A 144,179-nucleotide genomic window follows, 5' to 3' on the forward strand; every position below is an offset into this window, starting at 1 on the left:
ATTTATGCCAATGATTAAGGTTTATGCTGATATTGCAGAATTGCACAATTCTATACCTGAGAAGGAGAGCTGAAACATGCGAGCATCCCCATGACAAGAGTATAGTGGAATTCCAGACCACTTGACAGCTCTCACCCTCTTGATTGTTTGCTCCGGCCGTGGTAATCTAATAAATGTTTAAGACTATAATCAATTTGCAATGCTTGACGGGCATCTCCGTGATTCAACTTGTAAAAAAAAAAAAGAGAGAGAGAGAGAGAGAGAGAGAGAGAGAGAATACTCTTACAAAAAGAGTGAGTCCAAGAAAAATAGTCTGGCGAATAATGACTCCTGGAGTATAAATCTTATTCATGGCACACAAAGTGGCCATTGGGCGAATAGAGGCGAGAGCCGTAGTGCTCTCATTATCTGCTTGGCTTTCTTCTGAAGAGTTCTGGGATTGGCTCCCTTTGTGTGAAACAGCAGGTAGCAGAAGAGTGTCAGGTCAACTTGAGGGCCCCCACTTGCCACCTCTCTTCGTGCACTCATTCTTAGAGAAACTGACCTGTACTCCACTGTTGTAAGAGAGCAAAACGGTGTGAGGTCATTCAGAGCTGAGCATTTTGTTGAGCAATTAGGAATGTAGCTTTATTCATACCTGCCAGTATAAATATCACATTTATGTTCTTAATTTCTCTCAATTTTATATTTTTACACTTCAATTAAATCATTTATGTGAATTCTTATTGATTATGTGTTTTTAACATTTTATGCACATTTGCTTCAGAGTTACAATTGAGGGTCTAGTCTTGAATGCCAGGCTTGATCTTGCTGGATGTTACTGTATTGCTGTCATTGATAAAAGCCGCATCATAGCTGTCTTCTGTGTCAAGAACCTGCTCATTACAGAATCACAGACAGCCTATTTATTCAGATTATAGTCGCACACTCCCTTTGATTCGCCTTGTCTCTGCTTTCGCCCCTTCATAGTTGAGAGAAGCGTCAGCCCTGTGGGAGGCTCGCTGCTCTCTCAGAATGTAGAATGGAGCTCCCCACTTAGCGCTGCAGCTAATCGAATAACAGCCTCAGCATGGTGCCCAGCGTGAGTGCTCTCCCAGCGGGATGGTGAGGGCAGCTCGACTGGGGTCTGCAGGTACTTTTCATCCTGCCTGGCAGGCGAGCTCTAGCATCCTGCTGCTGGAAATTAGTTGTCGACTGGCCTCTCTTTCTGCTGGTGTCAGGCGTGGGCCCCTGATGAGAGATTTGTTGATATGATAACTCGATTAGGCCTCGGGCTTGATGGCATGGTGGCAGAGAACCAGTACGGGGAGACGTCTACTCCTCTCGAGACTAGCATCTCCACTTAGCAAAAGCTGCAACCTCAAAACTAGTGCCCTCTGGATGACAGCGTTGGTTTCAGGCAGGTAATCCTTGGTTAAGGAGGATAATGGAGGTAAAATAGGCGTCATCACACATTAGCGATATCAAGCTAAAAAAAACCTGGAGCAATTCCAAGAGAGTCCTCGCACCATTGGTGCTCGGGCCCTAATAAAATAAAATCAAGGTTACAGTGAATAGGATCAATTCATAAGCATCAAAATACTCAAGGTTATAATAGTACAGCCACAAAAAGTAAACAATATGTAGTCTATTATCATGAATTTAGCGCACATGTAGAATAAACCTTTTCTTTGTAAAGTTATATCTAATTTTACATCTTTGTTGATTTTCGTTCATTTTACAATGCAACATCTTAAGGAATAAACAGCTAATACATACTTTTAACAGAAACAATTAGAAATTAATGCAAGTGGTTTTATAACATTATAATCTTTCTATGCTTTAAAAACTTAAAAAATTGGCCCCATTCACTTCTATTGAAAGTGCCTCAACATAATCCCGATTCAAGAACGAGTCAAGATTATTATGCATGATGCTAGAAATGGGTTTAAATTGTATTGAACATGGCATATTCCTTTAATTTTAATTATCATGTACTTGTATTCAATATAGTAATTTTGGCAGGCAAAGAAAGTCAACATTTTCCTTTTTCAACTCAACAAAGTCCTTTTTCTTAACTGCCATGGTATTATTTTCCCCTGAACTGTATACTTGCTCAACACTCTCAACAGCCTTTAATGTTTCTTGACCCTTAGGGAGAATTTCTCCCATGTGAGAGAAGTGGGAACTTATTGGTACACAATAAGTTTTTTTCTGCCCTCTCGAATTATTTGTGGCATGGCGTTTAGGGGCCATTCAGTCAATTAACTTCACATCTCCGCTTTACCAAACAACAGTGTCCAGCAATATGGGCAGGCTAAAGACCAAACAGAAGCCTCCCCTTCCCAGTTCAGCTATTGAAGACCTTCAGAAAAGACACCAAACAAAGGCCAGCCCCTCTCTGTCTCGATGACTCCTCTCTTTGTTGCTTCTTTGGCCTTCATAAAGGAAGAGGGACGCTCTTGTTTGCCCAGGAGGTGGTTTAATGGCCCTGGGTGTAACAATGGGGCCACATTCAACCTTGCTAGAGAGACTCATTGTATGGGGCTGCTACCAAAGAGCAGGGTCCAGGGACATTCCCACTGGGCCTAGTGAATGGCAGGGAGGCATAGAGGGTAGGCTCAGGGGTAGAAAGGCGCCATTGAGGTGATAGGCAGGTTCCATCTGCCCCCAGTGCCTCCTTACCTAGTCTTTCGAGAGGCAGGGGCCTCTCCCACCACAATGGGCAAATTTAGTGTGTCGGGGTGGCTTAAAATGCTCACTTTAGAAGGAGCCATTGAGGGAAATATCAACACTGTGGACGGGGGTATTGGTTTATTCATCCATTCCAGCCCCTTTCCATTGACTGAGTTCCTTTTCCTTTCAGCTCCTTTCTCCTTTTCCCCATTCAGAGCGCTTCTCTCATCGCAAAAACTTCAGACCACGCTATTTTTCCCATACCTTGCAAAGGGGCGGACGACAAGAATTAAGTTAGTTCTGCCACAGCCCCTCGTTTTTGTGCCTTATTGGTTGTGGCAGGTATCAGAGACAGTGATGAAATGGACCATTAATCAAAACAAAAATGAAAAGAGCACAAAAGGTGTGCATAAGGTGAAACATGGATTTTCATCTTCGTTAGGCCTTATTTGAGCATACTAAGTCTTATGCTTTGACTATGGTTGCACTCATATAAATGCATGAGTGCAACCAAATATTAACCTCCAAATATTAACCCTCCAAACAGAAGAAACACAACTAGCATTATCCCGCAAAATGAAAATTCTTACATAATTTACTCACACTCATGTCATTCTAAACCTGTCCAATGGGGTCCAGGGTTATTTTGCACCCTATTGACTTTCATTTTATGTACAAAAAAAACCCAAAAAACTGATTTTGTATTCCAAAGAAGGAAGTAAACAGGTTAAGAAATTGGAATTTTCTTTGTTGGGTGAACTGTACAGTCATAATGTAGCCATTCTAGCCATAGTAATGGATATTAAAGAGTCCTGGCCAATACTTCTAAACCCTCTTCTATATAAAACAGCATTTATGAATCGTATAGCTATAAAAATGACAGTAACGGGCATCTCTGTTTATTTTCAAGCAAAAAGTGGCCAGCTGTATAGCTAACTGTGTCTACAAACTCAATCTTCAGAAGTTCTCTCAACACATACTTTTGGAGATGGGCACACAGCTTAGCAGTGTCACCAATATAAAATGCCAGCTCCAGGACTAGACCAGGGGGTAAAGAGACCCCCAGCAGATGGTCAGCTCTCAGAACCCCTAGTGGGGTGCCTTCAAGCCCCTGCTGTATAGACACTAAATGATCAAGTTGTCTGTAGAAAAAAAAAACTATAGATGAGAACATTTATCATAGATGAGACAATGCAAAGCTGTGAATACTGACACTTAGTTTTATAGACTCTATAGTCTCTATAGACTCTATAGAGATTGTTTGATTGTGTTCTACAATGATCTATTCCCACTCTGGGACAATTAAGAACGGAAAAAGATGCCACTCTTATAAACATTTTCTGCTAAATTGTAACATATTTAGAGATAAGTTTAGCAATATGATACACACTAAAATAAATTGAAACATTTGCAAATTTAGTTTTCAATGCACAAAACTGAAAATCATAAAAAGAGGCCATCTTACCTCCGATGGGATAACATGAGCCCCTACCCGGGGCAAGAAGACCCCCTATAGGGAAAACTGATCTCAACCGATTTTTGCAGAATATGTAAAATATATTTGTTTCTCTTTTTTAATGTTTTTTAAATGGTGTTATTAATGAAATATTCTAATATAAATATAACTATACATAATCAAATATTCTATGTATGTATTCTAACAAGTGAAATAATTGAATAATGACAGACAAACCAAATAACAGGATCTCATTCAAAAAGATGTACCTGAATTACATAATATACTTCTATGAATTACATTCAAGTGTGTGTGTATATACAATGAACAAAATTATAAACGCAACACTTTTGTTTTTGATTTTTCATGAGCTGAACTCAAAGATCTAAGACTTTTTCTATGTACACAAAAGGTCTATTTCTCTCAAATATTGTTCACAAATCGGTCTAAATCTGTGTTAGTGAGCACTTCTCCTTTGCCGAGATAATCCATCCACCTCACAGGTGTGGCATATCAAGATGCTGATTAGACAGCATGATTATTGCACAGGTGTGCCTTAGGCTGGCCACAATAAAATGTGCAGTTTTATCACACAGTACAATGCCACAGATGTCGCAAGTTTTGAGGGAGCGTGCAATTGGCATGCTGACTGCAGGAATGTCCACCAGAGCTGTTGCCCGTGAATTTAATGTTCATTTCTTTACCATAAGCCGTCTCCAAAGGCGTTTCAGAGAATTTGGCAGTACATCCAACCGGCCTCACAACCGCAGACCACGTGTAACCACACCAGCCCAGGACCTCCACATCCAGCATCTTCACCTCCAAGATCGTCTGAGACCAGCCACCCGGACAGCTGCTGCAACAATCGGTTTGCATAGCCAAAGAATTTCTGCACAAACTGTCATAAACCGTCTCAGGGAAGCTCACCTGCATGCTCGTCGTCCTCATCGAGGTCTCGACCTGACTGCAGTTCGTTGTTGTAACCGACTTGAGTGGGCAAATGCTCACATTCGATGGCGTCTCGAACTTTGGAGAGGTGTTCTCTTCACAGATGAATCCCGGTTTTCACTGTACAAGGCAGATGGCAGACAGCGTGTATGGCGTCGTGTGGGTGAGCAGTTTGCTGATGTCAACGTTGTGAATCGAGTGGCCCATGGTGGCGGCGGGGTTATGGTATGGGCAGGCGAATGTTATGGACAACGAACATGGGTGCATTTTATCGATGGCATTTTGAATGCACAGAGATACCGTGACGAGATCCCATTGTTGTGCCATTCATCCACGACTATCACCTCATGTTGCAGCATGGTAATACAGGCCCCATGCTGCAAGGATCTGTACACAATTCCTGGAAGCTGAAAACATCCCAGTTCTTGCATGGCCAGCATACTCACCGGACATGTCACCCCAGAGCATCCCAAACCCATTTGGGATGCTCTGGATCGGCGTATACGACAGCGTGTTCCAGGTCCTGCCAATATCCAACAACTTCGCACAGCCATTGAAGAGGAGTGGACCAACATTCCACAGGCCACAATCAACAACCTGATCAACTCTATGCGAAGGAGATGTGTTGCACTGCGTGAGGCAAATGGTGGTCACACCAGATACTGACTGGTTTGCTCACTAACACAGATTTAGACAGATTTGTGAATAATATATGATGTTTTATAAACAAAGTTCAGGAGGAGCACGTTCAAATAATCAATCAATCAACTCGTCATCAAACAATTACCATGTCTACCCTATCAGCATGAGAGGAAGCATATATATATTCACTCGGCCAACTCACCTAACATTCCTTGACAGGTTTCAGCATCCCTCCACCACCCCGACTCCTCACTCTTGGCTTGTTCTTTCACAGCCAGGAATACGGGGGGAGTACTCTGGGTTCGGGCCGAATACCGAGCCCGGAGCCCTCTCCTCGGACAGCACGCCAAATACGCATTTATTCTATCTGACTTATTTGTAAGTGTGAACTCGTGAATTGAGAGATATGGGCCTTTTGTGTACATAGAAAAAGTCTAAGATCTTTGAGTTCAGCTCATGAAAAATGGGGGCAAAAACAAAAGTGTTGCATTTATAATTTTGTTCAGTGTATATATATATATGTAATGTAACATTTGAAAGCTCTGCATACCCAAACCAGTCATTGACTTGCTAATTAACATTAACACTATAAATTACTAATTCCCTTGTTTGTGGTGAACCATAAAGCTTACACGATAAAATGTTGGCAATTGTACGTATGTAACTCTCCGTCATTTATTTATGTGCCAAACAACGGTAATTTTTTTCAAATCTGCCACTCACTGATAGTTCCGGGTAAGCGGATCCACATCAGCTTTGATCCACACAACTTGATGCAAGTATAAACTTGTTCTTTACTCAGTGAAATACTTCACACTGCATGCTAAAGAGAATAAACACCAATCCAATTTAAAAACTTTGCCAGGTTAGTGAACATTGTGTTGGTTCCTTACGGTAAAAGGAAGTTGTACGTTATATTGACTGACTTTTTTTTTTTTCACAAACTACTCTGACAATTCCTGATTAGAATATTTTCTATAATTTTTTATTCTTGACTGATCTTTTTTTTCCTCATAATTTTGGCAAAATAAATGAACTGTTAAATGAGTGAAATTGAGATGAGTCCCTGTAGTTATGGATGTAAGATTCAGGAAATTGACTTTTATAAAAAGTAGTTTGATCTTCTCAGTTGTTTAAAAGATTAAGGAAATTATCAAAGTTTAAAAATGTTTTTGTTTAATTTTCCAATAAAGATGAAACATATGTAGAGTATATAATATATAAAACACCAGTAGCAACATGCTACTAGGGGCATCTTACCCCTAAGGTCTTACTTTAACATATTGCTTTAAAATAAAAACAATACTTGTAATACCATGTAAATGTAAAATAATTGTGTCGACAAACCCCCTATTAATATCTAAACTTTTAATATCTGATATAACATCACAGATCACTATTATCACATTTTTATACATAATCACACATAAAAAAAAAAGAAAAAAAAAGAAGATATTTTAACCTCAAAACTTGAATAAGTTTCACACATGTTGTCTTTAAAATGGAAAGTGAACCTCAACACAAGCAGAACAACAGATGTGTGGAGAAGAGATTTAGTGGTCAAGGGCAAGAAACCTGTTAACAATACCAGTTAACATGCCACTTCTATACTTGCACAAAATACAATATTCAGTTTTGGAAAAGTGCAACAGCAATGATAGAAGGAGTACACTCTAAAGGTCACAATGATGCCCTCTTTCAAACTTTATGGAGATCACTAGAGATTATGTAATCACAAATATTATTTTTAAGCTCCAAAACTGCAGCATGAGTGAAAGACCAGCAACACCAATAAAACAACTTAAAACCTGGACATGGATTTCTCAAGAGGGTTTTTTTTTGTACGATAGCTGCCTTCAGTAAAATAAAAAGGAGCAGTGTTTCAACTGCTTGTAGCCAGAAGGTATGAAACAAGTGCCAGACTTCTAAATCATGAAAGCTCTTGGCACTGGGGAGGCTTAAGCTGAGAGCTCTGAGCAAAAAGCTGCCCACTTTTTTTTTCCCAGGCACTTTCTCAGAGCGGAATGAGTTTAGGGGAGCAGCACCTCGTAGTGGTGGTTCCCGGTGGGCCTGTGGAGGAAATCTGCATCAGGATGAGTTTGGTTTTGATGTGCCTGAGCTGGAGCAGCTTATATGTGATCTGAGGTTCCACTGGGTTCTGCCGTAACCTCAACGCGGTGTGACCCATGCTTCTGAAAGGGCCACGCGGGGGAGAAAACACTCAAGTCGTTGTTTTGATCTTTTTATATCGACAACTTGCAGCTCTGTGTTATCTCTGTACATCTTTTATAGGGTTTGCTTGAGTTTCATGTTCGGAGGGTCTCACGAGTAAAGAAGATATGCATACTGGAAAAGAAGATCAGTGGATCATGTTCTTTGCAATAACCTTAATCAATTCAGCATATTTTTTATAGAAAGTAAACTTCATCTTTTAGTTTTATCTTTATTTACATGTTATTTGTAATGATAATATCTCAGACAAAATACAAAAACATGAGCTAAATGTATTCCATACAGTAAATAAAGGGATTTCACCCCAAAATGAAGATTCTTTGATCTTTTACTCACCCTCATGTCATTCCAAACCAGTTTGCATTTCTTTATTCTGTTGAACAAAAAGTAAGGTATTTTGAAAAATCTCTTCTTTTTTTTTGTGAATGTAATGGAAGTCATTGGGGTCCAAAACAACACTGACCTTCGACATTGCATACAGTTTTGGATGGGCATAAAGGTGAGTAAATAATGATAGAACTTCCATTTTGGGTGAACTGTACCTTTATGAGCCATTTTATAAGCTTTTACAGTCTTCCTATTGTTGTATAAAGGTAAGAGGGGAGGATGCCGTAACAATTATCACTGAATGTTTTCAATGTTTGAGTTGGAATCATTGCAAGGTCTGTGTGAGTACAATAGAGCTGCATAGGATAAAATGGAACTCCCTTTAACTGTCACACTCTACTGTTGCAAGGTTATGAATGACAAAACAAAAACATGATGCAATGTCATAGCAACATCAAAAAAGGTTCCCATTATAAAGTTCCTGCTCAAAGCCTCAATCTCAAAGTAATCCTCTTCAGTATTCATACCATTTTCATCAGCACAAACAAGAGGGTGAAGAAACACAAATCAATCTAGCCAGAACCACACAATGTAATTAGGGGTTCATGGGATGGTGTTAAAAAAAAAAAAAAAAAAAAAAAAAAAAAAAACTGCAATTTTTAAAACCCACATGTCAATACAAACCTATATGCATTTATTTTCTCTGTGGATCTGAAAAGGAGGTATTTTGAGGAATAATTCAACTGTTTTTGTCTTTACAATGGAAGTCAAAGGAGTGCAAAATAATATTAGAAAACAGAGTTTCGATGTATGGATGGATGAATGGATGAATAAATAAAGATATATTTTTAAGAAAAGAAGAAAAAATAATCATAAAAGGTAAATACAACATGTACGGAAGAGGATTAGGGCCAAGCAATAATAAAAAAATAAAACCATCTCGAGATTAAAGTCATTATAATGCGAGATTAAACTCAAAATTAAAAAAATTTCGAGAAAAAAAGTTGAAATACAATCTTGAGAATAAACTCATTAAATATCTAGAATAAAGTCGTTGTGTTTCGAGAAAAAACTTGTTAAATTTTGAGAAAAAAAAACTCGAAATACAATCTTGAGAATAAACTCATTAAATTTCGAGAATAAAGTCGTTGTGTTTCGAGAAAAAAACTCGTCAAATTTCGAGAAAAAAAGTCGAAATAATCATGAGAATAAACTCATTAAATTTCGAGAATAAAGTCTGTGTTTCGAGAAAAAAGTCAAAATGAAATGTAGAGAATAACGCATTCAATCAGTGTTCATTGCATAGCCTACTGATAGAGGACATGGCAGAGTTGGATCACTTAGTCAAGCTATATTTTAGACTTTCTTTCAGTAACAAAGAATAGAACATTCTTAGGTCTAGGTCAGCTAGGTCTTTTTAGAAGAAAAAATCAGTCCAATTTGCACAATGCACTCGCTTTTGTCCAACATGAAATTCATCGAGGTTTCGTGGTTTCCCAGGATACCATAAGACGCATTATTAAACTTGTTGATCCTCAAGGTGTGGAATTTCGACGAAGGAGACGCTTGAGAAGACGCCAGTACACTTGCGCTGGCCCAAATGCACTCTGGCATATGGAGAGCTATGATAAATTAAAACCGTACGGCATTGCCCTTAATGGCTGTATAGATGGTTACAGTCGTTACATTCTGTGGATGGAGGCGTACACAACCAACAACGATTAATAAAGTGTCTTATGGTATCCTGGGAAACCACGAAACCTCAATGAGGTTGACATCAGTAGGCTATGCAATGAACACTGATCGAATGTGTTATTCTCTACATTTCATTTCGACTTTTTTTCTCGAAACACAACGACTTTATTCTCGAAATTTAATGAGTTTATTCTCACGATTATTTCAACTTTTTTTCTCGAAATTTAACGAGTTTTTTCTCGAAACACGACTTTATTCTCGAAATGTAATGAGTTTATTCTCAAGATTGTATTTCGACTTTTTTCTCGAAATTTAACGAGTTTTTTCTCGAAACACAACGACTTTATTCTCGATATTTAATGAGTTTATCCTCAAGATTGTATTTCGACTTTTTTTCTCGAAATTTAACGAGTTTAATATCGCATTATAGTGACTTTAATCTCGACATGGTTTTATTTTTTTATTATTGCTTGGCCCTAATCCTCTTCCGTAAACATGAGGATAATGATGACAGAATTTTATTTTTGTGTAAACCCCTTTTTAAGAAAAAAAAAAAAAAAACACCTTATAGAGAAGTCAAGAAAGGTGAAGGGTAGAATAAATGTAAAAAAAAAAAAATCACTCAGGCTGTGCTACCTAATGGTTAGTAAAAAAAACCAGAAAAAAAAATAAAAATAGTGGAGTGCAGCCAGCTTCAAAATTGAATGAATCTCAGATGGTGTGTGCTGGCTGAGGGCCCGGGCCGAGGCACAGGACGCAAGGAGAGGCAGTGCTGCAGCATGTAACCTCAGTTCTGTTTATGTTCCACATTCTGATGGTGGGGAGGCCTTAAATTGGAGCCATGCTGCAGGGGATTAGGCCTATGAACCCTGGGATGTGTGTGCAGGGAGAGGGTGACAGGGGAGGCGGGCAGACATGTGTCCACAGGGCTGGGAAAAGTGCTACCCACACACACTCACGGTATCTTTCCACCCTTCTCTCTTTTTCTCTCTCCTTCCTTCTCTTTCTCTCTGGCAGAGAGGCCACAACCAAAGCCCTCCATGTGTGGCGGATGTTTTCCACGAGCGAGGCGGCCAGCTTGGCTGCAGCTGTCCAAACCGGAGGGCCTTGGGAAGGGGAGGAGAGTAGCTGAGTTTGAAGGGGGCGGGGGACGGTGCACTTGGCAAAGGTCAGACACCCCAAGACAACTTTGAGTGTGGGAACTGTCCGGGAAGGCATGTACAAAATGCTCTGCGCTATGGTATCGTTTTTCTCCAAGGCTGCCTGAAGGGAAAAGCTGGGTAATATATGTACGACGTCTGCTTGTTTGTATGTGTGAGAATGCAAATGTAGGGCTGTTGTTGAGACAGTACATTACTGAGAGTAGGAGGAGCAACAATGTATACAGTTAAACTGAAACACAGCTGCACATTCACTCATAAGACGTGCACCAGCACAAGAAACATACATGTTTTCAGTGTTGAGGAATAAATATCTGAAACTAGCAATGTTACCAACTCAACTTCACTAAATTGCACTGTTAAATTATTACACTGTTTAAATTAATACATTTTTAGCTAACTGTGATTTGTATATGTACATTTCTGAAATACATAACTTAGTTACCTCTGATAACAGATCACTCCAAATTGTAATGTGGAATGCATTTACTGTAAAGCTGCTTTGAAACTACTGTTAATTTGATTACACTATAGCTGAGCTAATAAACATGCTCTCCTATAAAATAGCATTGGAAAATGTTATTCATTTCGGTGAATGGGTTCATTTGGAAGATTCAGGTCCATTAATAATTTCAAAATGATTCACAGATTTGAGTTTATTCCTATTTTCAATGTCACACGATCCCTCAAAAATCATTCTAATATATTGATTTAGTGCTCAAGAAATATGTTGCATTATTATCAATGCTGAAAACAGTAGTGAAGCTTAATATTTTTGTGGAAACTGATGCATATTTTTCAGTAATCAAATAATAAAAGCATTTATTTGAAACATAATTTTGTAACTATGTAAAATTCTTTACTGTCACTTTTGATCTGTTTAAGGCAAAAGTATTCTACAATTTGTTCAAATTTCCTTGAACAGTAGTGTGTATGTTTGTGTCATACATCTAGGTACAAACTATGCTTGTTCAAATTAATATATATTGTATTAATTTTACAAAGTATTCATTGACATCTCAGTTTTTTTTTCAAAGCGGTGTTGTACGTTACAGATTGTTGACTTTCTGTCAGGACAAGCAACGGAATTATAAAAGAACATTTTGCTAAATTCTCACCTAATGATAAATCCTCACAGGTATGGCTTAAGATTCAAGCAGGTGTATCTGACAACAAAGAACCGTCTGAACATTCATTTTGCACTTAAATACACATACAAATACTGGATGATAAATGCACAATCAGGTTTGTATGCGTGTATCTGCATTACCAATGCTAGGGCACTACTTCTCTATCACCCACCTTTGTGCGAGTTCTGTGCCCTACCATTCATTCAGCTGCACCTTTGAAGGCAGATAATCCCACTTATTTGCTTTCCCATGCTTGAGTCAAGTCCTTCTCTGAACTAGCTCTCGAGAATACAGTATACATCCACACTTCCCACCACACAGACTCCTTTTATTTACCCAAATAGGATGTGGCTCAACAGGCTTTAAAATGTTAGTGAATGGTTTGTAAATATGATCTTACCGCAACTCTTTTATCGTCAAGGCTACAGTGTTAGTGTTGCTTTGAGAGGCCTTTATGTCTCCAGACATGTATTCAGTGGGAGAGCATTGAAAGCCCTCAATAAGCGGTCCCCACAGGACCCTATGCTCATAATAGGGGCCAATTCATTACAGTAAATAACAGTTGCTGTCATTATATTGTTTTCCATGAAGCGGCTTATTTAGAGCTCTTAAACTGGTAATTGTTTTAAGACCAGTGGTGGCTCTTTTGCTCCCATTCAGGGGCAGGAAACCGAACACGGGCAGTGGGAATTTGGGAACGCGCCCCAGGGAGGGTCCGACTGGCGAGACAGGAGATCCAGTCCTGCTAGCAGCTGTGCAGGGTATTAAGCTCTAATGAGTTCAAGAATAACATGGATAAGCAGAGTTATGGGGAAATCCCCTGTAAGAGCCTTTGATTTACTGTCTTGACATCTGTATTAATATGTATATATTAATCACACCAGTTTATGTGGATGTCTGAACTACAGAAATAACTGGCATAAACGAAAAAAAACAACACATACTCTAGGTTTAGGCTTTTGCTCTGACAGCTGTTAAGCCCATCTTCGACCTTGTGTCACACAGCGAACATGAGAAGCTGAGGTAATACTCTCTAATGTCCGGATTGTAGTTGTCCAGGGTTGATCTGTTCCCACAGTCACTGTTAACACAAGGCCCTTTACTTAGTCCTCCCTCTCCAGGCTGGTGATTATATCCTGAGTAATTGTAGGCCTAGACCTTTCCAGACAAATTGTAGTGCATATTTTAAATCTCATTAGCCTCTGAAGACTTTCTAGAAGAAGACCGCAGCCGTATAAAAACTCCAACAAATATTTTATGCGCACACACACTATCATGTCTTCCATTAACATCTATTGTTTTTGAGCGAATGATATATATATATATTTTTAAATGTATTTATTATTATTTGTTATGCATGTTAATTAAGCCATTTGCTATGGATGATTGCTTTGGCCTCAGACTAAAATCAATAAAAAGGAATCTGTGACACTTTATCTCACAACTTTATTTCTTATAACTGAAAATGTATATCACAGTATGACTAGTCATATTTAACTTTATCAGACAATTAGATTTTTTATTTTATTTACTCTGAGAAGGTTTCCCCTGTCTGGTCTCATAATGTAGATTTTATTTTTTTATTTTTACCCATAATGTTCACTCACACACACTGCTCTTGCATATTATTATGCAAACTCACACACAAAGGAATCTTTAGCTGCATTGCTCATTGAGTAAGGCAGATTTTCCAATAATCAGGACACTTTATATTCACCTTTGCCAAATGGCTGTGAATTTAGTAAGTAGTAGAGGTCAAATGGAAATGAGAAATTGCTATTTGAGTCCTGTTAACTCTTATAGGCCATGACACACCAAGCTGGTGGCGGCAGTTTGCGTGATTCGGCATGTTGAATCGGCGTCAGAGCTGTCGGTGAGAGAAATCGTTCTGATTAACAGTTCAGTTTAGCAAACGAGTATGAGGATAAAAGCAAAAGTGATGAAAACGAGCAAAGATGTCAAGACGGCACAGACAAAGGGAGTTCCAAAATTACGTCATCTTACCTGAGCATTCCAATACGTGAATATTTTCTAAACATGAGCCGCCTGGAATGAAGACAGTGACCAGCATGTTTGATATTCCAGATGGTAAGCAAGCACTGTTTTGTTTAACGTTTTGTATATCTGCAACACAGTCGGCTTTTGTCGCTGCTAGTTCTTTGATGCTGGCTTGGTGTATGACAGACTTATGATGTTTTATATGATGTTTCAGCATTATCAACAAACCAACCTAGTATGTGAAATTGCTTCTCAGTCAACAATAAATTTAGATTCCATTCAGACTTGGGTGTTATAAAAATTCAAAGATATAAACTGATCATTGTTTAAAGGCCAGTGATGGGCCATTAAGGGGCAGGCAACAACATTACTAAACTGTGTAATACAGCAGGAAAAATGTAAAATCCACTTTTTGGTGAAGACAAGAAAACAATGTGTGATGTTGAAGAACCATGAATAGCTTGATTATGAGTTTGCATATCCTTAAAATGTTATATTCAGTCAAGTGGTCCTTTTCTAAGAGGGGCTACAGATTAACGGGGTGCATTCCTGTTCAGGGAAATCTCTTTAGATTCACTTCCAGATCAGAGCAGGCATCTGCACACACTGCATGCCCTAACCAGGGCCTCTGCCCTCTCAGGAATTTGGAACTTTTTCCCATCAATTTAACCAATTATAGAGCAGGTCCCTGTGTTTATCACAGAGGCTCTAACCTCAGGCACTGGAGGCATAAAAGTCATCTAACACACAATCAGATTTTTAATCACCACATGTTGTTAACTAAAACTAATTGAAATAATGCTGAAATAAAATAAAATATAAATATTAGATGAAAAACATAAACTTGTTTATTTCAGTTAACTGCCAAGGCTATATTTCTAATTTTCATTTAAGCTGAAGTACTAAAATTCCTATAGAGATAAAATATTAAAGCAATAAACTTTTAACTAAAATTAAAATTACAAATTTATTTTCATTTAAGCTGAAGTACTAAAATTCCTATAGAAATAAAATATTAAAGCAAATAAACTTTTAACTAAAATTAAAAAATAAAAGCTTAAAATATTAATAAATACTACAACAGTATATAAATAATACCAAAAAACAATGCAACTCTTTTTTATGTTTAAAATCATTTCAGTCATTCGCTCATTTATTCAGTCTGTTTATTTGTTCTTCTTTTATTCGTTCATTCCCTTGCTCGTTTATTTATTCTGTCTGTCTCTCTTATGTTCATTCACTTGATAAATCATTCACTCATTTAGTCAATTCATTTGTTCGCTCTCTAACTCATTCATTAATTAATTTATTTGTTACCTTTCTCAACTATTCATTCATTAGTCTGTTCATTTGTACATTAATAATTAATTCATTAAATCATTCATTTATTCTATTTATTTATTTTTTGTGGCTTGTGACTGAATTGTTTCAGTAAAAAAGTTTTTACAAAAGTTTTTCTTTTAAATAAAAGTTGGCAAAACTTGCATGACAGGAAGGGGAAGTGTAATCAGTACTCTGAGCATTGTGACTAACCTTTATATCACTGGTACCACCTCAGGCAAGCATGACGTAAATGTTAAACCAGTGCCTCGTTCTCTGCTGACTACCAGAACCTATAATAACCTTCAAAGACACGAGGTGGCATGTCTGGCTGTCAGCCCACACACACGTATTAGTGAACGCACACGCACACACACACACACACACACACACACACACACACGCACACGCACACACACACACACACACACACACACACACACACACACACACACACACACACACACACACACACACACACACACAGCTATCTTCTTGCACGAACATGGAACTAGCCTTCAGGCTTGCTCGAGTTTCTGCATATACCAGTAAAGATACTGTTTCACTGCAGGTGTCCCATCAAAGACTGCAGCATGCACTGGCCAGCAAAACTCATAAATTAGGAGACTACAGGTCTATTTACTGGGTCTACCATTTGCCTTGATGAAAAGCCCATATGTATGCTGTCTAGCAGTAGAGTGTCATCATTCGGTTTGATTAAGACTGCACTACATCCTCATCTGTATACCTCTGCATATCCTTTTCTCTAGTTTTCTCTATTCTAGAAAATGCATTTAGTTGCGTGTGAATGACTGCAATGTCAAATATATGAGTTTGTCACACTATATTCTCCACTGACACTCTATGTGAAGACATTGTGTCCCAATTAATGACGCACTATACACTTATACACGACGTACTTATACATTATGTACTCAATCGTGTAGTTTATGAACTTTATAAGGTTATTTTGTTATTCAACATCTGAGTCTGTTAACCCCTCCCCCTACACTATGTAATTAAAGCTGCAACAGATGAAGTGTCCAACATTCCACACTTCGTTTTTTCTTTTTGTAAATTTTCAGTGTGAACACACAAGTCACACTATTTATACTACAAAACAGCATAGAATAGTGCATAAGTACACGAACTGGGACGCACCTATACTGTATTTGCATACAGTTCAAAAGTTTTGGGTCAGTAATTTTTTTTATATATATATGTTTTTGAAACACGTCTCTTATGCTCACGAAGGCTGCAGATTTCTAAATTTTCATTTTAAAAAGTACTTTATTTCTGTGATGGCAAAGCTGAAATTTCAGCATCATTACTCCAGTCTTCAGTATCACTTGATCCTTTAGAAATCATTCTAATATGCTGATTTGATGCTCAAGAAACATCAATGTTGAAAACAATTGCACTGCTTAGTTTTGTGGAAACTGTGATACGTTTTTTTCTTTTCTTTTTTTCCCCAAGATTATTTGATGAACAGAAAGTTCAAAAGAAGAGCATTTATTTGAAATAGCAATTTTGTATAACAATGTAAAAAGCTTTACTGTCATTTTTGTATTAATTTAATGCATCCATGCTGAATAAAACTATTAATTTCTTTAAAAAAATATATATTGACCTTAAACATTTTTCATGCATTGTTCTTCACATTGTTCAGAAACTTCTATATCTTTTAGAGGCCTAAATAGAGGCCTGGGGGGCTTCTGCTTTCAATTAAAATCGAAAAAAAAAAAAATAGTTTCCCCTCTCTGCAGACCCTTGAAAATATGCTCGTAAATTGTCATTATTTTTTACGGGCTTCCCCTTTTCAGTTGCACATCGGAGATGTCTGGCACAAGCAGTAGCTCACTGGATTGGTTTATCTCAGGATCTGCCGTCTCCCTCTGAGCCCTGGGATGCGTGACATGACATACAGTATATGGCTGCTCCCATCACATACTGTACATGCATCTTAAGTGGTCAGGTCCAAATGGAAAACATGCTACTACTACTATCGTTATGCAAAATTTAGAACTGAAAAACTGCCTCACCTATTACTGGCTCACATTTAATTCATGAGTTTCTTTCTTTCTTTCCATCCATCCATCCATCCATCCATCCATCCATACATACATACAGTGAGGAAAATAAGTATTTGAACACCCTGCTATTTTGCAAGTTCTCCCACTTGGAAATCATGGAGGGGTCTGAAATTGTCATCGTAGGTGCATGTCCACTGTGAGAGACATAATCTAAAAAAAAAAATCCAGAAATCACAATGTATGATTTTTTAACTATTTATTTGTATGATACAGCTGCAAATAAGTATTTGAACACCTGTCTATCAGCTAGAATTCTGACCCTCAAATACCTGTTAGTCTGCCTTTAAAATGTCCACCTCCACTCCATTTATTATCCTAAATTAGATGCACCTGTTTGAGGTCGTTAAATGCATAAAGACACCTGTCCACCCCATACAATCAGTAAGAATCCAACTACTAACATGGCCAAGACCAAAGAGCTGTCCAAAGACTCTAGAGACAAAATTGTACACCTCCACAAGGCTGGAAAGGGCTACGGGGAAATTGCCAAGCAGCTTGGTGAAAAAAGGTCCACTGTTGGAGCAATCATTAGAAAATGGAAGAAGCTAAACATGACTGTCAATCTCCCTCGGACTGGGGCTCCATGCAAGATCTCACCTCGTGGGGTCTCAATGATCCTAAGAAAGGTGAGAAATCAGCCCAGAACTACACGGGAGGAGCTGGTCAATGACCTGAAAAGAGCTGGGACCACCGTTTCCAAGGTTACTGTTGGTAATATATTAAGACGTCATGGTTTGAAATCATGCATGGCACGGAAGGTTCCCCTGCTTAAACCAGCACATGTCAAGGCCCGTCTTAAGTTTGCCAATTGTTACGGTTTGTGTTTTCCTCTCCTTGTGATGACGTCATGACTCTGTTTTTTTCTGTGTCTGAGTTTGTTATTAGGTCCGCACCTGTGTATCATTATACACCTGCGTCTCGTTGGAGTCGTTTCTGATTCACTATAAGGACGCTGAAGCGGAGCATGGCAGGAGAGAGGAGAACCAGCAAACAAGCTTTCCTTTTTTTTTCTTTTTATTTAGTTGAATTACTTTGCTGTTCGTCTTATTAATAGTTGTTACCTTCTTATTATTTGAAGTTTGTTATGTTTCTTTGTTTGTGATACGTGTTCCGTGAGTTTTTACATGTTTTGTGAGTATAATAAATGTTAACGCGCACTCGTGTTTCACGTGTCCTTCTTTATGTTGTGAAACCCTTACGTAGCCACTTTTAACAAAAGGGTTCGTAACATAAATTGGGGGCTCGTCCGGGATCTTGGATTATTTTAATTTTGTTTAATGAGCAGATAAAGGTTAGTGGTGCTGGGCGATCTCCGGGTAGGTAGAGTAAACCAGGGGGGCCGTGCTTAGCGCCGGTTCTCACTACGGTTTACTATTTATTGTTTTCTTTATTATTTTAGTTTGTTGTTTTTGGAGGTATTCCGGGGGAGAGGCTCGCCTCTTAACTGGTACCCTCTGAAGACTAGAGAGGTCTTAGTAAGGTCTCGGTTAGGTAGGTAGGTCCGGAGTCGTTCGTAGCCTGCTAATTTATTATGTTTGTTTTTTGCTCATCAATGTATTATGGCGACGTTTGATTTAAATGAGTTTGTAAGTCAACCTAGCATTGCAGTGTTGGAAACATGTAGAAAGGACGATTTGTTCCTTATTGCTCGACATTTTGAAATACCTGTTTCTAAAACATTGCTTAAGAAAGACTTGAAAGCTTGTTTGTTAACTGGTTTAATTAATGATGGGGTGTTGTCTTTATTGGAGGATGTTCCTGAATCAGTGGAATCTGTTGCAGCTGTTATGGATGAGGAACAACCCCCATTGCATTCTTCTACCTCGTTGCGTTCTCTCGCTGGCAATCCAGTTACGCCGGGTGCCGGTGGTGGGGCGAAGGTAGGACCACCCCCTCTTTCTTTGCCTAAGTTTGAACCTTTATCCCTCTCTACCGAAGAATCACCTGTACATCAGGGTGGTTTGCGTTTAAAAGTACGTTTAGCTCGTTTACAGCTTGAGACGCAAGACAGAGCTCAAGCACGGAAGGATGAGTTGCAGCATCAGCTGGAATTGCACCGTATTGAAGCGGAGATGAAAATTAAAATGCGCCAGTTGGAGTTAGAGTCTGGTCGAGATGATCCAAAAAGATCTAAAAAATTTGCTTTTAAAGATAGACCTAGTTCTGAGGTTGAAGCTGCTGCATTAGTGCCAAATATTCCTGTGGTACCTATAGTTAACTCTTTACCTGTGTTAACGGATTCTCTTGATCATTCGACTTCGTTTAATGTAGCGAAAAATATTGTAATTGTTCCACCTTTTCGTGAGAAAGAGGTTGAAGCTTATTTTCAGGCATTTGAGAGAATAGCATCTGCTTTGAGGTGGCCAACAGAGGTCTGGTCATTAATGTTACAATGTAAGTTAACGGGGAAAGCGCAAGAAGTTTGTGCATCTCTTCCATTAGAGGAAAGTGTTCAATATGAGACAGTAAAAAATGCGATTCTCCGTGCCTATGAGTTGGTACCTGAACATTACCGACAACGTTTTCGCTCAACGAAAAAATCTGCTTCTCAGACATATGTCGAATTTGCCCGTGAGAAGGGTATTCTTTTTGATCGATGGATAAAGGCGTGTAAAGTCGCGGATTATCAATCTTTGTGTGAACTTTTGCTCATTGAAGAGTTCAAGAATTGTGTTCCTGAGCGTACTGCTTTATATTTAAACGAACAAAAGGTTACTACTGTGCAGCAAGCAGCTGTTTTAGCAGACGAGTATGCACTCATTCATAAACCTGTGTTTGTAAAGCGTGCGAGTGATTTAGGATACACTTCACAAAGAGAGAATGAAGTTACTACTTCTGACTTTAAAGTCAGGCCTAGTCCATCTAGCCCGAGAATGCGTAAAGAGTGTGGCTATTGTCACAAGGTTGGACACATTATTGCTGAGTGTCGAATTTTAAAACGAAAGCATGAACGTCAGGATTTTTCAGCTCAACCTCGCGGTTCAGTTTTAGTAAAAATTGTGTCTCCACAGACCATGTTTTCAGTAGCTCCTGATGAGTGTTTTCAGCCTTTCGTGTTTGACGGTTATGTATCATTGACTGGTTGTGTTGAGGATCAGAAAGCTGTGAAGATTTTACGTGATACGGGAGGATCTCAGTCTTTTATACTGTCTGACATTTTGCCTTTTTGTGCAAGCTCTGAATGTGATACTAGCACCATCGTGCAGGGTATAGAAATGGGTTTTATCACTGTCCCTCTTCATCGCGTCTGGGTGACGTCTGAGTTAGTTTCTGGATGTTTTAACGTAGCGGCTCGTTCTTCCCTACCTGTGAAAGGTATTGATTTTATCATGGGAAATGATCTGGCTGGAGGAAAAGTGATGCCAGTTGTGCATGTCACCAAAATCCCAGTTACTGACCAGCAACCAGATGCGCTCGCACAACATTTTCCAAATGTTTTTGCTTCTAGTGCAGTTACGACACGCGCTCAGGGGAAAAGTTTCGGTAAGGAGAATGAAGTGAATTTAGGTGAGTCTATCTTTGCAGATATTTTTGAGAAAAATGCTGTGACAGAGCATGTGGATGTTAATTCGATCCAAAAATCTGTTTGTCCCGATCCTGACGTATTTTTGCCTATTTCGTGCGATGTTCTTACTGCAGCACAGAGAAGTGATCATACGTTAGAGAAATGTCGTTTAAGTGCTGACACTAAAAAGTCACCTTCGTATAACCATCAGTTCTATTGGAACAACACTGTGTTAATGCGTAGTTGGAATGCTCGTTTACCGAATGATGAAAATGCGGATGATTGGAACGTGGTCCATCAGATTGTGGTACCCTCGAAATTTCGACAGCATATTTTGAGCTTGGCACATGATCATCCTTGGTCTGGGCACCTTGGAATAAATAAAACTTACCATCGGGTGCTCCAGCATTTCTTTTGGCCTGGGTTGAAGGCTGATGTGTCTCGATATTGTAAGTCTTGTCATGTATGTCAAGTAGTAGGAAAGCCCAATCAGATTGTGCCACCTGCTCCACTTCGACCTATTCCGGCTGTAGGTGAACCGTTTGAACGCGTCTTGGTAGATTGCGTCGGCCCGCTGCCGCGAACTAAATCCGGTTCTCAGTATATTTTAACAATTATGTGCGCTGTCACACGGTTTCCAGAAGCAATTCCGTTACGGAATATAACTGCCAAAAGCGTCACTAAAGCTCTAATAAAATTTTTCACCAGATTCGGATTGCCGAGAACTGTTCAAACAGACCAAGGAAGTAATTTCTTGTCAAAGATATTCCGAAATGTGTTGAAAGGCTTGAGCGTGGCGCATGTCACATCCAGTGCCTACCATCCTGAATCGCAGGGGGCACTTGAGAGGTGGCACCAGACGCTGAAGTCCAGTTTGCGAAAATATTGCCTGGAGGCAGGGAATGAGTGGGATGAGGGAGTCCCTTTGGTTTTATTTGCACTGCGTGAAGCGCGACAAGAGTCACTTGGTTTTAGTCCGTCGGAATTGGTCTTTGGACATAATGTACGGGGTCCTTTAAAAGTACTGAAAGATGAATTTTTCTCTACTGGTGTGACTGAGAAACATAATGTGCTTGATTTCGTTTCTCGTACCCGTGAACGATTGCGAAATGCTTGCGCTGTCGCGAAAGAAGCTCTTTCTCGTTCACAGAAGAAAATGAAGTGTCATTTTGACAAGATCGCGGTTGTGCGTAATTTTACGCCTGGAGAAAAAGTACTAGTGTTGCTTCCTTTGCCTGGTTCTGCTTTAGCTGCGCGATTTGCAGGTCCTTATGTAATTAAGAGCAAGCTGAGTGACACTGATTATATAGTCCATACCCCAGAACGACGACGGAAGACACGTTTGTGTCATGTAAATATGCTGAAACAATATGTAGCACGAACTGAGAAGACTGATGAGCGGACTGACGTGTCCCAGAGTGAGGTACCGCCGGTGTCAAATGTGGAACGAGTATCTTTGCTGTCCAGTACCATGGGTGCTGAAGATGTGGATGATGGGTTGAAAATGTCAACGGAGATGTTCAGTGGTGGTCCTCTAAAGAATTCAGAGATTTTAAGAGTTTTACCATCTCATTTGTCTTATTTATCTAGCGACCAGTGTCAGGATGTGATTGACTTAATAGAAGATTATCCTAACTTGTTTAGTGATGTTCCGTCTGGTACCTCTGTCATCCAACATGATATTGAGGTGGGTAACGCACTTCCCATAAAACAGCATGCGTATCGTTCTCCAGTAGGTAAACGGGAGATCATGAAATGTGAAGTGAACTATCTGGTTACAAATGGTTTCGCCAAAGAGAGTAATAGCCCGTGGAGTTCACCGTGCATTTTAGTACCTAAAGCGGACGGTTCATTCCGTTTCTGTACCGATTTTCGCAAGGTGAATTCTGTTACTGTGCCGGATGCATTTCCGTTGCCTCGAATTGAGGATTGTATTGACAACCTTGGTACTGCTCGGTACATTACGAAATTAGATCTTTTAAAAGGCTATTGGCAGGTGCCATTGACTGAACGTGCTTCTGAGATCTCCGCATTTGTGACTCCCGATTCTTTCTTTCAATATACGCGTATGGCGTTCGGTCTTCGGAACGCGCCTGCTACCTTTCAAAGGTTAATGTCTACAGTGTTGAGTGACGTTCCAAACTGTAATATTTATCTTGATGATGTTGTTATTTATTCTTCTACGTGGACTGAGCACATCTCTACTTTGCACGATGTTTTTAGCCGATTAACAGCCGCCTCTTTAACTTTAAATTTGACTAAATGCGATTTTGCGAAAGCCTCCGTTACATACTTGGGGAAACAGGTCGGAAACGGTCAAGTACGTCCGGTCGACGCAAAAGTGACCGCTATTCTTGCATACCCTGTGCCCACTACGAGGAGAGAGTTGCGACGATTTTTAGGCATGGCTGGCTATTACAGGTGTTTTTGTAAAAATTTCTCGACTGTGGTCGCTCCCTTAACGAAGATGTGCAGCTCTAAAGTTGTTTTTAATTGGACTGATGAATGTCAAAGTGCCTTTCTGTGTGCAAAGTCTCTTCTTTGCAGTGCTCCGGTGTTGTCTGCCCCTGACCTGGCTCGTCCGTTCAAGCTTGAGGTAGACGCCAGCGCGACCGGAGTTGGAGCTGTCCTACTTCAGAGTGGTGCTGATGGAATATCCCATCCAGTATCTTATTTCTCAGCTAAATTCAACCGTCACCAGTTGAATTATTCTACTATCGAAAAAGAGACTCTAGCTATGTTGCTTGCTGTGCAGTACTTCGACGTGTACGTTGGATACAGCTCTACTCCCGTCATCGTCTACACGGACCATAATCCGTTGGTTTTTTTAAATAAAATGTACAATCATAACCAACGTTTGATGCGCTGGGCGCTAATGGCTCAATGTTATAATCTTGAGATTCACCACAAGAAAGGAACTGATAACATCGTGGCAGATGCCCTTTCTCGGGGCTAGGTAAAAGTATAATTTAATTTTATATGTAGGTGTATAAGTTGTATTATTGTAACTATGTTCTTGGTTGCTTTTATTGTCCGCTTCATCCAGAACCTGTCTAAAAAAGAAGACTGGTTCTTTCTTTAAGTGGGGGAGTGTTACGGTTTGTGTTTTCCTCTCCTTGTGATGACGTCATGACTCTGTTTTTTTCTGTGTCTGAGTTTGTTATTAGGTCCGCACCTGTGTATCATTATACACCTGCGTCTCGTTGGAGTCGTTTCTGATTCACTATAAGGACGCTGAAGCGGAGCATGGCAGGAGAGAGGAGAACCAGCAAACAAGCTTTCCTTTTTTTTTTTTTTTTTTTTGCGCGTTTTTTTACCATTTGGATGATCCAGAGGAGTCATGGGAGAAAGTCATGTGGTCAGATGAGACCAAAATAGAACTTTTTGGTCATAATTCCACTAAACGTGTTTGGAGGAAGAAGAATGATGAGTACCATCCCAAGAACACCATCCCTACTGTGAAGCATGGGGGTGGTAGCATCATGCTTTGGGGGTGTTTTTCTGCACATGGGACAGGGCGACTGCACTGTATTAAGGAGAGGATGACCGGGGCCATGTATTGTGAGATTTTGGGGAACAACCTCCTTCCCTCAGTTAGAGCATTGAAGATGGGTCGAGGCTGGGTCTTCCAACATGACAATGACCCTGAAGCACACAGCCAGGATAACCAAGGAGTGGCTCTGTAAGAAGCATATCAAGGTTCTGGCGTGGCCTAGCCAGTCTCCAGACCTAAACCCAATAGAGAATCTTTGGAGGGAGCTCAAACTCCGTGTTTCTCAGCGACAGCCCAGAAACCTGACTGATTTAGAGAAGATCTGTGTGGAGGAGTGGGCCAAAATCTCTCCTGCAGTGTGTGCAAACCTGGTGAAAAACTACAGGAAAACGTTTGACCTCTGTAATTGCAAACAAAGGCTACTGTACCAAATATTAACATTGATTTTCTCAGGTGTTCAAATACTTATTTGCAGCTGTATCATACAAATAAATAGTTAAAAAATAAAATTTTAAAAAATTTTTTTTAGATTATGTCTCTCACAGTGGACATGCACCTACGATGACAATTTCAGACCCCTCCATGATTTCCAAGTGGGAGAACTTGCAAAATAGCAGGGTGTTCAAATACTTATTTTCCTCACTGTACATACGTCTGTCCATCAGGCATGTAAAGCTCCATTTGCTTTGTCTAATTAATGATTTTTTTAAATTAATTTGTTTAACTCTACAGTCAAATTCAAACGGAATTTTAGCATTCAGTTTGCTCAATTTAAATTCCTTATTAATGTTTATTTTTAGATGGAATTTGTTTTGGTCAGCCATGTGTCTTCATTTAGTTTAAGATGCACTACATGTATACAGTAATTTTAATACTGTGGTCTTTTAACAAGCTTAAGTGGAAGCCATGGGGTACTATTCCCCCTCTAGAAGGTCTCTGTTCCCTCCACATCTGTGTCTGTTTATGCCCAGTCTATTTCTGAACCATCACTAAAGAACCTCCAGGTTCTGCTACGAAGCAAGAGAATGTGATTTTCGCTCCTGTAACAAAGAGAGAGGGAAATTGCAGGGGAAGTTTGCAAATGTGCTTCCTTTGTGGTAACCTACAGGAGGATGGAGGTAGCATAGCTTCAGAAGAGAGCCAAGGCATAGCGGCGGCTTTTGGCTGGGATGATTATCGCTCGCATACATTGCCGCACTCGTTAGAAACAAAACCTTCAGCTAGAAGAATTGGACAGCTAAAAATTAAAGAGGACATGCTGGCTAACTAGAAAATCTCCCTGGTGGATACTCGTGGAGAGTTTTCCCCCATGTTTTTAAGGGCTGGCCTGGAGCGAGTTCTATGGCAGATGCTAGCATGACAAAGGCGTTTCAGCGATAAGATAGAGAGAGCCTGGGCGGTATGAAAATGATGGCCGCTAGCATTGTCTCGCCTGAGATTTTGCGACTCCTCTATGACGAATCCCAGTAACGGAGACTCTTGGCAGACTGACGAGGGGCTGCATTGCAATGGATGGGCCCTCCACTCTGGAATAAGCCAAAAAGGCCCCTACGAAAAGAGCAAGATGTAATGCCACTTTTTCATGCTCATTGCGGGCCTCTGATAGCTGCAATGGCATGGATTTGTATCCCAGTTACACTGAAAGAGCTTGCGAATTGGATCGAGCTTAAAAGTGAAGCAAGAAAGCCCTGGAAAATCAGCGCTCAAAGGCACATTTCAACTGGAAAGCATTTCTTTAAAGCCTGTACTCCTTGGTGGTTGACAATCCTATTAAAGAATCAACGCCTTGCAATTAACAGAGAAAAGATATATAAAAATAAATTAGAGAGGGAAAACACACGCATTCAGTTTAGGGGCATCTGAGCGGGACTAACCTCGCAATGGTCCTTTCTGATATAAAGATACCACAGGCATGAATCATCTTTTTGCATTGATGTTTGAGTGGCATGACCAGCATCTGCCAATTTCCTATTGTCGCCGCTCTTCACTTCACTGACGGCATAAAGGGTTGCGACGGAAAATGGGTTCTCTCTTTCCTTGGAGATTTTGGATCAGATGAAAAAAAACAAAAAAGGAAAACAGACCATCAAAGGAAAGGCACCAAGCCTAATGATTCACCATATCAACAGACTCAATGAAGGCAAAGACAGAAGCCTCTCAATGTATAAAAACAAGCTGTTCAGTAACAGTCATTCGCTCTTTAAATGAAATAAAAGCGCTTGGTTTTGGACATACAAAAGAAAACACTTAACAATGGATTAGGCCACATTTCAGTTAATTAATTTTACTGTCTTAGTTGACATATAGAAGTGCCTTTCCCTCGTGTTTTACCTGGATTATCTGCACTTTAAATATCCAAATTCTATTAAAATGTATGACAAAAATGTTAGATATAGTTCTAAATATTCTTTCTTCGTTTGTCATCAAGACTTACCTCACAAGGCAGCTTGTACAGCATCATTCGTCCATTGCAGTCAACTAAAGTAGAGAAAGAAAAGGGCATCTTAATGAATTGATGTTACAGAGGTGCTAATTTAGCTCTCATTTTGATGCTATAGAACCATACAGCCTGGGTTACATAACATGAATGCACTAAACATATCCATTTATTTTTCTCACCAACTCCAGCAGTATTGTTTCTCCTCAGTACTTAGTACTTTCTCCAGTAAAAAAAAAAAAAAAAAACACACACAGAGAGAACCACATACATCAACTTTTGCCCTTTCATTTAAATCTTTACCAGATGTAATGACTGTTTTGACTAATTGTGCAGAAATTGCTATAATTGCTCTACTAACAACACTAGCAGTACAATTTAACTTTGATGGGCTGAAAAGAATGAATAGGGTGAGCAACCCTTACCAACACTACAAAGTAAAAGAGAGATAAACATACTGTACATCTATTAACCAAGCTTTGTTTCTGAGAGAAAAAGAGTTAATAAGAATGGTTAGAATTTGTTATAAAAAGGATGTGACATCTATGTTCACATACGGTGGTAAGAGTTTTTTTTTTTTTTTTTTTTTAAATAGTAAAACAAAATCTCAGGTTTAGAGGCACACAAAGAGACAGTTAGTGGTCCCAGACTTAAATTAATGAGCAAGCCGGTGAGTGAATGATGGTATAGGCAGGAAATTGTGAGAATTTATGTGAGTCTTAGGGCAATAGAGAATTAACAAGACCACAACATTTGTTTGTTGGTTTGCCTCTGATGCTTTCTTCTCAAACCCCATATAGTCCTCATGTTTACTCACTCAATGAATATGCTCTGCAATTTGTTCCTGCTTACCACTACCCAGAATTCTTTGTGTTTTACAATAGATTTTAGTACTGCTGCGTAGAGAAAAGGATTAGTAATTTTTTTAACCCTCTGAGCAGAAATGCATTAACAACACAGTCATAAGTAACTCCTTGATGAAAAGCCATTGAAGCTCAATGAAACATTCATTATATGTGCATTAAAGGCACTTCATCAGGAGTGGCTGTGACTGAAGAGGGGGTCACTACTACAGAGAGCCTCCCCTTGTCAGAGTGGATGTGATTCTCCTCCAATAATTGTAATTCAGCAATAAGGAGCTTACAGCTGTTGTTATCCGCCTGATAGAGAAGTGAACATGAAGAGCTCCATGGGGAGAGCAATACAAGAGATTATCGTTTGAGAGGGTCTCCCTCACCCCCTCTCACCTAACCTAACATTGGCTTCAGGTCAGCCATCTCTAATTGTAGTCTCGCTTTTTGGAGTGGACAAAGGTAAGCTGGTTCACCCTCGTGGGGACAGAGTAATGAACATTATGGCCTGGTTCACTAACATGCTAAAGGACGCCACAACAGCGACCACCAAAAGGGCTTGAAGGCTCATGCTTGACTGAGCAGGATTTTCACTTTTCGAGAGGTCCGCTCTAACAACAAGAAGAGAGTTGATTGGCAAGGGTTTTGTATTTTTGCCCTACCTTGGCATTTATGGAAACATATCTCAGGATGTGATCAATAAAATTGTCATAGGAATTTCTTGTTTAAGAAACACATTTCAATCAGATCTCAAAAACAGACTAAAGTAAAGTTTGCAAGGTATATAAGCATACAGTATACACATAAACAGTACCAGTTTATGTGGGTATACACACTACCACTCAGAAGTTTGGGGTCGGTAATATTTCTTAATGTTGTTGAATTTATTTGAACAAATGTAGAAAAAAAACTAAGATTGTGAAATATTATAATGTGTACGTGCTATTTCTTTCAAAAAACTATTTATGTTCTCTGATAAATAGCAATCTGAGATTTTTTTTAAATCAATGTACAGCATAGATGTTATGAATGCAACTGGTTGAAGTTCTAGATTAACTGTATCTGACTTGAGTGGCACAAATATATGACATGGATAGTGACTGCTGACATCATGATGCTTAATGCAAACGTTTTAAAGCATTAGGCTATGTATTTTCTAAATAATGAGCATAAACATATTACAGTTATCGTTTCTTAAGATGAACACCATGATGTGTTGAAAAATACTGAAAGACAGTGTATGCAAAAGCCCTAGTGTTTGTATGAAGTATCTGTCACAGAACACGCATAACTGTATGCTTCCCTTTAAACTGTGTCTGAATCTATGTAAAAGGCTTCAATTTGCAATTTAAAGTAAATGAAATCCAGTCGTACGCCACCAGATCAACACAAGTGTCTTTCTCTGCACATATCTGCCCACATCATTGCATATCCTGCCAGTTTCTTTCAAGCACAAAAAAGCTGAAATAATGATAAGCACCTGGATCTTCACAGGCTCCCTGTTAGGGCCAATTGGTGGTAACTGATAAATTAGGGTGGGATCTAAACTGGTCATGACACTCAATGATTCCTTTCACGGTGACGTCAGCGACATGAAGTGACTCTTTATGTGCAGCACGTCCTGTGGCTGGAATGTACCGCAATAAAGAGGCAGAGAAGCGTCTGAGTGAAGGAGAAAGAAAGAAGCGGTGACAGCCTCCCTCCCAAACACCCCGTGAGAATTCACTCCTACGTGTCTGGGCTTTGCATGTGCCCTGTTTACAATCACACAAACCATGTGGTGCACTTCCAAGGCCACAGACGACTCAAAACCATCGCGAGCGTCCTGAAAGACTTCAAATCACCTTGCTTGATAAATGTGGACATAAATCTCCCCCAACCAGCCTGTGAACTTTTGCCATTCTGTGCTCTGCTTTAAAACTGCAATCTGTGCCGTACATCACAGTGTGGTTTAACTGCTCTTGAAAGGCCATGTTGGAAAGGCTTTTGAAAACTTTTTCTGAATGAAAAAATAAAATAAAAATAGGATAAAAAAAAACCTGTATCCTTTTTCACAGCGGAAGCCACGGTATCAGGCTTTCTTTGCCATAGATTATATCCATTGAGCAGAGCATAGAAGGAACCACAGATGTTGACACTGTTGTGGTAGGTTAAGATGGACTCTAAAGCCCATTGTTTCCGTTCACTTTCTTTCGTTATTGTATTTTTTTCTCCCTCTCTTGCTTTCTGCCATTCCCCCCTCCACTCTGGTACTTGGCCCTGGCCAGCCGGACCGTGCTGAAAGGCCTTTAGATGGTGACTAGAGCTCCAGGGGGTCTTTCTGCCAACCATGGCCTGGGGAAAAGGCTGTATTGTGGGGATCAGCAGGCAGCCCCGGCTGCCTCAGTGGCCTCCGTCCAACAAGAATAATGTGAGCGCTAGGGTTAAGGGTCACCCCACTTCTGCAATCCCCCACTGGGCTTTCACCATACCTGCCCTATCCCTTTCAGTGCATCTGGTCAAGAGGAGATGAGAACTAGAGAAACATCACCAAGAAAAGAGGCTCTTAACACTAAGTGGAATTTGTCCAGAAAGACTGATTCCATTCATTTGTCCAATTTGGCCTTTTCAACATGTCCAAAAATAAAACAACTCATGGGGTATCTGCATAGATTCCTTATTGAGTCTAAAGAACAAGTAAAAAGTGGATTTAATGTTGCCAAAAAGTACATTTTCCAGAGCAGTCTTTGCAGTAACACAGAAACAAATATTTTTTATTCATTAAAAAAAGTTTTAAACATAAAAAAATAATAGCAAAACTGTTTAAAATGATGTACACTCACATGCAAATAAGTGTGACAGAAAAACTGCTTAACCTGAAGTGGGTCCCCTAAAATGGGGATAACCGTGCTGAGATCACATAAACAACATTTGAGTCTTGCATGAGTTAGTAAGAGTTACTATTAACCATTTATTTCAGTCCCACTCATAACAAATGTTTTGTGCCATTTTACATGTTCTGTTTGTATTAATACAAAAAAAAGATCACTTTTTATTAAGTTGACAATGTATTTTTCTACTCACTATTCAATTAATAGATGTATAAACCTTTACAATAAAAATAAAATAAAAACTAGGGTTGCCAATGGAATAGAAGTTTGAACCGCCTTTAGAAAAGCAAAGTGAAACAGCAATATCATTTAGTACTAAATTCGGCAGTCCTAAAAAGTGATTTTCCATCTTTTCCATCCACAATAGACCCCCAAAACAGTCCACAGTTTGAAAACCCCAGGTATAAGTTATGATGTTTTCATGCTTTATTACTAGTGTAAAATGATCTTTTCCCCCTATAGTTTAAAAGTAGTTAGCAAATTATAGTAGCTTGTAAGTTAAAAGTATCTTATTAGTAGTTTGTAGTTAACAGCTAAGTACTTTATATTATGAATAGTGGATATACAGTACCAGTCAAAAGTTTGGAAACACTACTATTTTTAATGCTTTTGAAAGAAGTCTCTTATGCAACATTGATCATAAATCAGCATATTAGAATGATTTCTGAAGGATCATAAGACACCAAAGACTGGAGTACTTGCTGATGAAAATTCAGCTTTGCATCACAAAAATAAATTACATTTTAAAGTATATTAAAAAAGAGAACCATTATTTTAAATTGTAATAATATTTCATAATTGTTTTTAACTGCAGGCTTGATGAGCATAAGAGACTTCTTGCAAAAGCATTAAAAATAGTAGTGTTTCCAAACTTTTGACTGGTACTGTATATATATATATATATATATATATATATATATATTCATATTCATATTCATATTCATATTTATATATATAAATATATAGCTTGACAAGATACAGTTTTAAAGTACCTTCCTCAACACTGCTTACAATGAACAGGACATTCCACTGAGACATTACTGCTATTTTTTTTCCACTCCTGCAGTTTTTTTTTGTTGTAATATGTGAAACACTGTGTGTGCATTGCACATGTATGCCGTTTCATCATGGGACTGGATGCCTGAAGACAGAGTATGTCAAACATTCAGTCATGCTTTAAGCCAGATCTCTCCTTCACCTTCTTATCTTGACATCGCGTTTTAGCACCGGGAGATCCAAAATTCATGCCCACATGGCTCATCAGCCAGCAGAACATAAACATCTCAATGAAAGCCAGCGAATGAATCACACAGCTTAACTTTGACTGAATAATCAGTCATCGCACATGTCTATAAGAGTGTATAAATTGCCAGCTGCAATTCTGCATAATAGTCATAAAGCCACGTATTTACCCCTCATTTGATTCATGGCTAACCAATATTTTTATATTCCCTATAATATAAAAAGGAGACATATAATTACAAGTCTGCCAGTGCCATATGCCAAATGACCGTCTTCTTCTAGTCCACGAAATCATTCTGACCACACATTTTATGATCTGACCCCAGGGTTACAATACAATAGACTTCAAAACAAGCCTTCTTACCCCAGATCAGAGCTTTCAGCTTCAGTCATGGCTCTGAGGGGCTGTCATTGGTGATGTACTGCCGTGAAGCCTGCACCCTGACCCCACACAACAAGTACATTAACCTCTTCAGAGATGCACCACTCCAGCCCTAAAAACTCTGACCCTAAAGCCCCTCTCGCGGCCACGGGAGGTCCCTCAATTCCCTTCAACACTCTGCATGATCACTGCATTGTCTGCCCCTGTTCTTTGTGTACGTTTCCAAATAACGTTCCTCTATCTCTCTATGATGCTACTACCCCCCCTTCCAGTCGAGACACAGGGAGAGAGCGCTCTGTTGCGCCCCAGCTTGAGTGCTCTCCCAGCGGGATGGTGAGCGCAGCTCGACTGGGGTCTGCAGGTACTTTTCAACCCGCCTGGCAGGCGAGACCCAGCGCCCTGCTGCTGGAAATTAGGCGTCGAATGGCCTCTCTTTTTGCTGCTGTCAGACATGGGCCCCTGATGAGAGATTTGTTGATATGATAACTTGATTAGGCCTCGGGCACGGTGGCGGAGAACGAGAGAGACTCTGCTCTCACTCCTTAACCTCTCCTCAGGAGACTGCAATTAGACCTGGTAATTGGTTAATTGGGCAGTCTGTTTGAAACACGTTTCTTTTTCTGCTTTCCTTCTTCTTTTGGTCTTGGTTCATGTAAGCCAAATGTAAATGTTTACTATTTTGTCAGATTTTTTGCTGTTCAATGATATATTCAATTCATGCAACATGCTGAAATTGTGTGTTATGTTATGAATATATATATATATATATATATATATATATATATATATATATATATATATATATATATATTTTTTTTTTTTCTTTTCAGTTGGTCAAGATTCATTTAATATTCCCAAATTTAAAAAAAACACACAAACATCTGCAAACAAATAAAAAACGTCCTTAAAATCCAAGTTATCACAAGGTTCTTTCCTGAATATTCAGAAGTCCTCCTGAGAGATTCTGAGAGCTTCATTCCTTTCCTTTAAATTGAAACCTCTGAAATAATTCAATTAATCAATTTATGTTTTGCATCTGAAATGCTTCTTTGTCAGCGTGATTTGCATCATAAAAAACTAAACTGCGATGGAGCTGAGAGTCTAAAGCTTTTTTTTCTTTTCATTTAATTTCACCATGGCTAGATAAAATATATGCATTATATAGCCATCACCATGGCTGCAAAATACCACCATACATCACCATGGCAATTCTATATGGTCTCTCTGGAACTGGAACAGTGTCACTGAATGTAACGTTGTTCTTCTCAATCTATGAGGGCTCATGACACATTTAAGTGTCAAACATTTTATTTTAGTAATATCTCAGACTGGCCAGATGTTATACGCACTATTCTTAAACATAAGCCTACATATGAAACAATTATTTTGATTGTGTGCATCATGGGGAAGCCACAAAATTAATCTACCTATTTAAAGGGATAGTTTACCCAAAAATATAAATTTTGTCATCATTTACTCACCCTCATGTTGTTCCAAACCTGTATGAGGTTCTTTCTTCTGTTGAACACACAAGAAGATATTTTATAAAATGTTGCAGACAGCTGACGGTATTTTTTTAGTAGTATATTTTTCCTACTATGAAAGTCAATGGCGACCGTCAACTGTTCAATTATCAACATGTTTTTTTAATTATCTTCTTTTGTGTTCAACAGAACAAAGAAACTCATACAGGTGAGTAAATGATGACAGAATTTCCATTTTTCTGTGAACTATCCCTTTAAGGTAGGCCACTAGGCCTACTAAAAACAAGTCACTTACACTATCACCATTTAAATAGTACATTCAAGTATAGACAGAACAGTACAAAGATCAATTATGCATATTCATTATGAATATGAATGAAACATTAAAAACCCCATTGCCTTGGGCAACCACTATTCTATAAAATATATATTTGAGGTTTCAAACTACCCTCTCTGTAAAGAAAAAGCCCTTTCTTTACAGAGAGGGCTTTTTCATTTAAAAATAAATATAAATATAAGACACTATATGTAGGATTTTTTTTACTATTGGTTTGTGAATCTGGTTGAAGAGGCCACAAATGATCAAAACTAGAGCAAAGCGGAATAAATGTGGCAACACTGGTCCCTAGTGGTTGACAATGTGAAGCACTGACTTCTGTTTTGAATAAGAGCCTTTCACTTCCTGCCTGAAAACTCAGAAAACCCAGAAAATACTTTCATGCTAATTTGTGGAATTTGTTGTCTTTTGAGGTGACTTTATTCTAAATCAATAATATTGTGCTCAGTTCCATGTGCTTGCATAAATAAAAAACTGCTCTCAAAACAACACTTAAAAGTCAAATTAGTGTAATTTACTAAATGCCTAAAATGATGTGGTATACAATTCATAAATATACATCTAGACAAATATTTGTATTTTATGTAATTAAGTTTGCATTCAGCCATTGAGGCCTATGCCTCACTGTAGCCTACCTCTTCTTAGCCTCTTGTCTTTATGCCCCCTCAAAAGCATCTTGTCACAAAACTTTCTTTAGCTCTCTAATACAATGTGACCAAGTATGCCTATAAAGCTTTTCGTATAAGGATAGTTAATCAAGATTGCTTACATTTGATAAATAAACTGCAAATAATTGCTTAATAGTAGCCAACAGATGAGATGCCCCAGCCTGCAGTTCAAAGGGTGTGAACTAACTCAACTCACACGTTTGTAGTACGTTTGTGCTCTATTGTAAAATATGTACACTACAAGTTAAAAGTTTGAACACACTTCAAAAAAGTGTCATTCTTACTCATACTCGTGTTGTTCCAATCTTTGAAACACAGATTAGGATATTTTTAATAAAACCTGGGAGGTTTAGAGTTACAACCATATATTGAACACATAACATATAAACACGGAAGGCAAGGCAAGGCAAGTTTATTTATATAGCACATTTCATACACTATGGCAATTCAAAGTGCTTTACAGAAAGGAATTAAAATAATCACAAAATAAAAGCAAGGAAAATTAAAAGTTATAAAAGAAATTAAAAGAGATATGATACAGTTATAAAATTAATTAAAAGAGTAAAAAGATTGTGCATTCATCACACGTGAGCTTTTGTGTTTACCACAATTACCTCTGGTGTTTTTATTTGATTTGATTTGATTTTATAATTTTTATTGCCTCCACATTATGCATTAAAATCATGTAATGTACACCTAGCCATGGATTATCCCTAGCTATTTGATACTAATATATTCATATTTAAGGCATTGTGGGTTGTCCTTTGTCAAAGATAATCGGTTATAGGTAGGCCTAAAGAAATGCAACAATGGACACATAAGACACCATAACATACTAACATCATAACACAATTTTACTTACTATATATTACATTTAGTACACATAAAAAACTAAATTCAATATTAAAATATAAATATAAAAATTCACACATATATAAAATGTGTGTGTGTGTGTGTGTGTGTGTGTGTGTGTGTGTGTGTATAATTTACTAAATACCTAAAATGATTGAGTATACAATTCATAAGTAGGCTATACATCTAGACAAATATTTGCCATTAAGTTTACATTCAGCCAATCAGGCCTATACCTTATTGTACCTTGTTTTTAAGCTACCTCAAAAGAATCTGGTCAAAATAGCTTTCTTTTGCTCTCTAATACATACACACACGCACACACAAACTCTTTCTAAGAAAGTGCCTTCTTGTACCATGAGTCCAAACATCTGAAACCTAAAAATAATCTGCCATATTTTTAACACTGACCATGTAACTCCCTTGTCTGAAAATACTCAGGATTTACGCAAACTTGTGAAGTTCATGCAGTTTGATTACTGCTGTCAAAGGGTGGCATCCCAAATAATATAATAAAAATAATTTTGAAATGTAAACTCTTCACCTAAATTGTTATGCTCATAATATAATAATTGTATTCAGGCTTGTGGACCCTACAATGTTATGAAATAAAGGCAATAAAGAAATTATGTCTTCAGCTTCAATGAAAGATGCTGTTTGTAAACTCATTGCTACTAAGTTCAAGTGAAAGAGAAAAAAAATCACAGAGCAATAGTCTCTGTCTCATCAACTGGTCTGAGTATAATGGACTTAGTATAGGAGAAGTGAGTCAGGTTGACCTGGGTGTGCAGTCTCTCCTTTTGCTCCAGAGAACAATATAGTGAATAAGAGAATTTGGCCAGCACCACAGTACAGCAGATTTCCACCAGCAGCAATGTAGTGTAATATATCATCAGTTCTTTGCATGATGAGTACTTGTGGATGGGAGTAGGTCTTGAGAGAGTAGGCTGAGGAGAGCCAGTACAGATGAAACTGCTATGCGTGGTGAGAAAAGGTTCTGTTGTCCTTGTAGTCGTGCTGGGTGGTAAACTGGTGGCTGTTGTTTTTTGACTTGTAATAGTGGTGGGGATTAATATAGTTGTAGTTGCTGAAGTTGTCGTAATTGTTGTTTGAACTGTCGATGTGGTGGGAATCAATGCAGTCGTCAAATGGGTAGTTGTTGGTGGTACTGTGGTTATAAATGTGGTGGTGAGCTCTGGTGTAGTTGTCATGTGGGCAGTTGTTGATGGTACTGTGGTTATAAATGTGGTGGTGAGCTCTGGTGTAGTTGTCATGTGGGCAGTTGTTGATGGTACTGTGGTTATAAATGTGGTGGTGAGCTCTGGTGTAGTTGTCATGTGGGCAGTTGTTGATGGTACTGTGGTTATAAATGTGGTGGTGAGCTCTGGTGTAGTTGTCATGTGGGCAGTTGTTGATGGTACTGTGGTTATAAATGTGGTGGTGAGCTCTGGTGTAGTTGTCATGTGGGCAGTTGTTGATGGTACTGTGGTTATAAATTTGGTGGTGAGTTCTGGTGTAGTTGTCATGTGGGCAGTTGTGGGTGGTACTGTGGTTACAGATGTGGTGGTAAGAACTGATGTAGTTGTCAAGGGGGCAGTTGTTGGTTGAAGCGTAGTTATTGATACCGTGGTGGGGACTGATGTAGTCCTCAGAGCTGTAGTTGTAGCAGTGGTGGTTGGTGTGGTTGTGGTTGGAAGCAAAGTTGTGAGTTGAGTAGTTGGTGTTGTGGTCATGACTTGTGTGGTTGCCTGGGTTGTTGTAGTTGTTTGAGTTGTTACTGGAATTGTTGTTGGAGTAGGTGTGGTTGTTGTTTGTAAAGCAGTAGTTGTTGTAGGTGCTGCTGTTGTCGAGGTTAACTTTATTGTTGAGACTCCTGTGGTGTGCAGTGTGGTCATGGGAACAGTACTTGTAAGGACAGTGGTTGTAGTTGGTAAAGTTGTGAGGCATATTAATTGCTCTTCTGTTAAAGAGGATATTGATTGATTTTCCAGGTCTTTTGGGGACTCACAGACATCTGAAGGTTTTGATTTAATCTTGTCTTCATTGTTCTTTATCCATTCAAAGAATGGCAAAAGGTTACAGTCACACTGCCAGGGATTCTTGTAAAGGTATAGTTTATTGAGTTTTGGAAGAGCATCCAAAACATCTCCAGGGAGGCTTTGTAGTTTATTATTTCCCAGTTTAAGTGTTGAAAGAGACTGAAGTTTTTCAAAGTCCTTTTGTTGTAATGACTTTAAATTGTTATTTTGAAGATTCAGTTCAGTCAGTTTCTCAAGACCTTCAAAAAAGTCTCCAGATATCATTGAAAACTGGTTTGATGAAAGGTCTAACTTCTTGAGCTTCTTAAGTGGGCTGAAAACTCCATGTGGTAAGTCAGTGAGATTGTTATGGCTTAGACTCAGTTCAGTCATTTTAGGCATTTCTCCAAAAAGGACAGTGGGAAGACTTCTAAGTTGATTGTTATGCAGAGTCAGAGTCTTTAATGAAGAGAAACCAACAAAAAGATCTGGCTGCAGTTCAGTCAAAAGATTGTGGTCTAGATAGAGTTTGGATAATTTACTTTTGTGTGGAAACAAATCAGATTTTATAAATGAGATTTTGTTGCCTTGCAAGGCTATCTCTTTCAGATCAGGGAGAGGATCAAAAATCCCATCAGGCATAGAGGTCAGCTGGTTCTCATAAAGCCTGAAAAGTTGCAAGTTCTTAAGTTTGGAAAAAAGAGATGTCGATACAGAACTAAGGTTGTTTCTTGCAAGATGAAGAAGTCTGAGATTCTCTAAACTGTCAAATGTCCCCTCCTCAATAGAGCTAATCTCATTCATATTTAGACTTAGTTCTTGAAGCTTTTTTAAATAATCAAATAACCCATTTTTAAGGCTATGAATTTTGTTATTTTTTAGAACAAGTCTTTCAAGGTTGCTGAGATCCTTAAAAACACCCACAGGTAATGATGTCACATCTGTGCCAGATATCTCAATGGTTGTGACATCAGGCAAACCCTCAAAGGCTCCGACTTCTATGGACGTAGTTGAAGTACCGAGAAATTCGATTTTCTTTATTTGAGGGTTTTTAGAAAGAGCTCCTTTTGGTATGACAGGAATCTGACTGTTTACAAAAAATATTTCATTGGCTCCATCTTTAAATTTTTCGGGGATTGCTGTCACAGTTTTGTCATACACGTCTTTATTTTTGCAGTCTTCACCTGGTTGACATATATCCTCAGTGCAGCTCCAGTGCAAGTGCACAAGTATGTAAATGAATACCAGTGCACTTTTTAAATGGATATGCCTGTTGAAGAACAAAACATTAACACCAAATTTAGTTTTTAGTTCAAAGCCATACAAAGCAAACTGTATAGCCTGAAAATCTAAAATAACTAAGATAAATTATGTTCCCATGACTCAGGGACACAGGGCCGTAAGGGACATGTCCCCCTTAATAATTAGAAACAGACACATTTTCTCACTCAATATTTGATTCTTTCGATCTGATTTGGTTATTAATGCTGCTCTGCTGCACTAAATTTTTAGGCTGCTCTGCCCCAGCTGTCTATAGGAAACCAATTGAAAAAAGGCACCTCTCACTGCAAAAAAACGCATCAGGTGTGATCGGGGCCTAACAGTGCTCATCAATGTCAGAATGATTGAGATGGCAAATCAAATCAAAGAAGACAGGGCTTACTGTTCACAGAAGACAAGTACAAATTCCATTGCAACACTTTAATTCAGTTGCGTGGTAAGGTCATCCAAAAAATGAAAATCCTGTCATTATTTACTTATTATTTTAAGTTGTAACAAACCTGTTTTTATTTATTTCTTGTGTGGAACATAAATATATATTTTGTAGAATGTGGGTAAGCAAACAGTTTCTGGTCCCCTATTGACTTCCATAGTATTTTTTATTTCTATACTGTGGAAGTCAATGGGGACTATTAATTGTTTGGTTACCAAATTTCATCATAATATCTTCCTTTATGTTCAACGGAAGAAATAACTTCATGCATGTTTAGAACAACTTGAGGGTGAGTAAATAATGACAGAATTTTCTTTTTTGGGAGAACCATCCCTTTGAAATAAATGAATAAATAAAAAACAATAATTTCATAAACAAACAAACAAACAAATAAATCTCTTACTGCTTACAAGTCACTGAATTTACACCAAATCAAAATTGTTTGTAAATATTATTTTTTTATTTATAAATAATGCATACAAATAAAATTATTGTCTGAAAAAATAAAATGTTTCCTTTCCTTCACAATACTGAAAACTTGTTTCTGTTATATTCCTGACCTGTTTTTGTAAAATAATTACACTTACCTGCTCATCTCTATTGAAGCTGAATTACTTTTCAGAATGTGTTCCCAGAAGAAAATATAAATATATGTGTTGCTCTACTCTTATCTACACATCCCAAGTGTTTACTGCATGGCTATAAGGCAGCAGAAAGGGTGTGGGCAGTTCATTTTCTGTTTGAAGAGATAAGAAAGTGGAACCATCCAACTCACTTTCCAAATGTATCTCAAAACACAAATATTTAGAGACATTTCTCAGTTTATTTAATTCTCTTATGTTGTCTTTTTTATCTTATTTCTTATCTTTATCATTTTGTGGGCATTTTTAGACTGTTCATTTTCTTATTTCTTTATATATTTAAGCATGAATATGTCTCTGCAAAGTTGAAATATAGATAAAAGTCCCCTAAATAGCAGCAGAATTTCTTAGATGGGAATATAAGATTTTTTTTTTTTAAAGACTACACTAATTGTTGGTCTCATAATATCAAATTGTTAATGGCTAAATCATATAAATAGAATGGAAAATAACATTGGCAAAACATATGTGGTCATGTGTTTGGTTTCATTCAGAAATTGCTTGTAAACAATTAATTGCAAAGAAATGGCAAGTAAGACACTGAATTAAAGTCTGAAATAGTATTTAATTGTAGAAATGTGGTCCAATAATCTTTGTTTTATTTACAACTTTGAAATATTTTTCTTTTGCTATGAGAAAAACAAACAAACAGAATTGCAGAAAGTGTAACCATGGACAGTGACAAGAAAGGAAATACAGTACAGTTATTCATGTGTTACACCACTCATGAGGGTTAAGATCATTAATTCAAATCTAATCAGCAATGATTTACATTTTTTTTTTCATAAAAAAAAAACTGGTAGTTAACAACTTTGTAGTTTTTTAAATGTAATAAAAAATGTTTTATTATGTATCAAGAAAGAAAGAAAATAACACATTCCTTTGCCTATTTATAGAAAACATTTGTCCTCCATAAATCCACTGATGAATGTTAAACAATGAAATAAAACAATCAGCCTATAGTTTATGGAAGCTTTTGTGTAATGTTAGATAACCGAGTTGGTATTTCTTTGACGGTTCAAGTCTTGACTGCCTCGCTTGTTCCTCCTCCATAACATACAGGCAATGAGACTGACAATGACAGCAGTGCAGACAATGGCTACAATGATAATGATTTTGTCTTTGGATAGACCTTGACCCATAGAATCACCTCCACTTGTGTCCTCTATTTCTTCTGAGACTGTTGTGGGGTCTGATGCCGGTGCAGAGGTCATTTTGGCTGGGAAAGTGTGCAGTGAATGGTTGACCATAATGTCATCCTCCATCAGCTCTCTTACATTTCTACCTTTCAGGGATCGAGGAGTATCACAAGTAACAAACATAAGGTTTTTCACTTTCTCTGAATACTGTCCAAGCCAATCCCGAAAAGGGAGTATATCATTGTCACACCTCCAGGGATTTTGAGAAAGTTTCCAACTAATGCAAATGGAACTCAACTTCCTCAAAAAGAATAATTTGAATTGTGCCTCCTTAAAAAAAAAAAAAAAAAAAAAGCCTCTTCTGACCTTTAATTATCACTGGTAGGTAATATCTCTTCTTTATTTCTTCTAAAATCAATGATCAACCCCTTGGTCTTCTCCTTCTCCTCTTCACATTCAAGTTTAGGAATTTTTTACACCATGTACAAAATAGAAAAAGCCACCGCTCATCCGTCAAAAAAGTCTTGTAGTGAGGTGCTGCTAAACTAAATCATCATTGAAAATTGTACAAATACAGCAGCCGCACACTCAAACACTGTGCAAAATCAATTTATTAGCAAGCTTTCGGTCTTGCGACCTTCTTCAGGCATACAAACAAAGTGAATGTGGCCATACAAAAGGGCTCTTGCCAATCACCTCTCCTGATTGCATAATGCCAGACACCTGTGTTAACATGGCTAAGGCTACAGGGATAGGGAACATGGGAAATGTAGTTCAACATAGCCTATATCAAGTATAGCCTTAGGCACAGGGTCTACTGAAAACAAAAAACATAAATTACATCAAAACTTCAAATTGATAAATACATTACAAGATTACATTGCATCGACACAAAATAGAAAGAAAACACTATTCTATGCAGATATCAGGATATGACCATCATAGAGCATAGAATAGTCTATAGTGATGAAATTAAAGAAACACGCTCATATCAAAATCGTCATTGAGACCCAGTGGTTGTAGAGCTTCTAACATATAGATCCAATACAGCTCTCTCTGACATAGTCGCCTGTCAACATCACCCCCTCTCTGAGAAGTAACCTGTTCTATTCCCTGAAACCTGAGGGAGGATAGAGGATGCGAGTGGTTATTAAAGTGACGGGCAACAGGATAATTCATATCATTTCGTCTTATTGAACTTTTGTGTTCGCTGATTCTTTGCTTCAGAGGGCGAGTAGTTTTACCAATATAGATCATATCACACGTGCATTTAAGCATATATACAACATTTTTAGTGTTGCATGTGATAACCCCTCTTACTGGAAAAACGTTCCCTGTTCTAGGATGTGTGAAAGTGTTTGTTTTCCACGTATTGTGGCACTGAGCACAGTTACCACAGGGGTAATTTCCATGTTTGAGGGGAGCTAAAAGTGTCTGTCTGGGACTTGGTAATATATTGGCTCTAACCAATTTATTTCGTAGGTTTGGCCCTCTTTTGTAAACAAAAAGGGGTGGATCTTTGAAATGTTGGATGAGAGCTGGGTCTGAGGTCAAAATGTGCCAATATTTAAGGATGGTACTCTTAAACATGTGAGCCTGAGGGGTATAGGTGGTAATACAGGTTACTGAAAAATGGTTTTCTTCCTGGATACTCTTTGTCAATAAAATCTGTCTTGGTTTCGACAGGGCAGCCTGATGGGCGTCCTCAACACACTGAGCAGAATAACCCCTTTCAAGAAACCTTTGTTTCATTTCCAAAGATTTTTCTATGTAATCATCAGAATGGCATATGCACCTCAGTCTATAAAACTGACTCTTAGGTAAGCCATTTTTCAAGGCTTTAGGATGGGCACTACTTGCCAAAAGGAAGGTGTTACGGTCAGTGGGTTTCCTGTATAGTGTGGTAATGAGGCCTCCATCCTTTAACTCAATCCACATGTCAAGGAAAGATACACGTTGTAGATCATATTCAATTGAGAATTTTAAATCAGTATAGACACCATTCAAAAAAGACAAACTCTAAGAGTTCTTCCCTTTTACCTTGAAAAAGACCTTGTTAACACAGGTGTCTGGCATTATGCAATCAGGAGAGGTGATTGGCAAGAGCCCTTTTGTATGGCCACATTCACTTTGTTTGTATGCCTGAAGAAGGTCGCAAGACCGAAAGCTTGCTAATAAATTGATTTTGCACAGTGTTTGAGTGTGCGGCTGCTGTATTTTTACAATTTTCAATGATGATTTAGTTTAGCAGCACCTCACTACAAGAGTTTTTTGACGGATGAGCGGTGGCTTTTTCTATTTTGTACTATTGTGTTCCACCTGCCCTCCGGACTTGTGCATCTAATCAACATGACATCCTTCGAAGAAATTAATGCCCATGTACTTAACAGGGCTGAAACTTTTGCCTTCTCACAAACTGATGCAGAGCGGATACTCTTTAAAACCACACACTCCCTAGAAAACCATCCATTGGCAATAGAGGAGACAAAAATCAAGCTCCTCTGCCTGAAGAAAAAAGAAACACGCCTTCAACTCCATGGATATGCACTGAGTACTGGCGCAATAAACGCATTCCTCAAGGTCTACGCATACAGAAAGCACCCACCATTGGCAAGGAATCAAAAGACTTTGTGAAAAAATGGTGTGAAATCTTGAATAAGTGCTCCATGGACTTGATGCTGCTAATAATTGAGGAGGTTACAAAGCAAAAAGAGGATGTTATAAAAGACATTGAAAACCAAGAAACACTAATAAAGGAGAAAGTTGGTGATGACATCTCCCAAATCCTTGATTTGATTAAACAAACTTTGAAAACCTTTGAAGATGGTTTGATGACCACCAAAATCAGAAAATACAAAAGGGATGCTGATGACTACCAACAAGGAAAGGTCTACAACTTCCTGTGTTCTGAAGACACCCAACCTTCCTCCAGGAGACGCCAGATCACTCAGCAGAATGAAACCACCTCAGCTGAGAGTGACATCCCCACTGACTCGGACTCCTCCTGGGGTTACCAGCGTCCTAAGGGGAGATCACAACCAAAAAACGACCAAGGCAGAACAAGAGGAAGACGAGACGTGGGAAGAAGAAACGCAGACACCAGGAACAGGCCCAACACGCGTATGTGTGTGAAAACCCGGTAATCAATCTCTCTAACAAGGTACTGACCATGCATGAACTCTCTGCTTTATCTAAAGGACTAAGTTTTGTTCCTACATGCTCAGTTGATTCTTTTGAAATTAAAATAGATTTATTTCGCTTTTTTAGAAAGCTTAAACTGAAGCACATGTTTGGTGATCATGATATGCAAAGATCTGATAAATCTGTTTTTAGGAACAAGAGTAAATTCCTTCCTACCTAAAATTCTACTATTCAAACATTTTGCAGAGTGGTGGAAAAGGAAATTCTGGACAAGTACACTAGAAACTATTCCTATTCTAATATGACCTATCATGAAAGATTGGCCATAGAAGAACTCTCTAGAGATAATGACATCATTATCAAACCAGCTGATAAGGGGGGTGCGATTGTAGTGCAGAATATGGCTGATTATAAAAAAGAAGCTTATCGCCAGCTAAATGACGAACAGTTCTACAGGAAGCTTAAGGTTAATCCTACTTTAGATTTTCAAAAGAAAATTCTTAATGTCACGATCATGGCTTTATCTTTGAATTGGATATCTAAAGATGTGTATGACTTCCTTAATTGTGAACATCCTGTGATTCCTATATTCTATATGCTACCTAAGATCCACAAGAGCCTTATAGATCCAAAAGGTCGACCCATTGTGGCTTCTAATGATTCCCTTTTGGAACCCTTGTCTAACTATGTGGATCACTATATTAAGCCGTATGTTTCTAAACTTCCATCCTACATCAAGGACTCACTGATGTCATTAATAAAATCTCAGAAATTAACGATCTACCTGGTGATATTTTTCTGGTCACATTAGATGTAGAAAGCCTCTATACAAATATACCTCATGAATGAGGATTAGATGCCTTAGGTTTCTACCTCCAAGATCGCACTGATTTCCCCCCCAGTGAATTTATTTGTGAATTGGCCTCATAGTCCTTAAGCTAAATTACTTTTCCTTTGTAGGGGAGTTTTATTTACAGCTAAAAGGTACCATGAGTAAGGTAGCATCTATGCCGGTGAACCGAACAATGGTATAATGATTCAGTTCGACTCCCAAGACAAGACGATGCTCACCCGACTGGCCAATAGGAACGTGGCCCCGCCCATGACACAATTTTCACAGTGAAAGCAGAATCCTGACACGAGAGCAAGAAATTGCATCGAGAGCAAAGAAAAGCGTTTTGAGAGAAACACTTTTTTTTTTTTTTTGAGAAAATGTTTTCACACTGATAGCAAAAATATATATTTGAGAGTTTTTTTCAAAGTATTTTGAGAGAGATTTTTTTTTTCACAGAAATAATTTAAAAAAATTCAAATTTATATTTTTTTATGTTCTATGAGAAAATACTTTCTCTCAAAACTTTTTTTAGTGTCAAATATTATTATTTTTTGCTATTGGTATGAAAACTTTTTCTCTCAAACATTATTTTTTTTCTCTCATGAAATGCTTTTTTGCTATCAGTGTGATAACTTTTTCTCTCAAACTTTTTTTTCTCTCTCAGATCATTTATTTTCTCGCATGTAATAAAGACACAATTCTCTCTCCATATATCCCCTTTTAAACCAGCGCATGAACGCGCAGTTATCTCAGATAACTCAATCCAGCGATACTAATCATAAACAACAGAACCCAATTAGCCGGATCATGATTAGCACGATGATATCATCTTGGATGTGTCATTTGATCTCGGATGTAATAAGCAACGTACGAAGAACGAGCCCCAGATCACAGAATGGCAAACATCCAGTCTCATTGGAAATATGTTACTCTGACTACATTTTTGCAGAACCTGAAATAGGGATCTCCCAGTCACGTGACCCCTAGCCGCTTGTCAGCCATTTTGACGGAATACTTCAGCGCACCTACATACATGAGAATGCGGATTATCACATGTTTTATGGCTGCGAATTGATTAAAATAATGAATAATGGTCACTGTATTAATTATCTTGAGCCTGCTGAAATGTTCCTATAAATATATTTTCTTTCCAACTGTGCAATCTGAATAAAAATATTCCCATTCCCATTAGCATTTTCTATTCCGTCAAGATGGCTGCTCCAAATGGCGTGACGTCACGCGGGACGTCCGTACCTCCTGGTACGTTTCCCTGCACTTTTCGGGTGAAACGTCCACAAGAGGCGCTAAGGGGTATTAATTTTTCTCTGTTCCAGATGCGTGTTTATTAAAAGGTTATAAAAGCGAAAATATGAGTAAATTATGTTCAGTATACACTCATTTTAATGTAAATTAGGAATTATTTCCACGCTTTTAAGGTGCCACAACAACCCAGTCTCACAGCAGTTCTTGAAATGGTCACGTAATTTAGTCTATTGATTCGTGACACGGACACGTTTATTTCGTTATTTTTGTGATATCAGGATGTTTTTTAAACTAATATATTTCAGTGTGAAGCATCTTTCGTGATCGAGGCACGATTCTTTCTGCCTGTCGGGCTGCAGCAGAGAAGCTGTTTAATCAGCATTTATTCACGAGATCTTATGTTATCATGGTTTATGTATTTTTATTGATATTTTTAAAATTATATTTTATCAGTAGGAAATCGCGCTGAAGAAGTCTCGTTCCGATTCATCGCGATATTTGGCATCAGTTCACGTGTGCCAGATGTTGGTAAGTAGTAAATACACTATTCTAATAATGTTTGATACAATGCCTTTTCTGTTTGTCGATATTAATCAGATTAGCTCACCTTCAGTCACTGCATTATATCTGTCATCGCCACGGAGGCTTTGCGTTTCATTGCTTTCTAATTCAAAACAGGGTGATTAAACACTGTCTGTCACGTGACGTGCTATAATAAGCCTACTTCAATCAGTTAATCATTCATATCAGATTTATAGTACAATTAGTTCCAAAGTTGTATTTGTATTAGAAGCACAGTAAAAACAACACTTACCATCCTTTTACCACAGTAACATTAGTTTTACTGTGATAAGTGTAGTAAAAGGACAGTAATCACAAAACTTACCATGCTTTTACCACAGTATTGATAGTTTTAAAGTGATATTTGTTGTAAATGCATATTAACCACAACACTTACCATGCTTTTACCACAGTAACCCTAGTTTTACTGTGATTGGTGTAGTAAAGGACAGTAATCACAAAACTTACCATGCTTTTACCACAGTATTGATAGTTTTAAAGTGATATTTGTTGTAAATGCATATTAACCACAACACTTACCATGCTTTCAATGCTTTATAATGTAACATCCAATATTTGTAAGGTAAATCAGTACTTTTTCCTTTAAATAATCCTATATATTATACATAATGATATTTTATTTTCTCTTTTTTTCAGCTGAAAAGACCAAAAGGACCTGTCGGACTCAGTCAGCCCATTATTGTTTGAGGAGAAGTAAACGCAGGAGACGGACCGCTGCATAGGCAAATATTCACAATGGTATGTATGTGTTGGTTTTAACCCTAAATCAAACATTTTATCAAGCATTTGCTGTTTCTTAAACCTTTTCTTACAAAATCCATAGCCCAATCAGTGCGAACATACTAGAGTTGGGGAACTCGGACTCGGACTCGGACTCGAGTCCAATTTTTAATGAACTCGGACTTGTCACGCACTCGGATGAATTTGTACTCGGACTTGACACGGACTCGGACATTTTAGACTCTGAAAATTTGCCGAGTACAGTCGAGTCCGGGCACTGGAGGCAGCGCCGTTTCTAGGCATAGGCAAACTAGGCGGTCGCCTAGGGCGCAAACAGCTGGGGGGCGCCATTGAGAGCCCCCACCACACCAAGAGATTTTTGCCCAAGCAAGTTATCCACATCTTCCCATGAGGCACTGACATTCTTGTCTGTCTCCGTGTCTTCCTTGGTCTTCCCTGTCTCCTGCATCCTCCTGGTGGTGTCCTCTTCATCACTGTGTTTGGGTGTTGTTGTTTGGGCATGTGTAGGATGTGTCCAGCGAGGTGCACCTTTTGCTCTGTCAGTTTCTGAAAGTCTTCATGTGGAGTCCCACTCCTCCTCAGGATCTCTTTGATATATGCAGAACCAACATTGAAAATAGTGATCTATCTTTTTCCATATTGTTAAAGCATTTTGTTTTCTCTTTTCAGCTTCATAAACTGTACTTTATGTCTGCCTAATACCTTTATCAAAAACGTGTCAGTGCTCATCAGGTGTTTTGCTAAAGGACATATTCATTGCAAAGTTACAATAAAAGTGACCAATAATCACAAGGATATAGAATGAAAGTTGAGAATGTAAAATGTTGTGCTTACGTTTTTGCCTATTTGTTCTTTAAAGTGAAGTATTTTCACATAACAAAGTTGAATCTCATCTCTTGGTTTGTAAAAATATAACTTCATCATAGCAATTTTTTTAACATTACTGTATGTGTCACTATAATGGATTACCCCTGTATCTGGATATTTTTAATTAACTTATTTTATACTGTTGTGCAGTAGGTTTGGCGCTACATTTGTTCTTTAAACAGTTTGGCATTAAATATTGGAATATGCTTTCAAAATTGTGCATTCATTGTGCTTTTGTCTTTTTTAATATAATTGATATACCTTTGATATACTATACATACACTGTAAACGTTAGAAGCACTTTAGTACATGTAATTATCTTTAATTAAAATACTGCAACACTACCCTGCTGTAGGCCATTGCTTAGAAAAAAGTTTCTCTTTCAAATTTATGCATAAGCAAATTTGTGTCATTGATCATGTGAGCTCGTTTTTGGATGGTAACCACACAAAGGAGTCTTTTGTTTTTAAATATGAGTTTGATAATTTAATTAGAAGGAATACATGTTTAACAGCCTAAATATAAAATATTTAAGGTATATATCCCTGCAGCCGGAACCAGAAGAGATCTGTCATCATTTACCATAAATGGGCATGTAAGTGTGACGCATCTGTTCAGCTGGGTTGTTATTGGCTGTGACTTTATTGCAGAACTCGCTGTGATTGGACAATCGTTTAACCCATATAAAACGGCGCTTCATGTTCCAAAGTATATTTTGGTGGTATTATTACGTTAGTTATACATTAAGTTAACTATAAAGTGTCTCTATGTTGTGATAAATTACTCCTTTACCGAGATCCTAACCCTAACCCTAAGCATGTCTGCACATTTCAATGAACTACAGCTCAATGTTTCCTGTTCCATTGATAGAATGACAGAGATATGTGGGTAATGTAGTGTAAAACGTTTAGTAATGTAACAATAAATGTTAGAATAAATAATATCTTTAATGGAACTGGATATCTAAATGTGTTCATTGTGCAAACCTTTATGACATATATGAGGGACAGCCTGAAATTTGATATTTTACTGTGAGCACTTTAAAAATAACCTTTATGCCAGCTTTCCATATACAGTGAGGAAGATAAGTATTTGAACACCCTGCTATTTTGCAAGTTCTCCCACTTAGAAATCATGGAGGGGTCTGAAATTGTCATCGTAGGTGCATGTCCACTGTGAGAGACATAATCCAAAAAAAAAAAAAAATCCAGAAATCACAATGTATGATTTTTTTTAACTATTTATTTGTATGATACAGCTGCAAATAAGTATTTGAACACCTGAGAAAATCAATGTTAATATTTGGTACAGTAGCCTTTGTTTGCAATTACAGAGGTCAAACGTTTCCTGTAGTTTTTCACCAGGTTTGCACACACTGCAGGAGGGATTTTGGCCCACTCCTCCACAAAGATCTTCTCTAGATCAGTCAGGTTTCTGGGCTGTCGCTGAGAAACACGGAGTTTGAGCTCCCTCCAAAGATTCTCTATTGGGTTTAGGTCTGGAGACTGGCTAGGCCACGCCAGAACCTTGATATACTTCTTACAGAGCCACTCCTTGGTTATCCTGGCTGTGTGCTTCGGGTCATTGTCATGTTGGAAGACCCAGCCTCGACCCATCTTCAATGCTCTAACTGAGGGAAGGAGGTTGTTCCCCAAAATCTCGCAATACATGGCCCCGGTCATCCTCTCCTTAATACAGTGCAGAAAAACACCCCCAAAGCATGATGCTACCACCCCCATTCTTCACAGTAGGGATGGTGTTCTTGGGATGGTACTCATCATTCTTCTTCCTCCAAACACGTTTAGTGGAATTATGACCAAAAAGTTCTATTTTGGTCTCATCTGACCACATGACTTTCTCCCATGACTCCTCTGGATCATCCAAATGGTCATTGGCAAACTTAAGACGGGCCTTGACATGTGCTGGTTTAAGCAGGGGAACCTTCCGTGCCATGCATGATTTCAAACCATGACGTCTTAGTGTATTACCAACAGTAACCTTGGAAACGGTGGTCCCAGCTCTTTTCAGGTCATTGACCAGCTCCTCCCGTGTAGTTCTGGGCTGATTTCTCACCTTTCTTAGGATCATTGAGACCCCACAATGTGAGATCTTGCATGGAGCCCCAGTCCGAGGGAGATTGACAGTCATGTTTAGCTTCTTCCATTTTCTAATGATTGCTCCAACAGTGGACCTTTTTTCACCAAGCTGCTCGGAAATTTCCCCGTAGCCCTTTCCAGCCTTGTGGAGGTGTACAATTTTGTCTTTAGTGTCTTTGGACAGGTTTTGGTCTTGGCCATGTTAGTAGTTGGATTCTTACTGATTGTATGGGGTGGACAGGTGTCTTTATGCAGCTAACGACCTCAAACGGGTGCATCTAATTTAGGATAATAAATGGAGTGGAGGTGGACATTTTAAAGGCGGACTAACAGGTCTTTGAGGGTCAGAATTCTAGCTGATAGACAGGTGTTCAAATACTTATTTGCAGCTGTATCATACAAATAAATAGTTAAAAAATCATATATTGTGATTTCTGGATTTTTTTTTTTAGATTATGTCTCTCACAGTGGACATGCACCTACGATGACAATTTCAGACCCCTCCATGATTTCCAAGTGGGAGAACTTGCAAAATAGCAGGGTGTTCAAATACTTATTTTCCTCACTGTATGTCTGAAAACTGTGGCCAACATTATTTATTAAACATAGCCTAAGCAGTTGTCCTGCCGATTTTCTCTTTGATACACAAACCGGACTTTGAGTTACAGCCATTTGAAATGTGCATTTGTTTGCTCTTCTGGGGGCTGTTGCTGGACCCCTGGGGGCAGTACAATCTACACAGATCTACGCACACTATTACTATTACACAAGGATAATGCACCATTCAGTAAAACAACAAAAAACAGTGCCAACATTTCCTTTTCACCCCCTCTGATTGCTGTTTATATGCCTGACATAATGTCTATGCTTTCATTTGAAAAGCAGTAGTAGATGTACTAGAATGATCAACATGGATCATCTTCAATTATCCTTTAAGTGCAAGATAGCCCACTGCAGCCTCTTGTTATTCAAAGTTTCCCTTTATTTTACTGAAAACTGACATACATGCAAGTATGTGCAACTTATGTTGCATTGTTGTCCCAAATATCATTAACCAGATAAAATGTTTTATGTCCTAAGATAATCATGGTCATTAATTATATGCAATTGTTTTTAAATTATGAACTAAACTAAATAAATAAGAAATTAAAATTTCTCAAATAAAAATGTCTATTTACTGTACCAAACACCACTTTCAATACACAATATTCACCATACTTTATTAAACAACACTTTATTGGAGGACAAAGCATAACGTTGATAAAGTAGCATAAAGAAAAATGAGATTCAAGATAAATAAAAATGTCTTCAAAAATACATTAGCATCATATTGATCCATTCACAGCTGCTGAAGCCACACAAATGAGTGCCAGAGAATCATATTCAGTCACCTACAGAACACAGATTTGATATTGTGTTGGAAAATAATGATTCATTATTACAGCTAAACTGGTTTCTTGCTCTTCCCTGTACAGTACATGTCTCTATCGTGTTCATGTTCTTCTTCCTCGTCTAAACAGTTTGTTCAGTTGTACCCTACAGTACAACAGATGAACAGAAGATGTGATCACTGATGTGGTGTAGCTTTTTCTCAACCAGAGGAAGAAGTCTCAACATCCCATTGTCAGGTGTTCTCCAGTCCTGGGGCTCGTTCTTCGTACGTTGCTTATTACATCCGAGATCAAATGTATGGCAAGCCGTTTTAGCTTAAATTGTACCCAGCGTTACTCGTCGTAATTGCATTTTTACTAGTAAGAATTCAATTAGAGAGCTCTACAATTCAATTCTTACTAGTAGCAATTACAATTAGAGAGCTCTCTAATTCAATTATTACTAGTAAGAATTACAATTACAGAGCTCTCTAATTCAATTATTACTAGTAAAAATAACAATTAGAGAGCTCTCTAATTCAATTCTTACTAGTAACAATTCCAATTAGAGAGCTCTACAAATTAATTTTTACTAGTCATATGTCTCCATTGACTTCCATTCATTTTTAATTACAGAGCTCTACAATTGAATTGTTACTAGTAAGAATTACAATTAGAGAGCTCTACAATTAGAGAGCTCTACAATTGAATTGTTACTAGTAAGAATTACAATTAGAGAGCTCTCTAATTCAATTATTACTAGTAACAATTACAATTAGAGAGCTCTCTAATTCAATTATTACTAGTAACAATTACAATTAGAGAGCTCTACAATTAAATTCTTACTAGTAAGAATGCAATTACAGAGCTCTCTAATTGAATTTTTACTAGTAAAAATACGAATTAAAGATATGTATAATTGCAGAGCTCTGTAATTGAATTAAAGAGCTCTGCAATTGCATTCTTACTAGTAACAACTGAATTAGAGAGCTCTCCAATTGGAATTGTTACTAGTAATAATAGGATTAGAGAGCTCTCTATTTAAATTGTTACTAGTAAGAATTGAATTAAAGAGCTCTGCAATTGCATTCTTACTAGTAACAATTCAATGGTAGAGCTCTCTAATTGTAATTCTTACTAGTAACAATTCAATTGTACAGCTCCGTAATTAAAAATGAATGGAAGTCAATGGAGACATATGACTAGTAAAAATTCATTTGTAGAGCTCTCTAATTGGAATTGTTACTAGTAATAATTGAATTAGAAAGCTCTGTAATTGTAATTGTTACTAGTAATAATTGAATTAGAAAGCTCTGTAATTGTAATTCTTACTAATAATAATTGAATTAGAGAGCTCTCTAATTGTAATTGCTACTAGTAAGAATTGAATTGTAGAGCTCTCTAATTGAATTCTTACTAGTAAAAATGCCATACAAATGACACATCCAAGATGATATCATCGTGCTAATCATGATCCGGCTAATTGGGTTCTTCGAACACACCTGTTGTTTATGATTAGTATCGCTGCATTGAGTTATCTGAGATAACTGCGCGTTCATGCGCTGGTTTAAAAGGGGATATGTATCGATAGTAGAAACATTGATCAGCAACGCTGCTATTGGCTGTTCAGCGTGGCCAAAGAGCGCGCACAGTTTTTCTCCTCAGCAGAGCAAGATAGTCGAAGTTTATTCGGAATTTTAATGTTTAATCAAAACGCCAGGGAACACCTCAAAGTCTGCAAAAGCTAGGAGAGAGGGCTGGCAAAAAGTAGCAGACAATTTAAATCCATTAGAAGTGGCCATGTTATTTGTTTTTATCACTTATTAGCCTTATTTGTATTTTAATAATTGCATAATTACTTTGTTCATTGTAATGTCAGAGTCACCACACTAGAACATGGGAACAAATAAAAGTGAAGAACAAAAATATTCTACATAATGGTAATTTTTAGTTATATTATAGTCTCTTCTCTTCTATAAAAGGCACTGTTAAATAAATGGTTGTCTGTTTATAAAAGCAACCAAGAAAAAGGCTGAGAAAAAAAGAAAGAAAAGATCTTAGTAGCCTACACTGTAAAATAATTTGCTGCATTAAATTAAGGCCATATAGTCATTTCAACTGTTAAATCTTGAGTAATGATGAATTGCTTTGACTTGTGAAAGTGAAAACTGATAAACTTATGTTAATGTAAAAATATTTTGCCATGAGTTATTGATCACATGTTTCCCAAGTGTAGTTCATTGTAATGTCATTGTGTTTTCCTCTTTTGTGCAATTTTACATAATACACCAACACTTGTATCTGTTCACAAGAAAGTGGCTGAAATATGTGCAGTAAGTGGACATTTTCTAACTTTCCAAAAGAAAGAAAGCATAAGACTCTGTAATGTCCATTTGTTTCCATTGCACTGGACAGTGAATAAACCCTCTCAGATAACTGTCATATGGAGGAACTAGCCTACCTGCAAGTGCATAAATAACTTTACTTAATTTATACTTGTATGCTTTATGGCTGCAATATAAGTTGCATGATTCCACATCTACAGAAAGGCCTACAGAAGAGTCTGCACAGACAGAGGAGACATAGGCCTACAGGTGGGCAGTGTATAGCCAACTTTTCCTTTTTATTTGTTGAATGAGGCATGTGTCTAATATCTCTTGTTGCAGGCACTTGACCACTGGCTTTTCTTTACAAAGAACAATTGAAATAAAACTCAAGGAACTAAGCATATTTGTCTTTTATTAAACATTTAATGAAAAGTGTGTTGTTGTTTTTTTTGGCAGTGTTGTGTAATATGGCACATGCAACAATGTCACAGGCCCTGTCAGGTGTGCAACCCTCAGACTTTTCAGACACTGAAATCTTCCCTTTAGTTAGCCAAAGTTCATTTCATTGTGTGCCCTTGTGCAATGAGCTAGAGCTGCATTGTAACTGGTTTGGGTCAGGGAATGGGTCTGCAAAACACCTGTCTGCAGGCAGGAACATGTCATAATCACCTATGAAAAAATGCAGTTCTGTTAGGATTAGCATAAGTGTACGTAATACAGTGAGCTTGATATTTAATTGTGGAACTTTCCTTACCACTTTCAAATAATGTGCATAAATGTGAATCTCTGAAAATTCTTAAGTCATGCACAGATCCTGGCCATTTTGCTTTCACATTTGTGATATGGAAGATTTGTCAACTGCCTTTTTTTTATTTGATATATTATTAATCTGGAATATTAAGAATCACAATAGTAACTGGGCTGCACATTTACATTGTGAACCCCCTTTCTGTTCACATAATCCCCTTCATTGAGGCCTTGATGGCAGTCTATGGTCTAGCCTATAAGCCTGAGTGACATATATACTGTAATCAGCATGGTCATGATTGCATGATTTTCATAAAAAATTATGATAGCCTAAAAAAAATAAAAAAATAAAACTGCTTAAAAAAAACTGCTTTACAACATTGGGTCTTAAGTGGCTTGGAAATGCCACAAAAAACAACAACCTAAAACTGTTTTTTAAACCTAAATCGCCAGGTAAACTCCGAATGACACGACAGACAGCACTTTCCATAAAGTTCTCCACATCTCCAATAGTGTAAAGGAAAGAGCCACTCGCAAATAATCTTAGGGTACAGTTTGTGCTGTAGCCTAGTTAAAGCCCGACTCCGACAAGTCGAAAATAAATGTGCGTTTCCAACAAATTAATAATGTAAACGACAATCTCACGAGTCACGAGAAAAAAATATATCTCTCAGAAAGTGCACTACCGTGCTTCCCGTATCAGCTCCGCTTATGAAGCCGGGATCTAATCCTGTTTACATGAAATAAGCCTGCTCCCGAGCAGGTTTAAGTTTGCGCACCTGTTGCTATGACAGCAAGTCCCGGATGAGCTTCGAAGAACCAAACAATCCAAGATCATGCCAAATCACCAACAATCAAATCCAGCTAACTGAGTTAGCAACGTACGAAGAACGGACCCCAGGATGAGCTTCGAAGAACCAAACAATCCAAGATCATGCCAAATCGTCAACAATCAAATCCAGCTAACTGAGTTAGCGACGTACGAAGAATGGCCCCCTGGTCTGAAAGTAAAACAAAAAACACAAACAATTCAAATTAAGTTGTTTAATGGACAGTCAGGTCAGCTTATGTTCTGCGCTATTTAAAGCAGTGATGGTTTACTCTGGCCCTCAGCGTCCACTGTCCTGCAGATTTAGCTCCAACCTCAAACCCTCCTGCCTATTGTCTAGAAGTAAACCTGAAGACTTTGGTTAAAATTTTCAGATGTGCTCGATTAGGGTTGGAGGTTAACTCTCAACTTCAAAAAGTAGATTGCAAAGGGCCAGAGTTGCCTCTCTGTTCCTTATTTAAATTTACAAAGCAGCAGTCAGTACATATATATATATATATATATACATATATATATATATATATATATATATATATATATAATATTGCAGCACATAATATAAGCTAAGTACTGAACAAAAACAGTTTTACCCATATCAACAGCAACCTATTATAAAAGATCTTTAAGAAAGACATGGTCTCTTTTGAGCCTTTGCTAGTGATGCTCGATACTTTCCAGACAACATACACTTCTGTCACTTGTTTCAAGAGCTTCACTTGGTCAAAAACCAAAAATTGTCATCAAATTATGTACTAAATATTACAGCATTGTTTCAATAAAAGACATACCAATGGACTCGCGCACCTTTCTGTCTTCTTTGGGCACCAGATGTTCCTTCCTCACCCGAAACAAAGGACTTATTCGATTAGCTTGCGTTGATATAAGGACTGGTCTTCCTTCTCTGCTGTAAAACAAGAAAGTCTCGACTTACTCTATGTGCAATTACTATTGTTCTTTAAACATAAATTAAGACAGTTACAAATAAGTTAATTTATTGACGATTCAGGAGAGAGCATTTGATGAGTAAATACTGATTGAAATATTCTAGAAACTTTACCTGGGAAGGGCTGATCACGGCAAGATTCGCTGCGACTCACTAGTAGCTCTTGTGAGGGTTGGCTCTTAAAAGAGCTGTTGAGTTTGATATTGTAGAGCTTTAAAAAAAAGGACTAAGTAATCCTGCAAAACAGAAAGGAAGGTAATTTTAATATATTACTTGCAAATAGTCAGTTTATCCATAACTGTAGGATATGTTTTCTGTAAAGAGTGTTGCATAATTAAATGTTAAAAGCATTTTTATGTAATTAGTTCACTGATATGTGGGCATTTCTATGAATAAAAGTATGTCTTTAATAGCAAGGAATAATCATATGAACTCGTTTAAAAATAACATGATTTACATGCAAACGGGACAGTTATCAGCAGTGTAACTGATCTGATTATGACAAAATAATCGAGTATCTGATGTCATGTGACAAGTCAGATTAGCTTTTCCACACTTGCAAACAGAGGTAGGTTATGAGGTGTTGAAAGACATCATGTATCACTGGAACATAAACAGACAGGGACCAATTTGGAATAATTGTAATAAATACAATGCAATTAATATAAACTTTCTGACAGTGTGCGGGACATCCGACTACTTTCCAAGAAGGGGCGCAACTGATTTACAAATATCGCGATAAATATGTACAGGAATTGAGGCAGTAGCCAATGACAGCATTAGGAGTAGAAGCTGCAAGATTGTGTACGAGTATACAAATACGTACGAGTATCGTACAAATTTGACAACTTGTTAAATCTTGTGAATTATTAAGGCTTTCAGAGTATGTTCGCACTGATTGGGCTATGGGTTTTGTGAGAAAAGGTGTAAGAAACAACAAATGCTTGATAAACTGTTTGATTTAGGGTTAAAACCAACACATACCATTGTGAATATTTGCCTATGCAGCGGTCCGTCTCCTCCGTTTACTTCTCCTCAAACAATAATGGGCTGACTGAGTCCGACAGGTCCTTTTGGTCTTTTCAGCTGAAAAAAAGAGAAAATAAAATATCATTATGTATAATATATAGGATAATTTAAAGGAAAAAGTACTGATTTACCTTACAAATATTGGATGTTACATTATAAAGCATTGAAAGCATGGTAAGTGTTGTGGTTAATATGCATTTACAACAAATATCACTTTAAAACTATCAATACTGTGGTAAAAGCATGGTAATTTTGTGATTACTGTCCTTTACTACACCAATCACAGTAAAACTAAGGTTACTGAGGTTTAAAGCATGGTAAGTTTTGTGGTTACTGTCCTTTTACCACTATCACAGTAAAACTAGGGTTACTGTGGTAAAAGCATGGTAAGTGTTGTGGTTACTGTGCATTTACAATAAGTGTATCACATTAAAACTACAAATAGTGTGGTAAAAGCAGGGTAAGTTTTGTGATTACTGTCCTTTTACTACACTTATCACAGTAAAACTAATGTTACTGTGGTAAAAGGATGGTAAGTGTTGTTTTTACTGTGCTTCTAATACAAATACAACTTTGGAACTAATTGTACTACTTTAAATCTGATATGAATATGATTAACTGATTGAAGTAGGCTTATTATAGCACGTCACGTGACAGACAGTGTTTAATCACCCTGTTTTGAATTAGAAAGCAATGAAACGCAAAGCCTCCGTGGCGATGACAGATATAATGCAGTGACTGAAGGTGAGCTAATCTGATTAATATCGACAAACAGAAAAGGCATTGTATCAAACATTATTAGAACAGCGTATTTACTACTTACCAACATCTGGCACACGTGAACTGATGCCAAATATCGCGATGAATCGGAACGAGACTTCTTCAGCGCGATTTCCTACTGATAAAATATAATTTTAAAAATATCAATAAAAATACATAAACCATGATAACATAAGATCTCGTGAATAAATGTTGATTAAACAGCTTCTCTGCTGTGATATCACAAAAATAACGAAATAAACGTGTCCGTGTCACGAATCAATAGACTAAATTACGTGACCATTTCAAGAACTGCTGTGAGACTGGGTTGTTGTGGCACCTTAAAAGCGTGGAAATAATTCCTAATTTATATTAAAATGAGTGTATACTGAACATAATTTACTCATATTTTCACTTTTATAACCTTTTAATAAACACACATCTGGAACGGAGAAAAATTAATACCCCTTAGCGCCTCTTGTGGACGTTTCACCCGAAAAGTGCAGGGAAACGTACCAGGAGGTAGGGGAGAGTGGGGTGAGTTGTGCCAGTTTTTACTCAAAGTGACTTTAAAGTGAGGCCATGACAAGTAATGCCTTCAACTTAAGGATGTACATGTATTTCAGGATGTTGTGCATCCCTGAGAATAATAACTTTGGATCTGAAATAAATAGTTTCAGAAATATAGCTTTTGGGAAAAAAGTGGTCTCATGGCACAACTTGCCCCTGGTGCGGGGTAAGTTGTGCCTTTTGGGGAAATATGTTGGGGTAAATTGTGCCAGTGCTTTCTGAAGTAAAACAGAACATTTTACTGTTATGAACCGTATGCTATATGAAAGCAAGACAAATTCAATACAAAATGACTAATTTAAGGTTTATTTAGATATTGTCACCCTGGAATACCATAGCATGCGTTTTTCCTACTATGGTCAATTGCATAGGGATTTTGTATTGAACACAACTCTGGATCACAGTGTCACAGAGACAAGGGGGCGGGCTCATTTTACTCAGACGACCAATCAGTCTCTCAGGATCATTGTGAAGCTATCAAGCTACGCCCTAGCAACCATTTAGAGCACCATAGCAACACAATATATGATATTTGTGAATCATTTCAGGCAAAAAAGTCTTTGGCAATAGATGCCTGTTGACAGAACGCTGTCTGTCAATTATGTAACATAAGAATAAAGTTACTAGGCTAATTTCTAAACATCCTATTGTGACTTAGGCCACTTAAAAACTGAATAAAACTTCTCTTTATTAACATAGTGCAAACTCAAAACTGAAATCAGTGTTAGCTAAATTAAACAAATAGCAGGTAGGCCTAAGTCAAACACTGATGAGGCATGCCCATCTCCTCACTTCTCAAGATTATCCCCTGTGAGTATGTAGGTCTCTAGGTGGTCTGGATCTGGCACAACTTACCCCATGCCCTTTGGCACAAATCACCCCAGACCCACAAGTTTGAATAATTAGCATGATCCAGCAGTTAAGAGCTAACATCATGCTAACTGTATAGACTCATTGTGTAGCCTACTAAAGCACTAAAACATGTGTGAAATGTTTTCAAACTTGTCTATAATTGTCCAGACACTACAATCAAAAAACCTTAATCATAGAAAATTTACTTTGAAAGGGAAAAAACAGTTTTTTGCACTAAAATGTGCTTAACTCTCATGCCATGTATCTCTCTTCTTTGGAGGATGAGTAAAATTGATTGCTTTTCAAAATGATGTGGTCACATGACCAAATTATTCTATGGTTTTCCAGAACAAGGGGTGGAACTACTTCCCCCCTGGCACAAATCACCCCACTCTCCCCTACATATTATTTCAGGTTCTGCAAAAATGTAGTCAGAGTAACGTATTTCCAGTGAGACTGGGTTGAACATATCACAAACAATGAACCTTTGAGAACCAGCAAAGAATCAAAATCACCTTAAGCAGGGGCAGACAACCTTAACGCATTTAAACCTTGAAAAAGATAATACTTGCATTGATCTTTGTTGCTGAACAGGAATGCGTTTGTGTGAGTGTCCGTTCTCGGTGTGTCCGTTAGTTGGAAACGTTTCTTCCAGAGCTTGTGTCGTTCGCGGGAAGTTCAAACAGTTCCCTTTTAAGTAGAGTTGCCGAAAAATTCAGTTTAAGTCCGTTTTGCTCGTAGGTAGAAATGAATGAACACGAGACTAAACAAGGCAAGAAGCCGGAGATACGACTAATACAAAAAGCTAAGAAGCAAAAGTAAAACACAAAACAAAACTGAGAGCGGATAAACTTGAAGAAGAGGAGAGAAGACAAAGCAAAGACAAGACAAGACCAAACAAGAACTAAGAAACAACCATGGCGTGTGCATCCTTCTTTAAGGAGTTCGAAGCCTACCCCTCTTTTGGGTAGTTAAGACATTTTGAGCGGGAAAGAGTTTCTTTGTCTCCGCTTGACGCTTAATTTGCATGGTTTATGACGGTGTTAGAAAATTGATAGTGATCTTTTTGAAGTTCACAGTGGAGTTTGGAGGTGTTTCTGTTAAACTTCCACTCGGCCACAAACGTGTCAAAGGGGCAATTTGATTCAGACTCATCGGCGCTAAGCTGTGATTTACATTTATGAGGTCAATGGTTAAAAGGATTTCTGAATCTTAAAATGACAAGTCATCATGAGTTTGTTCATACGCTACAGTTGCAATGTTTTCTTTGTCAGATTCCTTTCTAGCTCCTCATGTCTTTCTGGTTATCCTCTTTCCAGTCAACTGTTGACTACACTGCTTTGTACAAAAGCTCTCATATACTCACCCACATTATTTGGAAATGAGTTGGTGGGGAAGTGGTTTGGAGCCCCCACCCTTGTGCTGCTCTTTAAAGGGGCAGGAAGTTTGTGTAAACTTTCTAGTCTACACAAGGCTGTGAATGCTCCCTTGATTGATAGTGGGATTGATAGAAAACTAGACTATTTTTAGCAACGTTTTTGAAGTTGGACACAAAATATGTAGAATACATCTCTCTCATACATATTATAGGCGCATAGGGCCAGATTCTAGACACAAGTTACACTGTGTGCACTAAAAATAAATGAGGTAAGAGGACACATGCTACCAATTACATGAGGTCTTTAATTAATTTAAAATGTGGTGGTGAGCTCTGGTGTAGTTGTCATATGGGCAGTTGTTGATGGTACTGTGTAGGGGTGTAACGGTTCACAAAATTCACGGTTCGGTTCGATACGATACACTTGTGTCACGGTTCGGTACGGTACGTTTTCCATACAGCAAAAATAAATAAATGCCAGAGAAATTTCCTTGAATTAATTTTTTTAATTATTATTTTATTTAATGAAACTAACATCATAAAGTATGATATTTTTTTTGCTTTTTTTACTGACCAATAATGGAGCTATACTTGACTCTTCTTATGAGCATATAAAACAAAACAGCTCCTTGGACAAAATTAAATGTAATACTGTAATAGTAGGCTAGTTATAAACAAAGGTTTATTTTAGTTCAGATTAACATTTGAGGGCAGCAATTGTCAGCATTTGCCAGTTGCTGTTGTGGTCGCGCCAGCCTCTATGAGCGCGCTTGCCACCCGTGACGCGCCTTCATTTGAAATAACGAAATTTTGGTCGGCAGAAAAAATGGTCCAACGAACCGTTCGGTACGTAATGCGTACCGAAAACCGAACCGAAAGCCTCGTACCGAACGGTTCGATACGAATACGCGTATCGTTACACCCCTAGTACTGTGGTTATAAATTTGGTGGTAATTGATGTAGTTGTCAAGGGGGCAGTTGTTGGTTGAAGCGTAGTTGTTGATACCGTGGTGGGGACTGATGTAGTCCTCAGAGCTGTTGTAGCAGTGGTGGTTGGAAGCAAAGCTGTGAGTTGAGTAGTTGGTGTTGTGGTCATGACTTGTGTGGTTGTCTGGGTTGTTGTAGTTGTTTGAGTTGTTACTGGAATTGTTGTTGGAGTAGGTGTGGTTGTTGTTTGTAAAGCAGTAGTTGTTGTAGGTGCTGCTGTTGTCGAGGTTAACTTTATTGTTGAGACTCCTGTGGTGTGCAGTGTGGTCATGGGAACAGTACTTGTAAGGACAGTGGTTGTAGTTGGTAAAGTTGTGAGGCATATTAATTGCTCTTCTGTTAAAGAGGATATTGATTGATTTTCCAGGTCTTTTGGGGACTCACAGACATCTGAAGGTTTTGATTTAATCTTGTCTTCATTGTTCTTTATCCATTCAAAGAATGATTATTTCCCAGTTTAAGTGTTGAAAGAGACTGAAGTTTTTCAAAGTCCTTTTGTTGTAATGACTTTAAATTGTTATTTTGAAGATTCAGTTCAGTCAGTTTCTCAAGACCTTCAAAAAAGTCTCCAGATATCATTGAAAACTGGTTTGATGAAAGGTCTAACTTCTTGAGCTTCTTAAGTGGGCTGAAAACTCCATGTGGTAAGTCAGTGAGATTGTTATGGCTTAGACTCAGTTCAGCCATTTTAGGCATTTCTCCAAAAAGGACAGTGGGAAGACTTCTAAGTTGATTGTTATGCAGAGTCAGAGTCTTTAATGAAGAGAAACCAACAAAAAGATATTGCTGCAGTTCAGTCAAAAGATTGTGGTCTAGATAGAGTTTGGATAATTTACTTTTGTGTGGAAACAAATCAGATTTTATAAATGAGATTTTGTTGCCTTGCAAGGCTATCTCTCTCAGATCAGGGAGAGGATCAAAAATCCCATCAGGCATAGAGGTCAGCTGGTTCTCATAAAGCCTGAAAAGTTGCAAGTTCTTAAGTTTGGAAAAGAGAGATGTCAAAACAGAACTAAGGTTGTTTCTTGGAAGATGAAGAAGTCTGAGATTCTCTAAACTGTCAAATGTCCTCTCCTCAATAGAGCTAATCTCATTCATATTTAGACTTAGTTCTTGAAGCTTTTTTAAATAATCAAATAACCCATTTTTAAGGCTATGAATTTTGTTATTTTTTAGAACAAGTTTTTCAAGGTTGCTGAGATCCTTAAAAACACCCACAGGTAATGATGTCACATCTGTGCCAGATATCTCAATGGTTGTGACCAGGGCCGTCGCTAGTGGGGTGAAAGGTGGTGACAATTATAGGGGCCCCCACTGCCCAGGGGGCCCCACAAAATCCAGCAGTTATACTATATAGGCCCCTGTTGAATGAAAAATTCTAATATTTATATTAGTTGTATGCCTGAGATTTAAATGAAAACCACAAAAACATGCAATTTGGTTAAATATTTTTTCCAAATATCTCTTACCTCCCTATAAATGGTTTAGTCCGATCTAAAGTATTTATTAATTATTCAGTCAGTGACAAACATCAGATGGACCCAATAAAATAGTAAGTCCCACCCCAGCTCGTGAACAGAACCAATCAGAGATGAGGCGGCAGGTCCTGAAGTTAACGATGAACTTGGTGGAAGAGCAGGAGATTGACTGACAAAATGTCGGGGAAAAGAAAACATAAATCAGGGTAGGCCTACCAGAAACTGTATGAAAAGAAGGAGAGGGAGGCCAGGAGAGTTGTTGTATCACAGTCGATCAAGACGTTCTTAAAGACAGGTTGTATTGTTATTTCGCTGGGAATAAGAAAACTACCGTCTACAGCCTGCCGGTACTGTCACTCTCCATTAGCCTATCGGTGCGCACCATAATCGACCGAATGATTACATGGTCAAAATTCCTATCTTTTTACACTATTGTAAATAGTTAAAAAATTGACACGAGTCACGACGCATTGCATTATGCACCGGACCTGCCGGCTGATGATGTTTTTATTAAATCAAGAAAACACGAATACAACACATTGCACTTGAATGAATAAATTTTAGCTTTATTTAATAATATTATCTTTATTAAAAAATAAGACAATAAATGACTTTATTTTTTAAATTTGACTGCATTCTTGTCAATTTATAAATGTTTACTTTTTGATTTATGAAGTATAAAAGACTGATGGGGGAAAAAACATTACTTTGCTGCTACTTTTAAAAAATGGGTTTTATTATTATTTAACAATTTATTTTTATTAGTTGTCATTTTTATATACATGTAACTTTTTACAACAACATCACCATCTTCTGTTATATGTGGGCCTCCATACTCATCTATTTACAGTATGTTATCGATGGAGGGTGGAGGGGGCCCACATCAATATTTTTTCAGGGGGCCCCAAATCCTCTAGCTACGGCCCTGGTTGTGACATCAGGCAAACCCTCAAAGGCTCCGACTTCTATGGACGTAGTTGAAGTACCGAGAAATTTGATTTTCTTTATTTGAGGGTTTTTAGAAAGAGCTCCTTTTGGTATGACAGGAATCTGACTGTTTACAAAAAATATTTCATTGGCTCCATCTTTAAATTTTTCGGGGATTGCTGTCACAGTTTTGTCATACACGTCTTTATTTTTGCAGTCTTCACCTGGTCGACATATATCCTCAGTGCAGCTCCAGTGCAAGTGCACAAGTATGTAAATGAATACCAGTGCACTTTTTAAATGGATATGCCTGTTGAAGAACAAAACATTAACACTAAATTTAGTTTTTAGTTCAAAGCCATACAAAGCAAACTGTATAGCCTGAAAATCTAAAATAACTAAGATAAATTATGTTCCCATGACTCAGGGACACAGGGCCGTAACCACAGACACTGAGGGGGACATTAGAAACAGACACGTTTTCTCACTCAATATTTGATTCTTTCGATCTGATTTGGTTATTAATGCTGCTCTGCTGCACTAAATTTTTAGGCTGCTCTGCCCCAGCTGTCTATAGGAAACCAATTGAAAAAAGGCACCTCTCACTGCAAAAAAACGCATCAGGTGTGATCGGGGCCTAACAGTGCTCATCAATGTCAGAATGATTGAGATGGCAAATCAAATCAAAGAAGACAGGGCTTACTGTTCACAGAAGACAAGTACAAATTCCATTGCAACACTTTAGTTCAGTTGCGTGGTAAGGTCATCCAAAAAATGAAAATCCGGTCATTATTTACTTATTATTTTAAGTTGTAACAAACCTGTTTTTATTTATTTCTTGTGTGGAACATAAATATATATTTTGTAGAATGTGGGTAAGCAAACAGTTTCCTGTCCCCTATTGACTTCCATAGTATTTTTTATTTATTTCTATACTGTGGAAGTCAATGGGGACTATTAACTGTTTGGTTACCAAATTTCATCATAATATCTTCCTTTATGTTCAACAGAAGAAATAACTTCATGCATGTTTAGAACAATTTGAGGGTGAGTAAATAATGACAGAATTTGCATTTTTGGGAGAACCATCCCTTTGAAATAAAAAAATAAAAAAACAATTTCATAAACAAACAAACAAACAAATCTCTTACTGCTTACAAGTCACTGAATTTACACCAAATCAAAATTATTTTTTATATATATTTTTATTTATAAATAATGCATACAAGTAAAACTATAGTCTGAAAAAATAAAATGTTTCCTCTCTTTCACAATACTGAAAACTAGCAAGCATTTTTTTTTTACTTACCTATTCATCTCTGTTGAAGCTGAATTACTTTTCAGAATGTGTTCCCAGAAGAAAATATAAATATATGTGTTGCTCTACTCTTATCTATGTAACCGTATGCTTCTGTAGTCTGCGTTGTGTTGGAAATCAGTGAAGAACGACAGGAGAGCGCCGGATTGGGTCTGCATAGATAATGTATTTTTATGTAGACAGGCCGTTACGCCAGCTTCAGCTCACACATCAGCAACACTGTCAACAAAAATAACATTCCCAAATATACCGATCCACAACGTATTTATATTGTATACATATGATCTTACATCTGTGAATAATAAAATAAATAAAAACAACTTAAACATCGTGTATTTCTGTGTGTGAATTATTTTCAACCAATGCTAACAACTAATATGTAGCATGGAACACAGCATACCTCTTTGTTCGGGAGAAAGATTGAACAAGATCGCTAAAAAAGCAATACGGCAGATATGGCTGCCTGGCCCAAACCACTTTGTTGTAAACGGAAGGGGGGAAGGTTGAACCATCAAATCCTTACAGACCCTTTTTAATATAATTTTAGAAACACTTGTTTAAACAATTGTCGAACAGCCTTAAATGTATATTAACAGGAAAATCATTTAAAACCATTTTAACCTCGTTACATCTACACATCCCGTTTACTGCATGGCTATAAGGCAGCAGCAAGGGTGTGGACAGTTCGTTGTCTGTTTTAAGAGATAAGAAAGTGGAACCATCCATCGATCTCACTTTCAAAAGGTAGGCCTATCTCAAAACACAATTATTTAGAGACATTTCTCAGTTTATTTAATTCTCTTCTGTTAAAATATTTATTTTCTTTATTATTTTGTGGCCATTTTTAGACTGTTCATTTCCTTTATATATTTAAGCATGAATATGTCTCTGCAAAGTTGAAATATAGATAAAAGTCCCCTAAATAGCAGTAGAATTTCTTAGATGGGAATATAAGGAAAACATTTTAAAGACTACACTAATTGTTGTTGGTCTCATAATATCAAATTGTTAATAGCTACATCATATAAATAGAATGGAAAATAATATTGGCAAAACATATGTGGAGTTTCTCTCAGAAATTGCTTGTAAACAATTAATTGCAAAGAAATGGCAAGTAACACACTGAATTAAAGACTGAAATAGTATTTAATTGTAGAAATGTGCTCCAATAATCTTCGTTTTATTTACAAATTTGAAATATATATATATATTTGCTATGAGAAAAACAAACAAACAGAATTGCAGAAAGTGTAACCATGGACAGTGACAAGAAAGGAAATACAGTACAGTTCTTCATATGTGACACCACTCATAAGGGTTAAGATCATTAATTCATATCTAATCAGCAATGATTTAGATTTTTTTTCATTAAAAAATATGGTATTAACACAACTTGTTTTATTATGTATCAAGAAAGAAAGAAAATAACACATTTATTTGCCTATTAATAGAAAACATTTGTCCTCCATAAATCCACTGAAGAATGTTAAACAATGAAACAACAATCAGCCTATAGTTTATGCTAGCTTTTGTGTAATGTTAGATAACCGAGTTGGTATTTCTTTGACGTTTCAAGTCTTGACTGCCTCGCTTGTTCCTCCTCCATAACATACAGGCAATGAGACTGACAATGACAGCAGTGCAGACAATGGCTACAATGATAATGATTTTGTCTTTGGATAGACCTTGACCCATAGAATCACCTCCACTTGTGTCCTCTATTTCTTCTGAGACTGTTGTGGGGTCTGATGCCGGTGCAGAGGTCATTTTGGTTGGGAAAGTGTGCAGTGAATGGTTGCCCATAATGTCATCCTCCATCAGCTCTCTTACATTTCTACCTTTCAGGGATCGAGGAGTATCACAAGTAACAAACGTAAGGTTTTTCACTTTCTCTGAATACTGTCCAAGCCAATCCCGAAAAGGAAGTATATCATTGTCACACCTCCAGGGATTTTGAGAAAGTATAATATTATCAACTATAGACAATGAGTTTAGAAATTCTTTTGGCAAGTTTGGTAGAGAATTGTTTTGAAGCTCCAGGAGATTTAAGCGAGACACACTCTCCAAGAGGTTTATGGGTATGTGCTGTATTTGATTATTCTCTATAGATATGTTAGCTAACTTGGGAAGGCCTTTGAATATCCCCGCCTCAATACTAATTAATTGATTAGTGTGAAGAGCGATCTCCTCTAGCTCCACCAAGCCATTGAAAGCGCCAGGAGAGATGTGCTGAATCCGGTTCCTACTGAGCACCAAAAGGCGAATCTCAGTTAAGTTGCTGAACACATTTTCCTCAAGGTGGGTTAACATGTTGTCATACAGCCAGAGCTCCTGGACGGCCATTGGACCAAAAGTTCCAGGCATTAACCTACTGAGTTGGTTATTGTACAGTGATATCTGAATAAGGTTAGGAAGGTTAAAAAAGACTGCACTGGGAAGCAATGATAACCTATTGTTGGAGAGGTAGAGTTTCTTCAGCTTATGCAAGTTTGAGAAAATATTTCCTGGTAGCTGTGTGATTTTGTTGTCTTGAAGATGCAATACCTCAAGGTTTACCAAGTCATCAAAAATGCCTGCTGGTATTTCTGTTAACTGATTTTGCTGGAGGAACAGGGCTCTGAGATTATTGAGTCCTCGAAAAGTACCGCTGGAAAGCTTTTTGATTGAGTTCCTTTGCAACATGAGCTGTTCCAGCTTTTCTAAACCCTGAAAAGCATCTTCTGGCAGAGAGGTTAGAAGGTTTCTGCTTAGGTCTATTTTGGTCACATTTACAAGAGGGCTGAGAAGAGATGGTTGCAGAACATCTATTTTGTTGTTACTGAGCGTTAAATTTGTTAATGTGTGTAGATTCTGAAACAGATCTTTTGGCAGAGAGGTTAGCATTGTCCCACTGAAACCTAAAACAATGAGATTGTGGGTTTGGTTAAATGTATGAGGTTCCACCTCAGCTATGCTTGAATCCTTGACTACAAACATAGCGAGGTTCTCAGCGAAAGTCACAAAATCAGCTTGTTTTAATGATTGTATGCTGGTGTTGGTGATTATGAGGGTACTGGTGGTTGGGGGGATGGAGGGTGGAAATTTGTTTAAGCCTTGACAACGGATTGTGTTTGGCTTACACTGGCAGTTCTCTGGACATGCAGAGGCAACAGCATTCATGGCACACATGCCAAAGATCACGTACCACACCAGGTCCATTGACTCCTACAAGGAAAGCAAAACATATAACATTAGAACTAAGATCTACAAAGCTTTGTCAAATTCTGGTCTTTTTTATTATTTTTACTTTATTACTACTTTGCCTACGAAAACTCAAAGCCATACACAAAGCCTAAATCTGTCATATGGCAAACGTTGACACAGAAAAATGTGAACGGTTGGCTATTTGTGAAAAAACCTCTTGGTAAACCTTCCTTTTGAGACATAAATCATTCCTCCACCCATATAGCTGTAATGTCACATTTATGCTTTTTATATATATATACTGTATATAAATCTGTAGTAACTACACAGGAAAAAATGAGTATCTGATATTACGATTAACTACAATTGACTAACAAGAAGTAAAAAAACTTCTTGTTTTTTTGAATGAAAACGAAAATGTAAACGAAAATAAAAACGAAAATGTACATTTGTATTTGAATTGTGTCACTATTATTGCGTGAGCATTACTAAAGAGCATTGTAAAAACTGTATTTGCAGTTTCTTTTTCACGTTTGGCTTTTCATTTTAATATTGGCAGTCTTGCCTCGAGACTGTAGTGAAAATGAAATGTGAAATCACCAATTGCATTTTATTTTTCAATTTGACAGGGATAATGCTGTGAAAATGAAATCATTTAATTTCATTCTCAATTTTGTCACATATTTTGCGTACTGTTTTCTGTAATGAAATCGTTAATCTGGTTTTAATTTTCATTTTAATCATTTAATTTATTTATTTAAATTTGGCAGAAAATGCCTTCCATAGGCATGCATGGTCTAATTTGCAAGTGGAAAGACTGAACACGTCTCCAGAGAGGAAACTGATCTGCTCTGCTCATACGGGACAAGCCGGATTCCACCATATCTTTATGTACACAATAATAATCTTTTACATTGTAATACTTTTTTATTTTTAATATTAAAAAAAAGTTTGTGTGCTACTGTGTGTCCCTGTGTGTGTAATGTAATTAAGTGTAAATGCAAAGTGTATACGCGTGTTGTGGACCCGCCTATAGGCGCATATTACTAACGCGCTCCATAAATAACAAAAAATATATATTTTGCTATTGACTTTAGACCAGGTTTCAGTTGGTCAATGGCGCAGTCTATTTAAGTTGTCTCAAAATAGCAACGCGCCAACAATGCGCCCCAAACACACATCGTTTTTTTCAACCAGCATGCCCATGGGTGCACAAATGTTTTTTTCAGTCTTCGTCAGACTGAAACTAGCAAAAAACACTTGCATCGCACCTGACGCCGCATTGTGCCGTCACCGTGTGTATGATAGGGCCCGATGTCTTCCACATTACCAGGTGGCGGGAAGTTTTCACAGGATTGTAAACGCAACACAATTTTTGGTTCATTTACATTTATTCATTTTCAACATTTAGTAATTTATTTGTAATAAACAATTTTAGTGGGCTTACATTACAGGTTTTTTGAAAAAGACAAGGTCAAATAAAAAAGTCGTATATGATGTATTAACATTTGTGTCATCACTTTCCAAAATCTTACAAAAACCCCAAAAGCTTATAATGAATTCAGTCAATATTAGGGAGGTATCATGCTTTTCACTTTGAATACTGTTCCAAATAGTAGGCCTAATTCTTTCTGAATGATTTGGTAAAACTCGAGTCATAACTAGCCGGTTATCATGATCTTTACTTTATAATTAATTATACATTGTGCATTATTCACATTAATTAGAACCTATATAGTTCTTAGTAGTCCTCTGGCTCTGGGAGGTATGAAAAAATAATTATTGCTGATTAGCTACTAGTGAACTACCTCATTCAACTGAGCGCTATTACTATACCATTCTAAAGTGTTACCGGAAATGCACCTGATCAAGACAATGACTAATGTTTCTCTCCTTTCTTTTAATAAACAGGATCCATATTTTCAGTGTTCTCAACATTTGATAATGTGTAACCTATTAGAGATTATTATTAAATAATAATAACAATAACAATTCTCTTATTAAAACATATACCATTACTTTGCTTCTGCTATTGCATTTGCACAGATATTTAACAGAAACAAGAATGTATGCATGCATGCAATTTAAAAAAAAAAAAAAAAAAAAGCACATGGAAAAAGTTTTGAGACTTCATAATCTGTTCCAGGAAAACCAAACCACAGTCTCTGAGAGCTGGAACATTTAACTGTCTTTCAAATACTTCCAGCTATTATTTGTATAATTTTTTAATTGTATAACTTTTTTTATTGCCTTTAAAGACTGTGTTATTGAGAGAATTATTATTTTTTCAATAAAAAAAATAAGGCATTCAATAACCATTTATTTCTGTTTTGAAAGTTTCTGTAAAATATGTAGTAAAGACATGACTGTCAATTACTTTTTTATTTCTGTAATTAATTATTAATATTTAAGAATGAGCAAAAATATTTAGTGCACTGTAACTGTAATCTGCATCTCAAAAATCAGTTTTAAAGTAATAAGAGCCAAAAACAAATTTGTACAAATTATCTTACCCTAGAACTTGGAAGTTTTGTCAGAGATATCGGTGCTTTGCTCTCCTCGTTTTGCAAAAGCGTTTCCCAGAACTCTTTTAAACAGCTGCAATGTTTTCTTTGTCAGATTCCTTTCTGCCTCCTCATGTCTTTCTGGTTATCCTCTTTCCAGTCAACTGTTGACTACACTGCTTTGTACAAAAGCTCTCATATACTCACCCACATTATTTGGAAATTAGTTGTGGGGAAGTGGTTTGGAGCCCCACCCTTGTGCTGCTCTTTAAAGGGGCAGGAAGTTTGTGTAAACTTTTTTGTATATACACAAGGCTGCTATTGTTAGACTATTTTTAGCAACATTTTTGAAGTTGGACACAAAATATGTATAATACATCTCTCTCATGCATATTATATGGGATCAGATTCTAGACACAAGTTACACTGTGTGCACTAAAAATAAATGAGGTAAGAGGACACATGCTACCAATTACATGAGGTCTTTAATTCAGCTTAAAGGCCCACTGAAGTGCCTTGGAACACACAGCTTTGTATGATGCGTTGACGTAACTTCCACTGAAACAGGAAGCTAACGCCCGTTTCACACATACTCCGTGTGCAGTGCGTATGCGGTGCGTGTTGCGGTGCAGGTGCGTGTTGCGGTGCAGGTGCAGCACGCGCTATAGTGCTTGATGTGTTTTCAGTGCGTAACTGATCCACGGCTGTACCACAAAAACATACTCACTATTTGTGGTGGATTTTTAATAGATAAAATAGTAAACTGTATATTAAAATAACCATGTTTCTAACATCTAACCTCATTTCTCTTTTTAGTCCTAACATGATAACACTTTGAAACACAATGTACTAAAACGTTCTGTCCTGTGTTTTTGAATGGTATATGTTGTGTTGCCATATCCCTTTGACTTTGGTTGTGTGAAAATAACAAATATGGGAAATGAAACTAGACAGATGACTAAGTTTGAACCTTGTTGTGATTAACAATGAAGTAATCATTAAAACAAAGTTTGCTTTACCAGAAGGGTTGCTTCTTCTTGGGGGAGATTCTCTGAGAACTGCTTGAGAGATCCTCCGGCCGTGATTAAAGCATTTGGGACATTTGCTGAAGTCTGTTTGTCGATTATTCCTGCGCAGGAAGTAAACTAGTTAGGGGAACAGGTATTAGCACCCAGCCGACGTCGATGTGTAGACGCGCTAGGGTATAGGTTTAGACTCGGCCGACGCCGACTTTAGACTCGCTAGAGTATAAATATTGTAGGACGTAGTTAGGTTTAGGGAAAAATCTACAAGAGCATTTGATTGGACAGAAGATGTGATGAGAAGCTGAAGTCCGCGGTGATATCATAAGAATCCATGATCCACTAAGTTTTGAATGCTTATATGTCCTAAATGCAAATTTTGGAACAAACAAGCTTATTCATAACCTTAAGGCTAACATATTCATACTAAAAGCTAAAAAACTTAAATTTTGATTTCAGGGGGCCTTTAAGTTCTGCTGTGCCAAAGTTCACACTTCAGTTATTTTGCTGACTATACAACTTATGGGAGCATGACCAAGCATGACTATCAAAACAAAAGCTGTAGAAAGTTATCATGATGATTTCAAAAGAATGTTCCTCTGTTGTTCTATAAATGTGGACCCACCCAAACTTATTTCCTTTTTTTTTTTTTTTTTCAAGTGCTACTCATTTTTCTACAATGGATTTTCCTCCATCTATGGTTCCTAATAGAAAAACATATGAATCACTGTCTGTGTGTGCGCATATTGTGCATATTTTATGCCAACGGACTGATTACATTCCTGTTCTATGGTCAGTGGGTCGGACACTCTTATAATTGCATACTAGTGTTTGGCTGGATTCACAACACTACATATATGCACATAAATTGATTATAAAGATGTGGAGGGGATATTTCCTCCAAGTTCAAATAAACAATCAATATATGAGGATTTTATATGAAGGAAAAACAAAGCATTAAACTTGGTTAAGTTATTTATCTGACAAAATTATTATACAAATTATTGTTATTTCACTGCGTTATCATGTGGGGGATATCGTTTTAAAAGCATACTGCTCCCAATAAGTGACAAAATGATGCAGAAGTAGCAGTGCTTCACCTTCTGAGAATATAGTTCCCAGTATGTATACGGTTAGAAGATGGCTGTGTCTCATGTGACCTTGTTATTTGTACAGGCTGTGACTATACAAATCAAAACATGTAAATAGGAAAATGTTGGCGTTATTTTGTCACTTATATGGAGCAAGTATGCTAGCTGGAGCCATTTACCTCCATTCTTTGTGCTAAGCTAGGCTTAGCAGTGGGTGCGTCAGACAGAGATACGCATGGAGATGAAAAGGGTATGCATGGACTTATCTAACTCTGGGGATACGGTGAATAAGCTAAAGTCCTCAAAAGTCGGCGTGTTCCTTTATGGACTGTCAGCACCTTTAAGGACTGCCCAGCGCCCACTGAATAAGATACCATGTAAAGTTCCCTTAGTCAGACTTGATGACTGCAGTTACCGACAACTCGTGTTCTCAATAAAGAATCCTGCTGAAGATACAACCAAGTCTCCTGGGGCCTCATGTACAAAGGCTTGCGTTGAATTCATTCTAAAACATTGTGTATGGACAAAGCTGTAAATGTGCGTACGCACCCAAAAAATCAGATGTATGAATCTCTGCGTACGCAGCATTCCACATACATTCTCTTTGTACATCCCAATTAACGCGAAATTGAGCGCACATGCACGAGCACAACACCACACCCTGTCTCCTCCCTCAATTAAATTAATTTAAATATGGTAATTAGTCCAATTTGGCAAAAGAAACCTGCAAGAACATGGCTAAAGCAAGCAAGAAATGAAATTTCACTGAAAATGAATTAGAGGTGCTACTATCAGAGGTAGAAACAAGAAAAAATATTTTATTTGGAACTTTGAAAGAAAAAAGAGTGGGAGAGTTTGTCTGATGCCGTCAACGCGGTGGGATCTGAGAGTCGCACCGTAAATGAACTGAAGAAGAAATGGTCTGACATAAAGGTGGAAGTTAAGCGGAGAACTGCTGCGCACAGACAAAGTGTGGGCAGAACAGGCGGTGGTACAGGGGCTGATGAACTTACACCCTTTGATCAGAGAGTTGCCTCTATTGTAGGAAACACGTTAATCTCTGGAATCGTATCCGTTGATGTGGGAGACTCGGATATACTACAGGACTGCCAGCAAGGTGACTAATTTAAAATTTATTTCCTTAACTTTGATACATAAAGCCTACCAGCCACCATTTAATTTTAAAATGCATGCAATGTAGCAAAAAGTACACCAGAGATTTTACATATCCACTGCTTTTATTGCAAATGCGTGTACCCATTAATAAGGAACAGACTCAAATTACTGTTAACATGTGCCTGTGTTTATTTGGACTAAGGAACCACAGGAACAACAGCAGGAACGTCCACTGACATGCACTCAGAGTCCGTAGCACCCGAGCAGCCAGAGGCCATTCAGTCCAGCGTCTCCGGTGTCTCTAATGCTCCCCCCAGTGCTGAAGCCCGTCCATCTGGCCGCGTCTTGACGCATGCTGTTCTGGAGTCACAACAGCAAATTGTTAGGGCCATTGGAGAAATTAACAGTCACCTGAAAAATGTCACTGACGCACTCACAGAAATAAGCCATTCATTAAAGGAATTGGTCAAAAAATGAACTTTGTGTCTGAGTACCATTTATATTGTCGCAATTACACATTGACGGGACTGAATGGCTTGATTGTGCTGCACATATACTGGTCCTGGGTCAGTGTCATCTGGCGGTGCCCCCACCTCACCAATCCTCACCATGCCTGTGCGCGACATTGTGCAGCACTCCACAGGCCAGTATGATGCGGCAAACCTTGTCAGGGCGGTATAACAGCATCCCCCCGGTCCTGTCAAGGCAGCGCCACCGACATTTCAGCTGCCCAATCGCCCGCTCCACAACTGACCGAGTGCGAGAATGGGCATCATTGTATCTGCGCTCTCGGTCAGTTTGTGGGTTGGTGAGGGGGGTTAACAGCCACGTCTTTAGTGGATAACCACTGTCTCCTGACGGGCAGTTGAATAATTACACACACAAAAATTAAACTTTTAGATAGAACCATACATTTAAATGCATAACTTGCATAACCAAGTATCCACCCATCGTGCACCCTGCCAGCTTGGAGTCTCATCCCAACCATACTGTTTGTAAGGATATATGAATCATGGGTTGACCCAGGCCACCATGCCACAATATTTGTTAGGCGCATTTGTGCATCACATATAATCTGCACATTTATTGAATGAAAATGTTTCCGATTCACATATGCAAATACTTCTTCAGATGGCGCCTTTATAGCAATATGCGTGCAGTCGATCGCTCCGATTACATTAGGAAAACCGGCTATCGCTGCAAATTGCGCTTTAATGTTTGGCTGGTCACCTGCATCGTATGGGAACGCTATATACCTGGTAGACAAGCGGATGATCCCGTCCCATACAGCTGGCATTGCACGGCTCAAACACGACTGGCTTATTCCTGAGCGGTCTGCCAGTTCTCTTTGGAAAGAACCAGTTGCCAGGAAACCAAGTGTAGTAAGCACCTGTAAAGGAACGGGTAATGCGTGGCTCCTCACTGTCTCTCTTTCCAAATTCGGACCCAACTCAGCGCAGAGCTCCAAGAGTATAGCCCTTGGAAATCTGAAACGGCTGATAAGCCAGTCATCATTGTGGGCCAGAAAATCATTGTGGACCCTAAAAACTCATTCTCTCCGGATTTGTCCATTGAAAATGTCCTCTAATAAAGCCAACGCTTCCATTGCTAGACGGGTTGTATCAATTTGCACATGCTTTATATATGTTCTTACTTAATTGCATAATTAATAGAATATTTTAATAAGACTCATGTGACAATAATATGTCAAATAATTTATCAATTACAAATTATAAGCAATATCTGACAGCTGGTGGTGCGATAGAACAATTCGTAGTGTAATGTTTGCCACTTCACTTTATTGCCTCTACGAGTCGCCAACGGACAAAAATCACGACAAATGTACGTACACCAGACATGAATTTCACGTGGAGGAACGCACATTCTTACATTAATTTCACTGTTAGTACATCTGACCGTGAACGTGAAAGCTGGCGTATGCCGTGTTTTTGTGCGTACGCAGTGTTGATACATGAGGCCCCTGGTCTTCGCTTCTGAGTTTCCTACAGTCACAAATAAATCAACTGACTCTAAGCACAACTAGTACATACTATGATTACAAATTCTTTAACAAATCTTTTATATTATTTAATTAAAGAGTGAAGATGTCAATTTGTCTAGGCCGGGCATCACTTTTGGCCACTAGAAGCCATGATTTAAAACATGATCATGTAAGTTAGTCTGGTGCCAGCAGCTTCCACTCAGGAATTTTTACATGAAGCTAAGAATGTACAGTACAGCAATAAGAACAACAACAAAAAAAAAAACTTGTTCTGGGGCAAGATGTTCATGTTCTTCTCTCCCCTTATCTCAAATTCCCTTTCTTCTCTTGCACCAGACTCAGGTCAGCGAAAGTTTATCTATGTGTTTGCACAATTTGTTTTATGTAGCCTACATTTTAAATGTCTCAGTGTGAGTTGAGCTCATTCCCATAGCAGCAGAATAGGTCATAATGAGGATGTGAGTGTTCAGGGAAATTCTGGCTTGCTTTGAGATGTGAGCCTTTCCATGGCTCTTAAATGCTTCCTGTACACAGAGATATGACCCATTAGAGTCATCCTATTCAGTAAAAATTCCAAACAATTGCCCTGTTTGGAAGATAATAGTTTTGGTCTGGGTATTTACTGTAGGATGGTGGAAGCTGGAAAAAGAAACATGGAGTTCAGAAAGTAAAAAAATACCACATTGTTTTCTGCACCAACAATTCTCACTCAATGTTGCGCATCTCTCTGCTTTCACGTTTGCATCTGTCAGATTTGTCTTTGAGATTTTTTCTTCTAATTATGTATTTTACCCTACAAAAATCTTGCATTCTGATACCATTATCTCTGGTAGATAAGATTGCATGTTTACCAGATCCGATATGAGCAAAAATCTATGACAAAGATAAAAGCAAATAAAATATATAATAATATTTTTAAAGAAACACATTTTTTAAAATGAGGGGGAAACAGATTTTAAAATGAGGGGGAAACAGATTATTTCATTTTTACAAACATTAAAATGAACATCCATCAATACATAGCCTACAGGTGTATACTCCATGCAATTCTAAGAAATATACAAAAGAGAGTGAGTGTCCAGTATTTCTAAAAGAACAGTATGAAAATAATGTGCAGGTTTTTGTTAAATCCATGTTAAATTCGTACAATTTGTCTAAACCCCAGTGATGGGCAAGTTTAAGGGCGGGGTCAGGGGGAGGTCATTCGTACGAATTGGGCAACAAATATGTACGATTTAGCAACAAACCAAAAAAAAGAAAAGAAAAAGTGAGGTCTTATGAAATCGTATGAAATAGCCACCTCATAAAATTCGTATGAATTGCCGTGAGATCGGGTTGGGCAAGACACTGAGAACAGGAACTGAATACAGGAAGTGAACATAGAAACAATGGTAATGGACATTTCAACTTAAGTCCAAAACACAAGACAGGGGAACAACACTGGGATCATGACAGAGTTGGAAGTGCTGGAGACTGGGCCAAGCTCCGTTAGTCCAGGCAAAGTAACTCATTTTGGAGCCAAAAATAGAACTAATTGTAAAAGATTTTTTTTCAGCATACAGTAGATCATTTCTATGAGATGTCCAGAACAACATACTAAAAGTCCTAAGAAATCCTAGTTGAGGAAATATGTTAAATTCTCATCAATCCAAGATGTGTGCCAATAAGGCCACCCAATGGGGCTATTTTCTTCCTTTACTCCTATCAAAATAAAACTTTATACAATGAAAGTATCCATGAAAAGTAAAAATTTTTGTATTACAAGTTTGTAAAATTAATTTGAATATGCAAATGAGCTATACACTAATCAAATATAGGCTACCCAAAATATACCCGCATAGGATTCATTTTTTCCTTTACTCCTACCACAATAAAACTTTACACAATGAAAGTCTACATGAAAAGTAAAACATTTTGTATTAGAAGTTTCTTTGAAAATGAATTTGAATATGCAAATGAGCAATACACTAATCGAATATGCCTAAAATACACCCTAATGGACTTATTTTTTCCTTTACTCCTATCATAATCAAACCTCACACAGTGAAAGTACATGGAAAGTAACATTTTTGTTTTACAAGTTTCTTTGAAAAATCTATTTTAAATATGCAAATGAGCTCAACACTAGGCCTAATTGACTTATGGCCAAGAAACCATAAAGTCACAAGTAGAAAAAACAGGGGCCACACATTCATGTCCATTCAGTAAGTTAACCTATGCATAAACACGATACATTTGAAGTCACTTGCCACACTTACCTGGGTCACTTGCCACAAAAAGACTTATATTGACCTTAAGAATTGATTGCACAATTTTGCCTCCAGTTGCTTTCTAAATTTTTTTGTTTTTGTTTTTTGCGAACAAGCCTTACGTAATGACATTCCCCCACAGATAACATCAGAAGAAAGTCAGAATAGCCATCTTAGTCATTAGTAACGTGGTGAGATTAAATTTTGGCCTGGTAGATTTACAAATGATTGGTATTGTCGGTAAGATTACGAGATTACAGGCAGAAGTCGTTCTTACCAACTAAACGATTCACTCTCACACAGAAGACAGATGAAAAACCAGATAGACACACTTTCCAGACATTCCAGCTCTTTAAAATAATTTTGCCAGACACCAAAACTGCTTCTCTTCTTGTAGTTAGCAAGTATTTCAGACCAGGCGGGCCACACATCAGACTTCCACCGTTTGTAAAGTAGCTTTGCAGTGTTATGAGAAGCTAGCAACAGAAATATCTAGGTTAGTTAAATAAATAAATAAATAAATAAATAAAATAAAACAAAAAACACCAAAAAGAAACCTCGCCTGTTGTTGCTACCTTGTCGTGGTGGGGAGGCTTGTGTGCCTCCGTGACCCTGAAGACTATACCGGGGGGGTTATACCCCTGGCAGGTTCTACCAAGCCAGGCAGTTTCTTAAAACAGCATTGCCATCACCCATTGGCAGGATGATTGGATGGAGACTGGGCCGATGTATTTGTCATACATATGAATGGTGTTTCTGCCTATGCAAATTAAGACATATCAATAAGTGTGGAGCTCATGTGCATATTCAAATTCATTTCAAAAATTACTTTTCATGTATACTTTTACTATGTAAAATTTTATTGTGGTAGGAGTAAAGGAAAAAATTAAGCATATTTGGGTGTATTTTGGGCATATTCGATTAGTGTATAGCTCATTTGCATATTAAAATTCATTTTCAAAGAAACTTGTAATACAAATATATATATATATATATATTTTTTTTTTCATGGGTACTTTCATTGTGTAATGTTTCATTTTGATAGGAGAAAAGAAAAAAAATAGCCCCATTGGGGTGTATTGTTGTCTGGCCTTATTGGCACACATCTTGGATTGATGAGAATTTAACATATTTCCTCAACTAGGATTTCTTAGGACTTTTAGTATGTTGTTCTGGACACCTCATAGAAATGATCTAAGCTGCAAAAAATTATTTTACAATTAGTCTGTCGTAAAACGCTACTTTGCCTGGACTACGTGGCCACCGGAGCTTGATGCATATAGCCCCAACAAAAAAAAAAAAGTTTAGGGGAAGCGTCCTCCTCAACCTCCCCGACAGTGAAGGAGGATCGACCCACTCAACAGCAAAGCATAGTCCAAGAACTCAGCCAACGATCCTTGAGGACCTTCACGAATAGGGTTGGCACCCGTCCCGTAAAATACGGAATCGTCCGTATTAACAGGTAAAATGCGTCCCGTATCAAATCAAAATAGGATGCGATTTGTCCAGTATTTTACATAGGCCCACACATAGTTGAATAAACACATAAGGAGTTTGCAGTGTGGAGAATACTATATATAGCCTAGCAAACATGGTTCGAATTACGTGGGAGCCAGTGGGAGCTGAGCTCCCATAGAGAGAGGATGAGCTCCCATGAAAGCAGTAAAATAATATAAAATGTGTTCTGTTGCAAGTTCACATACTTGAAGGAGACTGCTTGAGGTTTCAGACCCACTCCCCTTGCAAAGATGCAAAGAGAATGATGTAAACATTTATAGCCGAACAGTGAACATATTTTTAGAGTGCAGTAAGATATGGCACAACTTTTAACAGCCCATCTGTGGGTGTATTAACAGGGGAGGTGGCTTGTTTATTTCTAAAATGAGTGCAGTAAACTCACCTGGAACTGCTAATAATCACCAAGCACTATTATGAACAATTCCATATTTGCTATTATCTTCCAGTTACACTACCAAAAAATATGAATATATATATATTTTTTTTAAATGATACCGAGACATACAACTTGTCATGACCCCCGTGTTGTTCCCCTCTGTGGACTTTTAAGTTAAATGTCCTTTACCACTGTTTTCATGTTCACTTCCTGTATTCACTCTCCTGTTTTACTTGTGTCCCTGATGCATTAAATTTATCAAAACTGAACGAAAAGACATTTATAATGTTACAAAATATTTATATTTTGAATGAATGCTGTTCTTTTGAACTTTTCTATTCATCAAAGAATTCAGATTATTTATTTTTTTTCTGGAAAATTGTGGGAGGATCACTTAAAAAACATAAAACAGACAATACTCACAATAAGCATGTATACAACATATTTCACCATATTTTATTTCACTTTTATAAGCGATGTCTCCCCTGTTTAACTCTCTGTAACTCAAGATACGATATATGATATTTTACCAAGTGTATGTTCCATATATAAACTTCTCTATTTTTAACAGAATTAAGAAAGACAATTTCACATTTACTCTTGAATGATTTCTATGACTAAATTATCTTAATTTTTATAATTTAATACTAAAATATATTGGCTTTTCACCACACCGAGGAATGGAGCTGAAGTGTTAAATATGGTTTGAAATCAAATTACACATACAGTTGCAATTTTACAAGTGCAATATAACTGTATGTGTACAATAAATAATATATTTTTGCTTACCTGTCTATTAAAACACATGCGAGAGTGGAGTCTCTGTGGAAAGATCAAGTCCAGGTTTTTTGCGAAGCTCTCTCCATCCTGAAAACGCCATCCTTTATTTCTCTGTTTGTCCCAAAAAGCCTGCTTGCCTCAGGTGATCTACGTTTATGTTTGTTTTTGTTTTTTGTTTTTTTGATTTTCTGTACTCGCAATCAATAATCGTGAACCATGATTACAATATATATTTATATACAGTGAGGAAAATAAGTATTTGAACACCCTGCTATTTTACAAGTTCTACCACTTGGAAATCATGGAGGGGTCTGAAATTGTCATCGTAGGTGCATGTCCACTGTGAGAGACATAATCTAAAAAAAAATATCCAGAAATCACAATATATGATTTTTTAACTATTTATTTGTATGATACAGCTGCAAATAAGTATTTGAACACCTGTCTATCAGCTAGAATTCTGACCCTCAAAGACCTGTTAGTCTGCCTTTAAAATGTCCACCTCCACTCCATTTATTATCCTAAATTAGATGCACCTGTTTGAGGTCGTTAGCTGCATAAAGACACCTGTCCACCCCATACAATCAGTAAGAATCCAACTACTAACATGGCCAAGACCAAAGAGCTGTCCAAAGACACTAAAGACAAAATTGTACACCTCCACAAGGCTGGAAAGGGCTACGGGGAAATTGCCAAGCAGCTTGGTGAAAAAAGGTCCACTGTTGGAGCAATCATTAGAAAATGGAAGAAGCTAAACATGACTGTCAATCTCCCTCGGACTGGGGCACCATGCAAGATCTCACCTCGTGGGGTCTCAATGATCCTAAGAAAGGTGAGAAATCAGCCCAGAACTACATGGGAGGAGCTGGTCAATGACCTGAAAAGAGCTGGGACCACCGTTTCCAAGGTTACTGTTGGTAATACACTAAGACATCATGGTTTGAAATCATGCATGGCACGGAAGGTTCCCCTGCTTAAACCAGCAAATGTCAAGGCCCGTCTTAAGTTTGCCAATGACCATTTGGATGATCCAGAGGAGTCATGGGAGAAAGTCATGTGGTCAGATGAGACCAAAATAGAACTTTTTGGTCATAATTCCACTAAACGTGTTTGGAGGAAGAAGAATGATGAGTACCATCCCAAGAACACCATCCCTACTGTGAAGCATGGGGGTGGTAGCATCATGCTTTGGGGGTGTTTTTCTGCACATGGGACAGGGCGACTGCACTGTATTAAGGAGAGGATGACCGGGGCCATGTATTGCGAGATTTTGGGGAACAACCTTCCCTCAGTTAGAGCATTGAAGATGGGTCGAGGTCTTTCAACATGACAATGACCTGAAGCACACAGCCAGGATAACCAAGGAGTGGCTCTGTAAGAAGCATATCAAGGTTCTGGCGTGGCCTAGCCAGTCTCCAGATCTAAACCCAATAGAGAATCTTTGGAGGGAGCTCAAACTCAGTGTTTCTCAGCGACAGCCCAGAAACCTGACTGATCTAGAGAAGGTCTGTGTGGAGCAGTGGGCCAAAATCCCTCCTGCAGTGTGTGCAAACCTGGTGAAAAAACTACAGGAAACGTTTGACCTCTGTAATTGCAAACAAAGGCTACTGTACCAAATATTAACATTGATTTTCTCAGGTGTTCAAATACTTATTTGCAGCTGTATCATACAAATAAATAGTTAAAAAATCATACATTGTGATTTCTGGATTTTTTTTTTTTTAGATTATGTCTCTCACAGTGGACATGCACCTACGATGACAACTTCAGACCCCTCCATGATTTCTAAGTGGGAGAAATTGCAACATATCAGGGTGTTCAAATACTTATTTTCCTCACTGTATATATATATATATATATATATATATATATATATATATATATATATATATATATATATGGTTTCTACAAGCGGAAACCAAGGATAGCACAGATAATACGTAATTGATATGCAACAATGACAAGGGGCGAGCCATTATTTAAAACTGTAATTTCTCTGGATTTACAAATCCATGGGAACTTTTGGGATAATGTAAGTACACAACTGCATGAAATATATCACACTGTACAAAAGTTGATCTTCCAGAGGAATTAATTGAAAACACTCGTTCTTCTCTGCGCCAGTGGATGCGCACCATTAGTGAATTAGCGGCAATTCTGCGATTTAAACCCCCCACCCCCGGTGATGTCGGTATAACATCACATCCCTACCTATTCACAGAACAGAATCCCAAAACTTTTGTGGCTTATTTATATGATTTTTAGCAAATTGGAGCCAACTTTTCTTGTGCTTTTGGCTCAGTTGTGTTGTACGTCTTGGAGTTCTGGCATGCGTCAAGTACGTGCCTTACTGTGCGAGCTGAAACCTCAATGCCTGTTGCCACCAAGTCTTGCAGATTTGTGCTGTTGAGATTCTATTCAGAGGGTTGAATAATTTTGATACTGCAGTTGCATTTTCAGTTGAATTTGGGGAAACATTTGTTGTGTTGAACTATTTCAATTGCTTTTGTTTGATTTGTTCATTGCAAACAGCTGAAATATTTATAGATATATCAACCTGACAAGTCGCATCAACACAAGTCATGATATTTATGGGTTAGATCAAGTACAAATAGGTTTTTGAAATAATAATTGCATTTTACCACTTTTTTTCCAGTGGACATTTTAGTGTGCTAACCGAGGATTTTTACTGTGCCACTCTGGTGCAGTTGTTTGCTCCTTTAAAAAAAAAAAAACTATCACCACAATGAGAGGAAGCACTGATACTGAGGTACTTACAGAGCTAGAGATACTAGGCAGGGCATTCATTTGTAAAAAACTGTGTAGAGTTCTGATAAGATTGGATGTTTTTTTTCTGCATGTGTTGTCACTTTCTTATCGCAGTTCCACTCATCTTATTTTCTCTTCTTCTTGAGCTTCTAGGCGAGCAATTCTTAGCATGTATGCAAGGGCTCTTCTTCGGTAGCACCTATAAAGGATAAATCATTTAATAACAAAGTGAATTTGAAATATTCTAGGCAGAAAGCTCAAACATCAGTGAGCTATCAAAACAGCAATGCTTAAGAGACAGACTAATGACAGTTTACGAGCATATGTAGATAGACAGACAGACAGACATTTAGATTATATATATTAGGGGTGTAACGGTACTTGTATTCGTCCTGAAACGTAAAAAGTAACCCCTACCAGTAAAAAGCGCAGAAGAAGAGATGATCGCTCGATGGGGGTTTCTCAAATGGAAGGCTGCATCCTACCGAGACTGCGTCCTTCCTAGTTCAGTTCTTCTGAGGCTTGTAGGCTAGTGTCCTCCTCAGCAATTACATGCTAGAATGAGACGGTCTAGTAAGAGTGCATGGCTATGTCACACATGTTCCCGCCCCCACGGTCACGGCATGAAAATACTATTTATTAATGCAATACAGTGAATGACAGTCGTCTGTGGTCTCCCAGTGGCTTACATTATTGGCAGTTTAGTGTTAGTTGTAACGGGGCTCTACTGGTTATTAAATTAGTCACCGATATGGGGTGTCTAGTCAGGACACGGAAGGCAGAGATATTCGTTGAAGGGTTTAATATATCACTTTTGAAATACAGATGCACAGGCACTATTTCTTATGAACTTTACAGTGTAGGTGTGGTTCTAAAGGAAAGGAAATAAACATTGATGTTAACTAACATGAACACAATTGAGGTTAATAACTCTCCCTAGTTACTTAAATAAACAGAGCTAAACATGTCCTGAAACATGAACTACAATAAGAATACCATACAAGCTACACATACAACAGAGATAAAGGCTGTCACTGACTGTAAACTCAAACATGAATTGCTAATATTAACTTATCTATATGATATGATTATACACAACCTGAAGCTTAACTTATAAACTGAAACTCAACTTACAGCCGTTCTCTGCAAGCCAGGGCATGTCGCAACATGTCAGAAAGGGGGCGTAGTCTGAGCGAACACAAGTTGTACATGCTCGGTCAGGCTCACATCACTTGAGCCTTTTGCACATTATTAATTTACAGCAAAATAAAAGATAACATCTATGCTTTAATTTCCGAAAACATTATTTTTGTCTTACATTTTATAATAAACTCAGACAAGCTCAGTAACGGCTCGTTTTCCGTCAGTTTATTTTCGTGAATTGGATTGCGTGCAAAGGATTGTGGGTGATTTAAGGCCGCAAAGGATACATCCAATGCTTCCTTCAAAACAGGCCAATTGAAGGACGCAAAATGAAGGCTGCCTTCTACGAATCTTTCAAATTGAGATGACATTCAGTGACGTTTGATGACGTGGCAGCCGAGATATGCAGTCTTCGTAGGATATAGCCTTCTGTTTGAGAAACACCCAATTGTTTACATGTCTCAACCAAGTCTTTCAACTGCGGAAAGATATCAATAAAACAGCTTGAGAATAATATCTCACGTAGCATTACATTTACCTCATTACCTCATATTTAGTGTCGAAAGCAGGTTAGTTCGCTAGAGAAATGAACTCTAGAGAGAAGCACTATGCACAATATTAGCCTATTCATTATATTTACTTAACCTGTTAGTAATGTCTTGATTATTTAATGTGTTTAAAAAAATATGTCATGAAAACAACCACCTTATGACAGCCACCGTGTAAATTATTATATTTAAAAAATGAACTGGATATAATAAAGCAATAAGCCCCGTGAAGCCGTGATTTACAGTGAATTTAGAACAGCTAAGGGGCGTTGTTCCACGGAGTGCCTAAAACCCTGTTCTAAATTCAGCTGTTCTAAATTCATTGTAAAACACGGCTTCAGGTGCTTATTGCTTTTATAAAACGGTTACTTCCTAAAAATATTAATTTTAATATTTATTTTATTCATAAAATAAACACCAGCAACAAAAACTATAACATTAAAACACATGTATTCCTCCGCCAAGCAATGTAGTTCCAAAGAGGTTGCCAAGCAACACATGCAGCAACAAAGAATCACAAATGGCAGTTGCACAGTAATACTAATGTAATGCGGTCACAGGTGTATGTTTGTTGAGTAATTTACTATTTTTTACAGTCTATGGTAATTTACAGCGGCTTCGAACGCAGCTCAACCAATCAGAATCAAGGACCGGAACTATCCGTTTTATAAGTAAAAATTAACTTTATAATTAGATTTAGAAGTTAATGCAAAACCTGCCTTATGTGCAATTTACAGTACTTTTTTTAATTTATTTTTTTATCTAACAAGAAATAGCAACTCAATTTAATAATTTGGGCTCTGTTGTTGTAACCTTGAATATTATAGTAATGTGTAATTAAGGGCTCCCCATTGTCACAGGTGGTTGCAGGAAGGCAGGAGACGAGGATATAATTCCAAAACTAAGGTTTATTGGTAATTAAACACAGAAAGGTAGAACATGTAGCAACACTAAATATAACTGAGATCAGACGAAGACTGACAGAACAGACGGAACTTAAATACAAACACAGATTACACTGATTAACAGAGCACAGGTGATACAGATGACGATGATGTGATACAACTGGGGCACGTTCTAGTTCAAAACGGTGCGCAACGTTTTGCTACGGTTTCCGGGTTGAACGTCATGTTTCCTGGAAACGGCGTGCACCGGTGTGCAATGGGGTTTGAGATACGTTTTCTCTTGTTTGGTGGGTGTGTCAGAACTGCAGTCCAATCAGCAGCAACATGTATATAAAGCACGCGGTATTAAAGTGAACTCGCACAATGGGTTCAAGGAAAGTAATTTACAAATGGGTTCGATGCAGCTCGGTATACGCAACAACTGATATTAGAAGACATGTTTGTCGTAAGTTTTATTGTAAAAATATAGGATATCAACATAATGATGTAGTTGTTTATATTTTTAGCTTCATTGCAAGTGTATGACATTTGGTATAGAAATAAACAATGGTAATTAAGTGCTTTTCCTAAAAATGAGAAATAAAATACAGGGTATTAAAACAGTATGAACTACAAATAATGTCAGTATGTGAGGCTAAATAGATGTGTTTTAGTCTGAATTAGGTAAGATGTGTGCTTCCATTTCAGTTTCAGCAATCCCTTCTCTCGATTGGGATGTTCTCTTTTGTTCTGGGCAGCAAGTGCAGTAACTGTAACATCGGGCATATTTTGTAGTATTAATAAACACATAGGCCTATTTATACCGACTTCATCAGGCTCTGAAAATGATTCACAAAGAACACAAAGAATGGCCTTCTCAGCTGCCATAGTTGCAACTCTTGCGTCATCAGAACAGTGTGTTCAACGCATCACCGTTTCTGTTTAAAAAACGTTGTGCAACGTTTTGTCGGGGCTGAACGGAGCCCTGAACTGATAATGACAGTAACCATGGAAACGAAGGAGTGGTGGGAAAGGAACAAATCAAAACACAAACTGAAAGTCCAAACATACACTGACACGTGACACCCATATAGTTGACAGCATTAGCTAAGATAGATTTTTTTTATCCTTAAGAAAATAATTAAAATAGAATTTAAACACATATACACATTTGTTAAAAACCCCAGTTAAATTTAAAAAGGGAAAAGGAAGCAATTTTGTGTTTAGTTTTCTCCCCCTGCTGTACCGAACCGTCATGTTTGTGTACCTTTACACCCAATATATATGTGTGTATATATATATATATATATATATATATATATATATATATATATATATATATATATATATATATATATATATATATATATATATGTATATATATATATATGTATATGTGTGTGTGTATATGTATATACGTGTGTGTGTGTGTGTGTGTGTGTGTGTGTGTGTGTGTGTCCATCATACTCCTGATTTTACCATAGTACTCTGATCCATTTTCTTTTATATATGTTTATAGGGGTGAATTCAGGGTGATTGGGATACTTTTTGCCATTGAGATGACTTAGAAAAAAGTGTCCCAATCAACCTGAATTCACCCTTCTGTGTGCATGTATAAATGGGGGATAGGAGGGGTTTGGCAGAGTCATGGGCTCAGAGAGGCAAGGCTGTCGAACTGTTAGACTGAAACCCTGATTCCTAAGACCACGGTGGATCTGGCAGACCATGCAAGTCAAGTCAAGTCACCTTCATTTAACAATATGGATTGCTTCAAAGCAGCTTTACAGTGATAATAGGGAATTACTGTAACAGATTGTTTAGGCTTTACAACAGCTCTAGGATAAAGTTATTGTCCAGCTAAAGTTAGTTTTGATTGATTGATTCACTTCCGTTGCGAAGATCATTAGTTATTAACTTAGGGGCCGCTAACACAACACCGTTCTAACAGGAAAACCCTTAACCCTTGTCTTGAGAACACACTCCCTGAAATAGGTTCGAAGGTCCAAACGATTATCCATTATCTCTGCGCAAACCTCAAAAACGCAAACCCGCGAAAACGCAGACGTCGCACACATGCGTTCAGTCCAAAGGTACGCGCGTTGTGAGCAGGCGTGTAGTCCTTCTTTACAAATCAACCCTCAATAAACTACTTGTCCTTAAAAATGTATAATACAGAATTTTGCGTAGCCACGCAAACCGGAATTATCCCAACAACATTTTATCTGTACTGAGGTAAAGGGAAGGGAAGGAGGCCTTCACAGGGGAGGGACTGGTTGACACTTCAGGACTGCGTTGTCATCGTGTCCAGGCGCAAGTTCTTCATCAGATCTGGATACGGCCTGGATCCGACGGACTGCAGTAAACCTCGGATAAACATCCTTCAAACATCCTAAAAATCCTTCTTATGATGTAACAAGTACATCAAGATTTATGGGGAGTGTTCCCGGTTCCGGCTGACCTAATCTACATTGAATTATAGAAGTCTATAATGTGTTATGTGTATGCTAGGCCAAAGATATGTGTTTTTAGTCTAGATTTGAACTGACAGTGTGTGTTTGCTTCCCAGACAATGTTAGTAAGATTGTTCCAAAGTTTTGGTGCTAAATAGGAAAAGGATCTACCACCAGCAGTCAATTTTGATATTCTAGGTATTATCAACTGGCCGGAATTTTGAGATCGCAATAGACGTGAAGGACTATAATGCGCTAAGAGCTCGCTCAAGTACTGGGGTGCTAAACCATTTAGTGCTTTGTAAGTAATCAGCAATATTTCAAAATGTATACGATGTTTAATAGGGAGCCAATGCAGTGTTGACAGAACCGGGCTAATATGGTCATACTTCCTAGTTCTGGTAAGAACTCTAGCTGCTGCATTTTGGACCAGCTGTAGTTTGTTTATTAAGCATGCAGGGCAACCACCTATAATAGCATTATAATAATCTAGCCTTGATGTCATGACCGCATGAACTAATTGTTCTGCATTTTTCATTGAAAGCATATGACATAATTTAGATATATTTTTAAGATGAAAAGACACGGTTTTATAGATACTAGACACGTGACTTTCAAATGAAAGATTGGTATCAAAGAGCACACCCAGGTTCCCAACCGACGACGAGGACTTGACAGAGCAGCCATCAAGTGTTAGACAGTATTCTAGGTTATTACGTGAGGAAGTTTTTTGTCCAATAATTAGAATCTCTGTTTTTTCAGAATTAAGTAGTAGAAAATTGCTAGTCATCCAGTTTTTTATTTCAGCTATGCATTCCATTAATTTTTTGAATTGGTAAGTTTCGTCAGGGTGTGAAGAAATAGAGCTGCGTATCGTCAGCATAACAGTGAAAACTAATACCATGCTTCCTAATGATATCTCCCAAGGGTAGCATGTACAAAGTGAACAGCAACGGTCCTAGTACTGAGCCTTGTGGTACACCATACTGAACTCTTGATCGATAAGACATCTCTTCATTTACTGCTACAAACTGATAATGGTCAGATAAGTATGATTTAAACCATGCTAATGTAATTCCACTAATGCCAACATAATTTTCGAGTCTATTTAAAAGAATGTTGTGGTCAATAGTGTCAAATGCAGCACTAAGATCGTGTAACACTAATAGAGAGATACAACCACAATCGGATGATAAGAGCAAATCATTTGTGACTATAATGAGAGCTGTCTCAGTACTATGGTACGGTCTAAATCCTGATTGAAAATCCTCGCAGATATCATTTCTTTCTAAAAAGGAACATAGTTGTGAAGATACTGCCTTTTCTAGTATCTTTGACAGAAAAGGTAGATTCGAGATTGGCCTGTAATTGACTAATTCTGTAGGATCAAGTTGCATTTTTTTAACAAGCGGTTTAATTATAGCCAGCTTAAAAGTTTTTGGTACGTATCCTAATCACAAAGATGAATTAATGATAGTAAGAAGAGGATCTATGACCTCTGGAAGCATCTCTTTCAGTAGCTTAGTCGGTATAGGGTCTAACATACATGTTGTCGATTTAGATGATTTAATGAGTTTAGAAAATTCTTCCTCTCCTATAGTAAAGAATGAATCGAATTTTTCCTTAGGGAGACTACAATGCACTGCCTGATGCGATACTGTAGTAGACGGTTGCATAGTTATAATTTTCTCCCTGATATTATCAATCTTATAAGTGAAGAAGTTCACTAGTCATTACTGCTGTGCTGCTTGGAAACATCTGGGCTTGAAGCTTTATTTTTCGTTAGATTATCCACTGTTTCAAATGAACACCTAGGATCGCAGGTAACTGTGATCATGCTGGTGCAGCAGGAGGGTTGGAGTAAGAGGAGGAGGAGGCAGATTCAGGGAACTGGTCAGATTCAGAGAATAATGCTGGGCAGAACCAGTGGAGGAGACAGATCCAGAGAACTGTCAGATCCAGAAAGTCATTCAGATTGGACGAAAACAGAGGAGTAAAAAGGACTTTTAAGGGTGGGGTATAACAAAAAACAAACAAACAAAAAACAAAACAATAATAAAATAAATAAAATAAATGTATGCAAATTGTATGCAATTTTATGCTAATTTTATGCTAATAGAAGGTGTCATCTAGGTGATTTGAGTGAAAGAAACTTATTGGCAACACTTTGTATCTGAAACAACTTTCTTTTTGGTGAGTCATCCTCTGGTCAGCCTGGAACTGCAAATGGGTTTGAAAATTACTGATGTGTGTTCTCTTACGGTAGATAATGAGTGAAGTGCAATGACAGCATTGCCATATTGCAAGGCTCAAGCCTTAGTTAAAATTAGGGCATTTAAGTAGCTTTCAACATGCCTTATAGAAAAACATTAATGATGTGCATCTTGAGTCAAAACAATGGCACTGACATATTTTTTAGATATGACAGTTCAAGTTGCTTTCAGTTAAAACAGCTCAAACATGCATTTTAGTCTATGTGAAACCGGGGTGACAACTTGCCCTGGTCTCCCTTGCTCATTTTCAATAGTTCTCTTCTACCACAAGAGGGCCCCATTAGATAGTATTTCCTACTTGAATTCTGGCTCTATTATCTCACCTCAGTTTATGCCTGTCTAGATTATGACCATTGTCACTGTTATATGATAAGGTTACATCACTATCACCATTAGTATGAGAGAGAGCCAATAATGTCATTCTGCCTGTAACTGATAGATGAGATCTGAGAAGGGAAGATGGGAGGAGGACATTTTGAGACAGTAAGGATATTTTGGTCAGTTGAAGGGAAACAAGGAGACAAGCATCGAGATATTCAGAGCTTTTCGTATTTAGCTTTTTCAGAATGTCATGTCTTTTTTTTTTTATTGCTCTGCATCGTTGACTCACAAAATAAATAAATAAATACATATATATACATATATATATATATATATATATATATATATATATATATATATATATATATATATATATATATATATATATATAATTTTAGTTTGTTGAATCGCTCTAGCGAAGGGGTGACTTAATACAGACGTTTGGATAAAAACAAACCTTTCTTCCATTGTACGTGTCTGGGAGAAGCGTAATATGACTGCTGCTGGGTGAGAGTCTAATCTATGAGGTATGTTCACATAGCCACAGCTGGGACCACAAACCATTTCTGGTGTGCAGTGGGGGCACAGCAGTCTTATCTTTAACAGGTCCATTGGAGGAACATTTTGTTTAGACCTACAGACCTGGAATAACCTACCTCTCTACATCCCCTCCAAAAGTATTTTACTACAAACTAGATAAGCTCACCTCTGACCCCCTTCCATTCCCCTATGTGCCCTCTATGATCAATATAAAAATGCTCTGTAATTCTATCAGAATTTAGATTACAGATTTATCTTTTATCAACATAAACATACCCTCATGTCTTTTCAGTTTCATTTGACAAATGTCTTATGTAAGCTTGCTATTTTTTTTCTTGTATTATCTGTATCAGTGGGCCACACAGATGAAGAAAAACAGGGATTAATAAATGCAAAAAAAAACTAAAAACAAAGTTAATACAATGCATAACATGTTTCTGCAGAAAACATTCTTATTGAGTCTGTGTTCAGCACGGGAATCTGTGGATTTCTGTTTGAGAGAAATGTCTAATAAAGCATCTGCTGAAATTCTTATATATAAATATATTTAAAGGTCCCGTATTATGCCCTTTTTCACAAGATGTAAAATAAGTCTCTGATGTCCCCAGAGTGTGTATGTGAAGTTTTAACTCAAAATACCCAACAGATCATTTTTTACAGCATGTTTAAATTGTCATTTTTTGGGGCTCAGAAAAACGCGCTGTTTTAGTGTGTGCCAGGCGCGTAGCCAGTAATGGGCCAGGGCGGCACTGGCCCGCCCACTTTACTCACTGGCCCGCCCAGGCAAGTTTGATCAAAATACATTTTTAGTTTATTTTTATTATTCAAATGTATTTAAGAAAATATGTTAATATAAACCTGAATTATTGTTGACTGGTGTGTGTGTTTAATTTGTTTTCCGAATAAAATGGAATTGTTGAAGCAAGTTGTAGAAAGCCTATGGTTGCTAGGGCGACAGAAGACTCTCTGAGCGGCGGGCTCTGGCGGCCTTTAGCCATAGACTGTAAAAAATAGCAATTAACATCGCCACAATAATGGCTAAACAAGTTTCTTTAATGTTTTATAAAAAAATTAAAAAAAAGAGTTGAGGAAGAAGACACGCCATTATTGTGCCGATGTTCAATTGCAGTTAGATCGGCGGGTAAACCCGCGTCAGGCTGACCGGGAGAGAGCACTGGCACTGCCGCCAGGGAGAGAGCGGTGGCCGCCATCAGCGCATTGACTTTGTATGTAATCTACTCGCGCAAATAATTAAATTCGCGTTTGGTGTGAACACGCCATAAGTTAGCCTTCTTGTGGCGGCCACCGCTCTCTCCCTGGCGGCAGTGCCAGTGCTCTCTCCCGGTCAGCCTGACGCGGGTTTACCCGCCGATCTAACTGCAATTGATGAACCACCTTCACAACCCAATCTGAAGGTATTTCCCTGCACTGTCAAGAATAGAAAATAAAGGAGCTTCTCATCAAAGTGGTATGGACAGTTTTCTTGGTTGTATTTTTTGTAGGTTTTTTTGGCACAAAAGCTTAATTTCCACCAGGCTGATTGCATTGTATATGGTTGATTTAACAGAAATTAGGGAGTGTGTTGTTATTTATTTCAAACCGTGCTCTGCTGAGAGTTTTCATTATTTGAATTTCTTTTATTTTTAGCCTAATTTATTTTCGGGTGAACTGTCTTTGCACTGCTGAGTGCTGACTAACCTGAATAAAATAGACAGGTTATTGTCTATGCTGGTGGTTTGTCCAGCCTTTATTGAGCTCTGTTGGTTAAACTTGATGCCAGAACAGTGTTTTGTTATTGTCTTTGTCGAATATTGCAAAATAAAGGTGTAACTGTTTTTGCAGTTTGTCTATTCTTTTTTCTACTCTCTAAGGTTTAATTATTAAGTCATATTTTTTCTAAGAAAAACTATAGGCCCACTCACTTTTTCAATGGCCCGCCCAAAATACAATTTCTGCCTACGCCACTGGTGTGTGCCCTTTAAATGCAAATAAGCTGCTGCTGCACGACACAGGGGGCGGAGCTTCATGAGCTCGCGCTCAGTCTCTCAGGACAAATTCATCTCATGGAATGATGATAATATCAGAAACTCTCAGTAACGGTGTTCATTTCGAGTCGGACAATAATGCCTACAGAGTCAGAGTGCTGTATAGAGATGGAACAGGTATAGTTTAGTGGTTTAATTACGGTTATAACGTATTTGTCATCTGCTTGTATGTATCAATTATTAATAGCCTACAAGTCTGCTGTTTCGGACCAGGTCCGAATGATGATCAAACATATACTGATGAGTTTAATAAAGTTTATTGTACATCACACAAAAGATGAAGCGTCAGTTTTACTTAAGAAAATCACCGTAAGAGCTGAGTAAACACAGTAAGTTATAAGAAGTGCGCAAGTACATAAACGAATTTCGGTAGAGTTGAGGGAGCATTTTCTTTTAAAACAAAATAATTACACCTCGTCTTCAGCGGCTGCCTCAGATTTCGGGAGTAAATAGAGAGAGCTATGTGGATTAATAGATCCAGCCACACAACACCTACAACGCTTGGGAGACATTCTCATCTATGGCTGTGAACTCGATCAGGGCGGGTCTATGTTGAAACGGCAGTGTCTGTCAACACTCGTGGGCGGGGCCTGTGCTTAGTGACGTCACTAAAACAGCATTCTGAAAACAGGTCGTTGGGAGACACTGCTGATGATTTATGGGGATTAATAAAAAAGGAGTGAGTGGATTTTTATCACTATTGGCTGGTTGTGTACACACACTGCCAACACACATTTATGTCCAAACAGCATCCAAAAGTGAATTTTGCATAATAGGGGACCTTTAAATAACAGGGTATTATGTATACATGAATGTGACATTGGCTTTCTTTCAATTTCCTACTGTCACATTTATATTATCGTTTTAAATGCAGTATCAATATGTTTAATCTCAGACTTGGTGTGTTTTTGTACTTTTCTCCCCTTACACAAGCACGTAACAGATGGGTTGAATTGTGTACTCACCTGCTATTTGACAAGAATATAACATAGAACACATAGGCTTAACGTTATCAACAGTCTGCAAGGCCATCACAAAATCAAACTCCCAAATGCTATTTGCTTTATTATACTATTCCACATTCGCATTAAATCTGACTATTACACAGTCCATTTCATTTAGATGAGAAAAACCAGCAACAAATGCAGTGGTGATAGATGGTGCCAAATTTGGTTAGTTATTTAGTTGTAAAATGATCATAACTGCTGTACAAATGTTTCTGTTCATAAAAAGCTTCAGTTTTAATGAATCAAATGAATGACGGAACAGAAAACCACTCCCAGCTTGGCCAAAAAGTGTCAGAGCAAGTTGAGAGAAACATGAGAAAATCAGCACTTAAGCTGAAGTCCCTGAGAAGCACAGTACAGTAGGTCTCAGAGCTCTTTCTCAGTTTAGACTATAATTACCTGGTGCACAATAATGCACCTGAAACATGGCCAAAACACATTTACAACACCAACAGTCACATACTGTATTTCAGCCAAAGAAATAGCCATACCCAGACTCTATTTTACCAAAAACAATTCCGCAAAGAGCATTCTGAGGGATCCCTGAGAGGTAGAGGTCTGAATGTGGAAAATCAAAAACATTCTGCAAACAAGAAGAATCTAACTTGTGATAAGTAGTTCTCAGTAGTTAATAATTTGTAGATGTGATGTGTCCCTTCATAGCAAATGAATATAACAAAAAATACTTTTTCTCACCTGGGCTGGGCTTGCTTGTTTGCTTTTTAACCCCTTCAGACAACAAAAAAGTTATATTTTTGGCTTTTGTAAAGGCCCTTTCACACCAAAAGTGAAATGAATAAGCTGTAGGCCAAGGATGTCCAGTCCTGCTCCTTGAAGGCCACTGTCAAAGTTTATCTCCAACCGCAATTAAACACACCTCAACCAGCTAATCAAGGTCTTACTACAATAGAAACTGTCAGGCAAGTTAGAGCTAAACTCTGCAGGACAGTGCCCTCCAGGACCAAGTTTAGACACCCCAGCCGTAGGCAAATTCACACTTGTATAGTGGGTGCAACTCATACAAACCTTTCAAGCTGAGCTGCCATGCTGGATTGCATACTGTGAAGCATTGGGGGTGTTGATGGACTCGATCTTCTCCATATGTGTTTTGATCATTGTTCCAAAATACGATCTGGACGTAGTCTTTGACAAAAATGTTGATTTTTTATGAGACTTTCCCACATTCAAGTAAAAAAAAAGGATGTTAGAGTACATGTTGTTAAGGTATATTTCAAGTATATAAAAATAATACCTAAATAGGAACATATACATATACACTTTAAGTATACTTAAATTGCAAAATAATATATAAATAGTAAAAACTTCCTAATGTTATGTTCACTTACAAGTATACTTGCAGTATTAAACTAGTAGTTTGCTAAGAGTATACTTCAAAGTGTACATTCATAAACTAAAAAATGTGCTACAAGTATTGAAATGGTAAACTACTAGTATCCAGTTCACTCGAACAGATACAGTTGAAATGAGAAATGTAGTTATGAACTAGTTGTGCACTTATACTGTTACACACTTTCAACATATACTTTTATATACTAAAAAGAGGGCCAATTTAGTCCCAAGCAGTACTGAAATAGTACACTTACAAGTTTACTACTAGTATATTGATATTAGTATACTTACTAAACTTTACTAAAGTATACTTCATAAAACAAACTTGAAGTATACTTCTTTTTCGTAAGGGTATATGCCGAATTCATAAAATAGAAGCAAAAAACACACGGATGACCTACTACTTCTGGTGCAATTCTAAAGTGTGAATCCAACTGACACTTTACTATCCCATGAGACCACTGGTGAGGATTTGTGAATGGCAGTGAAGCGACGCATCTGACAAACATGACGAATGTAGTACGGATTAAATTCATACTACACAGAACATACTATTTTAATGGTCGCAAAGTAATTACTTGTTCAAAAGAATACCTACTCAGAGAGCATATGCAATTTTGGATGTAACCTCCATCATTCGTTTTGTTGCACTGACAAATATAGTAGTCATCTTGGACTTACTACCTAGTGGTGTAGGTTTAGTTACATTATTCTTTGTTAATGCTCTAAGCGTAATGTCTCTGTAGTGTCTGATCTAAAGAGCTAGAACAGAAAAGAGGTGATGAGATCCATCAGCATGACATGCGACTTTATTCACTTGGTCAGGGGAACTGACATATACTGGCCCACTGTAACCCCATGATTTTCTAACAGTGTTAGAAGGTACCACAGAGATGGTGATGAGAGCTAGAGCTAAACAAAGAGGATAGTGGGATGGTTTACAAAGACCCAGTAGGATGTGTTGCCAGGGGAACAGACTGCCTTGAGTTGCACTGAGTAAGATAAGGCAATGCAACATCGGGGCAAGACTAAGTCCTTGGCCTCCGTTGATGTTTGGCTGATTGTGTTGAGGAGGCCAGCTGAATTCTAATTGAAGAACAAAATGCAACAGGAATAAACAACAATCCGGACAGTACATTTTTTTTCTTCTGTTTTTCTTGTTCTTTTGCCTCAGCTCTGAACACTTTAGGACTCAACTATAATTTGTAATACAGTAATTTAATATTATATATTTAATTATGCATGTATTTATGTATACATTGTACACAACACGATGCAAAACTTTTTAATTTGATATTATATTATAATTATTCACATGTATTTACAAATAATAGCATTGGCAATACAATTTTTTTTTTTTTATGCAAAGAGTGATAGGAAGCACATCCAATCCAGTGTAATTGGAAAATGCTGTCATAGGTCTTTTTGTGCTCAGCTGCTTATTTCCAGAATGCTTAGCCTAGTTATAGATCTGTGCAGGTGCTTAATTTTTCACTGCTCTTTTGGGAGAACAAACAAACACAGAAGCGTGTGCTCCCACATTACTCATGCTAATTGCTTTACATAAATCACTGTGGGGAAACTGACAGTAATCAACAAAAGACAAAATATGTGCTCTGGCGACCCAGCTTTCCTTTCCCCATTTCCTACAGTTTTATGCCTCATATCTGTGCCATCTACTCAGCTAAAAGTCTTAAAGAAGTATTTTTTCCTCTTTTAAATCATGAATTTCCATGATTTCTTGCACTAGGAAATAAGAAGTAAAGGGCAAAGGCTGCCAAGACCATTTCCATGAACGTAATTACTGAGAGAGAGATCAAGAGGCCAAACCTCTGCCCTTTAACCACCTTCAAAGTGAACCACACACATACTTGTATAAAGAGAGAGAGAGAGAGAGAGAGAGAGAGAGAGAATTTTGAAATCCATCTATCTTTATTATTACAATTAATTTACATAAACACCAAAAACCAATTCACACGTTTTATATCAAAGATAATTCATTTTCATTCAGTGTGCATAATACTTAATTTATCCCCCATAATTCTATAAACTTTGGCTATAAGACTCCACCAACTAGTATGCATACTCCACACTCCCCCAAAACATAGGAGATAGAGAGAGACAGAGATAAAGAGATGCTGCACCTGAAATAAAAATCACACAGCTTCACTGACCCCATAATCTGTGGAATTTGCACATTACTTTGGTCAGGTCTCTGCCCTATAAATACAGATAATGACTCTCATGGAATTTCTTTGCACACCTGAAATAAAGGGCAAAAAAAAGCTCTATTTATTTTTATTTTTTTTCTGTACACAAAATCACCCAATTGGACTAACCATCCAAGCTATTGGAAAACCTTAATATTTTTATTAGCACATCCTATTCTATCTTTATATAAATTAATACATTAACTGCTACAGCAATGGCTTTCAACTGCTGGCACTAGCACAGTTTTAATTTAGCTAGATTATCATTCTCGTGCATAAACAGTTAATTGTGTTCGAATATGTATGCAAAGATGTCAGCATGGTGCTCTGTGGGATTGACATCATTTGCAAAAGTCAGCAGTGAACTGAGGTTCATTTGAGATCATGAACTCCGCATCAACTCACCTATAGCGTAAACAGATTTCTGGCATGGAGAAATGTATAATTGAGTTGCATGGTTAAAGTCCTGTGTCAGTGGCATGTAAAAGACTTCATAATGGCTTGCCCTTTTTGAGTTCAGATGAGAGAGCAATGCAGTGTTTATTCTGAAGCTATTCAGGTACTTTAAATGGAATTTATTTCATATTTAATTTTATGAATCTGTAGTATTACAAAATGCACATAAATCTTAAATCTATGACATCTGGCGTATACTTCACCCCCTTTTGATTTTCAGCTGATGAAAATAATTAGCGAACATCACAGGAGGTGTCACAAATCGAGATGCCAGCATGCAGACAGAGGTTATGTCAGACTTTTTGATCATATAATGCAGTATATAGATGAATGGGTTGTCAATTAAATCAAAGACTTCTTTTGAATGTTTGTGAACACAGAACTTTACCTAAAACATAAGAGAGGATTTGTATTGTATTTAGTTGCAGCAGATTTGAGAAGAACTCCAATGTCTTGAAAAAAATCAACACCATCCACATTTCTAATCCCATGCTTTAGTTATAAAGAAGAATGGCTTTACCAATTCATGAATATTTCACCTTCTCTCATTCAAATATAATTTAACACAAACAAAAAGAGAGCATGTGCAAATTTGGGTTAGATTATTAAAACAGGCTGGACATTTTTGATAGTTTTCCAAATTATGATATTTACTTCTCATCATACGTCTTATCTCCCCCATACAAGACTGCACAAACATATTGGCAGTGGATTCATTTGTTTATATACTTGTAATATGTGTGTTTTTTAAACAATGTGTTATGCTTTGAGTTACCTATAGTCAGTAAAATGTCTGTTAAGGGAGCATCAAAATAAAGTGTTAGCAGATATTAAGCAGACAGTCTTTCAAAATCTTCATAATGAACCTCTTATTTATCTATGACTAAGTCTGGGAGTAACCAAGAGGGAGGTCTAGGGGTGGGCCGTATAGGGATGAATGATGACAAGGAATGGCACAGTATTGTGCAAAAAAAGGGTAGCTGTCCACCCCACTTATGCACTTGACGTGATTTGTGAGTCAGCTGCAAAAAACCTGTGCAGCTCACACACACACAAACAAAAAAACCTGAACAGGTGTTGTAAAAGGCCGATGCAGCGGGGATTTGCTTGTGAAGCAAACAGCTCAGTTGGGTATTGGATTTCTGAACAAAAACCTTTCTGACTTGAACATTTCCAAGCATTAATCTATACAAATAATAATTGGTCCACATGCTCTCCTTTTTTGAGCGGCTCTCCAACTGTTATAAGTGTATTTGCACTGTAAAACCTTCTAACATGAACTTGGCGAAGCCATGTCTCATGAGATCTTTCAACTGTTTCAATTATTCACTTTCTAGTTAGTGATGGAAATAAATTTTTTGATGTCACTGTTACAAGAATAATCTGCGTGTATAACAAGCGATGACAAGGACAACAGATGGCACACACAATGCTTAAATATCTTGTCAGATGTTTACAGGCTTGATGTGAATTTGAAGCAGGTTTGATGTGATGCAGGGATGCCAGTGAAAATCGATTCTGAAGTAAGCAGATAGCAGCAAATGTTTATTAAGCTGGCTGATAAGAGCACAAGTCTTACATTAAAGGTACAAATATGACTTCCTTTGGGTGTGGTCACTACATGGATGCAAGTTGTATATTAGCCAAAATCTTGTATCTCATGTCTGTGGATATTCTACAAGTAAAGGATAATGTACAATTAGTCAGTCAGTAAATAAATACATATGTGGGCAATTATTTCATAATTTTACCAGCAGGGTTGGGGAGAAACAGAATAGGCCTACATGTAACGGCGTTACGAAATTAGGATACAATATATATATATATATATATATATATATATCAGAATACAGTTACATTTGGTTAAATTTAATACTTTCAGGATTACAATGGTTTAATTTAAAACTTAATAAAATAGTATTTTGACATAATAACGCTATATTAAGTGCTGCTTGATTATAGTTCCTGGTTCATGACTCATGTGAGCCATCTGCTGATGAATGCGCAAATAACACCCTGTCTACAATCATTCTCCACAGACGCATTTTTGATACGATTTTTGTTTTGTTTGTTTGTTTGTTTTTGTCGTCTGGAAATTTCAGTTATTTTGTTTTCAAAAATGAAACAACATGGTTGTACAGTGTAAATTCCGGCTATGAAGACTCTTTCTCTTTAACAAAGGACTCAACATCCAACTAAAATAGTTATGACTGCACAGAAAAAAAAATTAGTGTTTTTTGGTTTTTATTAGTTTTAATTTTAAATTCATGATTAAACAAAATTACATTGATATTGCTTTTTACTTTACTTCATTTACATATGTGACCTTGAAGGAATCCAAAAGTAATCAGATTACATTACTTTCATAATATGGTGCTTGGATTGCCTTACTGAATACTTTATGAAGTAATTTATAACTGTACATAACGGAATACATAACCCTCCCAACTCTAGCCTATATTATCTTAAAGCTTTCGCTTAGAAAAAACAAATATTCTATTACAGTGCACAAAAACAGTTGGCCTAGCAACAAGACAAACACTGAAACAAAAGTCTTTTAAGGTAGTTTTTATTACATCTGATAAATGAGACGCAAGATGGCAGAAACAAGAGAGCTAAAGCAGTACCACTTATAGTGATAGGAAGGTCAAATCATTTTACTGACCAGTTTAATTTAAATGTTAGGCCTATACAGTGGGTATAAAAAGGGTTTCTGATTACGTCCTTGTTTTTTCTATAGTTACCCATTATCCCCAGCTGTATCTCATCTAGTTCTCAGTGTATTTATATTCCCTGTTTTGTACTATTGATTCTCCTGATTATTCATTGAAGACTTTGTTTGTTTTATGTCAGCGTTTGGATCACGTCATTCATACACGTGACAGAACCCAGACCTAAATCCAAACTGAAAACTTACGGAATGACTTGGTGAGGGCTGTACATAGGAGATACTCTGCACTTTCATCAATCTGGAACTCTTTTGCAGGGAAGAGTCTTTTATTTTTCTTCTCCCCACCTTGTTGGTGTCAAATATTAAATGTGGAAAAAGATCGGACATGATTTTAGTTGGATTCATTTTGCCAATTCTTCAAACACATCCACATTCGCAATCTTTGAATATATTCTGAATTAGGAAATCATGCCAGTTTTAGTTCCCCAGTTGAGATCTGTTCTGAAATACAGCGTTATCTTAAAATATCAGAGAGCTAAATGTCGCAATTGATCAGTCAGAATAAAGTATTCCAGCCATGTAATAAGGGAAAAATAAACAACCCTGAGCGTAAATGTTCACAGGGAAGTGCCAATTTTAAGGAAGCCTTTAATAGGCATATTAATAAATGAAAATGTCCTGGGAAACTAGGCTGAAACTGTAGGTAAACACTAAGTATACATCCATATATTTGCATAGACGATTGGGGCTCCCTAAAGTAATTGAGTTAGGTTTTTCCACAGGCAACCCTGATTTGAATAACCAACACCAAACTCGCTGCATACTGAATGGGTAATGCAGTGTTCTCATTTGTAAGAAAACACAAAGTTGATTTTTTTGCTTTTCTTTGGGGAATGTGGGGGAGAGCTGAATGAGCGTGCTGAATAGAATGATTATTTTCTTAATTAACTTTTTGTTATGACAGGAGCTGGATTGGGAGCTCCATATCTAAATCATCTCATTTACATCTGCCTCTTCACTCATTAACATACAAAAAAGATTCTAGTTTCGATGAGAAAGTTTGGATTCCACCCTCACCGCAGTGCCATCATCGTCTGATTGACCTGATAGGCGGGAATCCCCTGAGTCTCTGCAAGCACAAAGGCAAGCAGCCGACGCAGCTGGCTTCTCACAAGTTTGGTATCAATAAAAAAATGAAACAAAGTTAAAAGATCTCAGTTTCAAAGATAAACAAAATGATTTGTTTCATTGCATAGTGTTAGTTTAACATGATTTTATTCTGATCTGATTTTATTTATTATGCTCATTATTTCAACAGCCTAAGGATCTCTTTTACTTTATCTCTCAGACATCATCAGTCATTCAAAATTAATTAAAAAATCCATGAGAATATTAAAAGCATCTATAGCTGTTTTGATGTATTGTGAATAGTGCTGTTTTTTGTTTTTTTTTGTTGTTTTTTTTACAGTATTTTACAAACTGTGCATTTCAATTATTTCACTGACATTATTCATAAAATTCGTATGGATATACTTAAGGCAACATACTTTTTGAATACATAAATCTTTGGCATTAGGCCTACAATTGAGTCAATACACAGGTAAAAAAAAGCAGACATATTAATAATTTCATAAAACACAATATACAGGTGTTATGCACTGGATACAATTTCAGATGCAAATAAATGAGGAATAATACAAATAAACAATAAAGATTTTACTTAGTTCAAATTTATGCTAACTGGAATGTGAAACACAATGACAAAATGTGATTATAAATTCATAATTAGCCATGATTGGTCTTTTCAACCAGAAAGTGTAATATAAAGACAACAACAACCCAGCTAACAAAAAAATTGTTCTTTTGCTAACGTTCCCATTAAGTTGTGAAAGCATTCTGATGGCCCTATTTTAACGATCTAAGCGCATGGTTCTTAGAGCGTGTCCGAATCCACTTTTGCTAGTTTAAGGATATGAAAAATGGTTGGCGCACCAGGCACATGGTCTAAAAGGGTTGTCTCCATTCTCATAATGAGTAATGGGTGTGTTTTGGGATTTACGTGTGTTAAACCAATCAGAGTCTCATCTCCCATTCCTTTTAAATGCCAGTTGCGCTCGCGCCATGGCAGATTCGCTACTTACATGACGGAATTAGATAGTGGAAAGACCGAACGCTTCTCCAGAGCGCAAACGGAACTGCTCGTGCGCGAGGTAAAAGTGTGCAAGCAGACCATCTATGGGACAAGCCGGATTCCACCATATGTACACAATAAGAATCTTTTACATTGTAATCTATTTATTTTAAATATTTGGCATGTTTTTGTGCTGCTGTGCGTCCCTGTGTGTTTAATAAGCAGAGTGTACGTGCGTTGTGGACCCGCCTATAGGCGTACATTACTAACCCGCATTTAAATAACGTGAAAATGATAACTGTCGGACTGAAACTAGCAAAAAACATTTGTGTTGTGCTTAGTGCTGCATTGCGCCGGGTGTAAGATAGGGCCCTGAATGTTCTCATGACATTCAAAACATTTTTTAAATTTTCAAGCCCCTGCCCCTTTTGTCTCAAAATGTATTGTGCCCCTCTCTGATAAATGTAAATAATAATAATTATTAAAATAAATATTATAATAAATAGCAATACACTTATACACCATTGCCACTAACAATAATAAAAAAATAAAAAATGTTATTTTTTTTATTTTTTTTGTGGAAGCATTTGGTGGAGGTGAAGTGGTAGGCGGAGTTTCCTTTGCAGCGCTATACGCAGCAGTTCGCCGCGAGTCTTCAAACTACATGGGCAGCAGGTAACATTAAGCTAATACGGAAAAGTTACATTTATCCTACCATGCTACTGTAAAAGTAGCGGCAGCATGTGAGTTATGCTTAACAATCATAAAAGTATAACTCAATTTCAGCCGCATTCTGAGTCTGACTATGTCATTCGTTTTTGTCCAAGGCCTTAGCAAGTGTTATTAGCTTTGGGAAATGCATCTAGTGAAAGGAAATTTTAAGTCCATGTCCAGCTCTAAATTGTAAGGAATTTATATCTTTGATTTCATAGTACACTTTACAATAAGGTTCATTTGTTTATTATTTATATTAACTAACATTAACTAATCAAGAGCAAAACATTTGTTAGGCTACTGTAGGCCTATTTGATAATCTTAGTTAGTTAACTTTTAATTGTTTGTTCATGTTATGTCACAGTCAGTGCATTAACTAATGTTAACAAATACAACTTTTGATTTTAATAATGTTTTAGTAAATGCTGAAATTAATCCCAGACAGCAACATAGTATCAGCCCAGATCCTGCACAAATCTGGTTCATGTGGATTTCACACGGTCCAGATGTGGGCCGGATCTGGGCCGACACTATGTTGCTCTTTGGGATATTAACTAAGATTAATAAATGGTGTAGAAGTGCAGTTCATTATTAGTTTATGTTAACAAATTTAACTATGAAACCTTATTGTAAAGTGTTACTGATTTCATGATAGCTAACACTTTAATGAATACATAGATACAATTTATAACATCAACATAACTAAACATGAATTCCTCATAATTACCTACTTGATTCTCTGTTTTGTTTGGTAAAGTAAATAATATTTAGTAATATTATCATCATTTCCCTATTTTTGTTTGATGTGTTATGCATTCTAATTGTATCAACATCTTTTCATTGGTAATGAAGAGAGGCTCTCTGACCTACTGCTGCTTTCCATCGAGCGAGACATTCCAAATAATTGTGAGGAAGTCATTAAAATATATAAAAACACAACAGACAGACGGGTACTGCTTTAAATACAGGTGATTTATTTAAAAAATAAACGTTTTTTTTTAAAAAGTGCCCTTTTTGGTCCTTCCGCCCCTGCCCCGGAGGAGGTCTGTGCACGTCACTGTTCTTCAATGACTTCAATGACAAAGAAAAAAAGTGTAAAACCTGGATTCAGCTATAAAACCATGCAACACAAATCTGTCATATCTGTGTACATTTTCCTCATTAAGTGGAAGCACATGCTTTTGGGTGTTGAGTTCTCGCCACAGCGTGGAGCTCTCTCTCTATCTAGCTGATTGTTCTCTTTTGCCAATAAGTAGGAAAGAGGCTCAGGATGTTCCTCATTTAAAAACACAGCTGGATTGCAGTCGCCCTCTGGACCACTGCTCTGAGACCAGAGTCTTTCACTCACAGCTGCTGAAAGACCTCTAAAATATTACAAGGCTAACCTTGAAATTCAGGTGCATGGAATTTTGTCTTTAACAGCATGGGAATAAAAATATTGAACTAACCCCATATAGTGTTGCAACTTTCAACCCATTTACAGAACATTCACAGCATTTCTTCCTGAAACAAAGGACTTAGGCATTAACCACTGTGTTCTTCATGGTTGCAGCTCCTTGTTTATTAAGAATATTTGCATATTTTAGCGCTCCTGTGTTAGCTCTGTGGTCTAACAGATACAATGATGTAAACAAAACCCTTTGGCTTCAGGATATCCTCCTCAACCATCCACAGAGGCTTTTGTTCATGTAATCCTCTTTACTCTCTGCAGTTACAAAACCAGGGACCTCACTCAGGTCTCATTGCGACTACCATGTTCAGGTCTAGAACAAAGGGACCTTAAAAAGGGACCATCCTCCCCTGCTCTTTATATCATCATCTCAAGTTTACATAATAATTAGAAATGATTATCCACTTTGTTTCCCTTTAAATAATCCATATATATATATATATATATATATATATATATATATATATATATATATATATGAAGAGTTTGGTTCCAAAACGCGATAAATCCATTTTGATTAATTTGAGTAAAAATGTGTTTTCTTTACCAAGAATTTGGCAAGATGAAAAACGCTATTTTCTGTTTCAAACTTTCACATAGCATATTTAGGTTATAATAACAAAACAAATTCAAATCCAGATTTTGATTTTCAAAGATTTATTATAAAAACTGATCATTTTTTCCCCAAAATGCAATAAATTCATAACACTTTTTTTCCCCAAATGCAATTAATCCATTGAATCAATATAAAAGTTATTTTTCATATTGAAACTGTTGAAAATACACAACAAAATAAGTTGATCCATCCACATATGACAGCCTGAACTCGATCAATATCTTATTAACGTTACAGGCACTGGACTAAAAATACATTCAATCAGCTATCGGCTGATACATTCAATCAGCTTAAATACCTCCTGAACTTTTTTGACGGCGATCATCTGTAAAACGGCTTAGTCCTGCTCGGTTTTCGTTGACTTTGAGTAAAACAACTGAAAGTTTTTCAAAAGATCCCCTGGGTTCAACGTGTCAGCGTGACAGAAGTTTGATGCTGTCGTGTGAGAACAAGCAACAGCCGGCATTTTTCCTCCTCCCGCGCCTCGTCTTCTTAATCTCCTAACGTAAATGATTAGATTTCGATGGCTTACGTTTCTTCCCTACCACAGGTTCATCAATGCCGTCAAAATTATAAAAGATTTTGTTTGATTGTTGATCAAAAAGTACAAAGTAGATAGGAAAAACTAGGATGCCGGGTGTATTCAAAGCGCTCCCGTTACTGTTTACAGTGCGTGGAATGGTGCGCTGTGATTGGTTGAGAGCGGATTTATCTCATTCTGCAGAGAAAGGAGACTGGCGTTTGTCGCGGTTTGGAAAGAAAGGGAGAAAACATGACAGAATAACACGGCGGATATCGCATTTTACATAAAATTTAAAATTGACTTTTCAATACTGACCCTATACAATACTGATTTTTGCAGGAACTCAATTTTTTTTTAAATGGCGTTTATCGCGTTTTGGAACCAAACTCTTCATATATATATTTATATATTTATTTATTTATTTATTTTTTTTTTCTTCTCAAGTTTATTCAATTCTCTGGTGTGAATGTAATTGTTCTTCAGGGTTTCAATTTTGCTAGTACTTATTTTTCATTATTTTAAAAAAATAAAAAATAAAAATAGGAGTCCCTCTTTAATAAAACATGCTCCATAGCCGTTAATATTGATACATGGTCTTAGTCATTTTTATTTTTTTCAGGGTGATCTGATGCACAAAACATATTGTTCTGACAAATCCAATTAGTTTTTTTTACTATAAGTCATTCTACATTATGAACTCCCTGATGATCACCTTACTCAGCTGCATGAAGACCGACATCGTTACCAGTAACTTTCCATGACTGGATATACCTGCACTACCAGAACACATCTGCCATAAACAAATAATGGCTGGTTTACTCTATTACTCATTTGTTTCCTAATACATGTCAGTCTCACGCAAAATGATGATTAACAACTAGCTATGAAACTATCTGCACAATAATACATCTGACACCATCATGGGAGAGGCTGTGAACACTGCAGTTATGCTCGTAACTGTTTGACTTGCCAGCAGGGATCATCTCTGGTATTTTAGCTAATAGTTTAACACAATGCAAAGGACCGGCATAAAAATATGAATATATTATATTTTATATCAATATAAATTCACTTCTTTTGTTGAACACAAAGAAGAATGGACTTTTAAACAGGGTATTTCACTGTTGAATATCTGAAGAGTGAAATCCCTAAAAAACAAACCTTATGCAGTTATTTAATTGCAGGTTACCAGTAACAAGTGTTATTAAGGAGTTGTTACTAAATTGCTTAATATTTCTTATAGGAAGAATACATATAATATACAATTGTAGCAATATAATCTGCTCTTTAATTTTGGTCGTATAATGAACCAAAGTGCAGTGTAAGAAATATATATTTTTTTCCTTCAAAATATCACATATAACATATCAAATCAAATCAAATCAAGTATATTTGTATAGTGCTTTTCACAATACAGATTGTATCAAAGCAGCTTCACAGTATTAAAATAAAATATAAGCAATATATATAAGCAATTACAATAAATAAAATACATGTAAGACTTGATAAGGAAGCTTTAAGCATCTTGGCACTAGTTGTCACACCACATGGACGTTTTGCACTGTTCCCGCCTTAGTTGTCATGGTTATACATTTAATGTCATCATTATGTTCAGGTATGTGTTTCTCGTTATCTCCACTACTTGTTCAGTTCTGTTTGAGTTTCATTGTCGGGTCTGTGTACATTGTATTCTGAGTTGGAATTTGCCTTGCAGCCAAAAACCTGTTATAATTCATCTTCCTCATTGTGCTTTTGTCTTGCACCACACAACCCATTACAGAAGACCCGGCGACTCGTCACTTTTTTCGTGAGTTGTTTGTGTTTTTTTGTTTCTGTTTTCATTTGTTATGGCCCTTCCTGCTGTGAAGCTACTGTGCCTTGAGCAGGGAAAATACTCCCTTGAGGCTCACCTAGAGGATTTCCTCGATCTGGCCTACCTGACGACCTTCCCAGACGACTGCCTCGGCCCGTCAGCTTTGCCGCCTTTGTGGAGTGGGTGCTGGTATCCTGTGGGGCTGATGATGTCACGATGATCCAGAATTCGGGAACAAGTTCGGGAACATTCAGGAACAAGTTCCTGAACTGATTTATTTATATAGCTATAAAATTAATAGTAAGAAAATAACATGAAGTAAAATTTATTTATTTTATTATAAATAATCCAAAAGATAGAACAAGTTCCTGAACTGATTTCTGATTGGTCAGGTGAAAGGTTAGCTCTGCCCCTTGCTGAAAAAGTTTGCAGAAGATCGCATACAAGCAGAAATGTATGAGAGACACAAAAGTGGGAGCAGATGCGATTGATTGATTTGAGTGAGAACAAACATTTTAATAATCCAGCAATAGATTTTTAATAAATTGAGAAGCAGATTTATTATATATTAATTATTTAAGAAGAGTGCATTGCGAATCTGAACGCGACTAGAAGAAAATATAAGAGATATAGGAACTAAACAGGATCTTATCCTTTGAGAAACGACTTTATATTTTGTTCTCTGATTTATATTTCTCCTTGATGAGAACCAATTTCTTTATAAGAAATGTATTTAGGTAATGTGGATACTGTTTTTGGAATCGTAATGTGAAAAAGCCATTGGAAAAAGTGACAAAAAATGTTTGAAAATGCTTTAACCCTAAAACTGAATTCTGGACAAATGTGGGCAAAATAATTTTGATTTATTTAAAAAAAATACTTCCCTTGATCTGAGCGGTACAAGACTTGGCTAATTTTCCTAAGTTTGCCTCCTGAACACACACAATTTTTTTTTACTCAATTCTACAATGTTAAGTGGGTGAAAAAAACAAACTCCTTAATCTTGTATTTGGGTCAAAAATGGGCACCCATAGAAATGAATGGGAAAAACTGTAATTTAGAGCATTCTTCTTGTTTTTTTGTAAAAATAAATCAATAGATCCAATACAATGCATATCTAACATACACACAAATGAAGGGCTGATCCTGTACAACATTCTCATCATGGCAAAAACTCACACTCAAAAAAAAAAGAAGCATAATTTACATAGAAAATATGGTACTTTTTGAAGTAAATAAATTCAAAAATACCCCCAAAATAAAAAAACACACCATAAATGGATAGACAAAATATTATCGAAGACAGTGATATAACATTTATAATAAATAAAAAATAGGATCACATCTGAGTCCTATGTGCCCACATTTGTCCACAATTATAGAATTAAGGGCTATAAAGTGAATACGGTTTGAGGGCTACGTGTTTTCTAATACAATCTGTGAGTGCATACAGTTATGTTTAAATGTTTGAAAGATGTAGTATTTGTTGAGATTATATTTTTTCTGTTGTGAAGTGTGTGCCATGCTGTGCTAGCTTTGCTAGTGCATAGACTCTAGTGTGTTAATCGAGCACATGATGACTAGCATTTATGTGTTGCCTATATCCAAATAATTGAAACAGACATTTTGGATATTTGAAACAGTTCATCAGTTAATGATGATTGGTTTGGCTTTGTTTTTTTGTTTTTTTTGTGAGTGTCTGGAAAATTGCTGCTGTGGTCCTGAATCCTGTCCTGGCTTATCCCTGGTTTGTACTGGCGAGCCACCCCATCGTTTCGTACATGGAAACAGAGTAAAAAGAGTTGAGAGAAAAAGAGTTCTCTTACGAGAGGTTCTCTCGTATTGCGTAAGTTGCTTACGCTACGGGTAAAGTTGTCTTTTCTCGAGATCTGAACCCTGTGGGCTCGACTTTCAACGAAGCTGTCACTCCGCCTGTCTCTGCTGGGCCGCGCAGAAAGAAGCGCCGCTCCCAGAGACCACCAGAGACCGATGTGGCGCCAAAAAGCTCGCCGGAACCCTTCCCTCGAGCTTCTCTCTCTCCCTCTCCGCCCCCCCTCCTGGCCACACAGCCGGCGGCACTCGCCTGCGCCGCCGCCGCCTCAGGGGATGAAGCGGATGAGGACGCCGCCGCTGACAGCTGCTCTATCCTGGCCTCTGACAGCGAGGAGTGGACCACAGCCTCCTCGTCAGTCCAGGAATCCGGCCGCACTCGGGCCGCGAGGATGCAGAACTTCTGCGCTTTCTCCGCGGCCGGACAGGCTGCATCAGCCCTGCACTCCATGGCAGTATTACAGGTTGGACAAGGGCAGGTCCCCCTCCACGCTCAAAGTGTACGTTGCGGCTATTGCAGCGTTCGCGGAGACGACACGCAGCCGTGCAATAGGAAGAAACGAGCTTATCATCCGCTTCCTTAGAGGACCCAGGAGGATGAACCCCCCCTCGGTTCCTATTTGGGATCTTTCTCTGGTCCTAGAGGCCCTGAAAGCGTTTCCCTTTGAACCGTTAGAATCCGTGGATCTGAAATACCTTTCGCTCAAAACCGTTTCTCTGACAGCTGTGTCGTCAGTAAAACGCATGGGGGATCTACACGCACTGTCTGTTAGCCCCGCATGTCTCGAGTTTGGACCAAATGACTCCAAAGTCATCCTCGAACCGAGACACGGTTATGTCCCCAAAGCGATTGGCACTCCCTTTAGGGCGCAGATCATCTCCCTGTCGGCTCTGCCAGCATCCGATAGCGAGGACAGTGATATCCTCTTATGTCCCGTCAGGGCGCTGAGAGTTTACATCACACGCTCCGCCGCCTTTAGGCGTTCTGAGCAGCTCTTTGTCTCGTTTGGTGGGCGCACCAAGGGTCTCGCCGCCTCGAAACAGAGCCTGTCTAGATGGATAGTGGACGCGATTGCAGCAGCTTATGCGTCCAAACACCTGCAGTGCCCTATGGGTATCAGAGCCCATTCCACTAGAGGCATGGCCTCATCGTGGGCTTGGTCCAGCGGGATTTCTATTCACGACATTTGTATGGCGGCAGGCTGGGCCTCCCCCTCTACATTTGCCTTGCAGGCTAAACTGTTATCAGTTTAAGTGATATGTATGTTCTGCCCAGTCGTTCATGTGCAGACTACTTTCGTGTACTACTAGCTTTTTCTGGTGAGCTGCACTAAGGGATGAGATTCTCTATATACAGACCGGCGGAGCTGCTCTGTATTTTCCCCATCACGCGCTTGTGCACGTTTACTCTCTATACATAGACCGGCGAAGCCGCTCTATATTCTCCCTATTATGTGTTTATGTATTGTGCTGGCCCGCGCTGCTGGCTGCATTCTCCACATGCTTATACATAGACCGGCAGAGCCGCTCTGTATTCCTATAGTGCTTATGACATGTGTTGGCCCGCGTTGCTGGCCGCCTGTTCCCACATGTTATGTTCCCCGGGCTCCCTGGGACTCATGCAGTGGATGCTCGGCACGCACGCCGTTGACAAGGGGTATCCCGTAGCGTAAGCAACTTACGCAATACGAGAGAACCTCTCGTAAGAGAACGTACTAGGTTACCTAACGTAACCTCGGTTCTCTCTAGAAGAGGGAACGAGTATTGCGTAACCTGCCGTGTCGCGCCACGAGCTTATTCGCTTCAGTCTATGAAAACCAGAATTTCAGCCTGTGAGCCCCTCTTTTATACACGCTAGCCACATCCATCCTGGCGGGCTGAGGCGCGTGGAGGGCGCGACGTCACGCAGGGCTCACTGGTAGGCTGCTGTAGTTGCCGCAGGACAGCCAATGAGCACGCTTATACAGCCTGCTATGGTCTGCTGGCTGCCGCACTGCGTTGACAATAAATACAAAATTAAGGATAATTTTTGGCTTCAGATCTTGAGAAAAGACAACTTTACCCGTAGCGTAAGCAACTTACGCAATACTCGTTCCCTCTTCTAGAGAGAACCGAGGTTACATTAGGTAACCGAGTACGTTTTTTGACTGGGTAGAACAGAACTGCATACATTGCATTTTTCAAGTTTTTCTGGATTTCCCTGGAGACAAGGTTGAATTTCAGAAATTGATGTTGGGAAATTTTGACTGTGTGTTTCTGTGTTTATAATTTATTTGAAATACTGCTACTGTTATCTATTTGTTTTCTTCTTTTCCTTTTAATTATTTCAATTTCAAAAGATATGATTCATGCAAAAGAACAAACAATCAGAAAAATGCACTTACCTTTTCATTAATTAGCTGCATTCCAGTGGTCTGAGTGGTTAATTTATTTTACCGTTTCGTTACTATCATCTTTGCTAACTTTTGCTTCAGTGAGTCGATCCACGTCTTCTGATTCTCGTCCATGGTTGGCATTGTTCAAAAGTTGTTGCTTTAATAGTGACCTAACTGTGAGACAAGTGCTACCCGCCGTGCGCTACATTTAGTTGCAAGAGGAGTGGAACACGTGCAAATTCATCTGAAAATTTCGAACAGACTTTTAATCACTCTTAAAACTAGATCTGATCAAGTGGTAGTCACCAGATGTTGTATTAGGTCATACAAGTTTGACTCAAGCTTTTTGGTTAAAGGTGAAGACCCAACTTTATGCATGTTTTGTAAGATTCCCCTCTCTGTTAAACATATTTTATTGGACTGTCCTGGGTATAATACAAGTAGAATGCTCTTTTATGAAGTTATTTCACTTAAGGATATTTAGTTATATTTAGATATTTACTTATTTAGTAAGATTATGCCTGAAAAGGTTTTGGAAAAGATAGATCTATCTATCTACATGTAGTTGCAAAGTTACTTATAGTCAACATAATATTCAAAAGGGACCATCAAAATGAAATGTTACCAAATGTCTTATGTCAGTTTGGAGCCTCATCTGTCAATTTTAAGGACAGACATACATATAATCTAGTCTGCACAGAGCATTGTCGGCTAGTATCAGTGTACAATTAACAATTCTATCTCAAGGTCTCCTGCTAAAATTGCTATATTACTTGTTGCCTCCTCAAATCCTAGTTACCACGTTTTAAGTGCTTCCTATTGGCAAATAGTTTAGGTTAATTAGAGCAAAATACACCAGGTGTGTAACTGATCTGGTCCATAGAGCCTTTTCTCTTTTCTCAGTTTTATGCATGTGCAATGATTTTTGTTTGTTTTTACAGCATCCCTAACTCCAATCCTAACCATAACTTTACCCACGACGACTGTCATATGTCATAAACATAATTTTTTTGGAGTGACACGTACTGTTAGAAAGGTTTGCGGCTGAGATAGAATGAAGGTAAAACAAAAGAGAATATACATGCAACAATTTTAGTGACAATAATGGCAAAGAATGATTCCAAAATATAATCTAGAGAGATCTTATGCTGTCTGATGGGAATGACCACTTATCATTTTAATAAATTGGGCTTTTGCCCAGAGAGTTTTGATGGATTAGTAGCTCTCAACATTCCAGACAGTAACACGTTTATTTTGCTCACAACAAGTTACTTCAAACAGAGGCCTAAGGCAAGTATTCAAATTCACCTGTCAAAGTCAATCACGTTATAGCATCAATGTCCTTCAGCATTCAAAAGTATAAAAAAAAAACTATGAAATCGATATATAATAAAGATAACTGACTTTATTAGACAGGTTTTATCACAATGTTAAATAACATGGGTAGTCAATCAATCTTGTTCTTTACCCCGAACAGATTATATATTATATATTTGTATTATAATAATTAACAATACAAAAAGAAAGCTCTATTAAAATCGAACCAGTATAGAAAGTCACATTACAAACAAAGATCATTCAAAGACATTGGTGTAGTAGGAATGTAAAGAATTCAAAAAGGAAATAAACCCACTGTTTGGATTTGTTTTTGTGGAAGCAGCAGTGGCAACACAGGTTATTCAGGTGCTAGAGGCAAGAAGCTTCGGTACTTTGTCATTGTACAACCAACAGCACATGACAGACTTAAAAATTTCCATGCAGTAGCTTATATAATCAGTCTGTCAGTCCTTCATGATTCTTATTCAATCATCATTCAGAGTTGAAGTTCTTCAGGAAGTGGAGTTTTTAGGCAGTTCCCCCCCTCTACACATTACTTCGTTGATATCTGTTTACATGAGAGATGTCAACAGTTTTACAAAAAAAAGTATTTACATAAAATAATTTTGAACAGCAATTTCCTAAAGTCTTAATTTTAGTTTGATAGTAATTTCACACTGGACATTTATCAATATAATTGTATCATGCTAAAAGTAGTTTTACTTGTATTTTGTCACCCTGATTATGATGAAATATGGAGGGATGTTCCCATTCTGCAAAGAAGGATCCATGAATAGATTAAGTGATTTAATGTATACTCACACATCTTCCATGCTTCTTACATGGGTCGTGTTTGGGTGTCTGGAGGCAGGAATATTCTCATCCTCATCCTCATCCTCAGGAACCTTAGAATAAATACCAACGATTATATTTGTCCCCAGGACTCTTTTTACAGAGAAAACCTCAAACAGTGTTTTACTTGATATCATGTAGTTAATCATCAAAAACACTTTTCTCACCTCCCAATAAACCTCATCATCAAAGCAGTTGCCATCTGCTGGGTCACCCCAGATTGGCAGCTTTAGTATCCCACCTGTAAAATTAAACAGCATAAAAATGTCAGCTCTAACGCATATTATTATCTAAAAACACTTAGTTTACTGTTTAACTTTATTTGCACTCACCAACCAAAGCTCCACCTGCAAGACCAAATGCTACTGCTACACAGATACCTGCTGCCTGGTGACCACCCTGAATGCTGACTGTCCTGTTAGCAACGGCATCCTTGAAGTCGAACGTGTTAATCAACCTGAACAGAAAATGCAGTATTAAGGAGTCACGCGATAGTTTTCTTTTGTTTTCTTTTCTGCAGCAGTCCAAACAGAAGCCAACTGTGACTCTGTGTATATTTATATATATATATATATATATATATAGATACAATCTGTCTGTCTGTCTGACTGACACAAACTTACCCTTCTTTTCCATAAACTGACTCACTGGCAGAAGCTGCAGTAATAGCTCCAACGATACCACCGATAACTCCAGGCATTCCATGCAGGTTATGTACACCACAAGTGTCTTGTATTTTCAGAGTTTTTTCCATAAAAGGCTGATAAGGAAAATACATAAAAGATTATGGTTGCATACGTGCTTATACTGTCAATAATTTAGACTTCAAATACATTTTAAAATGTTTGACAATTAGCATTATACAGTAAATAAATAAAAAAATACAGTACAATTTCAGTACTGTAAAACACTGCAAAACTCACAGTCAGAAACAGATATCCAAGTGTGGAAACAATGCCTGAACAGAATCCCACTATCAGAGAGCCGTAAGGTGTAATCATGAACTCTGAAGCTGTTCCCATCGCAACACCACCAGCCAAGGTAGCATTCTGAATATGTACCTGAACAAAGTCAAGAAAATGTAAGGGTTATTTTATGTATAAATGAATAAGGATCAACTCATAGATAGTCTCCAGAAAGAAATGTACCATGTCAAGCTTTCCATGTTTCTGTGAGAGACTTGAAATGGCAAAGGTAGTGAGAACTGATGAGGCCAGTGCGATGTAGGTATTTATAACAGCTCTGTGTTGACCATCTCCATGATCTGCAATAGCAGAATTAAAACTGGGCCAGAACATCCACAGAAAGAGAGTGCCTAATAAAGGGAGATGGAAGAAAATTAGGAACAGTTCCCAATGTTTTGATAGCTTATTGGATTCAATAGGCAAAGGCCCCTGGGGTAATATGTCCTTTTAAATTTTATATTCTTCCAAAACACTAAAATAGCAACAAAAAGCACAACATGTTTCCTCATTGCCAAAAGGGTGAAATTTGAATCAATCTAACATTTCATTTTTTTTTTTTTTAATGTTGCATATGTAGCTAATGGGATCAGATTTTGTTTCTTTTTTTTCTGTCATCATTTACTCACCCTGATGTTGTTCCAAACCTGTATGAATTTCTTTCTTCTGCTGAACATAAAAGATGATATTTTAAAATAATTTGGGTAACCAAACAGTTGAATATGGGTAAACATTTACTTCCAAAGTATGGAAAAAAAAAATACTATGGAAGTCAATGTTTGGACCAACTTGAGGGTAAGTAAATGATGACAGAATTTTAATGTTGGGGTGAACTATCCCTTTAAGAGACTTTGGAAAGGCAAAATATGATTAAATTGAAAATTGCACCATTTGCTGAAGTGGTTATTTTGAATAATTATGTACTTAAATGTAAAATATCTTGCAAATTCAACAGCTCATCTAGTGCCTTTTGTTATAGCTTGATTAATACAACAGGGGGAAGCTGAGAAACGCCTTCTTTCACTACTCACCAATCATTGCAAACACATCCGAGTGGTATACAGATCCTTGATAATTTTTGCTCTGAGAAAGCAAAGGTCGATATAAGATCCAAGATATGGTCAAGCCATAATATGCTCCAAAAGCGTGGATGATCATGGAACCACCAGCATCTTTCGCCTGTGCATGAATGAAGCCATCAAAAATGATAAATTCCAGCACTGATGTTATTCGTTGGGATAAAATAGGAAGATTAAAACTTACATGAAGGAGTTCTAAAATTATATATTCCTCAACTGCAAACAGGGTGACTCCAAACAGAGTAAGAACCATCAGCTGCACTGGACTGACCTTTCCAAGACAAGCGCCATATGCAATGAGACAACCAGCCACACAGAAATCTGCATTGATGAGGCTGATTGAAAAGTGACAATGAAATTATTTAGTTACAGATTAAAGATGCATATATTAAGCATGGCTTCTAAAATGGAACAGTGAATCACATCGAATCAGTCATGTGACACTATGGTTAGGAGGCTTAAACACAAGGTGAACATAGCAATAATGTCAATAAGTAGATTGCAATAATCAATTACTTCTCAATCCCAATTTTTATTTTCCAGTCATTCCTGTCAAGGTAATGAAACCAGCCTTGCATCAGCAGAGCCCATTGAATTCCAAAAGCTGCGATGAGAAAATTGAAACCAACTCCACCGAAACTATAACGCTTAAGAAAGGTCATGAGAAATCCAAAACCAACAAAGATCATCACATGCACATCCTGAAAACCTGAGGAAACAGTAAACAAAGTTAGTGTGTGAATATGTGCAGATAAATTGCAGTACATTTAACACATTGCAGTGAAACATGCTGGTGATGTTACTTACTTGCATATCTATAGTAAAAATCATTCTCTAAATGCGTGGAAATATTTTCTCTTCTTTTGTATTCGATCCAATGGGTGTCAGACTCCTCATTATAACGAACGAACACACCAAACAGGATTATCATAGCAATCTGCCAGACAAAGCAGACTACTGGAAGACTGATTCGAATATTGGTGTTTTTGGTCATTTTAAGTCTTGTTGATTTTCCCAAAGAGAGGTTCTGGAGATGACAGTGACATTCCTTTCAATAGGAACATGTGACTCACCTTTTGTCATAAAGGTTTTATAGTGAGGTCTGGAGGTGTGTCAGGACATCATCAGCTTGCCACTCCTACAAAGACATACAAAGACAAACACACATACTTATGACAAAAAGTTGAGGAAAAGGATGGTATCCATGTTCTTGTGTAATGGATTAAGGTGAATTGAATACAAAATAGGCAAACACATTGCAATTTCAAATATTATAACAAATATATAAATAAAAAAGGCTGACATTTTGTAACCTTTTATCTTGCCCCTTTTACTGTTAGTTTGCTGCAACGTGATCTCATGAGAATACGTGTGTATTTTTACGTAAATTGTAGTTCTACCACACGTACATTTATTTACGTTTTCATACAGACAGAAACGTATAATACTGACGTATTGACAGCACTGAAACGTACAATATTTACGTATTGACAGTAACAATGGTGGCAAACACGAGGCGAGGATCTACATGCAGCAAATGTTTATTAAAGTAAAAACATAAAGATAATTCAACCAAGGAGTGGGAACATAAATTATACAGATATTTTTATGATATGAAAGATTCTTAAATATTTATCGTCTTATAGCTTTAAAATGTAATAATGCTATGTTTAAATGTTGCAGATCCGACCATATTATATGTTTAAGCATCTATCTAAACGAACAAAAAAGTATGTTTGGTGTCTTTGAAAATTACGTTTTAATACCTACCTATTAAAGACCAGGCTGAGATATTACACTAATAATGAGTCAAGTAACACTTTATCCAGATTAAAAACATTTAATATTTTGTGCAGAATTTTGCAGCTCATTGTCAGTTTACTAAAACATTTTTTTGCTAAAAGCTCTGTTTACTTATAATAGTTATAATCTCATAATTTCCATGTATGATGTGTGAGTTACAGGCTTACATGACATTGTTGTTACTGCTGCTCAGATAAGAAGCTTCTGTAGTGTCAAAGATTTTCCCCTCACATTTGCGTGAAGCATTGTGCAGTATATGCAACATTTACATTGTGGTATGTGCAATATTCAGTTACTTTGACATGTTCTCACAACAACATGCTAGCGTCTCAAGCAATCACCATCACTTATACCTTGAGTGGCTAGACTTTTCTTTTTTTACCTAAAGAAAAGATTCTACTAGCCTTACTCTAACATATCATGACCTCCTACTGAACAAGGTTTTTGATTAAGCTAAACTTTTAGTGATCAACAGATAGTATTAGTATCAACATATTTTATTTTATTTCATTTTATTTTCTATCTGGTTGTAGCAATCCTGTGTCACTGCTTACATTTTTATGGAAAAAATGCCTTTGTTAATTTTTTTTTTTTTTTTTTTTAAGCTCTTATCAGATTGACTAAATGACTTATCTGATTGTAAACAATGTTTCCCCTGCAGGTTTACAAAAAGAGCACAGAACACACTTAAACATGTCAATTCCTGATATAAAGTTTTATCAGCTATGAAGGCATGTATCAATATCTGATGAGATGTGCAAGCAAAACAATCTCAGATACTAATTCAATCTGTAATGTTTTATACTCAGAGAACGTGCATAATTTGTTATACCATTTTACCAAGTTCAAAACTATTGCTAGAGGTTAATGTTTTACTAAAGGTATATTCCTCACTTACCTGCAAATTGCTATTGGCTTATATTACATTAATGCTAAATCCACAACTGTGGACCACTTTTTCAAAACACCTAAATATATTTCAGGATAGAAAACAAATAAATAAAATGATTATATTATTGTCTTGAAGTAATCAAGATATATTTTCTTTCTTTTGTTATTTAATAATTAATGCATCAGAGAGTTAACTAGGTTTAGCAAGACAAAAATATTTTGCTGTTGAGTAACAGTCAAGGTGAGGCTTTTTGAGACTTGTAAGTTGGGAACCATCCTTGAAGGTACAGTATAGACACCTAAATGAGGCACACCCATACACCTAGGGCCAGATTTACTAACAACAAAAACACTCTTTTGTTGTTAAACTACTGTCGGGGTTTACTAAAGACACACAGTGAAAAATTAGCGATGAAAAGGCATGGGCACAGTCATTTTTGCAACTGAACTTATTACATGCTGCATTTGTCATTTCAAACGCAAAATTGATGGGAGTAGAGTATCTAAGTTCATCACGCAACGCAATTTACTAAGGTTTGCACTAGTCAATTTACTGGTATATGCGCCATTATTTACACCAGGAAATTTCCTCTTTCCCTTTGCAATGCACAAATAACATACATACATGGACAATGAGGAGTTGAGCTTTGAAATTACTACAGTAAAAAAAACAAAAACAAAAAAAACTGTCAAAATAATTTTGTTTTCCTTCCTGAAGGCTCCCAAATTATCATGAAAACACTTACCTTACTCAGACAAACTTTATTTTTCCCCTTTCTCTCTTCAATCAATCAACTCCACAGAGTGACTAATATAATGAATGATGGAATATGAGTTCACAACGTGCATTATCTTTTTTAAATAATTATTTTTCATAGTGCACTGAGATTTTTAGTGGTCCCCCCAAAAAAGTGGTATCAGCTTATTTATTTGGAGAGTAAAAATGTAAATAAATCAGAACTACTTATTTAACATATCAAACAAACATTCAGAAGAACAGGTAAATAGCACTTGTTTGAGAATAATTACTTATTTTATAGCACTTTGCATTTTGCTTAAAAAACTATGTAGTTTTATGGGAACTACTATAATTACTACAAAGCTAATTTGGCATAAATAAACAGAAAAACTTCTATCCTTCAATACATTTATGCAATAACTTGTGGTGTTCAATAAAATAGTTGAAATGGTGTGGTCTAAGGGTGTCTGTTATCACTAATGGGTTGTCACTGTCATTGTTACAGACTTGCTCTTAAAGAATTACTGGAATGCAGCACCAAAGAATATATCTTGTTTGTGCAGTGGCCTGACCCTGAACGGTAAATGTTTCGACTACATAACACATAACATAATAGTCTGATGCTAGTTTCGTTGGCATAGATAAAATAAGTCTATATTTAGTATTGCACTGCTCTTTGCCGTTAAAGTATCGGCTCAGAGTTTGTGAGCAGTTTGTGTCCTTGCCTTTAATCACAATCCATTTTTGCCATTTTAGATTGGCAAGAAGATAGTAGCTTACTGACTCTGCCTTTCTCCTTCTGGCTTGTTAGGGAATTTTGTCTTAAAATGGTCATTACTGTATGTATATCAATATATTGTTTATCTTTTCCACATGGAAACATACAACAACAGTAAACAGGAACATGTGCTAACAGTGCCAGGAAGGACAAATATGTTAAAGTAGTTTATCCACTATCTTTTGTGTCTTCTAAAGCCATGTGATATCTTTGTATGAGGGATTATTAACTGAATGCATTAGTTTATACTATCTTTTCACTCTCTTCCATGTCTTCTAAAGCCATGTGATATCTTTGTATGAGGGATTAACTGAAGGCATTATTAACTGAAAATGTTGCATCATGCTACTGTTCAAACCTAGTGAGTTCACTGTATAAAATTATATGAGCAATAAGTTATGACAACATGTTTTTACATTGCTTTAACTAATCAAAATAAGTGAAGCAATTTTCAACTTGTTTTATAAGTTAAACAAGATTCAACTCATTTTATAAATTAGATTAATGTAATTTAAGATGAAATGATTTAAACATCCAAGTAGATTGTAAATTTGAAAATTTAAGGCAGCAACTTTCTTTTCAGTTTCTTTCAGTTTTATTTGTAATGCAACTAAAAAAAAGAAAAAAAAAAAGAATACATGACGGATTACAGGGAAGAAGTTAATAATTTAAGTGAATAACAACACACTCTTCCTCACACAAATATTTGAAGTTTGGAAAAATATATCGTAGAAGTCATACTACAGACTATTTTTATGGTATACTCTTTGGAGCTTGAAAGCCCCAGACTGCCAAAACCAACCCAATCTCATGAAAAAAACATAACTATTTTTTATGAGTTGTATGAATTTTTACGATTTGATTTATGAAAACATATTTAAAAAAAAAATATATGTATAGCATGATGGTCTACCCCTAAAGCTAACGCTTATTGAAGCGTAAACTGATACAAATAAAATATACAAAAATGTACAAATTAGATACGAATGTGCCACCAATTTGCCAAAACATTAAATATAGTTACAAATTGCCGTTAAAGTCTGTTGGCCAAAACTTTAGCAGAATTTGTTTTATCACATAATATGAATTCTGCATAGCTGACAAATGTTATAATTTTAAGGAACTTAGAAAATGTTGAGGTAAAACTATTTTACAGTGTCCTTGTTACATTATGTAACATACATTTTAAGAATCCATACAATGGGTCGTACAACATACAACCCTTGACTAAAGCTAAGCATGAATTCCGATGATGATTAATAAATCATGATAAAGGGGGAAAAATCATATAAAAGTCACATATATTCATAATATCCTGTTTGTAGGATATCATACAATTTTGTCAGTTTTGTCAAGTTGACATGAGAGTGTAAGGAAATGTTTGATATGTCTAAGACTCGACTCTTACTGGTAATAGAAAAAGCATGCATCTCACCCCAGGTCATGTCACTGATAATTATAAAAATTGCAACCACAAGAATCCACTCCCAAAACCAAAGGAGTGGAACTTTCTGGGGCTATTACTAAACAAATGTGCAGTATTATGGGCTGTACAATCCATTCTTAATGGAAGGCCTATCTTCACCCAAGGAGTATATACTGTAGAAAGCTTCTAGAAAGCATACACTGGAGCTTCTCTATCATTTATTTAGTAAGTTGGTCTAAAGTGGATATATGAAAGTTAAAAAGAATATATTTTAAGATATATTTAAGATGTAAGAAGCCCATATTTTGCAAAATATTTAGACTGTTTTTGTCTTTACAATGAAATTCAGTGGGGTCCAAATAAAGATGGACCTCGTTGGAACATTATGAATATATTTGTAAAGCTATTGTGCTGTTGAGAGTCTTATCCTGGATAAAGAGCTGTTGATCACAAAGTGACACAACAGTTTCCATCTGTCTTCTTAACTGCGTGTTTTGTGATGCTTTCCCAACTACATTAACTTGACAACAGAGACATTTTGTCTGTACCTAATGATATATTTTTTCATCTGCAGACTCTGCCCAAACCAGTTCCAAAATACTTGGAAACTAGCAGACGACAACAACGACAACTGAAATCAAGTGAGTAGCAGTTTATTGCAATTTGTAAAGCAATTGTAAGGATTAAGTACATTCATAAGCAGAAGCATCTAAGTGACATATAAGCCATATCAAAGGGTATCATGCACATGACTCAAAAAGAAAAACATGTTTTGGGATTAAGTACTCAAAAAAATTGCAGGCTATCATGTTAAACTGTCTAGTACTAATTCATACGCTGTCATGATTCCAAAATAATCCTGTCCTCATTAACAATGCAACTTTGACAAGTTGAATGCACAAGAGGATTGTCTGGATTTTGTATTCAGGTGGGCGCATCACCTGGCAACACAGGTTTGTCAGGTACTACACAAACATGATGTTGAGTGCGCATTGTCGGGGAGGGTAGTACTTTTTACACTGACGTTTTCCAAGGTTGGTGAGGTTGGGCTGCAAGCTTGGCAGATCATCAGTTATTAAGTTTCTGTCCACTGATTTGGACAAGGTTGTGGGCTGGTAAGTCTTGATTTTTAGATAAGTTACATGATGAATCCAGGAGTGAAATCTGTGGAGAGGTTGCGAGATGTACTGCAGGGCTCAGCGTTTGGAGAAGTTTTTAACATAGCTGGCAGCATCTGTGAAAACAGGTTGGAGACCGCAAGGCCGTTGCAAGAAAAATATGGGATGTTAAAATAGAAACACAAGTACTGTTATTGAATTCAAGCAACTGACCAGAAACTACTCTTTGAGACAGTATGATTACACTTTATTTTGATAGTCCACTGTAGACATTCTACTAACTATAAGTAACTTTTCAACTACATGTCAACTAACTCCCATTAGAGTATTAGTAGGCTGTAGTAGACTGTCAGTAGACTGTTATGGTTTGGTGTTAGGGTACGTGATAGGAGAATAAGTTGACTTGTAGTTGCCAAGTTACTTATAGTCAGTTGAATGTCTGTTGGGGGAGCATCAAAATAAAGTTTTAGCAGATATTAAGCAGACATTCTACTAATCCTCTAATGACAGTTAGTTGACATGTACTGTAGCTGCAAAGTTACTTATAGTTAGTAGAATGTCTGAAGTGGACTATCGAAATAAAGTGTTACAGTCAATACAATCTATAATACAATACATAAGTCAATGCAACAATACAGTACATAATGGCATGAATGAGATGAGAGGAGCTAACATTTTTACTATATTGCGTATTCAGACAATCCAGTTTGGGTGTGTTTCACTGCTAAACCTACTACATATTGTTATTTTAAACTCATCTTTACTCGTGACTAAGTTTCTGTGTTGCGCAAGTAAACATGCTTCTGTAGAATGTTACATAACTCTATAACCTATAGTAACATCAATTTCGACTGGCTTCTCCTTCAGCAACCACATCAGAGAATAGTTTCAGTTATTGGCTCTTTAAAGGATTACATTGTTGTTAAAGAGGTCATATAATACATTGTCCCACTAAGTTTACACGAGTAAATACTGTATATATATATATATATATATATATATATATATATATATATATATATATTTATATATATATTAAAACCAGGGATTTGAAAAAAAGCTCCTTGGTTTTTTATAAATCATTCTTTTTGGATTTGGAAAGAAGTTTTGAGTTCTGAAAGTTGCAGTAATTTTCCGTAGTACAATGAACTCTTTTATCACAAAAGATCAAGGAAAATGTGATTTTCTCAAGATATGACTTCTTTAACATTATTAAACTTATATATTTATATGTGGTATATCCAAAAATTGTGAACCCTGTATTTGAGAGGGATATTAGTATAAGTGAATGTGACAGTCTAATTTGATAAGATGAAAATGAATCAGATATGAAGATCTTGGAGCGAGTACAAAGGTTCCTTTATTAATATTCACAATGCAACTTCAGGTACTTTTTAGTCAAAACAGCACATTTAAAAAAATAAATAAGCATGTGATACAACATCTCTTTTATTATTCTGGTAATGTTTTCTAACTTTTCAAAAAAAATAATAATAATAATAAAATAAAATAAAATAAAATAAAAATAAGCTGTAGGCAAGTAACATCTTTCCTTGTAAGCAACAAAAACACATGGATTATAAATCCCAAGAATACATGAATATAGTTACATAATTAACTATTGTAGTATTTCAAATGGTACATAAGCTACTGACCTTGCAAACGAATTAGAATCGTTTAATATCTATTTAAAATGCATTTTATAAGGAGGTAAAAAGCATTTTACATAAACACTACTATCTCAGGTGGTAATTCAGTGGCCTTAGTTTCCATTAACTGGAGAGCTACTGAGATTCTATAAACAAAACACTTAACCCCAGGTTGCTTCTGAGAGACCGTCCCTGTAGTAAGTGCTGGCCAAATATTAAATAACAGGGGTACCATGGTAGCATTTCTTTAATGAGAACATTACATGTTTCCATGTAAAAAAACTTCCTGCTTCTTTTCTGCCTAAGGCCCCTGGATAAAAAGTAGGATTCTTATGGTACAAATTGACAGACTGTAATCTAAGCATTAATAAAACAAATTATTTTACATTTTTTTTGTGTTTAGAACGACAGCTCTCGACCTGTGATTATAAACATAGTTTCTTGTTTTATGACATGTGGACTTAAAGCTGCAGTCGGCAAGTCTGGCAGATAGGTCGACTTAGCAAAAATTTTTAATGTTTACAACTCTCATGCCCCTCCCCCACTACCAGCGAGCACCCTCCCATCGAGGTCGTGCTCGTCAGTGCGTGTGCACCAGATTTTCTGTGAATGCGTCCGTCTCTTCAGCATTGATCAACAACATGGACTCGGAGGTAGGCTGCCCTGGCTAATCTATCCATAACAATAACCGAGGAATTGGAAGCTTGTTAGTAGATTTTCTCTCCGCCATCACGCTCCGTACAATCTTCAGGCGAACTTCAGGCGTGTTGTGTGCATGTGTTATTGTAATGTGCGCGAGGGGGGAGTGGGATCTGTGGCGTGTGCACGACCTGTGATTGACAGTCAGATCTCACACCCCCCTGCGCTGATTGGACCCGATGATCCGGGAGCGGTGGATTTTTGCAAAACAAATAACACACTCCAGGTGGAGTTAGAAGCTCGGTTTTTTTTCTAAAACCACCTTATTTATCTTGTTCTGTCGGATTATAGTGTCGATTTCACTGAATATGATCAAAAAAAATGTTGCCGACGGCAGCTTTAAGAAAATCCTAACAAAATAAGCAAGCTGACATTGCTGACATGGGTACAATGAAGTAGGGGCTGTAGAACCCTGTCTTCATATCGGCTGGAGAGACCGGCTCGATCGCGTTCTTCGCCAGTAGGACATCAATCTCTGCCCGCAAGATGCCCCTGAACTTGGGTGGGCGCCGGGCGAACTGAATCGCATAGCCGAGTCTGATGGTATGGATGAGCCAGCGAGATGGGCTGGGAAGTGCTAGCCAGGCTCCCAGACACCATGCAAGCGGGACCAACGGGACCATAGACGTACCCAGGGTGGGGCAGCGAGGTTGAACACAGGGACAAAGTCTGAGTGTGCCATGCAACACTTACCTGGTTCCAGGGTGGGGCAGAGGGTGCGTGGGAAGGCCTGGTGGCATCTCCGAACCGCACACTGCTGCCCGCTGGCGATAGAGGGAGACGGGAGTGGCAAGGCATGGAAGCATCGCTTAAACCACGGTCAGTCACTATGCACTGCTCAACCCCGACTCAGAACTACCCTCGTGTATTGAGTGTTTTGGCCTTCCACAGACTAGTAGGGTGGCCATCACATGCAGGGAAGAGGCGGTCTGCAATTAGCAAAGCCGCCCCACTACCAAGGGTAGTGAGAGAGGAAAAACTTTTTCTGCAGATTTTGTCATGTTTGGCTTGCCATATTGGCGCCAAAATGTTTCTATACTGACAAAGTTTTTCACACACATCCGGGCAGGCACGGGGCGGGGCAAGGTGATTACGTGTCACACAGCACTCCCAGAGTAGCCCGGGAAAGTGTGGCTGTCACGTCTGAATCTGATTCAGAGCCTTTACGAGAAAGGGAAGATGAACAACATGCGAGAACATGAACCACCCACGAATGCAGTCTCAACACGCTTAAGCCCAGGCATGTGAAATAGTGATCGTGGCCGTCAAATGAGGACAGGAAACGACCGCATCCAGAAACGCACGGTTTGAATGACATCTTGAAAAAAAAAACACAGTGTCAAACCGTGTATGCTCTTTCAGGAAACTCCTGAGTGAAAACACTCTCAGATAAGACTGCAGAGCAGGAATAGCATTCACCGTCTGGCTCTGAAGCGAAAGACAAAGATGCAACGCAACTTCTGCTCATTATAAGCTCGCGCCGCGATGTATAACTAGTGCAATTATTAAATGTACATTGGCTCGTTTAGTTTGCACTCGAAGTAGATTGGTCTCTCAAGCAAGATCCCCATTTCATCAGTTATGATGTATACCATAGTGAACTGATGTACGTCATAGTGAACTGACGAAGGGGAACTGAGAAAAATGAGAATTAGTCCTCAGATGCCATGTCCGTAATTTATAGCAAAACATCTGACATTAATTCGATCTCAAACGAATTCATTAAAAGAAGTTATGACTCCACCGCGCGTGACATCAATTACCAACGTGGTTGAACGACAAATTTGCGCTAATACGGTTTCAGAAAACAGTCGTGACCAGCTAGTTGATTTCTTCAACAATGCATCGTACTAATGGTATAAGCAGCGAGTTACGTTGTTGTACAGGAAACACACCCCAGGACAGTAATAAAATTGTTGAAAATCTATGAAATGTTAATTTTTAGGGATAACTGAAAGAATACTGTTGCAAATGTTTTCCCAGCATTACTGGTCCCTTTTGTTTTATGTAAATCAGTTATTCCTCAGCACAGTAAAAATTTATCTTGTAAACAGGTTTTTGTGAACAAAGGTGTGATTGGGTACTTTGTAAATGTGCATTTAATTTTATTGGGAAATGCAGATCACAAACAGTACAATAACTCAGTTAGTTAGACGTAATTGAGTTGTTATTCTGTATTTACATGCCAAGTAACCCTGATTATCATTTGATGCAAAAAACAACAACAACTCACATACATTTAAAAAGGATTGCTGAGGTCTTCATAAAAGGCTGTAACAATGAGAGAAGAAAGCAAAGGATCTCTCCTTTCTTTATTTCTGTGTGCCCTACATACTAAATCTTTATTTCTTTGTCAGGGGATGAAAGTCTCAGACCTGTAGGTCACTTTGATTCCAGTAATGCTTCCACTGGCTTGCACAGTAGACCATCCATGAATTGAATTGTTATTAAGGCTCACATGGACCCCAAAGTGTTTAAGTCAGGTTTACTTATGTGACCTAAATCCCAATGCCTGTGTTTCTCTGCAAATATGCATAGCCTTTTTTTCTTCTTTTTTTAAACTTTATACTCTTTGCCGACCTTTGCTTACAATGACCAAATCTTTCATTATAACAAATCTTTAATGAATGCATCCCCTGTGTTCTGAACATTACCGCATATTTTAAAAGTGTGTCACACTCGGAAACAGAAACAATATGGTATCTGAATGCAAATGTTAAAAAGGACAGCAATGCACATTATAGCACGTATATAATACATCAGTGCTGAGATATAATGAGTTCTGTTTATCTTGGGGGCAAGGAAACACATGCTTTCCGATGTGATATTGCTCATTTCAGGCCGAGCATTTTCATCATCACTCATTGTCGACACACTGTGCTCAGTCTGTACGGAGTGTGTTCTCCCATGGGCTCTGACTGTACTCTACAGTTGAAGTAAAGGTGAGAATGAAAATGTCCAACACTTTAATAGCAGCTCCACAAGCTAATGAGAGACTAAGCTAATGCAGTATCTCCAGTGTTTCCACCCTTAGACCCCCATATGAAAATGGAAAAGGTTGTGTAGCAAATTAAGCTCTTCTGCTATTTCCTCTCGTGGGCAGTGAATCTTGCAAATAAGTTCAACATTTTGTTAAGAGGTTTTGCCAGCATCTTTTCCCCTCCTAGAGTTAATAATCTATCTCTTTCATGTTTGCAGTTGTTGAATATCAGAACATGTTTGACGTTTTTTTCTCCTACACAATTTTTAACAATATGCATGACTTGTCCTGTATATTCTTACTTAACTAATGGCAAATACTCATTTTACAGAATTTTTATATATACAGCCTTCGCCCACCTCCCTAAAAAAGTCAAATAAATAAATAAAATTAGATGTGAAGCAGCAAATGTTAATTTTGTTGAATAGATTATTTACTGTTTTATCGGTAACACTTTACAATGAGGTTCATTAGTTAACATTAGTTGACTACCTTAGTTAACATGAACTAAGAATGAATAATACTTATACAGCATTTATTAATCTTAGTTAATATTAATTTCAACATTTACTAATACGTTTGTTTTGAACTGCTCCGAGACACGAAGGTTGAGGATCCAAATGCAGTTTATTAAAGTAAATCAAAATCAGAATCAGAATCCAGGCAAAGGTCATACAAAGGCAGGCAATCCAAACAAACAGACAAATCCAGAGGGTGAGGCAGGAACGGGAAAACCAGGACACAGGCAGCAATCAAGAACCAGGAACAATGACAACAAAGGAAACGCTCAGAAATGCAGTGGAATAACATACAAGACTTCACAGGGAATGATGAGGTGAACCAGGCTTATATGGGGTGAACTAAACAATATAATGAGACACAGGTGAATGTGATAATCAGGGATGATGAGTCCGGGCAGTGAATTATGGGAAATGTAGTTGTGAGTGAATAATCATAGTCTGATGAGGAGTGTCCTCAGGTGGCTCTCAAGGGCACTCCAGCTGATGACCGTTACAACGTTATTGAAATCAAAGGTTGTATTTGTTAACATTAGTTAATGCAATGTGAACTAACATGAACAAACAATGAACACCTGAATTTTTATTAACATTGACAAAGATTAAAACTTTAACAAATGTATTGATCATTGTTTGTTCATGTTAGTTAATACATTAACTATTGTTAACTAATAAACCTTATTGTAAAGAGTTACTGTTTTATCTTACCATGTTACTGTCACACTCACTCAAAGATGGGCATAAATACATGGAAATGTATTTAAAATAAAAATACAAAATACTGTGTGAAAAAAATTATTTAAATACAAATACAGTATTTTGTATTTTGAAAATGCACAGAATACATGTGAAATTTGCCATCCAGTGCAGGTATAGGTCACAGTGAATGAAGAAACTACATAGGCCTACTGATTTTTCATTCCTAACCTCATCTCTGCCCTTTCTTTCTTTCTTTCTTTCTTTCTTTCTTTCTTTCTTTCTTTCTTTCTTTCTTTCTTTCTTTCTTTCTTTCTTTCTTTCTTTCTTTCTTTCTTTCTTTGTCAATTACAAATAAACTTATGCAAAATAGCAGCCATTTATATACATATTTCTGGTTACAATGTAGTCTATTACTTGTGGTGAACACTATTAAAAAATTCATACTGTATGTAAAACTGTGGGAACCTTTTCTGCTATCTAGCAAAGAATATGGATGGGTGATATGACCAAAATCTCAATTTTACTTCACAGTAACAATATCATGGTTTCACAATTCTCAATATCAGTTTTGATACCACAGCATAAACTGAATTTCAAACTCGTTCCAATAATTCCTGCCCACTAAAAGCTGCATGGATAGATTTGCTTACCCCACAAATAGGCCTATCTATGTAAACGATTTAGAAAAAGTTCCATCAATTCACACTTTATATCATCGCTATGATACAGTACGTAGTGTCATATCACCCAGCCCTAACATGCAGTAATGCTTTAAACACATTTGACAAGCTAGTTGATATGTAAAGCTTTTGAATAACTGTTTGAATTTTCCTTGCTTTTATTTTGTGATTATTTTTATTCCTCTCTATGTAAAGCACTTTGAATTGCCATATAGTGTATGAAATGTGCTATATAAATAAACTTGCCTTGCCTTGCCTTATCATGACAGTTACATAGGTTACATTACAATCTGCTCCCTATTCGTCAGCACAATGCAAAGAGAATCATCTGCCATTTCTAGTGCTGTCCTAATGTCAAATTTCCTAGTGCACTGAAATGTTCACTTTAAATAAATTCCCAGAATGCATCTTTAAAAAAAAAAGAGGAAAAAAAAAGTATGCTTTTGTTAATTGTTTTAGTAAGTTCTGCATGACCTTGCCATTTTTGCTTTCATAAAAGTCGAAATGGGATGACCGGTGCATATTTCAAAACAACAATGTACTTTTTAACAGCTCTGAAAATGCCTCCCAAAAATATATTGGTAGAGTTACATGTTATAGAGCTACATTTTAATTTTAATGAGCAACGTTGTAGTTGTGTAGCAGGTAATTGATTCATCTGTGTCCCATGTGGATTTAGTGGCCAAATTCATGTTCACGATAAACCGAATCACATCACAGGGGACGAAGGAGTGGAATGAGGTACAGCCCTAGACATCCTGTGGATTCAGTGGTTGTATTTTGTTTTATAATGTTCTGTCACACTGCTGACAGGCTGGAAATGATAAAATCAATTTGCCTTCCATGCCATAGGGGAATGCAGATGTTGCTCAACTGTGAGACAAATCCGAGTCTGACTCTGCCAGAAATGGAAGCAACTTTGTCTCATGCATGAACTTCCTAAATCAATTTACCCACACTGCTACCTCCAGCCAGTATTATTAAAACACATCCAGTTTGCACAGACTGACATTTTATTTTATTTTTTTCATATCTGCAAGAAAAAACTGAAGAGAGCTACAGTACCAGGCTAAATGTTGGTTGGCCTACTTCACATATACTACACTGGTGGGCTGTTTGTAAAAAGTATCCTTGAAGTGTTCTTCAGTGAGCAAGAAGGGAATTGCAGTGCTGTTAAAATTAAAGACTTTGAAAATGTGACAATAGCATTAAAAATACTCTATTTTTAAGTTGTTTTAATTATTTAATAATTTACATAAATTTACTTTTTGATGAATATGTTATTCATTTTTATTGATTCATATTAACATTTACACTAATAATTTATTGTTATCTTTATCATGCTATCCTCTTGATACCTCAACTTTATGCTTTAACTGTAGGCCCACTTGTAGCCAATGTATTTAATTTACTGTAACTGTATAAAATATGGTTTATACCACATAATAATAATTATAATAATTAGTTACATTTATATAGCGCTTTTATTGGCACTCAAAGTGCTTTACATATGGGAGTGGGGAATCTCCTCGACCACCACAAGTGTGCAGCATCACCTGGGTGATGCGACGGCAGTCATATGCCCTGTCCCAAATGACAAATGGGACACCCTACGGTCTCACAGACTTAACGGACACGCGCACACGGCAGCCATTGTAAGTCCACAAGACCGAAAGTGCATATGAAGTGTGCCATTTGAGACAGGGCCATAGTGCTGCAGAACACCCAACACACACCAGCTTATTGGTGGAGAGGAGACAGAGTAATGAAGCCAATCGGTTTATACCGGGATTGTCAGGGTCTTGCCCTGACAGTCTTGTCTGTTCAGTCTTTGTTTAATGTTTCTTCGTCTTGTGCTTGAGCACATGGCTCCGTCTTTGTTTGTGTTGGCCATGTGCTCTCTCGTCCCGCCTCCTTGTTTCCCATTACCACACTCCCTTTTTTTGTCATCCTGATTGTGTTCACCTGTTCCTCATGTGCTCTGCTCCCTTTATATTGTGCTCCTTTCCCTCAGATCTAATTTGTTGCGTTCATTGTGTGTGAGTATTTCTTGCTTGTCTTCAGGTCGTTGCCTTCGTCTCTGGAGCTGTCTCATCCCCGAACAGCCTGTTCTTCTGTTGTGTGCCCTGCCCTATTGTTTAAACCGTGTTCCACCCTCACCTATCTTGTGCTGTGCCTTTTGGTTGTTAATAAATATGGGTGCTCCCTCTCAGAATCGTAACAGGGATAGGAGGCCATGATGATGGACAGAGGCCTATAGGCCTTTGGACAGGATGCCGGGTTTACACCCCTACTCATTCTGACGGAGATCCTATAGGATGCCCATAAAGATTCAGGAGAAGTGAAAGTCATCTGAATTATTATTATTATTTTTTTAATTTTTTTTGGACAGTGTAGCAGGGGTGCCCAATCCTTCTCTGAGTTTGGACACCCCTGCAGTATACTGTCCCAATCACTATACTGGGGCATTAGGACCCACACAGACCACAGGGTGAGCACCCTCTGCTGGCCTCACTAGCACCTCTTTAGTAGCAACCTAAATTTACAGGAGATCTCCCATCCAGATACTGACCTGGCTCAACCCTACTTAGCTTTAGTGGGTGACCACAGGTGAGGGCTGCTGGCTAAACTAGTTCTTATTGGACCTGGTTCTCCTGACAATAGCCCCCCTTTATGACAAACAGATATGTGCCCGTGGCCCATAGATTTTGTCCTGCTGGAACAGATACCCTAACTCAAGCAAATGAAGCAAACAGACAGGCTCCAGGCTACACACTTGTCCAAATATTCTTTGTACAAATGTTCAATTCACTCATATTACCTCAGTTGTGAAGCATAACCTTGTTTCCACAATTGTGGCTTTATTATTGATATGGCTGAGCAATTGCTTATTTGGAAACATGTAAAATACTTAGAAAATACTTTATTTTTTAAAATACTTTAGAAATATTTAATGTAAAGACTCATTTGTTATACCATACATCAAGTATGATCACTGAAAGGCACGGGCGTAATTTCCTATGGGGACAGGGCAAAACATTTCCTATGTTTTCCTAACATTCTGTAGGCCTAACGTTACCATGAAAACGAGTCCACTTTAAACTGCAGCATTTTCTGTCAGCAATGTATGACAAGTAGTGCTGTCAAACGTTAACGCATGCGATTCATTTTTGTTCAGCTTTAACGTGTTAAAATATTTAACGCAATTAACGCAGCATCCGTTCTTCCTGTCGTCCTTTAGCTAGCTTTATATGATCATGCTCTTATTCATGCAAATACTTTTAAACCATTCATGCGCAAGAAGACAAAAGAGAATGGCTCAGTGAATGTCCTTCTGACACACACACGACGCACAGAAAGACGCGCGCCAGTATCAAGTTCTCTTTCGAGCTTGAATGAACAATAACACACACACATTTATGCCAAAATGTCCGTTTTGTCGAGTATCCTCACAAGAACAGTCTTAAACTAGTTCAATAAAATCTTAAATCAAAGTAAAGAGTAGTGAGAGAATGAGACGCTGAGATCCTGTCAGCGGTAGATCTTAAAGTGACAGCAGCCACTAATTCTGTCTGCCAGTAAAGTTAACCAAAGAACAAAGGGAACAGAGAAAATTACTAACTGCTCTTGACTAAGGAAAGGATTAATCAAATAAAATAATATTTTAATTAAATTAAATTATTTAAATTAATAAATTAATATTTAATTTATAATTTATGCGGTGCGGACTGTTTGATAACCTTTTTCAATTTCTGTATATTTCATACCTGTTAGACAGGAAAGGCACAGGTAAATATGGCATTTATTATGGGTTTATGAGGTTTGTTTTAAGTTCACTTAAATTAAAAGTGTGTGGGTGTGGGTGTGTGTGTGTGTGTGTGGGGGGGGGGTTACTTTCATCAAGGCATCAGCAGCTATATTAATATCAGTATAGGCCTACTGGCCTTCATTCATAAAAAGATGCCATTAAACGATTATTTAAAATAAATATACTGTCTTTATGTTGTTTCTACATTAAAAATTGAAATTGAGTTTCACATTATTTAAATTTTATTTACACACAAAATGGCTAACATTTTTGACTTTATAAAATGATTCTATAAAGTCTTGGCAGTCGGCCCCTATTAAACAATAAAGTAAGAAAGACATATTTTTCTTATACATAGTTTAGTAGCCTACTATTCTTTTTGGCAGAATTTATCATTATAATCAAATTATTTCCTGGATTTTGTATCACCATAATCCCTAAATGTATGTAAATGCAGGAAATGGGATTCAAATCGAAAACATTTTCCCCTATTGTGTTACATTCCCCCCCCCCCACACACACACACACTTCTCAACCCAAAGTTACACCCTTGCTGAAAGGTACCAGAAATATCAATGTCAAGCTCCAGCAATTTAGCACAGCATAGAGTGATTGAAATGCTTTGATTATTTAGCCACAGTGCCTTTCTCTATTAGTTTAGACTATTCCCATATCCCACAAAAAGGAAGCAAATTGTTGCCTGTATGTTTTTAATATATTCTCAAATCAAATCTGAGCGTTATAAACTTCAGGTAAGAAATCCAAGGGTTCTTTTTAATATATTGTAACACAAAATGACAGTGACTGATGATATGGCTGGTACACCTAATTCTCGAGCTTAGCGATAGAGGCATATTTTTTACAACCTTCATGTGTCCTTTACACCAATCAAAGAATTTTATTTCTTTGACCATAGCAAATTGCAACCACAGACTTCAGTCCCACAGCGAACTAGAGATAATGCTGAATGTCTGTCTCATACTCCTCGAAGACAGTTGTTTCCTCTGTATTAAAACTGTAATGCTCAAGGAAAAACTCAGTTTGACAGCAGGCAAGATGGAGATTAAATAAGCTCTATTGTGCTTTGCAAACAAAAACTTACAGTGACAAACAACAGTGGACATGTAATGGCACAAACAAATGCTGACTACTGCATAATTACACTGTTTTGTTGTCAAGAATATGGGAAGATTTGAAAAAATAGTCCTTTAAGATGCATTTTGTTCAAGAAAAATGTCACAATAGTCCCATTTAAGAACACTGTCACTGGTTAAGTCATGCGACATTACAGGCTTACACATAGTCATCCTGCAATTATTTTCATGCAAGGCAGGCCTGCGATCTGTAAGTCTACAAGGATTTATTTTCACCAGAGGCTAAATTGGTTTGTCTATAATAATCATACAGAGTTCTGTGAAAACATTTACAACTTTGTCTGTTTAAAAAGAAAAGGTCTTAAAGTCTGTATATGTAGAACAAGGTTATTATCATCAAAAGGATGAAGTGAAGTGAAATCGATCTCTGAATAAACACAGTAGTAACACTTGAGCAATTCATCCAAAAAGTAAACTAAAACAGCTTTTGCTCTAAAGGGATGAAACATCATCCCTTTAGGGTTAGTGAAACTTAGTGAAACACTAAGTTTGCCTCTGACATCTCTGTTGTGCTGGCAGGTTGTTGCTGTCAGACCCAATGCTTGTGTTTATTAGACTGGAAAAGCTCAAACTGCTAAATTGATTATTCAAATTTACTTCTGTTGCTCAATGGGACTGGGAGATGAGCCAAATAGCAATCAGAGGTGTGTCATAGATCATGTGAATGACACGGTTACACATTCCAGTTTAGTGATAAGAAAAGTACAAAGATTTGGCTACGGGCCATTACATTTCATAAGTTCGAAATTTGGTATCAACACCCAAAATTGCGGCAAATACATACAGGTATATGCACACAAACACATTTTTCATATAACCTACAACTGTTCTTATGTAATCAGATTATCTCTAGACATGTATCCTGTATATAACATTATATGCATCCTATCCTTTTTTTTTTATTTTTTTATTTAAATTATGATTTACATTATTATCATTATTGGAAACAAAGCTAAAAATAGGCAATGAAACTTCCACCACAAATTGAATACAGTAGGTAGATAAATCAGATATTATTGATGATTACTACATGGATGAAAATTATATTTTGATCTCTTTTAGTAATCTAGAATCTAGAAAATTTTGGAGGAATAATAAATTGCATGACTGGAAAATGTTACCAATGGCATGCTGAACAATGTGCTACAAGGTGTAAGAGGTGAAAGCCTCACAAGAACTCATCTGTTAAACTGCTAATATGTTGTTGACACTGAAGTCACTCCAGCTTCACTGATGTGAAAGGTAAAATGTGAGTAAGTCCTGTAGATAGACCAAGTGCCCCTAAAAGTAATAGTTTGGGATAGCAGGGTGATAAGTCAGTTAGCCTTAGGCCTGCTGATGCACGGCCCAGCAACACCATTTGTCAAGTCTGACTGCAAGCACCTGGAGGCCATTGGAGACGGGTTGGAACTCTCTAAGGGAGGCCGTGGTTGACAAGTGAAATCATTGCTAATATACATTCCGAGTCTTATTAGTCCTGAGGTTTGAAGTGACAACATTAAGGGCTGCTAAAAAGAAGCCTGGATGGTAAAAACATGTGAAATGCATTCAGGATTTACATTGCATTACATTTTGCTCCAAGTAAGCTTGGTTTTAGTGCCAAAGCTCAAAATTGCAATGGCCATGCAGTGCACAATGCAATGGCATTAGGTAAACAAAAAAATGTGCCCATTTTTTAGAGAGATTAAACATTCCTGAATTCCATACACACTTATGCTGAAACATCAAAGGGTTACTGTAGTTCACCCAAAAATTAAGCGTAGCGTCAGTTCTTGCAGGTCACGTTAGTCAAGCTCTCAGCTGATCAACGTCTACCTAATACTATCACTGTATACATATATAAGCTCCTTCAGTATTATCAGCAGCTATCGTGTTTCTCAGGAGCTAATTACCCTTCTCCATCCCCAGCTCCTCCTCTCCTCAGTCAGGATTTGGTCTTCTGAGTGCCCTTTGAATCAGAATAAATTCTCGATTGATGTTGTACTTTAAAATCTTGAATAAATGATATCTGCAATACATTCATGTTGGTTCTGTTCTGTTTACCCTAAGGGGGGTTATTGTTGCTCTCCCTGCTCTTATCCATGCTAGGCTGCATGGATGCGCAGGGAGTTCTTGCCCAGAACAGAACCATACCGCCAATCCTAACTGTATGCTATGTCAATCATATTTGACGATTGTGGTCCTGACAGAAATGAAAATTGTCATAATATACTCACCCTCATGTTGTTCCTAACCTGTAAGACTTTTGTTCATCTTCTGAACTCAAATGAAGATATTTTTAATAAAATCTGAGATTTCTCTCCCTCCATTGACAGTTCACGCAACTACCACTTTGAAGAGATGAAGCATAAAAGCCTAAATTAAATCTGTTTATCTGTTCATAAATTTTGACTAAACCACTTAATTAATATGGATTAGTTTTTACAATGTCTTGTTTAACGTTTTGAAGTGTCAAAGTGGTAGTTGCTTGGACTGTCAATGGAGGGACATAAATTCCTCAGATTTCATTAAACAGATCTTCATTTGTGTTCCGAAGATGAACGAAAGTCTTACAGGTTTGAAACGCCATGAGGGTGAGTAAATTATGACAGAATATATATATATATATATATATATATATATATATATATATATATATATATATATATATATACAGTGAGGAAAATAATATTTTGCAAATTCTCCCACTTGGAAATCATGGAGGGGTCTGAAATTGTCATCGTAGGTGCATGTCCACTGTGAGAGACATAATCTAAAAAAAAAAAAATCCAGAAATCACAATATATGATTTTTTAACTATTTATTTGTATGATACAGCTGCAAATAAGTATTTGAACACCTGTCTATCAGCTAGAATTCTGACCCTCAAAGACCTGTTAGTCTGCCTTTAAAATGTCCACCTCCACTCCATTTATTATCCTAAATTTGATGCACCTGTTTGAGGTCGTTAGCTGCATAAAGACACCTGTCCACCCCATACAATCAGTAAGAATCCAACTACTAACATGGCCAAGACCAAAGAGCTGTCCAAAGACACTAGAGACAAAATTGTACACCTCCACAAGGCTGGAAAGGGCTACGGGGAAATTGCCAAGCAGCTTGGTGAAAAAAGGTCCACTGTTGGAGCATTCATTAGAAAATGGAAGAAGCTAAACATGACTGTCAATCTCCCTCGGACTGGGGCTCCATGCAAGATCTCACCTCGTGGGGTCTCAATGATCCTAAGAAAGGTGAGAAATCAGCCCAGAACTACACGGGAGGAGCTGGTCAATGACCTGAAAAGAGCTGGGACCACCGTTTCCAAGGTTACTGTTGGTAATACACTAAGACGTCATGGTTTGAAATCACGCATGGCACGGAAGGTTCCCCTGCTTAAACCATCACATGTCAAGGCCCGTCTTAAGTTTGCCAATGACCATTTGGATGATCCAGAGGATGCATGGGAGAAAGTCATGTGGTCAGATGAGACCAAAATAGAACTTTTTGGTCATAATTCCACTAAACGTGTTTGGAGGAAGAAGAATGATGAGTACCATCCCAAGAACACCATCCCTACTGTGAAGCATGGGGGTGGTAGCATCATGCTTTGGGGGTGTTTTTCTGCACATGGGACAGGGCGACTGCACTGTATTAAGAAGATGATGATCTTCCAACATGACAATGACCCGAAGCACACAGCCAGGATAACCAAGGAGTGGCTCTGTAAGAAGCATATCAAGGTTCTGGCGTGGCCTAGCCAGTCTCCAGACCTAAACCCAATAGAGAATCTTTGGAGGGAGCTCAAACTCCGTGTTTCTCAGCGACAGCCCAGAAACCTGACTGATCTAGAGAAGATCTGTGTGGAGGAGTGGGCCAAAATCCCTCCTGCAGTGTGTGCAAACCTGGTGAAAAACTACAGGAAACGTTTGACCTCTGTAATTGCAAACAAAGGCTACTGTACCAAATATTAACATTGATTTTCTCAGGTGTTCAAATACTTATTTGCAGCTGTATCATACAAATAAATAGTTAAAAAATCATACATTGTGATTTCTGGATTTTTTTTTTTAGATTATGTCTCTCACAGTGGACATGCACCTACGATGACAATTTCAGACCCCTCCATGATTTCTAAGTGGGAGAACTTGCAAAATAGCAGGGTGTTCAAATACTTATTTTCCTTACTGTATACATATATATATATATATATATATATTTTTTTTTTTTTTTGGTGAACTAGCCCTTTAAGTAACAACATAAAATTACCTCAAGAGTCAAAACACAAAATCACTGATAAACTAAATATTTGCAAAGATGTTACAATTCATTCAGAAATGGAAGAAAATCTTAGAGGAGGAATGTGCTTAATCTGTAATTACTACTTAATGTTCTATTAGATTGTTTAATGACAAAGAAACGTTGAATTTGTTATGATGTCATGTTTTATGCATACTTTTGGATTATGGGCAAGTTCACCATAGAAATCCATGTAGATAAGATTTTGGTGAGGAAAAAAAAAAAAGAAAAGAGATAAAGACTATAAGAAAAAAGCACGTTTACGTGAGTAGAATTTTTCGTACTGCTTATCCCTCCTCATTATCCCTTTATAATGACTCTTCCAAGAGCTCTAAGGTTTCTGGTACAATTATGGTTAAAAAAAAAAAAAACTCTCAAAGCTGTTAAAATGTCAAACTACAATTCAAGGATCTCATTCGAATTCCCATAATTAAGCTGCCGGACATTTAATGAAGGGCTATGCAGCGGACCATCTAGTCAGAGAAAGGCATTTGGGCAAGCTGTCCTTGTGACAAGAAATTTTAGCTGCCATTGCATGCTGGTGCATTGCATCTTTTCTGTTAGACTGTCAAAATAATCAGAATTTAAAAAGAAATGATAAGATTTCTTGCATCAACCTATACAAAATGAATGTTTTCATTTGCTAATGTAATCATTTCCCCCACCTCAAAATCCAAGCACTCAAAATCAAACCTAAAGTTTGAATTAATGGCAACACTAGTGTCACCGGCCCACTGGTGAGCCCAAAGCCATTAAACAGTAATATCCTATACTAAACCTAAACTAATCTTCACAAACTATATATCATTTGAAAGCTTACAATCTCTAGTTGGTGACTCATTTTCAAATAAATTACAGAGCAGTAATTTATCAATTTGCAACAAGAATATTTTCATACTCCTAAGGCGTGTTCAGACCTTTATTTTGAAATGGCAATGAACATAACAAATCATGAAAGATTGGTAGAAACCTCAGTTTGTTCAAAAGATAACATCACTTATTTTTTTTATTTTTTTTAAAAAGGTCTAAAAAAAATTAAATATAAAGGAAAAAAATAATAGATTCACCATTTGTGATGCGTCGGCAAGCTATAAACGCACATACGTGTTATTTTTATGTGTTTATTAGAGGTTGAATTCATATCAAAATCTGCCAAACTTCCCATACTACGTATGAATAGGATGTCTACTTCATAAATTGTATGAAAATTATGGAAATATATGGTTCAGATCACTCAAACACTTTGGAAATGGAGGCACCCTTATATGGTCAGTAATGGAGCTTGGATGTCATCTAGATAAAAAGTTTGGTACTGCGCCCTTACAAAATTTTTGAGATATCAACCTAAAATTTGGAACACAACTTGTTCAGATTTTTGCTTTGATTTTCTTGCAGTTTTAGAGTAGCCTACAACATGTTTTGAAAATATATATTTCATATAAATTATGAATAATTAATTTTTTTTATATTTTTTTTTACATTGTACATTTTCATAAACTCAAATTTCTATAACTTTTTTTTCTGTTTCACTTTCTTAATTTATGCCAGATGTCTTCTTTAAAACAAGACCGATCTTCTATATTCCAAAGCATTCTTGAATTACAACCATTTAAGTTCGGAATGTGCATTTTCATGTCTATGTAAAAAAAAATTAAAATAAGGTCCCTTTACTAGGGATGGGTAAAAAAATATCGATTTCTCGATTTTAATCGATTCTCATTTTTACGAAACGATATCTGAGTCATTACACGAAACCGGTATGATTTGAGTCCCTCTGACCTTTTTAAGTGTATTTTACCTATTGGGTCACCAAAATCTATTCTTAAAAGCTTTTTGTATCAATTGAAATGTCTCCTTCAATAAAGTTTAAAAATAATGACATACATATTATCTTTATATTAGAAATCATCTTGTTTTTTCAGTTGACACCACCTATTTTGTCATGTCCCTCATGGCCTTCTATGAAAGTGTACTTGGAATATGAATAATATAATTAGAAAAAAGTCCATACATTTTGCCATTCCCATGAATATCTATCTGTGCTTTTTTGCTGGTAATGTTTTTTTTTCTAAGTAAATTCATGATTATTCATTAAAATCACATTATTTAGTCCCTCAGTAATCCCTCAACCCCGTTACACAAACCATTTTCCCCCATAAAACTAATGAACAGATCCTTATATGTGACATCAATAACAGAAATTAACATCATATAAGTCTTCTGAACAACACTGTGTGTAGACACAGGCAAGTTACCACCCTCTTTTATAACTATAACTTATTTAGAGTTGTGATAATGTGGTCGTCAAGCTCAACGACTCAACCCTGTTACATCAAATAAAGATAGAATTCTATTACTTGTGAAAATTATCTTTGTTATTTCAAAAATATACATGATTTCTTAATACAATGAATGCCATGTACTCTCTTGTTGTTCACTACATGTAGAGGAGTGGCCATTTTCA

At 37.4% G+C, this 144,179-nt stretch overlaps 4 protein-coding genes, 3 long non-coding RNA genes and 1 pseudogene across 13 annotated transcripts; 1 reads left to right on the forward strand and 7 right to left on the reverse strand.

Annotated features, from left to right (window-relative positions):
* Positions 1-7,491: 7,491 nt before the first annotated feature.
* Positions 7,492-26,835, reverse strand: LOC311092888. Its single transcript, XR_014608327.1, has 3 exons — positions 26,529-26,835; positions 8,270-8,306; positions 7,492-8,047 (listed from the first exon to the last, which is right to left on the reverse strand). It is a non-coding gene; the product is annotated as an uncharacterized lncRNA (long non-coding RNA).
* An 8,486-nt stretch (positions 26,836-35,321) lies between these two features.
* On the reverse strand, positions 35,322-40,212 carry LOC311092842 (uncharacterized protein). The gene is made up of 2 exons (XM_084129808.1): positions 40,097-40,212; positions 35,322-39,065 (listed from the first exon to the last, which is right to left on the reverse strand). The coding sequence occupies exons 1-2, from the start codon at positions 40,102-40,104 to the stop codon at positions 36,479-36,481; spliced, it is 2,595 nt and encodes an 864-aa protein (XP_083985934.1). The 5' UTR covers positions 40,105-40,212; the 3' UTR covers positions 35,322-36,478.
* A 775-nt stretch (positions 40,213-40,987) lies between these two features.
* On the reverse strand, positions 40,988-43,227 carry LOC311092742 (SLIT and NTRK-like protein 3; the record flags this gene model as incomplete). Its single annotated transcript, XM_084129688.1, has 2 exons — positions 40,988-41,655; positions 43,150-43,227. The coding sequence occupies 2 exons, from the start codon at positions 43,225-43,227 to the stop codon at positions 41,137-41,139; spliced, it is 597 nt and encodes a 198-aa protein (XP_083985814.1). The 3' UTR covers positions 40,988-41,136.
* A 348-nt stretch (positions 43,228-43,575) lies between these two features.
* On the forward strand, positions 43,576-47,848 carry LOC311091788. Its single transcript, XR_014608169.1, has 3 exons — positions 43,576-44,449; positions 46,982-47,056; positions 47,747-47,848. It is a non-coding gene; the product is annotated as an uncharacterized lncRNA (long non-coding RNA).
* Positions 47,849-53,047: 5,199 nt separating this feature from the next.
* Positions 53,048-66,483, reverse strand: LOC311092743 (annotated as a pseudogene). The gene is made up of 7 exons (XR_014609643.1): positions 66,320-66,483; positions 64,987-65,320; positions 58,883-63,901; positions 58,015-58,116; positions 57,145-57,266; positions 56,876-56,991; positions 53,048-56,259 (listed from the first exon to the last, which is right to left on the reverse strand). The product of XR_014609643.1 is annotated as an uncharacterized misc_RNA (transcript).
* A 972-nt stretch (positions 66,484-67,455) lies between these two features.
* Positions 67,456-72,229, reverse strand: LOC311091786 (uncharacterized protein). The gene is made up of 2 exons (XM_084127879.1): positions 72,025-72,229; positions 67,456-69,532 (listed from the first exon to the last, which is right to left on the reverse strand). Exon 2 carries the CDS (start codon positions 69,524-69,526, stop codon positions 67,868-67,870), a length of 1,659 nt encoding a protein of 552 aa, XP_083984005.1. The 5' UTR covers positions 69,527-69,532; positions 72,025-72,229; the 3' UTR covers positions 67,456-67,867.
* Positions 72,230-73,154: 925 nt separating this feature from the next.
* On the reverse strand, positions 73,155-86,111 carry LOC311091787. 6 transcript variants are annotated; one of them, XR_014608164.1, is made up of 5 exons: positions 86,073-86,111; positions 85,356-85,493; positions 84,948-85,137; positions 82,179-82,211; positions 73,155-75,604 (listed from the first exon to the last, which is right to left on the reverse strand). It is a non-coding gene; the product is annotated as an uncharacterized lncRNA (long non-coding RNA). The 6 variants fall into 6 exon arrangements; XR_014608165.1 differs by having other exon boundaries at positions 82,179-82,256; XR_014608163.1 differs by lacking the exon at positions 82,179-82,211.
* Positions 86,112-115,674: 29,563 nt separating this feature from the next.
* Positions 115,675-119,583, reverse strand: rhcgl1 (Rh family, C glycoprotein, like 1). The gene is made up of 11 exons (XM_084128118.1): positions 119,306-119,583; positions 119,015-119,207; positions 118,683-118,833; positions 118,451-118,598; positions 117,606-117,772; positions 117,381-117,518; positions 117,081-117,217; positions 116,790-116,914; positions 116,625-116,698; positions 116,428-116,510; positions 115,675-116,173 (listed from the first exon to the last, which is right to left on the reverse strand). The coding sequence occupies exons 1-11, from the start codon at positions 119,490-119,492 to the stop codon at positions 116,152-116,154; spliced, it is 1,425 nt and encodes a 474-aa protein (XP_083984244.1). The 5' UTR covers positions 119,493-119,583; the 3' UTR covers positions 115,675-116,151.
* Between the last annotated feature and the right edge of the window lie 24,596 nt (positions 119,584-144,179).

This window comes from Abramis brama (genome assembly GCF_963993115.1).
Source record: "Abramis brama genome assembly, chromosome: 11".
Lineage (NCBI taxonomy): Eukaryota > Metazoa > Chordata > Actinopteri > Cypriniformes > Leuciscidae > Abramis > Abramis brama.

Bases quoted from the DNA above. Each gene is read 5' to 3' on its own strand.
- rhcgl1 (XM_084128118.1), bottom strand. From the start codon at position 119,492: ATGACCAAAAACACCAATATTCGAATCAGTCTTCCAGTAGTCTGCTTT. The intron at 117,773-118,450 runs GTGAGTAGTGAA...TCCCTTTATTAG, and splicing joins GGATGTGTTTGCAATGATTG to GCACTCTCTTTCTGTGGATG. The intron at 117,218-117,380 runs GTGAGTTTTGCA...TTTCCTTATCAG, and splicing joins TTGGATATCTGTTTCTGACT to CCTTTTATGGAAAAAACTCT.
- LOC311091786 (XM_084127879.1), bottom strand. From the start codon at position 69,526: ATGGACCTGGTGTGGTACGTGATCTTTGGCATGTGTGCCATGAATGCT.